The following is a 121,647-nucleotide window of genomic DNA, read 5'->3' on the forward strand; positions in this document are numbered from 1 at the left end:
ACGTCAACCCAAGCTCTGGGGATGGGTGGGGAGGGGGGGTGGGGTGACGCCCACCTTCGGGCAGTCCTGTGTGAGGATGAAGGGATGGGGGTGGGAGGTAGACTGTGGGGTGGGCTGGAGTCCTCTCCAGAGAGGCTCAACAAGGAAAAATGCCACCCCCCACCCAATGTCTCCCACACCCACCCTTTTTTTGGGGGGTGCCTAGGTTGGTTTCCCCTGCACTCCTGACCTTAGCTTATTGATCCCACATTTCCATGGGGTTAGATCCTCTTTACTATGGGCAGAAGTGAGCCCCCCCTTAAAGGGAATTCGATGCCCCCCTAGAATAATCTCATCCCCCGACCAGACTTCTTTTGAAATGTGAACATCCTTCCTTCACTGTCTAGCCACTCCCTCCCAGAAAAACTGGCTCTGATTGGCATTTCTGGCCTCCTAAGGCTCCCCATCCCGAAATCAGCCCCCAGCCCTGTTTCTCATGACAGTGTTATCCCAAGACCCTGCCCCCTGCCAGCCGGCCCTCCTGGCCTTCCTCGTTGGGCCGCTCTGCTTTCAGGCAGCAGGGGGTGCTGTGATGCCGTCCTGCTGGAGTGATTTATACTGTGAAATGAGTTGGCCAGATTGTGGGGTGCAGCTGGGTGGGGCAGCACCCCTCTAGAGGGATAATGCCTCCACTCCCGAAAGCCTTCCCTTGGTCTCCCTTCCGTCCATCCCCCTTCTTCCTCCCCTCAACAGTGAGTTAGACTCAAGGGGATGACAGAGCCGAGAAGGGGGTGACAGTCCTCCATCCACGTGGCCTCTCTCTCTCTCCTCAGGACCCTCAGCCCTGGCCTTTTTCTTTAAGGCCTCCCCGACCCATCCCCAGCCTAGGACGCCAACTTCTCCCACACCTTGGCCCCCCACATCCTCTCTAGGAAGGGAGTGAGGGAGTGTGACATTTTTCCGGAGAAGATTTCAGAGCTGAGGCTTTGGTACCCCCAAATCCCCAATATTTTTGGACCGCCAGACTCAAGGGGCTGGAATCTCATGATTCCATGCCCAAGTCCCCCCAGCTCCGACGCTGGTTTTGGCTCTCCCACCCTGCCGTTCCCTGCGCTTCATCTCATGAGGATTTCTTTACGAAGCAAATTTATATTTTTTAATATCGGGGGGTGGACCACGCCGCCCTCCATCCGTGCTGCATGAAAAACATTCCACGTGCCGCTTGTCGCGCGTCTCCCGTCCTGATCCCAGACCCATTCCGTAGCTATTTATCCCTTTCCTGGTTTCTGAAAGGCAGTTATATCTATTATGTATAAATAAATATATTATATATGGATGTGTGTGTGTGCGTGCGCGTGGGTGTGTGAGCGCTTCTGCAACCTCAGCCTAGGTCACATTGGCCCTCAAAGCGAGCCGTTGAATTGGAAACTGCTTCTAGAAACTCTGGCTCAGCCTGTCTCAGGCTGACCCTTTTCTGATCGTCTCGGCCCCTCTGATTGTTCCTGATGGTCTCTCTCCCTCTGTCTTTTCTCCCCCGCCTGTGTCCATCTGACCGTTTTCACTTATCTCCTTTCTGACTGTCCGCCGATGCTCCAGCTGTCGTCTGACTCTGGGTTCGTTGGGGACATGAGATTTTATTTTTTGTGAGTAAGCCTGAGGGATCGTAGATTTTTACAATCTGTATCTTTGACAATTCTGAGTGCAAGTGTGAGAGTGTGAGCAGGGCTTCCCCCTGCCAACCACAATTCAATGAATCCCCGACCCCCCGACCCCATGCTGTATTTGTGGTTCTCTTTTTGTATTTTGCACCTGACCCCGGGGGGCTGGGGCAGATTGGCGATGGGCCGTCCCCTCTCCCCTGGTTCTGCACTGTTGCCAATAAAAAGCTCTTAAAAACGCATTCGCCGGGTTGCAGTGTTTATTTCCTCCTGACACCCATTCGCTGGCTTCCTTTTAGTAAGAGAGGGTGAAGTTAGATTGTCGAAGGACTACACACACACAGAGATCATACACACATACACACACACACACAGACACACACACCCTTGCAGGAACTCCTTCTAGTCAATGGGTCTACAGCAGGATAAAAGGAAGACAGTCACAAGAACTTCCTGCACGCACAGGCAGTGTCTCCTACTAGAGAGAGTAAGGGGCCATAGCCCGTTGCGGTGGCTCACGCCTGTAATCCCAGCATTTTGGGAGGCCAAGATGGGCGACTCACTTGAGGTCAGGAGTCTGAGACCAGCCTGGCCAAGATGGTGAAATCCAGTCTCTACAAAAAATACAAAAATTAGCCTGATGTGGTGGCACACACCTGTAATCCCAGCTACTTGGGAGGTTGAGGCAGGAGAATCACTTTAACCTAGGAGATGGAGGTTGCAGTGAGCCAAGATCGCACCACTGAACTCCAGCCTGGGTGGCAGAGTAAAACTCTGCCAAAAGAAGAAGAAGAAAAAAAAAAAGTAAGGGGTCAGAAGTTGAGCCTGCAGGTACGGGGTCACAGAGGTCTCTTAGTGATGGAGCTTGTATGCTCTATGGGTTAAAGACAGCCGCTAAGGAGGTAAACTATACACAGAAGAAGCCTAATGGGCTGCACACAGTGGCTTGCCCTTGTAATCCCAGCTCTTTCCAAGGCCGACGTAGGAGGCCAGGAGTTCGAGACCAGCATGGGGCAACATGGTGAGACCCCCCCCCCCCCCCCCCCCCCCGACCCATATCACTATGTTGAGGAAAAAAAAAAAAAAAAGATAATCTTGAGAGACTTACACAGCAAACTGCTAAAGGCTACTCAGGCTAGGAATGAGGAGTCATCTTGGATTTTCTACAAACCACAACTACAAAAGAACGATTATTTTACACTGAAGATGTGTTTCCTTTTGTTTTCCATATGACCACGACTGGGGCCAACCCAAGACTGACCGAAGCAAATATATGACCCTTTTTTTTGTTTACAGATAGAGTGGAGCCATCCCCATTGCAAAATCCAAGCCCTCTCTTATTTGCATAACAAGTCCTCTGGGAATTGAGGTGAGGGTCCAGCGGTCGCTTAGACGCTTTGGTAAATGAACAAGCAAGGGAAGTTGTCATGGTGGAATCCATTTATTAATTCATTCGAAAAAAATGTGCTAAGCACCTACCCAACTGTGCTGGGAGTTGGGGGCACTACAGGAACTGAGCCTCAGGTCCTGCCTTTCTGGAGCTCACAGTCCATTAGGGGACACACACCCTTTCCCAGTCAGGGACAACCTAAAGTGGATGGGGTTGGGGGAGCCCCTGGGGCTAGGGAAGCAGAGCAGGGACACCTAGCTTGGACTGGGAGTCGGCAAAAACTTCCTGGAGGAGGGGACAGCTGAGCTGAGCCCTAGATGAGGATAGAGTATAGAAAGAACTAGAAAAAGACCGAGGCCAACAAAATAGCACAGCCAAAGATCTGTTGGTGGGGAGAAGGCTTGATACACTGAGAATGCTTAGAGGGTCGGGTGCGATGGCTCACACCTGTAATCCCTTCACTTTGGGAGGCTGAGGAGCGTGGATCACCTGAGGCCAGGAGTTCAAGACCAGCCTGGCTAACGTGGCGAAACCCTGTCTCTACTGAAAAAAAAAAAAAAGCAAAAAATTAGCCAGGCATGGTGGTGGGCACCTGTGATCCCAGCTACTCAGGAGGCTGAGGCAGAAGAATTGCTTGAACCTGGAAGGCGGACGTTGCAGTGAGCTGAGATTGCACCACTGCACTCCAGCCTGGGCAACAGAGCAAGACTCCGTCTCAAAAAACAAAAACAAAAAGAGAAAGCTTAGAGATTCATGGGGACTGGAGCCACAGGTGTGGAGAGAGGGGTTAGTGCAGACCAGTTTCTGCAGGTATTATAAGGACGTTCCCAGGCTAAGGAGTTTAGATCTTTTCTTCAGGGCACTGGGAAGCTATTACAGGTTTTGAACACGAGAGGGGCAGGGGCAGGTTTGTGATTTAGGAAAGGCCCCTCTGGCTCCAGACTGAGGGTGACTAGAAGGGACAGGAGTGAGACTGAGCAGGAGACCAGGGAGGGAAGTGGGGTGGGGAACCTGCAGGGTGGGGTGAGGAGGAGCCCAGAACAGGGTTGGGGACATGGGACAGAGAGGAGGGGAAGGATTCAGGAGACATTCGGGAGGCAGGACAGCTGGGGCTTGGTGAGCAGCCGGCTTGGGAAGGAAAATACAGGGCAGTAATAAATAGCATGGGCCAAGTGATCTGAGTGAGGCTGGGAGTGGTGGCACGCACCTGTGGTCTCAGCTATTCAGGAGGCTGAGGTGGGAGGATTGCTTGAGCTTGGGAGTTTGAGGCTGCAGTGAGCTATGATCATATCGCTGCACTCCACTTTGGGTGACAGAGCAAGACCCTGTCTCAAAAAAAAAAAAAAAAAAAGACACTGCCTATAAGTTAACCCTGCTCTACAAGGAGCAGTTTTTAAAGTAAAATTTAAACAAAAAGAAAGAAAGGAAAAAGGCTGGGTTGCCTTGAACAAGAGACTTCATCTCCCTGAGCCTCCATTTCCTCATCTGTAGAATGGGGGCCGTTATGAGGAGTTGCAAGGCTTGTGCATGCCGGCGCTAAGTGCAGAGTGACGGTGCAATTATCATTACCCTCATCATCTTTATTGGGGTCACCCTGATCCCTCGATATCCCATAATACTCCCCCTTCTCATCCTTCAAGTGTCTGCCCTAATGTTCCCGAGATACCCTACCAGCTCAGCTCTCCTTATGAGAGGGCCTCACTGTTCTGTTTCCTTTGCAGCCGTTATCCCCTTTGCAGTTGTTAATTAAATGTGTAATTACATGATGGCTTAATGTTTATCTCCCCCACTGGGCTGAGTGTATCAGGAGACCAAGGCCAGGGCTGTCACCACCACTGCGTCCTGAGCAAATGCTTGTTTGATGAGTGAATGACAGAAGAGCAAATGAGCAAATATTTGACTGATTAATCAGTGCATGCGTGATTAAATACATGAGTGAGCAAATCACTGAATGAGTAAGCAATGGAAGGGGAGAGATCTAGGATAATTTCCAAACTGCCAGTATCCCAGAACTGTGTAGATGAGTTTTTCTCCATCTTTTGGAGTGGTTTTTGACACACTGGAGGGGGAAATAAGTAACGACAGTCAGAGATCGGAGTGGCAGACAAAATAGTTTGCTATGCGGAGGGCCGCAGCGACCTCTCCAGGTACAGGCTGGAGAAGCGCCTCCCGGGCAGCCAGCAAAATAAGGTCCGGTTCGATAAAGAAAAGTTAACGCGCTCTGTTCGTGACTGTCGCCCGAAAGGTGGAATTGAACCACTCTGTCGCTAGACAGCTACAGGTTTGAAGCCTGCACCCCAGACCACTGAGGATCATCCGGGCGAAGTAACAACGCTCCCGCGCAGCTATATAAGGATCATAAAGGCTTACCTTTTAGAGTTATGGTCGCGTCCTTTGGGCAGCTGTGAGATGGTCGACTTCAAGGGCTATACATTCTCCCCACTCACTTATCACGAACGATGTCCTTGTAAAATGTTGCCTTCACTTCGTATAGTATGAATCATCCTCGCTCACAAAACCGTCTCATTTACATAGCGCCACGCATTCTGGGAAGCAGCGCCTGAGCACCTGGCAAGCTGTTAAAGGGCCCAGGACCCCCTTTTACCAAAATGAAAAGTCAGCTTTTTAAGAGGAGAGATTCAGGATTCGGCATTCAGAAGCGCCTTCTCGGAAAATTCCGAATTCTCCTTCTGCGGAGGAGTGGTGAGTGGGTTCCTGTTAGAGTCTGATTCACCCTGGCCCCAAAGGCTCTGAGCAGGCGGCTACCGGGCTGGTGCGACACCTGCTGTTCTTTTATGGAATTGCGTAGGCCGATGGAGCTCCGCGTTCATTCAAACGTTTATTGAGCGTGTACTGAATCCCAGGGACTGTCTCGGTGCTGGTGACTACAGACATCCTGTCCCGATTGAGTTTAAACACTAGACATAACCAATTTTGCACTTGCGTTTTATGGTTGGGGAAACTGAGACAGACTCAGAAACGGATAGTACCATATCCCGGTTAAAACGGCCCATCCACTTAGGGAAATCGAACTTGTGTTACAATTTTTATTACAAAAAAGGTGATTCTTTTTTCTTAAATTTTTACGTATTTAGGAGGTACAGGTGCCGATTCCTACATGCATATGTTGATTGCGTCGTGGTGAAATCTGGACTTTTAGTGTACTCATCACGAAAAATTATTCAATATTCTGAGTCAGTGATTCTTTGACAATACCATTCTCCGGCATTGAACTCTCCCATGACTTCCATTTCAGAGTAAAAGTCAAAGTTCTCACCCTGCTTTACAAATCCCTGTAATCCAACCCCTTTGGCCCCTCTTATCCTGTCTCACATACTCCTCTTCCCTTATATTATTGGCTTTGGGCATACAGAGGTCTTGCTGCACACATGGATCATGCTACCTCCGCAGGGACTTTGTGCTTGCTAATCCCCTAGCCTGGATCTCCTCCTCACATGTTTCCGTGGCTCATCGCCTCCCTTCACTCTGTTATCTGATCAAATATCAAATACCAAAAACTTACTGAGTGACCAGCACTCAGTGAGGCCTTCCCTGACCACCCAGTTTAAAATAGAGAGTGGATGGGCTCGGTGGCTCACGCCTGTAGTCCCAGCACTTTGGGATGCCGAGGTGGGTGGATCACCTGAAATCAGGAGTTCGAGAGCAGCCTGGCCAACATGGTGAAAACCCTGTCTCCACTAATGATACAAAAATTAGCGAGGTATAGTGACTCATGCCTGTAATCCCAGCTACTCGGGAGTTTGAGGCAGGAGAATCGCTTGAACTCTGGAGGCGGAGGTTGCAGTGAGCTGAGATGGTGCCATTGTACTCCAGCATATCCTACTCCAGCCTTGGTGAAAAGAGCAAAACTCCGTCTCCAAATAATAATAATAATAATAATAATAATAATAATAATAATAATAAATAAAATAAAAATTTAAAAACAGCGAGCTCTGTCACTCTATCCCCTTACCCTGATAGACATTTCCCCATCACTCTGATCACCACCTGCCATTTTCTGTGTCTATTTGCTTATTGTCTGTCTGCTTCTGTAGAATATCAGCGCCATCAGACTTTGCATTTTATTTTTGATCATTGCTGTATCTCTAGTGCCTGAAAAGTGCTTGAGAACATAGTAGATGTTCAGTAAATGTTTGTGGAATGAATAAAATAATATTATCACTGTCTGTTTTTCCTTCTTCTTCCAGACAGGATCTTACTTTGTCACCCAGGCTGGAATGCAGTGGCATGAAAACAGCTCACTGCAGCCTCGACCTCCCGAGCTCAAGTGATCCTCTTGCCTCAGCCTCCCTGGGATGACAGGCATATGCCACCATGTCCAGCTAATTTTAATTTTTTTTTTTTTTTTTTTTTTTGTAGAAACAGGGGCCTCACTTTGTTACCCAGACTGGCCTCGAACTCCTGCTTCTGGCCTCAAGCCATGCTTCTGCGTTGGGCTACGAAAGTGCTGGAATTTCATGCTTGAGCCACAGCACCTGGCCTCACTATCCTTCTTTGAGCCTGTTTTCTCATTTGTGTAACCAGACTAGTACAACTGATCTCACCGGAGAAATCATGATATAAAAGTCTGACACTGGATGAGGCAACTGGGAGGAGCTCAGTAAAGGCTGTTTCTGCGGGGTGCGGTGGCTCACACCTGGAATCACAGGACTTTGGGAGGCTGAGATGGGTGAATCACAGGAGATTAGAAGTTCCAGACCAGCTGGCAAACATGGTAAATCCCCATCTCTACTAAAAATACAAAAATTAGCCAGGCATGGTGGCTCACGCCTGTGATCCCAGCTACTCAGGAGGCTAAGGCAGGAGAATCCCTTGAACCCAGGAGGCTGAGGTTGCAGTGAGCCAAGATTGTGCCACTGCACTCCAGCCTGGTCGACAGAATGAGGCTATATATATATATATAGTTTCTTTCTCTTTTTTTTTTTTGGCAGGGATTACAGGCACCTGCCCCCACACCTGGCTAATTTTTGTTTTTTGTTTTTTTTAGGAGAGATGGGGTTTCACCATATTCACCAGGCTGATCTTGAACTCCTGACCTCAGGTGATCCACCTGCCTCAGCCTCCCAAAGTGCTGAGATAACAGGCGTGAGCCACAGTACCTGGCCAGTAAAGGCTGTTTGAATCTTCGATCTGTTTTGAGCTTGGAGGCTTTAGTCATAACTGGACCCAAATTCTCAATCAGACCCTCTTCCACCACTCTTTGTGATAAATAAGCATTTTGTCTTATGGGAAGTATTAACTAAGAGCATCTTTAGAAAGTTTTGCACAGGCGCCATGGTTCACATCTGTAATCCCAGCACTTTGGGAGGCCAAGATGTGTGGATAGCTTGAGCTCAGGAGTTCGAGACAAGCCTGGGCAACAGACTGAGACTCTGTCTCCAAAAAAAAAAAAAAAAAAGGATTGCCTCTGCTTGGCAAATCCTGATTCAAGATACGTCCCCTGAACCCTCTTTGTTTTAATTAGATAGTTACTGCTAGGCACTTCTGTATACAATTTCTGAGGCTGTAAGGACTCCTTGGAACACTATTATCTATCTCCTAATATGTGACATGTGTCATGACAAACAAGTGAGTTTTTTTTTTTTTTTTTTTTTTTTGAGATGGAGTTTCACTCTTGTTGCCCAGGCTGGAGTGCAGTGGTGTGACCTTGGCTCACCGCAACTTCTGCCTACCGGGTTCAAGCGATTCTCCTGCCTCAGCCTCCTGAGCAGCTGGGATTACAGGCGTGTGCCACCATGCCCGGCTAATTTTGTATTTTTAGTAGAGACGTGGTTTCTCCATGTTGGTCAGGCTGGTCTCAAACTCCCGACCTCAGGTGATCCTCCTGCCTTGGCCTCCCAAAGTGCTGACATTACAGGCATGAGCCACTGCGCCTGGCTGCACAAACATTTTAAATGTCAATATTTTTGTGTTTATTTTTACTATTATCTTCTATTTCTGTCAAGCAATACTGGTTTCTGGTGGCAAAGTAAGTTTTCTTCTTGAAATACATTTATTATTATATTATTAAATATTAAAACAATTTTCTTTTTTCTTTTTCTTTTTTTTTTTCTTTTTTTGAGACGGAGTCTCACTCTGTCGCCCAGGCTGGAGTGCAGTGGCCGGATCTCAGCTCACTGCAAGCTCCACCTCCTGGGTCCATGCCATTCTCCTGCCTCAGCCTCCCGAGTAGCTGGGACTACAGGCGCCCGCCACCTCGCCCGGCTAGTTTTTTGTATTTTTTTTTTTTAGTAGAGACGGGGTTTCACCGTGTTAGCCAGGATGGTCTCGATCTCCTGACCTCGTGATCCACCCGTCTCGGCCTCCCAAAGTGCTGGGATTACAGGCTTGAGCCACTGAGCCCGGCCTAAAACAATTTTCAAGAAAAATATTAGATAAATAGCAGAATAAGTAGTAGAAAGATGATGAAGGTCATACGGGGAATGACTGAGGTTTGGGAAACAATAGTATAACTGTTTACTGTGCATTTATTATTATATGCCAGGCCCCATGCCAAGGGCTTTACATGTAGGTATAGTCATGGTTGACAGTTTTCTTCTTTTTCTTTTTCTTTTTTTTCCTTTTGAAACGGAGTCTTGCTCTGTCGCCCTGTCTGGAGTGCAGTGGCACAATCTCAGCCCACTAGAACCTCCCGAGTTCACGCGACTCTCCTGCCTCAGCCTTCCGAGTAGCTAGGATTACAGGCTCCCACCACCAAACCCAGCTGATTTTTGTGTTTTTAGCAGAGATGGGGTTTCACCATGTTGGCCAGGCTTGTCTTGAACTCCTGACCTCAGGTGATCCCCCCTCCTTGGCCTCCCAAAGTGCTGGGATTACAGGTGTGAGCCACTGCGCCTGGCCTCTTTTTTTCTTATTTAATTTTTTTGTAGAGATGAGGTCTTGCTATGTTGCCCAAACTTGTCTGGAACTCCTGGCCTTAAGTGATCCTCCCTCCTCGGCCTTCCAAAGTGCTGGGACTGCAGATGTGAGCCATCGTGCCCGGCCTAATGAGTTTTACATCTGAGGAAACTGAGGCTTTGAGAGGTGAAGTCATATGCTGAAGGTCACACAACCAAGGGGTAGTGGAGCCAGGATTCAAACCCAGGTCTGTGGATCTTTAGACCTCAGTCTCCTTCCAGTCTCCCCATGGGTCCCTTTGCTTCCTCCTTTCCCAGTTGAGATTTTTTTTTTATTTTATTTTAATGGAGTCTTGCCCTGTTGCCCAGGCTGGAGTGCAGTGGCATGATCCTGGCTCACTGCAACCTCTGCCTCCTGGGTTCAGGCGATTCTCCTGCCTCAGCCTCCCGAGTAGCTGGAGTTACAGGTATGTGCCACCACACCCGGCTAAATTTTGTATTTTTAGTAGAGATGGGGTTTCACCATGTTGGCCAGGCTGCTCTTGAACTTCTGACCTCAAGTGATCCGCCCTCCTCGGCCTCCCAAAGTGCTGGGATTACAGGCGTGAGCCACTGTGCCCGGCCTCCCCTCAATCATTTCATAACCCACACAGATGGCAGAGGGAGCTTCTTCCCCAGAGATGGGAAAGGTTCTCCTGGAGTGTCAAGTGCTTTTCAGTGCAGAAAGGTGAACACTGGAGGGTTCTGGAAGCACAGGAGGCCTTGAGTTTTCCACAGGAGTCTTTATTACAGTGTAAATCCAAGCTCAGGCCTCCCCTGGGCCCCATGCAAAGCCCCGGCGTAGGGGCTAGTAGCGTCCAGGAGACACCAACGCCTCACAGCGCCTCCAGCGGCGGGTCCGGAAGTGCAGGGTGGTGCCCTGTCTAGGCAACTACAAGTCCCAGCAGGCCCCGCGGCCAAGGTGCCTCGTCTTTCCTGGACTCCTGGAGCAGAGCCTCTTGGGAAATGTAGTCCTGGCCGCTCAGGTAATTAGCGCAGAGTCCCTAGTGGGAGTGATCCTGACACCCACCGGGAAAAGACTCAGGCCGAGGAGGGGAGTGGGTGGGAACGGACGGGAGATGGAGGAGGGCAGAGGGCTGCTGGGGGTGGGGGCAGGCGTCCTGCGGGCAGAGACACCGTTCTCATTCGGCTTTGGCTTTGGATCCGGAGACTGCGGCTGCTGCAGAGGCCAGGGCTCCGGTCCCTGGGATTTTAGCTCGGATCCTGAAGGAGAAACAAGTGGGATCACGAGGTGGGGCAAAAGACAGGGGGGTGGCATCTGGGGACGGGGAAAGCTGGGTGGGAAACTGACCAAGAGCCCGAAGCCAGCTCCTGCCCTCCACCTAGTGGCCTGCATTGGAATTGCCTCCTCATCCTTTTCAAGGGGACATTACCAGGAGGTTTTCGGACAAGGAGAGTAGAAAGGAAAGGTTCCCAAGCTCCCCCACTTCCCCCTCCCGTCGACCTCTGCCCCATGCTCTTACTTAGCTTTGATGTGGCTCAACTGATTGGTCACCAACCCCACATACTGGTCGATCTGAGCCTGGGGAGACCAAAAAAGGTGAAAGAAGGGATTGGAGGGGTTTCTTCTCTTTAGTCACATAGGAGGCTGCTTCCTCCCCAACTTCCAAATCAGGAGTTGTGAGGAGTGGCCCACGACACCACCCCCGGCTCTAAACTTCATAGAATACATCAGATGCCAGAGATGCCAGTTGTAGGGTCAGTCAGTTGGGCCATACTCTGTATGGAGAGTGATGTCAGGTGGAACGCACAAGTATCTGGCAGTGAGGCCGTGTCCTGGGTACGATGATTAACCTTTGAGTGAGTTTGCATATGTGTGTGTTGTGGGGTAGGGTGAGAACAGATGGCACTGGTATTGGTCACCGAGTCCTTGAGTGGATTGATTTATATACTAGTGTTTTTTATTTTTATTTTTATTTTTATTTTTTGAGACGGAGTCTTTGCTCTGTCACCCAGGCTGGGGTGCAGTGGCGCGAACTCGGCTCACTACAAGCTCCGCCTCCTGGGTTTACGCCATTCTCCAGCCTCAGCCTCCCGAGTAGCTGGGACTACAGGCGCCCGCCACCTCGCCCGGCTAGTTTTTTTTTGTACTTTTTTAGTAGAGACGGGGTTTCACCGTGTTAGCCAGGATGGTCTCGATCTCCTGACCTTGTGATCCGCCCGTCTCGGCCTCCCAAAGTGCTGGGATTACAGGCGTGAGCCACCGCGCCCGGCCCTATACTAGTGTTTTTTAAAAAAATTTTTTACTATTTTTTAATTTAATTTTATTTTATCTTATCTTATTTTATTTTATTTTATTTTATTTTAGACAGGGTCTCGCTCTGTCACCCAGTTCAGTGGCATGATCTTGGTTCACTGCAACCTCCGCCTCCTGGGTTCAAGTGATTCTCCTGCCTCAGCCTCCCGAATAGCTGGGATTACAGGTGTGCACCAACATGCCCGGCTAATTTTTGGATTTTTTTTTCTTTTTTCTTTTTCTTTTCTTTTTTTTTTTTTTTCTGAGATGTAATCTCGCTCTATCACCCAGGCAGGAGGGCAATGGCACAGTCTCGGCTCACTGCAATCTCTGCCTCCCGGGTTCAAGCGATTCTCCTGCCTCAGCCTCCCAAGTAGCTGGGATTACAGGTGCACACCACCACACCTTGCTAATTTTTGGATTTTTAATAGAGACAGGGTTTCACCATGTTGGCCAGAATGGTCTCAAACTCCTGACCTCAAGTGATCCACCTGCCTCAGCCTCCCAAAGCTGGGATCACAAGCATGAGCCACCATGCCCAGACTGTTTTTTTTTTTTTTTTTAAGATAGGGTCTTGCTCTATTGCCCAGGCTGGAGTGCAGTGGCATGATCACAGCTCACTGCTGCCTTGACCTCCTAGGGTTCAACCCATCCTCTTGCCTCAACTTTCAGAGTAGCTGGGACTATAGGTGTGTGCCACCATGCCTGGCTAATTTTTAACCTTTTTGTAGAGATGGGGGTCTTACTATGTTGTCAAGGCTGGTCTTGAACTCTTGGCCTCAAGCAATTCTCCTGTCTCAACCTCCCAAAGTGCCGAGATTACAGTTGTAAGCCATTGTGGCTGGCCTGATTTAAATACAGTTTAATTGTGAGTCTTGGTGATTGCAGCCTGTGAAGGACAGAGTTAGGACTAACTGGCAGGGCATATTATCATGTGGCTCCCAGCTGTGCTGGAGAAGGGGCTGTCAGTCTATCCTCCTGTCTCTGGATAGGATGGATGTCAGTGGTCCCGTTAATGTCAGTCTTCTGGGCAACAGCCATCCCACTCTTTTATTTTGATTTTATTTATTTTTGGGGTTTTTTGTTTTTTGCTTTTTGTTTTTGAGATGGAGACTTCCTCTGTCGCCCAGGCTGGAGTGCAGTGGCCCTATCTCAGCTCACTGCAAGCTCCGCCTCCCGGGTTCACACCATTCTCCTGCCTCAGCCTCCTGAGTAGCTGGAACTACAGGTGCCCGCCACCACGCCCGGCTTAATTTTTTGTATTTTTAGTAGAAACGGGGTTTCACTGTGTTAGCCAGGACGGTCTCGATCTCCTGACCTCGTGATACTGTTATGCCTAGACCGTTTGATCCCTAAAGAAGACCACCAGAGTCTAGTGTCAAAGCCAAGCGGCAAGGATCTTTACTACAAGTTCGAACTTGGTCCCTCCATTCCACAGTATACAAGAGGGCCCCGAACAATGCGAGCGTTTGCTTTTTATAGCCCGAAAGTTGCAGGGGAACAAAGAAATTCTTTTGGCTCCCGCGCTTTCAGTAACCTTGAACGGCTGTCCCTTTATCGGAGACTTTCCAGGTGGTGTTTGTACTGGGCTCAGGGAGTTTGAGAGATATATGGTGGTATGTGGTGGGATGGGAGGATGGGATGTGTTCGTACTAGGCTCAGGGAGTTTTGAGCCCGGGGCTGAGGAATGTGCCCAGCTCCTTTCAATACACCCGCCTCAGCCTCCCAAAGTGCTGGGATTACAGGCGTGAGCCACCGCACCCGGCTATTTTTTTTTTGAAACAGACTCTTGCTCTGTCACCCAGGCTGGAATGCAGTGGCATTTAACTGACATGTCAGTTAAAATCAAGAGTGAAGGCCTAATCCCAGCACTTTGAGAGACCAAGGCGGGTGGATCACCTGAGGTTGGGAGTTCGAGACCAGCCTGGCCAGCATGGTGAAACCCCGTCTCTACTAAAAATACAATTAGCCAGGCATGGTGGCAGGCACCTGTAATCCCAGATATTCAGGAAGCTGAGGTAGGAGAATCGCTTGAACCCGGGAGGCAGAGGCTGCAGTGAACCAAGATCACACCATTGCACTCCAGCCTGGGCAACAGAGTGAGACTCCATCTCAAAAAAAAAAAAAAAAAAAAAAGCAGTGAAGTCTGGGCACGGTGGCTCACGCCTGTAATCCCAGCACTTTGGGAGGCTGAGGCGGGCAGATCACTTGAGGTCAGGAGTTTGAGACCAGCCAGGCCAACATGGCAAAACTCTGTCTCTGCTTATACAAAAATTAGCCCGGCATGGTGGCCGTATGCCTGTAATCCCAGCTACTCAGAGGTTGAGGCAGGAGACTCACTTGAGCTCAGGAAGCGGAGGTTGCAGTGAGCCAAGATCACACCACTGCACTCCAGCCTGGGCAGCAGAGCAGGACTCTGTCTCAAAAAAGTCCAAAACAAAACAAAAACAAACCAACCAACCAACCAAAAGCCCGTCCCTGGCTGATGCTGATAAGACATGTTAGTTAGACTCTGGCTATATCTAGAAGGTGCCACAGCCAGGACACCTGTGTCTGGCTGGGACATCTGTCAATGGGACCCTGGTTCTGGAAGGAGATGGTCAGTCCCCCCATGTTCAGCTGGGGTGCTGACAGCTGAGGGTGTCACACTCACCTGGTGCTGCCGGTACAGCAGGGGGATGGTGAATAGACCGATCACTCCTGTGGGTACAGAGACGGGGGGCGTCAGGGTGTTCCCAAGAGATGAACAGTTCCATCTGGAGCCCTGTCCCCCACCAGACTCCAAGTCCCCACCTTGCCCCTCACAGCCTTCCCAGCTCACCCAGAATGAGAAGCGTCAAACCATTGAAGATGGCACCCACGAAGGTCAAGATGTAGAAGAGGAGGGCCAGCTGGGGGTGAAGGTCAGGGTCAGCAGAGCCCACCCGGAGTTCCCTCCCACCTGTGAGTTTACCCAACAGTCACCCTCCCACCCGGTAGCTGTGCAGAGGTGAGAGGGGAACCCAGGAGGGGCTGAGAGCTCCAGGCCACCTTGAGGGAATCCACGAGGTCTTCTACCAGGAAGAAATGCCGCAGCTGCGTGGCCGCCGAGACCACGCGGGAGGCGATCTGCTGGGACAAACGTTCCGTCTGCTCCCGAGTCAGGGTGAGGTCCACATCCAGGTAGGCCCTGCGGGGACAAAGGAATGTGGGGCAGATCAATGGGTGACCAGCTCAGACTGGTGCAGGCGCAGCTGAAACAAGGGCGAGGAATGGCGGCCGGGAGAAGACCAGAGTTAGGACTGAGGGGCAGCCCCAAGGAACCACGTGTAGAGGGCTGGGGTCAGGGTCAGGGTCAGGGATCGAGGATGAAAGGTACCAGGTTAAGATTGGAGATTAGGGCTGGAGGGTAGGTGAGAGGATCGGGATGAAAAACAATCAAGATGAGTCGGGGTCTGGGTGGGAGTAAGTGCCTGATTTGAGGTCATGGGTCATGCTTTAGGGTCACGACAGGGGCTCAGGTCAGGGGCCAGGGGTTCTCACTGGAAAGGGTTGGCTCCGTCCCCCCGGTGCACGGCCTGCAGCACTTTGCGGTAAACCCTGAGAGAGATGGTGCCGCAGAGCAGCAACAGAGCCACGTGCGCGGCCACGGACACGATGCTAAAGTGCAGGAGGCAGAGGAGGGAGACCATGAGGCCTGTGAAGACCACTCCTGAGGTCCTCGTGTCCTTCCAGTACAGCAAGTCCGCCACTGTGGAGGGGTGGGGAGTATCAGGGCTTGTTCCTAACCTGGCTGGTCTCCTCACCTCCCTCTCCCTGTCCTACCGCTGAAAAATGACTCCTTGACACACCGGTTTGAGCATAACCTGATTTCCGTGTTGTTTTGTTTTTTTGGTTTTTTTGAGAGACAGGGTCTCACTCTGTCGCCCAGGCTGGAGGGCAGTGGTGCCATCATAGCTCCCTGCAGTCTCGACCTCCTGGGCTCAAGTGATCCTCCCACCTCAGCCTCCTCAGTAGCTGGGACTGCAGGCATGCACCACCACTCAGCTAATTTTTTTTTTTTTTGCTTCTGTTTTTATTTTATTTATTTATTTTTGAGACGGAGTATTGCTCTGTCACCCACGCTGGAGTGCAGTGGTGCTATCTTGGCTCACTGCAAGCTCCACCTCCCGGGTTCATGCCATTCTCCTGCCTCAGCCTCCTGAGTCGCTGGGACTACAGGCGCCTGCCACCACGCCTCGCTAATTTTTTTGTATTTTTAGTAGAGATGGGGTTTCACCATGTTAGCCAGGATGGTCTCGATCTCCTGACTTCGTGATCCACCTGCCTCGGCCTCCCAAAGTTCTGGGGTTACAGTCATGAGTCACTGCACCTGGCCTTGTTTCTGTTTTTAGAGGTGGGGGTCTCGCTGTGCTGTCTAGGCTGGTCTCGAACTCCTGGCCTCAAGTTATCCTCTCGCATCAGCCTTCCAAAATGCTGGGATTATAGGTGTGAGGCACAGCACCCAGCCCGATTTGCAAAAATTTTTTTTTCCTTCTGTTGCCCAGGCTGGAGTGCAGTGGCACAATCTCCACTCACTGCAACCTCCGTCTCCCTGGATCAAGTGATTCTCCTGCCTCAGTCTCCTGAGTAGCTGGGATTACAGGAATGTGCCACAATTCCCAGCTAATTTTTGTATTTTTAGTAGAGACGGGGTTTCACCATGTTGGTCAGGCTGGTCTCGAACTCCTGACCTCGTGGTCCACCCACCTTGGCCTCCCAAAGTGCTGGGATTACAGAAGTGAGCCACCATGCTAGGCCTCAAATTTTTAGTGCCCTCTTTTCTTCCATGCTTATCTCCCTTCTTCTCCCTCTAGAAAACCCAAGTTAACCATCTAGCAAGTCCCATTAATTTTACTCCTCCCCATATAATTATATGTGGACACAGAAATACAAACTGATGCTTCTTGGTCATTTCTTATGAAAAACGGAATTATGCTGGGCATGGTGGCTCACACCTGTAATCCTAGCACTTTGGGAGGCCAAGGCAGGCAGATCACCTGAGGTCAGGTGTTCAAAACCAACCTGGCCAACACGGTGAAACCCCATCTCTATTAAAAATACAAAAATTAGCCGGGCTTGGTCGCAGGTGCCTGTAATCCCAGCTACTCGAGAGGCTGAGGCACAAGAATCACTTGAACCTGGGAGGTGGAGGTTACAGTGAATTGAGATCAAGACACTCCACTCCAGCCTGGGAGTCAGAGCAAGACTCTGTCTCAAAAAAAAAAAAAAAAAAAAGAAAGAAAAGAAAAAAGACAAATGGAATTACATACACACTTTTCTGCATCATACATACTTCACTCCACTTTTCCTCCTAATCAACTGAAATAGCTCCCTCTCCTGTTTTTTTCCCAAAGACAGGGTCTCACTGTGTTGCCCAGGCTGGAGTGCAGTGGTGTGATCATAATTCACTGCAGCCTCGAACTTCTGGGCTCTAGTGATCCTCCACCTTTGGCCTCCCAAAGCACTGGGATTAGAGATGTGAACCACCATCCCCGATTAGCTTTTAATTCATTCATTCTTTTTTGTTTTTTTGACAGAGTCTCACTCTGTTGCCAAGACTGGAGTGCTGTAGCGTAATCTTGGTTCACTATAACCTCAGCCTCCTGGGTTCAAGCTATCCTCCCACCTCAGCCTCCTGAGTGGCTGGGACTACAGGCACATGCCACCATGCTTGGCTAATTTTTGTATTTTCAGTAGAGATAGGGTTTTGCTATGTTTGCTAGGTTGGTCTTAAACACTTGGCCTCAAGCAATCCACCTGCCTCAGCTTCCCAAAGTGCTGGGATTATAGGCATGTGCCACCGCGCCTGGCCTTAATTCATTCTTTTAAAGAGCTGCATAGTATTCTGTGTTGTGGCTATGCTGTCATTCATTTTATTTAACTATGTACCTGTTGCTGGGTCAATTTGTTTCCTAACCCCTTCACCACAAGCAGAGCTGCAAGCAACATCCTTCAACAGATATTCTCACCTCCTGGAGCGGCTATTTCTGAGATAGATTTCCAGTGTGGAATTGCTGGGTGGACTGGTTATGTGTTTGTTTATTTGAGATGGAGTCTCGCTCTGTTGCCCAGGCTACAGTGCCATGGCACAGTCTTGGCTCACTGCAACCTCCGCTTCCCGGGTTCAAGCGATTCTCCTGCCTCAGCCTCCTGAGTAGCTGAGATTACAGGATGGCACCACCATGCCTGGCTAATTTTTTATATTTTGGTAGAGATGGGGTTTCACCATGTTGGCCAGGCTGGTCTCGAACTCCTGACTACAAGTAATCCTTCTACCTTGGCCTCCCAAAGTGTTGGGATTACAGACATGAGCTACCATGCCTGGTCTTGTCTTTTTTTTTTCTTTTTTTTTTTGAGACAGAGTTTCACTCTTATTGCGCAGGCTGGAGTGCAATTGTGCATGCGATCTCGGCTCACTGCAACTTCCACCTCCTAGGTTCAAGCCATTCTCCTGCCTCAGCCTCCCGAGTAGCTGGGATTACAGGCATGTGCCACCATGCCTGGCTAATTTTTTGTTATTTTTAGTTAGAGATGGGGTTTCACTGTTAGCCAGGATGGTCTTGATCTCCTGACCTCAGGTGATCCACTCGCCTTGGCCTCCAAAAGTGCTGGGATTACAGGCGTGAGCCACCATGCCCGGCCGTATTTTTTTATTTTTATTTTTTATTTTTAGTTTTGGAGAAAGGGTCTTACTCTGTCACCCTGGCTGGAGTGCAGTGGCATGATCACGGTTCACTGCAGCCTCTACCTCCCAGAGTCAAGCAATCCTCCTACCTCGGCCTCCTAGCAACTGGGACTATAGGTGGCATCACCGTATCTTGCTAATTTTTTTTTTTTTTTTGGACAAAGTCTTCCTCTGTCACCCAGGCTGGAGTACAGTGGGCATGATCTCAGCTCACTGCAGCCTCTGCCTCCTGGGTTCAAGAGATTATTGTGCCTCAGCCTTCCAAGTAGCTGGGATTACAGGCATGAGCTGCCATGCCTAGCCTGGCTAATTTTTAAATATTTTGTAGAGATAGGGTCTCGTTATATTGCCCAGGTTGAATTCCTGGCTTCAAGTGATCCTCCCACCTCAGCCTCCCAAAATGTTGGTATTATAGTCATGAGTCACCGTGCCCGGTCATATGTAATTTTTAATGTCTTAAATTTTGAAACACTGCTTACTAGTAAGACCATAACAGTTCTTATTTCCACAAGAAGCAAGAGAAAGATCTTTCCCCAGCATCCTGCCCTGCCGTGGGTCATAGTTCTTTTTAACTTTTGCCAATCTGTCAGGTGTAAAGTGATATCCCCTTGATGCCCTTAGCAACACATGTTTCTAAGTCCTAAATGTATTAATAACGCCATACTCCTTTCCAGGGCCTAACTCAAATTTCTGACCCCTTTCTGAGACCCTAAAACACACCTCCTAAACCCAACCTCAGCCCTGAGCAGTGACCTTTTTTTTTTTTTTTTGAGACGGAGTCTCGCTGTGTCGCCCAGGCTGGAGTGCAGTGGCGCAATCTCGGCTCACTGCAAGCTCCGCCTCCCGGGTTCACGCCATTCTCCCGCCTCAGCCTCCGAGTAGCTGGGACTACAGGCGCCCGCCACCTCGCCCGGCTAGTTTTCTGTATTTTTAGTAGAGACGGGGTTTCACCATGTTAGCCAGGATGGTCTCGATCTCCTGACCTCGTGATCCACCCGCCTCGGCCTCCCAAAGTGCTGGGATTACAGGCTTGAGCCACCGCGCCCGGCCTGAGCAGTGACCTTTGTACCCCAACCTTCATTTCATCTGTCTAAACTTTAGGCTCACTCCTGTAATCCCAACATCTTGGGAGGCTGAGGCAGGAGGATCACCTGAGGCCTGGACAACATAGTGAGACCCTGTCTCTACAAACAAAATAAGAAAATTAGCCGGGGGTGGTGGCCTGCGGCTGTAGTCCCAACTACTCGGGAGGCTGAGGTGGGAGGATCACTTGAGCCCAGGAGTTCGAGGCTGCAATGAGCTATGATCCCACCACTGCACTCCAGAAAGAGCAACAGACTCTGTCGCTTAAAAAGAAAAAGAAACTTTAGTAGTCTGCTTTCATTTGAGTCCTGAAAACCAGGAACTCGGTACCTTTCTATTTCTTTCCAGACCCTCTCTATCCTCCCACCCTCCCTCCAACTGACCCCTCTGACCTGTCCCTCTTAGAGGCTCACCCCTCACTTCTGTATCCTTCCAATGCATCTCTCATTTACCTCGAAATAGGACAGCCCCCTCCCTCCCCATCGCAGTGCCCTCCCAGGCAGGCTCCTAGTGGCCGGCGCCAGTGGATGGGGGAGGGGCCAGGTCGCCTGAGGCGGGGGCTAAGTTTAGGCATGCTGGGGGGAGGGGGCCTCCCCGCAGCTGTTCTGGCCCGTCTGGCCCCTGAGTGACAGCGCTGCCTGGGACGAGGCTGGGGGAGGGGGTCCTCCCTGCTCCTGGGCCCCAAAGTGCTGGCTCGAAGGAGAAGGGACCCCATTCTCCCTCTAGGTCCTCCCTAGACTGCCCCTAGGCCCCCTAGCCTCAGCCTGCAACGCTGGGGAAGCAGACCAGTAACAAACGTGCCCCAGAGGTGCAGGAGATAAGGGCGAGTCCGGACCCCCTTCCGCCGACCTCAGCCCCCGTCCAGCCCGTTCCGCAAGCCCACCTTTACTCCCCATATCGGCTCCGAGTGACAGGCTGGGGACACCGCTGCTTCTCGGGGATTTTGCCCACTTCAGTAGAACCCGGAGGACAGGAGTAGGGGGGGTGGGGCCCCTTTGGACCCAGCCAATGGCTGTCCATAGAGGTGGGGACAATTCCAAAATTGGAACCGTCTTGTAAACAGCCAAAAGCAATGATGTCTTTAACCATTCCATAACTGTTCCTGGAGGTGGAGCATATTTTAAAGTAAGGCTGGGCCATTTTACAACTGGTCAATAGATGTGGTCAGGAAAAAGAGGGCTTTTGTTTGTTTTTTCAAATAGAGATCGAGTCTCCCTATGTTGCCCAGGCTGGTGTTGCACTCCTGGCTTCAAACGATCCTCCCAACTCGGTCTCCCAAAGTGTTAGGATTACAGGCATGAGCCACTGCGCCCGGCCAAAAAGAAGAGTTTTTAAAAGGCACAGAGTTTACTTATAAATATTCTATGGCCACATCTAAATAAGGAAAGAACTGCATTTTTTCAGGAATTTGGTCTGTCCAAAATCAGCCACTAGGAGGAGCACTCCAGAAGAGGGAGGATTATTTTATTTTATTTTTATTTTTTGAGAAGGAGTCTCGCTCTGTCAACCAGGCTGGAGTGCAGTGGCGCAATCTTGGCTCACTGCAACCTCTGCCTTCCAGGTTCAAGCGATTATCCTGCCTCAGCCTCCCGAGTATAGACGGGGTTTCACCATGTTGGCCAGGCTGGTCTCGAACTCCTCACCTCAAGTGATCCGCCCGCCTCGGCCTCCCAAAGTGCTGGGATTACAGGCGTGAGCCACCACGCCCGGCCGGGGAATTTTTTTAAAAGAGCGGAGTTTATCACGTCTAGCCAGTAACAATACCTTTTCCCTTTTCCACTATCTGCTGTTCCTTTGCGAGGTTGGTCCCTTTAATTCAAAATCCTCTCACCCTTTGCCTTGTGTGGTCCAACACAGCATCTTCACACACGTTACTTACCTAGAAGGCGTGGCTCCACCGTGAATTCTAATTGGTCCGTGCTATCGAAGCACTGTCCCCTTATTGGCTCTCGCTCCAGTGGCCCCCGCTGCTTTTCTTCCTCTTCCAGCAAAGGCTCTTCGGGCCCAGAGTTCGAATCTCGCGATCGGGATGGGGACGGAGTACCGGCCTGGGGTGTGCCAGAGCCCGGACTGAGCTGGGGAGTCAAGACCTCGGGCGGTGAGGACTGAGCAAGTCGGAGTCGTAGGTCCAGTTCTGACACGGTAGAGAGAGAAGGCCATGAGCTTTCTTCTTGGAGGTGCCCCGAGGGGAAACCACCCACCCCTCTTGGCTTCGGTCCCAGCACCTCGGACATCTCACCTTCCCCAGCTTCTCCTGCCTCCAATCTGTTGGATTCTTCGGGTTCTTCGTCTTCCAGCGGGGTGGAGCTGCTGGTGGAAGAGTCCTCCCCGGATCCCACTCCCCGTGCCACCCAGCCCAGCTTGTCCAACCGAAGCCTCAGGTCTTCCAGGGGGCGCTCGGATGGAGGGGCGGTGTCAGAATCACCCCGGCGTCCAGGCTCTGGGGATTGGCTCAGGCTGGGGATGCTCTCCAAGCTGTCGCCCAGGCTGGGCTGAGGGTGCTGGTCTCGTGGTTCCGAGACTGAGCGGCCCTGGGGGCGGGGGCGGCGGGCAGTTGAATCCCTACGGCCCCCGGAGCCCACTACGCCATCAAAGGCGATGTAGGAGAAGGTCAACTCCCGGGGGGTGCCCCAGTCCTGCGACGTGGTCTCCTCCTCGTCCTCCTCTGAGAATTCCCGGGCTGTGTGAAGCTCCCGAAAATCAGAGTCGTCGTTCCCTCCTGCAGTGGGTGAAGGAGAGCCTTGTTTCCCTCAGCAGGCCCCTGAGCTGCCCAGCCCTGAACCCCTTCACATGCTCCCCTCCACTTACCTTCTGTGGAATCAGGGGTTGAGGAGGCTGTAGACGGAGCTTCTTCTGCGAGAGGGAAAGAATCGAAGACTCTTAGAAGCTTAGACTGTCCGAATCACAGAAGTGTGCCAGTCCTGGAATCTTAGAATATTTGAATCACGGGACTTTTAGAACATTCTGCACACAGACTCTAAAACCTAGCATCACTGCCTGATGAAGCTCAGAGTCTTAGAAGTCCAAATCCAAGAATCTTAATCTTAGAGTCTTCAAGACTCTAAGCTGGGCTGGGTGGCCAACAAAGTAGGAATCTTAGGAGGTTTCAATTCATTCATCCGTTCAACAACCATTTATTGAGCACCTACTATGTGCCAGGCACTGTTCTAGGTCCTGGGGATATAGCTGTGAAGAAAACAGACAAAATCCCTACCTTACTAGAGCTGACACTCTTTGGGAGAGACAAACAATAAACAAGTGAATATATGATGTCGGGTGCAGATGAGCATATGAAGCAAATTAAAGAAAGGTAGGGGGAGAGAAAGTGAAGAAAGTGAAGGGGTGCTGTTTCTCATAGGGTGGTCAAGAAGGCTTCTCTGATAAGAGGAAGTTTGATCAGAGATCTGAAGGAAGTGAGGAAGCCATGCAGATGTTCAGGGAAGACTTCCAGGTACAGAAGGAAACCAGTGCAAAGGCCCTGAGCCAGGCACCAAGATTGGCATCTGAGGAACAGAGAGGTGGGAAGATGTGACTGGAGAAGAGTGACTGAGGAGGAGAGGGGTGGGAGGTGAGGACAGAGAGGTAAGGGGGGTGGGGAGGGACAGATGAGATGGTCCTCCCTTTGTAATCTGAAGTTAACAACAAGATCTTAGAATGTTGGGATGATACTCGGATATGCTGAAATCACCAATTCTTGGCATTTTGGCATCGGGACACCCAAGACATGGAAGTGGCTAGATCTAAGGGTGTTGAAATCCCCAGCTGTCAGAACCCCCATGTGCGGGACAGAGAACGGTAGACATGAACTGTTACAGCTGTGAGCTCAGAGATTGGGAGGATCAAGCTAGGCGTTTTCAGCTGGGAATCCAGCCCCTTAGAGCTAGTTCAGAGCTTTGCACGTAGATGATCCTCAATGCGGTTTAGAAATTGAAATCTGACGCCCTGTGCCCTCACCTTGTTTTCTCAGCTGGGGAATGGGAGGCCTGGAGTGGTGTGGGTCTTCCCCAGGATTACCATTAATCAGTGGTAAAGGCCACTAAGGACCCATGAGTCCTTGCCCCCAAACCACGGATGGCTGTTTTCCCGGGACAGGGGGTTGGACAGTTTGGGCGAGGTCGGGGCTGTCTCTTGGACAGAAAACGGGGTGAGATGCGAAGACGAGTGATTAGGAGCCAGACCCCTGTTTTCCATCCTGGATCTACCCTCCGTTCAACCCCCTCCCCGCCAGCTGCGGCCAGCACCAGAGCCTGGGGACAGCTCCCCGCGCGCGTCCACGTTCCCGGGCGGGGCCGGGAGGCACATCCCAGAGCGCAGCGCGCCCCTCGCCTGCTGTCTCAGTGGCCCCTCACCTCCGCCCTGTTTCGTCCAGGTCCTCCGGGTCAGGCTGCCCCCGTCGCCGCCAGAGAGCGGGGGAGGGGAGAGCTTCCTTTGTCTCCTATGCCTCCTCCCCCCACCCCGGCTCTCCTGCGGGCAAGCGCTGAGGGGACACCGGGGAGTACCCCACCTGGACGTCTGGGGCCCACCCCAGGCCCCAGCCTCCCTCTACTCACTGCAGTGGGCGAAGACCGGCAGGACCTGCCCCATGGCCCCCCTCGGGCCTGCATCGGGACCCCCGCCCACTCCGGCTGCGCCGCCCTGGGCCCGGGGTCGCGGGCGCTCATCTCCGCCGCGCCCACGACGCCGCTGCCATCCTCGCCGCCTCCTCCTCCCGGGCTGCTCCGGCAGCCGCCGCCGCCGCCGCCGCCGCCGCCGCCGCCGCCGCCGCCCTGTGCTCGGCTCGGCGGGGGCGGGCGGGGCCGCGGTGGGAAAGGCACTGCAGCGCGCGGCCGGGGGCGGGGCCAGAGGATGGGCGGGGCGGTACCAGAGGGAGGGCGAGGGGCGGGGAAACGCCGAGGAGCAGACGGAGGGGCGTGGCCTTCTTACTAAAGGGGCGGAGCCAAGAAGGTGGGCGACAGTGCCAGGAAGGAGTGGAAAGCGGCCTGAAGGGCGGTGCCTAGACCGCAGAGGGCGCAGCCTTTAGGGGAAGAGGGGCCGAGGCCTGGAGTCGGGCGAGGGACACGGGAGAGGATGGTGAACGAGCCTTGGCAGAGAGGATAGGAGCGTGGATCCCTGAGTGTGTTGGGGTGGAGCTAGGGGTGCCATTGAGGAGGGGGTGGAAAGATTCTAATGCTCTGAGGTAGGGTCTGAGCCTAGATTTGCAGAGGGAGCGAGAAAGGGGGCCGAAAGAAACGATTCAGAAACTTTTGGGGCACGCGGAGGAGCTCAAACATGGGCGGGGCTAAAGCAACGGGGAATTATTCAAATATAACTGGGTGGAGTCGGATTCCAGGCGATTCCAAGTGTGCGAAAATTAGAAGGGTCTGGAGCTGTGTGCGTGAATCCTGGATGGGCAGGGCCTGGAAGAGAAAATAGCCGAAGCCCCAGAGGGGAGGGGTCGAACTAAAGAAAGTAAAGAAAAAAAAATATATATATATATATAGTTTTTGAGACAGGGTCTCGCTCCGTCGCCCAGACTGGAATGCAGTGATGCCATCACGGCTCACTGCTGCCTCGATCTCCCGGGTTCAGGTAATCTTCCCACCTAAGCCTCCTGAGTAGCTAGGATCACAGGTGTGTTCCACCGCGCCTGGCTGAATTTTAATTTTTGTAGAGACGGGGTCTCTCTATATTTCGCAGACTGGTCTCAAACTCCTGGGCTTAAGCAATCCGCCTGCCATGGCCTCCCTAAGTGCTGGGGTTACAGGCGTGAGCCACCGCGCCCGGCCAAGTATGGTATTTACAGGTTTTGAGGCTAGGGGCTGTACCACGGAGGCGGGAGGAGCTTGGATTGGGTGTTATGTTGAGAACACAGATTCTAGAATTAGTTTCCCTGTAACACTGGTTACTTCTGTGACTCTGTTTCTTCTTCCATCTGTAAACTGGAGATGATGATGTATAACAGCGTGCGACACATTAGTACTATGTGATAGTTTGCTACTGATACAGTATTATCTTTTTTCTTTTTTTCCTGATTGAGATCCCAAACCCCGCTTTGTAGGTGCAGGAGAGAGGAGACCCAGAAGTGTAATTCCTTCTAGTGACCCGCCTAAAGAGGGTCAAAGGACAGGAAGGAGATTTAGATGGTTTAAAATCTCACAGCGGAGGGGATTAATGGAGGGGGCGGGCAGGTGTACAGGGTGGAGACTTCCTGATCCCCCAGGGCTGAAGGATGGCGGCCCTGGCCCGCCAGCTGCAGCGTCTCCTCTGGACCGCTTGCAAGAAAAAGGAGAGGGAGAAGGAGGGGGAGGAGGAAGAGGAGGATGAAGAGGAGGGGCGCGGGGCCCTCGATGGGCCTCGGTCTCTGTTGACAGCGCCGCGCCGCGCCCAGCGGCCGCACGGGGGTGCCGAGGCGTCTTGTGGCCTGCGCTTCGGGGCGAGCGCAGCGCAAGGCTGGCGCGCGCGCATGGAGGATGCCCACTGCACTTGGCTTTCGTTACCTGGTCTGCCCCTGGGCTGGGCCTTGTTTGCCGTCCTCGACGGCCACGGTGGGGCTCGAGCTGCCCGCTTCGGTGCACGCCATTTGCCAGACCATGTGCTCGAGGAGCTGGGCCCGGAGCCTAGCGAGCCCGAGGGCGTGCGCGAGGCGCTGCGCCGAGCCTTCTTGAGCGCCGACAAGCGCCTGCGCTCCCTCTGGCCCCGCGTGGAAACAGGCGGCTCCACGGCCGTGGCGTTGCTGGTCTCCCCGCGGTTTCTGTACCTGGCGCACTGCGGTGACTCCCGCGCGGTGCTGAGCCGCGCTGGTGCCGTGGCCTTCAGCACAGAGGACCACCGGCCCCTTCGACCCCGGGAACGCGAGCGCATCCACGCCGCTGGCGGCACCATCCGCCGCCGCCGCGTCGAGGGCTCTCTGGCCGTGTCGCGAGCGTTGGGCGACTTTGCCTACAAGGAGGCTCCGGGGAGGCCCCCCGAGCTACAGCTTGTTTCTGCGGAGCCTGAGGTGGCCGCACTGGCACGCCAGGCTGAGGACGAGTTCATGCTCCTGGCCTCTGATGGCGTCTGGGACACTATGTCTGCTGCTGCCCTGGCGGGACTGGTGGCTTCGCGCCTCCGCTTGGGTCTGGCCCCAGAGCTTCTCTGCGCGCAGCTGTTGGACACGTGCCTGTGCAAGGTCCTGGGGGCGTGGCGTGGTATCTTTGAGGCTTGGCGCAGCAAAGAGAGAAAGCCTCGGGGTTTTGGGGAGGACGGCTTTGATGCAGAGGCAAGAGTAAAGCTAGAGAAGGAGGGGATGGGGCTCAAGCGAAGGGCGTGGCATGAAGTGGGCAGGGCCAAAATACAGGAGCGGAGCCTGAGGGATGCTTTGAGGCAGGAGGGGAGAGTTAGCAGAAGGGATTTAAGACAAAGGGCTTGGTCTTTTGGAATGGGGCGATTCTGGGTCGTAGGAGCCAGGCCTGAAGTATGATTAGTGCTGGAAGGTGGAAGAGCAGGTAAACATCAAAGCGGGCAGAGCTTTAGGGAAAGGGCATTATTCTCTCAATAGGGAGGGCCTAGGACGGGTTTGGTCCCAGTAGGAGAGGACTGGCAGGTGAATGGGACGTGAAAGAAAGGGGCATAACCAGAATGAAGTGGGGGACTTGAACTTGGGGATTGTTGGGAAGCTCTGCCTTCGATTCTCCCCCACTGGGCTCCGTTTTCTCCACCGGCTTCAGGGCAGCCTGGACAACATGACCTGCATCCTGGTCTGCTTCCCTGGGGCCCCTAGGCCTTCTGAGGAGGCGATCAGGAGGGAGCTCGCACTGGACGCAGCCCTGGGCCGCAGAATCGCTGGTGAGCAGGCTCCAGGGGCCCAGCTGGAGGGGTGGTCGGCCAGCGAAGGCTCTGCCATAACTTTTTCTTTTTCTTTTCTTTCTTTCTTTTTTTTTTGAGATAGAGTCTTGCTCTGTTGCCCAGGCTGGAGTGCAGAGGCACAATCTTGGCTCACTGCAACCTCCACCTTCCGGGTTCAAGCGATTCTCCTGCCTCAGCCTCCTGAGTAGCTGGGATTACAGGCATGCACCACCACACCCAGCTAATTTTTGTATTTTTAGTAGAGACAGGGTTTCACTATGTTGTCCAGGCTGGTCTGGAACTCCTGGCCTCAAGTGATCTGCCCACCTCGGTCTCCCAAAGTGCTGGGATTACAGGCTTGCACCCTTGTGCCCAGGCTAACTCTTGACCCTTTCTCAGAACTGTGTGCCGATGCTCAGGAGCTGCCCAGCCTGAACACAGTTTTCAGGACTCTGGCCTCAGAGGACATCCCAGGTTTACCTCCTGGGGGAGGGCTGGACTGCAAGTGAGTTGGGGTGAGGAAGGGTGGGGTGGAATGGGGGTGGGGTGGAAGGAGGAGAGTCCCCTCCTGAGGGCCTTCCTGTGCTCTCCAGGGCCACTGTCATTGCTGAAGCTTATTCTCAGATCTGCCAGGTCTCAGAAGAGTGCAGAGAGGTAAGGATCCTGTGTTCTCCAATGTTTCTGTTAGGAGAGGATCCCCCCACCCCTCTTAGTGACAGGGAAATTGAAGCCAGTGAGGATAAGGGATTTGCCTGATATATTTTGTTCCTCTTTTCTCTTCTCTTCTTTTATTTCTTTCTTTTTCTTTTTTTTTTTTGAGACGGAGTCTCGCTCTGTTGCCCAGGCTGGAGTGCCGTGGCTGGATCTCAGCTCACTGCAAGCTCCGCCTCCCGGGTTTACGCCATTCTCCTGCCTCAGCCTCCCGAGTAGCTGGGACTATAGGCGCCCGCCACCTCGCCCAGCTAGTTTTTTGTATTTTTTTAGTAGAGACGGGGTTTCACCGTGTTAGCCAGGATGGTCTCGATCTCCTGACCTCGTGATCCGCCCGTCTCGGCCTCCCAAAGTGCTGGGATTACAGGCTTGAGCCACCGCGCCCGGCCATCTTTTTCTTCTTTTTTTCTTCTTTCCTTCCTTTCTTTTTTTTCTTTTCTCTCTCTTTCTCTTTCTTTTTTTTGAGACTGGGTCTCGCTATGTTGCCCAGGCTGGTCTCAAACTCCTGGGCTCAAGGGATCCTCCTGCTTTGGCCTCCCAAAGTGCTGTGATTACAGGTGGGAGCCACTCAACCCAGCCAGCTTGCTATATTAATACATTCCTACTCCCAGCCCTGAAGCATTGTGCAAGGCATGATGAGGAAGACGCAGATGCAAAGAAGAGACTGTGATTTCCCTCCAAGAAATGTGGACCTGCAATGCTCTACATTGCCCCATCAGCCCAAGTGCTTCCCACATCCAAGAATAAGATGGAAACATTCAGGGAATGCTAATGACTAATTCTAAGGCCTGGATGCACAGCAGATACCATCAGGACATATATGAGTATGGTCCAGGTCTTAGACGAAAGAAGCTGTAATGGGGCCCAGATAGCTAAGAATTTGAAGATATCCGAAGAGGTAGTGGTGGACTAAGGCATGGAGTGGGATCAGGGAAGAAATGGGAGGGAGAAAGCTGGGTTTAGAGCCCCAAGGCCTTTTTTTTTTTTTTTTTTTTTTTCTGAGATGGAGTTTGCTCTTGTTGCCCAGGCTGGAGTGTAATGGCGCAATCTCAGCTCACTGCAACCTTCACTTCCCGGGTTCAAGCGATACTCTCATCTCAGCCTCCCAAGTAGCTGGGATTACAGGGACGCGCCATCACGCCCGGCTAATTTTGTTTTTTGTTTTTGTTTTTGTTTTTTTTCTGTCGTCCAGGCTGGAGTGCAGTGGCCCGATCTCAGCTTACTGCAAGCTCCGCCTCCCGGGTTTACGCCATTCTCCTGCCTCAGCCTCCCTAGTAGCTGGGACTACAGGCGCCCGCCACCTTGCCCGGCTAGTTTTTTGTATTTTTTAGTAGAGACGAGGTTTCACCATGTTAGCCAGGATGGTCTCGATCTGACCTCGTGATCCGCCCGTCTCGGCCTCCCAAAGTGCTGGGATTACAGGCTTGAGCCACTGCGTCCGGCCTAATTTTGTATTTTTAGAAGAGACTGGGTTTCACCATGTTGGCCAGGCTGCTCGCAAACTCCTGACCTCAAGTGATTCGCCTGCCATGGCCTCCCAGAGTGCTGGGATTACAGACGTGAGCCATCACGCCCGGCAGAGCCCCCAAGGCCTTTGCATGGCAGAGATGGGAGTTTGGTTATTATCGTGTTGATGAGGGAGGACTGTTGATAATTTCTCGGTAGCTGAAGGAGGTTATTTGTCAGTTTTCTTTGAGTCGTGAGAGGCGGAAGCCCAATTCAAGCTGGGAAAGCACAACAGGGAATTTACTGGGCCATGTAATTGAAGAGTTCAGAGTCTTAAGGCATGGCTGCATCCAGTTGTCAGAGATGATGTCATTGTGAATGGGCTCTTTTTATTTTCTCCGAGTTGGCTTCATTCCCTTTCAGGGTCTCCTCCTGAGATAGCAGAGACTTGCAGCTCCAGGCTTACAGCCCAGCAGCCTATCCTCCCCGGTGAAGAGAGTTTGCCAATTTCCCCTGAGTTGTGCCGCAGTGGTCTTTGGGGGCTGGTTCTCATTGGCCACACCAGGTCACGTACCTGACCAGTCACTGTGTCTCTAATTGGCCAGGCTGGGGTCGCATTTGGGGTTGGGGTCCACTCCAAACCTTAATGGATTGTGAGATGGGGTATGGTGGTCCCTCAAAGGAAAAGGAAGAGGTGCCAGGAGACAAGACAGGATTTCTAATTACCTTCTCCCACATTTTGTGTTACAGAAGGGGCAGAATGGCGCTGGGAAGTCCACCCCCACACATTTGGGCTCAGCTTTGGACATGGAGACCTGACAGCTGTTGTCCTTTGGGGACCCTTTGCTCCACTGGGGCCTCAACAGAACTAAAGAAGAAAACCGACCCTTTCCCCAACTACATGTACCAGCGGAAGGAAGGAAAGCCAATGTAGGAACCCAAAATGCTTATTTCTTCTCTTACTTCCCTCTCACAGAAAAGTCTTACGAGAGGGGAAATTCCACTAACATCCAGACCAAAAAGAAAAAAAGCCCAAAACGAAAAAAAAAAAAAAAAACCCCAAAAAACCCCCAACCAAATGTCTTTGAAATATTCAGAGCCGAACAGATTCTGAGAGATCACCCAGTTCAATAACCTCTTTCCTTCTTATTATTCATCTGTTTTTGAGGGGAAGTAGAGTTTTGATTATTAAACTTTATTTACGTAAGTGATTCCAAATGCATTTTCTTGTAAAAAACAAACACTGAATAACACGGTGAAACCCCGTCTCTACTAAAAAATACAAAAAACTAGGCGGGCGCCGTTGCGGGCACCTGTAGTCCCAGCTACTAAGGAGGCTGCGGCAGGAGAATGGCGTAAACCCGGGAGGCGGAGCTTGCAGTGAGCTGAGATGCGGCCACTGCACTCCAGCCTGGGCGACAGAGCGAGACTCCGTCTCAAACAAACAAACAAACAAACAAACATGATTTGCCTAATCTGTTAGCAAATATGTTATAGGGCTGCTGTGTGCCTGGCCTTAGCCTCACAGCCATGAGCCAGACTGACTCACCAAGATCCTTGCCACCGTAGGGCTGACCTCTTGGTCATGAGACACAGCAAATAAGGGAATCAATAAGTAAAGTCATCTCGCCAGGTACAGTGGCTCACACCTGTAATCTCAGCACTTGGGGAGGCTGAGGTGGGAGGATCACTTGAGCCCAAGAGTTCGAGACCAGCCTGGGCGACATAGCAAGATGCAATCTGTAATTTTTTTTTTTTCTTTTGAGACTTAAGTCTCACTCTGTCACCCAGGCTGGAGTGCAAGGGCGCTCTCTTGGCTCACTGCAATCTCCGACTCCCGGGTTCACGCCATTCTCCTGCCCAATCTGTAATTAATAATAAAAAAAATAAAATAAAGTCATCTCGTACACTGACTAGTGTCACGAAGAAAATAAAACAGGAGGATGTGTTGAGAAAATGACTAGGGGAGCTACTTCGGGTTTTTTTACTTTTTTCAATTTTTAAAATTTTAATTTATTTAATTTACAAAGTTTTGAATGGGCAATAAATTCACTTGGTTTGAAATGCAAAGAGTGTGACATGGCATACAATGAAGTCTTTCTCCATCCCTCTCACACTTCAATTTTCCATGGTGGGGGAGGTAGCATTTGAAACAGGGGGATCAGGAAAGGTCTCTGAGGAGGGGACAATTGAGCAGGGACCTGACAGAGAAGAGTCAGCTCTGCAAATACCCCAGAGAGTGTTCTAAGCCAGAGGGAACAACCAGTATGAAGGTTTAGAAGCAGAATAAAATTTGGCCTTTTTTTTAAAAAAAAAAACAGAGTTTTCACTCTTGTTTCTCAGGCTGGAGTGTAATGGTGCAATCTCGGCTCACGGCAACCTCTGCTTCCTGGGTCAAGCTATTCTCCTGTCTCAGCCTCCCAAGTAGCTGGGATTACAGGCACGTGCCACTACACCCGTCTAACTTTTTGTATTTACTACAGACGGGGTTTCACCATGTTGGTCAGGCTGGTCTCGAACTCCTGACCTTAGGTGATCCACCCGCCTCGGCATCCCAAAATGTTGGGATTACAGGCTTGAGCCACCAGGTCTGGCCAAATTTGGCATTTTCAAGACAGACTTGAGACCTCCCAAGTGTGGTGGCTCACGCCTGTAATCCCAGCAATTTGGAAGGCCGAGGCAGCTTGATTGCAGGAATTCGAGACCAGCCTGGGCAACATAGCAAAATCTTGTCTCTACAAAAAAAAAAAAAAAAAAAAAGATCTCTGTGACCACCAAATTCCCTAGAATCCCACACTCTCTATCTCACTGGTAACTCTTGCAATGAGTTTAAAGTGGACTTTTTACATGTATTAATATATGGTATTTTGGGTGTTTCCTTGATTTTTTTCATTCCCTTTGTATCTTTGGCAACTTTTTATCCACTCAATGGATGTTTTCATTCTGTGTCATCCAGTCATTTACACACTTCATGCCACCCGTTTTTTTAAGAGACAAGGTCTAAGTCTCTTTCCCAAGCTGGAGTATAATAGCACAATCATTGCTCACCACAGGCTGGAACTCCTGGGCTCAAGCAATCCTCCTACCTCATCTTCCCAAGTAGCTGGAACCACAGATGGATGAAACCACACCCAGTTAATTTTTTTTTTTTTTTTTAGAGATGGGGTCTCGGCCAGGCGCAGTGGCTCACATGTGTAATCTCAGCACTTTGGGAGGCTGAGGTGGGCGAATCATCTGAGGTCAGGAGTTCGAGACCAGGCTGACCAACATGGACCCGTCTCTACTAAAAAATGCAAAAATTAGCTGGGCGTGGTGGTGCATGCCTGTAATCCCAGCTACTCGGGAGGCTGAGGCAAGAGAATCGCTCGGACCCAGGAGGCGGAGGTTGCCGTGAGCCAAGATTGCGCCATTGCACTCCAGCCTGGGAAACAAGAATGACACTCTGTCTCAAAAAAAAAAAAAAAAAAAAAGAGATGGGGCCTCAGTATGTTGTCCAGGCTGGTCTCAAACTTCTGACCTCAAGTGATCCTCCCGCCCTGGCTTCTCAAAGCACCAAAGCACTGGGATTACAGGCGTGACACACCGTGCCCAGTCCACACCTCCTTTAGTTGTTGCTCACTCCGTGCTTCAGAAAGGGATGTCCAAGGGTTTCACTATTCCCTGCCCTCATCTTTTTGTTTTGTTTTGTTTAATTTTTTTTTGAGGAGTCTTGCTCTGTCTCCCAGGCTAAAGTGCAGTGTCACGATCTCAGCTCACTGCAACCTCCGCCTCCCCGGTTCTAGTGATCCTCCCACCTCAGCCCCTCAGCCACCCAAGTAGGTGCGATTACAGGCGTGTACCACCATGCCTGGTTAATTTTCTGGTTTTAGTAGAAACGGGTTTCACCATGTTGGCTAGGCTGGTCTTGAACTCAAGTGATCCATCTGCCTCGGCCTCCCAAAGTGCTGGGATTACAGGCGTGAGCCACTGTGCCCAGCCTCCCCTGTCCTCTTGATGGACATTTAAGCTATTTCCAATTTCTTGCTGTCACATCACTGCTGCCATAAAGATTATTATGTACATATGCAAGCATTCTCTTACGCAGGGGTCTTGCTACCTGTTTTGTACAGCACTTAAGCTAAGAAGAGTTTTTTTACATTTTTTTAAGGATTGTAAGTAAAAAGAAAAACCGTCAAAGAGTGTGTAAACCAGACCCTATGTCTAGCATATCTAAAAGATTTCCTATTTGAACTTTTACAGAAAAAGTTTGCTAGCTGGGCATGGTGACTGATACCTCCAATCCCAGCACTTTGGGAGGCTGAGCCAGGGGATCACTTTAGCCCAGGAGTTTGAGACTAGCCTGGGCAACATAGCGAAACCTTGTCTCTACAAAAATTTAGCCCGGCATGGTGGTGTGCAGCTATAGTCCCAGCTACTCAGTGGGCAGAGGTTGGAGGATCGAATGAGCCCTGGAGGTGGAGGCTGCAGTGAGCCCTGGTTATGCTACTGCGCTCTGGCGTGGGCGACAAAGAGAGACCCTGTCTCAAACAAACAAACAAGCAAACAAACAAACAAAAAACCACGTTTGCTGATTGTTGCTGTAGTGTAAGTGGCACCCAGAAATACCACCCCTCCTATTTCACAGATGGGAAAGCTGAGACCCAGAGAGGAGAAAGCAGTTACCCAAGGTCACACAGAACTGGAGTTCTCATTCAGCTAGATAAGTTTGTTGAGCTGCTGAGCCGGGCCTGGCTGGGGTGAGTGAGGTCTGGAAATTGATTAAGTCAACTGAGTGCAGTGGCTCACGCCTGTAATCCTAGCACTTTGGGAGACTGAGGAAGGTGGATCACCTGAGGTCATAAGTTCGAGACCAGCCTGGCCAACATGGTGAAATCACATCTCTACTAAAAATATAAAAATTAGCTGGGCTTGGTGGCCTGTGCCTGTAATCCCAGCTACTTAGGAGGCTGAGGCAGGAGAATTGCTTGAACCCAGGAGGGGGAGGTTGCAGTGAGCCGAGATCGTGCCAGTGCCCTCCAGCCTGGGCGACAGAGGGAGACTATATCTCAAAAAAAAAAAGAAAGAAAAAAGAAATTAAGTCTACCCCTTCTCCCAGACAACTCAGCCTCAGGAGACACACTGAGAAACAATGATAACCTCTGAGGATCAGGGTTCAAGATCTCCCAGAGTGGGGTGGAGAAGGGGAGGGGAATTAATGTCAGAGCTTGGCCTGTAAGGAGGAAGTGCTCTCCAGGTAAAGGAGGTCAGGACAACATCCGGACATGGGACTCGGCTTGGAAATACGCTGGAAAAGTGGATTCTCTCACCTAGTCAGCTGGCCCTGAGAATTGTTGGTTTTACACTCAGATCTTGGTGGCTTTCCGGGTTCTGGGGGCTCAGGCAAGAGGGTCATAGGCCAGATTCATTCCCTGTCTCCAGGCCTCAGTTTACCCATGTGTAAACGTGAAACTAACTGATTTCCCAGGGCTCGGGCGCCTCACCCGGGCCAGGTGGCGCTCTACCCAAGGGGCGCGACCACATCAGTGACGTCACTCGGGGCGTGGCCGGCAAGACACGCTGCGGAAGCCTCGGAGGGTGTCTGGGCTCAGCCTGGAGCCGGCGTGTGGGGGCGGGGGCTCCGGGGAGGGTCTCCTCACCTCCGGGCCCTCCTGAGGGCTGGGATGATCCTGCTGTCCTCCGCAGGCGAATCTGAGTCAGAGCGGGGCGTACGTGGGTCGGAGGCTTTACATACCCAAGAAGCCGGCGCCTCCTGCCCACCTCGGGCGAATGCCAGGCCCCCAACTCCGGCACTCCTCGCCAGTCCCCACCTCCACCCCCACCCCACCCCCGACCCTGCGGCTGTGAGTCAGCGGCCGACCGCGCCCCCTTGGCCCACTTCCTCCTCACCTTCCCGGGGCGGGCGGGGTGGGGTGAGAGGGGTGGGGCCCTACTCCCCCCACCTCCCCTCCCGCGCGGTTGGGGGGCTCGCCCCCTTAGTAACCCCTCCGAAATTGACAGAAGAGAGACGCTGGGGAGGGGCGGGGTTCCGAAGATGGGATTTCAGGGAGAAAATCTGAGACCACTTGCTTAACTAACTGGAGGGTCCTCTTCGACCCCCAAAATTGAGCGGAGTACGAGATGGAGAAGTCGATGGGGAAAGAAATCGTGCCCCTTCCGAGACGCTCCTGAGAATTCCCACAGTGGAAGCGAACTAGGGAGCAAGGGAGGTCGCCTTCCCCTTCACCAAGCTTGCCCCTCCATGTGGTGGTGACTCCCAGGGTGCACCCCTGGACGACTACGTTGGGGAGAGCAGCAAGATCGCGGAAGCAGAGGGTGCCGAGTTGCCCTTTTAAGCGCCCTCCACCCCCTCGCCTGGAGGCGCGCGCGGCCCCTTTAAGGCGCGGGGCATTGTGGGTGCGGGGAGTGGAATTTTGGAACGAAATGTAACGAAGAGAAGTACAGTAGTAAGAGTAACAGTGTAGCCGCCGCCGGCAAGGGGGGCGCGTCGGGGAGCAGACGCCGCATCCCCTTTCTGCCGCAGGGACCTCTCATCAGATCGCCTGAGGGAAGCGGCGCCCGGAGACCCGCCCCGGCCCGGTCCACGTTCTACCCAGGAAGCCGGACTCTATGGGGCGGGACCCTGGGGGAGCCTGAGTCGAGCCCGGAGCCAGCCCCGAACCCCTGAACCTCCAGCCAGGGGCGCCCCGGGAGCAGCCAGTCCGTGGGCGAGCCGCCCGCCCGCAGATCAGCCATGAGGTGAGCCGGACCTGCCCCCCGACCCGTCCCCGCCCGGGCGGGCTCCGCGCCCCGCCTTTGTCCCCCTCCCCCCCAGCTCGCTCCGGGCTGGAATTTGGGGACAGATCCTTGGGAGCCTCGGATTTGGGCTGAATCCCCTAGGACAAGCCCCAAAACTGTCGATCACTTCTCCACGACTGACTTCCCAAGCTCGGGGGGTGGTGGCGGTGAGGTTCCCCTGGGAGCCCTCAAGATTTGGGGACGCTCGGAGGATTCCCGAATTGTTAAGACTTTTTTTCAGAGGACCTCAAAGTTGGCAGCGACTCCCCGCAGGGATGCCAGGATTGAGGCAGGGCTCAGACTTTCCTCCCCCTCCCCCCAAACTTCAGCTCGAGGTCGGGGAAGGATTGTGGGGGAGTGGTTTGGGAGACCCTGGGACTTGGAAGAGAGACTGACACTCAGACCCTTGGTGTGCAGGGACCCCGTTTACGTGGTGCTGGAAAAAGTCTCCCCAAGTGAGACCGCGCTCCTGAACTTCGGGGGTACTTCTTAATCCCCTAAATTTTGGGGGGCACTTAGGTCTTCCTGTGGAAGAGGCTGGTGTGAACCGATCCAGGGACCCGGACGCAGCCTCCGGAGTCTGGTGGGACTCCCCTCCCCCGTCGCTCCGCACGCAATCTGCTTAACAGGCAGTGCCTAGGACAGAGCGGGCGCTCGGAGCAGAGGGCGGCTCCCTGCCCCGGGCCATAAGGGCGGCCCGGCTCCCCCACCTGCGCGGCCCTGTGGAGGGAGGGGACGCAGCAGCTGGGGGAAGGGGGCCTTTGTCTTCCTGACTCACCTGTCGAGACAGCTGGTGTGGGGGGCGGGCACCGAGCGCTGTGGGCCGGCTGCCTTCCCCACCACGGCGCCTCCCCCTTTGCTCGCCGCCCCCCCCCCATCCATCCGGAGCCTTGGGGTTGGAGGAGGGGGAGCTGGAAAGCTTCAAGGTCATAGCCCTCTTCCCTAGGGACCCAGACTTCCCAGATAATTCCAGCTATCTTCCCAGGAATTTAATCCTGGGGGCGGCGGCCCAAGGGACCCAGGGATTTGGTCTGGCCGGGGCCTCCCCCGAACTCCTGGACTCACCTGAGGGCGGGGCCGGTGTGGGCAGGGGGACCCAACCATCCTCCCATTCTCCCCTCCCTTGGCCCCCCATAATCTCTCCCATGGGGCCAGAGCCTGACAATACTATCTCCCTTCCTCCACTCTCTCTGGGACTTCCTGCCCCAAAGCCCCCAGCCTTAGCAGGGAGGCCCCTGGGGACGGCTGGGGATTAACCCCGTGGTGCCCACATCCCCTGCATTTCCTGAACCCCTGCCCTTTGACATCGGAGTGGAGTGGCGTTCCTTTTTATGACCACTAGAGAATTCCCCTCCCGCGTTTGTTCCTTCTGATGTGAAAGGCATGGCTGGAAAATTTGGAGCAAGGAGGACACCCACAGATACCCTCAAGACTTCCTGCCTATCCTATCCGCTCCCCATTATAGCAACATCCCTTCCAAGTCCGCCCTGGAGAGGGGTCAGTTTAGGGAGCGTCGCTCTCTTCCTTCGCCCTCTTCCTCCGGGACTCTTCTCTCCCCTTGCCCCCCAGCCCCGCCCCTCCACCCCCCTCGCGTTTCCGGTCCCAGGCTCAGTGGAAGGCGGATGGCGGATGTCCGAGTTAGTGCTGCCTCACTCACTGCAACCGTAAAAGGGCAGGAGTGGTGTCTGGGCCGGCCCCCTGCCCTCCCCACCATCACCACCACCACCAGCCCTGGAAGCCCTGGCCCTCCCACAGGGCCCACCTCTTGCTGGGGCGGTGATCAAGCATCCCGCCTTGTGGGGGTGCTGGGGTGGGGTGCAGTGCAGAAGTGACCAGATGCCTGTCCCACCAGAAGGCCACTCCCACCTTTCCAGGGGTCTCCCCTGCAGGTGGTCACACCCCGACTTACTGGGCTGTGCCTCTTCTCCAAGGACAGCCAGGATTCAAAATCCATGCCCCTATTACCCAGCTGGGGAAACTGAGGCTCAAAGAGAAAAAGACATGGCCAAGATCCCTCAGAAATTCCTAGGCAATGTTGGAGGGGTGGAGGAACCTAGGATCCTCTGATTTCTGGCTGGTTTGGCTGGGGGACAGTCCTGGGGGCAGTTGGAAGAGAGGATGTTAAGATGGAAAATTATAAGATATAGTTCTTTTTCTCCCAATTTGACAAATATTTGTTGAGTGTTGGCTGTGTCCCGGACTGGAGCTGGGGTGCTGGGAAGACAGAGAAGCGAGGCAGAGGTCTAGAATCTCAGGGCAGAAGGGACTTGGGGAGAATTGGGGTCTATTTCTTTCTTCCAATAATAGCTATTTTTATTTTTTTTAAAATAAGAGACCATTTGATCAAGCATCTATTTTATGTGGGGCATTTTTGTGCCTGACAGCAATTCTGGGTTTTTTTTTTTTTTTGCTCTTGTTGCCCAGGCTGGAGTGAAATGGCGCGATCTTGGCTCACTGCAACCTCCGCCTCCTGGGTTGAAGCAATTCTCCTGCCTCAACCTTCCGAGTAGCTGGGACTACAGGTGCCTGCCACCATGTCCGGCTAATTTTTGTATTTTTAGTAGAGATGGGGTTTCACCATAATGGCCAGGCTGGTCTCTAACTCTTGACTTCAGGTGATCCACCCGCCTCACCCTCCTAAAGTGCTATGATTACAAACATCAGCCACCACACCTGACCCCTCACAGCAATTCTAACAATGATACTATTACAGCCTTGTGGCCTCCCCACCCCGGGACTCAGTTTATAGATGGGGAAACTGAGGCACAGGAAAGTTAGGCAAGGTGCCTATTAAAGTCAAACAGGGGCCGGTCGCAGTGGCTCACGCCTGTAATCCCAGCACTTTGGGAGGCCGAGGCGGGCGGATCACCAGGTCTGAAGATGGAGACCATCCTGGCTAACATGGTGAAACCCAGTCTCTACTAAAAATACAAAAAATTAGCTGGGCGTGGTGGTGGGCGCCTGTAGTCCCAACTACTCGGGAGGCTGAGGCAGGAGAATGGTGTGAACCTGGGAAGCGGAGCTTGCAGTGAGCCAAGATCGTGCCACTGCACTCCAGCCTGGGCAACAGAGCGAGACTCAGTCTCAAAAAAAAAAAAGTCAAACAGGACCAGGTGCCAGGGCTCATGCCTATATCCTAACACTTTGGGAGGCCAAGGCAGGAGGATCGCTTGAGTCCAGGAGTTTGAGAACAGCCTGGGCAATATGGTGTGACCCCGTCTCTATAAAATATACAAAAATTAGCTGGGTGTGGTGGCATGCGCCTGTAGTTCCAGCTACTCTGGAGGCTGAGGTGAGAGGATCGCTTGGAGGTTGAGGCCGCAATGAGTCGTATTCTTGCCACTGCACTCCAGCCTGGGTGACAAAGTAAGACCCTGTCTCAAAAAAAAAAAAAAAATACAGATAACATGCCTTCTGTGTTCTCAATGAAGAAAAAGAAAAAAAAAAGGAACTTGCTTTCACTGTGAAAACACTTAAGATAATTCAGATAAACCAAATGAAACGGAAGCTGCAACATTTATCTTATGGGAAACTGAGGCCCACCAGGAGGAAGGGACTAGAGTAGCCCACACAGGCCCCAGAGAGTCGAGACCTGGTTCCTTACTTAGGGTTGCTAAGAAGATTTGTCGTTTGGAAGGGTGGTGTATATGTATCCCAGGTTTTATGGTATAAGGAGGGTATGGGGTAAGTCTTGGGTTCGGGGGGCAGAGAAGGGAAGGGTCAGACTGTGGTCTGGAAGTTTCGTGAAAACCGGATTCACCGTGCTTGATTACCTCCGGTGATGGGAGGCTGGCTCTTTCATGTGGAGCGTGTACCAAGTTACAGGTCCTGCGTTTAGGGGTTTTTGTCCAATATATCTTTTCATCCTTACAATGAACCCAGTGAGTTATTGTTTCCAGGGCTGGAAACTGAGTTTCAAAGAGGCAAAGCCACACAACAAGGAGGCAACTTGAACGGTCTTTTCTTTTCTTTTCTTTTCTTTTTTTTTTTTTTTTTTTTTTTGAGACGGAGTCTCACTGTGTCTCCCAGGCTGGAGTGCAGTGGCGCGATCTCGGCTCACTGCAAGCTCCGCCCCCCGGGTTCACGCCATTCTCCCGCCTCAGCCTCCCAAGTAGCTGGGACTACAGGCGCCCGCCACCTCGCCCGGCTAGTTTTTTGTATTTTTTAGTAGAGACGGGGTTTCACCGGGTTAGCCGGGCTGGTCTTGATCTCCTGACCTCGTGATCCGCCCGTCTCGGCCTCCCAAAGTGCTGGGATTACAGGCTTGAGCCACCGCACCCGGCCTTGAACGGTCTTTTCATCTGCCATGTGCTAGAGTTTTCCAAAATGTGGGGACTTGCAGGGAGGAAAGAGTCCTGGGCTGACTGGAAAATTAAGGCGCTCTCATGTCCAATGGAGGGTTCTAGACTTCAGGAGAACACTGGAAACAGGCAGACCTCATTTCCATCTCACAGCCCCGGCACTCCTGTTTTATGGCTATGGGATTTTCTGTTCCTGCTTTTGTGTAGTTTACAGTTTTATTTATTGAACTTAAGTAGTGAATTAGGTTTTTATAGGTAATTTCAACCCATGATAAGAAAAGAAATAATAAGCAGTTTGAAATACTTATTGAAATTATTGAAATGGTGGCTGGGCCTGGTGGCTCATGCCTGTAATCTCAGCACTTTGGGAATTCAAGGCAGGCAGATCACCTGAGGTCAGGAGTTTGAGATCAGCCTAGCCAATGTGGCAAACGCCCAAACCCCGTCTCTACTAAAAATACAAACATTAGCCTGACGTGGTGGCACACGCTTATAATCCCAGATACTCAGGAGGCTGAGGCAGGAGAATCGCTTGAACCCGGAAAGTGGAGGCTGGGAGGCTGAGGCACGAGAATTGCTTGAACCTGGGAGGTGGAGGCTGCAGTAAACAGATTACGCCACTGCCAGCCTGGGCACAGAGTGAGACTCTGTCTCAAAAGATAAATGGTGCAAAATATTTGTTTTCTCCCTCCCCAGTCCCTGAGTTCCCCTCAATGGAGGCAGCCACAGTTAGTGTCTTGGGAAACAGTCTCTGCATATATCACCACTCTGGGTACAGATGTATTTATATGTTTCTCACTGTTGGGTTTTTTGTTGTTGTTTTTTTTTTTTGAGATGGAGTCTTGCTCTGTCTGTCGCCCAGGCTGGAGTGCAGTGGCGCGATCTCAGCTCGCTGCAACTTCCACCTCCCAGGTTCAAGCGATTTTCCTTCCTCAGCCTCCTGAGTAGCTGGGATTACAGGCACGCGCCACCATGCCTAGCTAATTTTTGTATTTTTAGTAGAGATGGGGTTTCACCATGTTATTCAGGCTGGTCTCAAACTCCTGAGCTCAAGACATCTGCCCGCTTCAGCCACCCAAAGTGCTGGGATTACAGCGTGAGCCACTGCGCCTGGCCTACCTTTCTTTTGAGACGGAGTCTTGCTCTGTCTCTGTCACCCAGACTGGAGTGCAGTGGTGCAATCTCAGCTCACTGCAAGCTCTGCCTCCCGGGTTCACGCCATTCTCCTGCCTCAGCCTCTGAAGTTCCTGGGACTACTACAGGCGCCTGCAACCACGCCTGGCTAATTTTTTTTGTATTTTTTTAGTAGAGATGGGATTTCACCATGTTAGTCAGATGGTCTCGATCTCCTGACCTCGTGATCCACCCACCTCGGCCTCCCAAAGTGCTAGGATACAGGCGTAAGCCACCGCGCCCAGCCTGTTTTTTGTTGTGTTTTTTTTTTCTTTGTTTGTTTTTGAGACAGAGTCTGGCTCTGTCCCCCAGGCTAGGGTGCAGTGGTGCAATCTTGGCTCACTGCAACATTTGCCTCCCGGGATCACATGATCCTCCTGCCCGAGCCTCCCAAGTAGCTGGGATTACAGGCTTCGGCCACCAAGCCTGGCTAATTTTTTCTATTTTTGGTAGAGACAGTGTTTCACTATGTTGCCCAGACTGGTCTCAAACTCCTGACCTTGTGATCCGCCCGCCTCAGCCTCCCAAAGTGCTGGGATTACAGGCATGAGCCACTGCACCCGACCCTTTTTTTTTCTTTTTCTTTTTTTTTTTAAAGCCTCTGATCAACACTACCTTGTATTTTGGCTTTAAAAAATTTCAATTTAGCTCTGCTTCTTCATCTTTAAATGAAGATAAGAACTTGTGGGAACTTGGTTTCAACTATGAGCCCCTCTGCTTACTTGCTGTGTGATCTGGGGCAAGTGCCTTCACTCCTCTGTGCCTGCAATTCCCTCTTGTCAAAAGGGTGAGTGTCAGAGCCTATCCCATGAGGTTGTAGAGCCGTGCAGCAGGGAAACTGGTGTCCAGCACCAAGAAGAGTGTCTGGGACCCAGGCTGACAGAAATGGTAGGTGCCCTTGGTAAAAGTTTGCCTTTTTTTGAGAGAGAGTCTCTCTCTGTCGCCTAAGCTGGAGTGCAAGCGGCCTGAACATGGCTCACTGCAGCCATATCCTCTTGGACTCAAGCGATCCTCCTGCCTCAGCCTCCTGAATAGCTGGGACTACAGGCAAGCACCACCACATCCAGCTAATTTTAAAATTTTATGTACAGATGGAGGTCACCATCTTGCCCAAGCCAGCCTCTCTCTTTTTTTTTTTTTTTTTGAGACAGTCTCGATCTGTCTTCCAGACTCCCAGGCTGGAGTACAGTGGTCCGATCTCGGCTCACTGCAACCGCCTCCTGGGTTCAAGCGATTCCCCTGCCTCAGCCTCCCGGATAGCTGGGATTACAGGCATGAGCTACCATGCCTTGGCTAAGTTTTGTATTTTTAGTAGGCATAGGGTTTCACCATGTTGGCCAGGCTGGTCTCGAACTCTTGACCTCAAGAGAGCCACCTGCTTTGGCCTCCCAAAGTGCTGGGATTACAGGCATGAGCCACTGCACCCGGCCTTCCCAAGCCAATCTCAAACTCTTGAGCTCAAGTGATCCTCCTGCCTCAGCCTCCCAAAGTGCTGGGATTACAGGCGTGAGCCACCTTCCCTGGCCAAAGTTTGCCCTTTTTTACAGATGTTTAGTAACTATTGAGTCACAACTATGTGTTGGGTGCCATTCTAGGTTCTGGGGACACAGCAGTGAACAATTGGGACACAAATGTCTGCCTTTTTGGTAGCAGAGACAGACAAATATTGTGTTGGTCAGGGGTCACTGCTGTGCAGCAGGGGATGAAAAGCAGAGAAGCGTTCCCAGCTAAGGGAGTGAGGATGGCTTCTCAGAAGGGGTGACATCTAAGGAGAGGCCTGAAAGTGGGGAGAGGCTAGGCCTGAGGAAGAAGCAGCACACAGGCCTGAGGCAGGAATGTGTCTGGCCTGCGGGAAGAGCAGCATGGGGGTAGGAGGCATAGGGTCTGGAACAGAGTCCCCAAGGGACAGTGGAGCGGGAAGAAATGAGATCTGAGGACACACAGATCACGGAGGCCCTGGAGAGAACTTGGCGTTGATTCTGTAGGAGCCTGGAGCTTTCAAGAAGCGGAAGAGACATTCCACCTTGTGGGTTTTTGTTAGTTTGTTTTGTTTTTTTAGAGATGGGGTCTCGCTATGTTGCCCAGGCTGGTCTTGAACTTCTGGGCTCAAGCAATCCTCCCTCCTCGGCCTCTCAAAGTGCTGAGATTACTGGTGTGAGCCGCTGTTACCGGCCCCACCTTGTGTTTTAACAGGATCCTTCTGTTACAGTGGGGACAGTGTGCCCTGGAGAGGGGCGAGACCACCCCTTTGTCACCCAGCAGGCGCCAAGTTCTCCGGCCAGTCCAGAGCCTCAGCAGGGCAGGGCCGCCTGGGAGAGCAAAGTGCAGCCAGGGCGGGGCAGCAGCAGCCCCGGGCTCCTGGCCAGAGTGTGCCCTGGGTGTGGGTGGCAGGTGTGGGTGAGGCCAAAGCCTTAACCCTGCCCTGCCAGGGGCAGCAGGAGCCAGAAACAGCCCCCGAGGCTGTGCTTGTCTGGAAAGGGCACCTGGTGTTTGGGTGGGGCTCACGCAGTTCCCCGGGGTTAAGGCTTGGGAGCCTGAATTCCCATCTGCACTCTGTTCCTCACTAGCTGTGTGACTGTGGGCAAGTCACTCAACCTGTCTGGGCCTCTAGTCCTCACCTACAATATTAGGATGAAAGAGTGGCTCTCTGGATCAGCTGCAGTGAGAATTAAATGAGTGACTTTGGGGGAGGGTTTAGGGCCCCTGATCCTCCTGAAATGTCTGGTAAGAGGGAGATGGCACAATTATGTAAATCCTAGGGTCCCTACCCCAGGTTCCTACCCACAGCTGAGTCTGTCTAGGGACTTTCTATGCCCTGACTTCCCAGCGTCAGTGTCACACCCAGCCCCCAGCCCTCCTAGAGACAGAGGCTTTGTGGGGGGGTCTAATTTCTCTCCCCGGAAACCTCTGACCACCAACTTCCCCATTTCAGGAAAAAGCCCATTGGGGGTAGGGTGGGGGGGGAGACCAGTGCTTCTCCTTCCCCTGTGTGACCTTGGGCAAGTCACTTCCTGTTTGAGTTCCTGTGTAGGCCTGCGTTGTTTCCTTACTGGGGGAGAGGGGACTGAACCTCCAGAGGGGCTGGTGGGAGGGTCCTAGGGTTGTAGCTGTCCTGGGCCCCAATGGTGCCCATGAGACGGAGGTGGAGAGTTACTGAGCTCTCGGTGTGTGCCGAGCACTATACGAAGCACTTAGCTTTTTTTTTTTTTTTTTTGAGACAGAGTTTCGCTCTGTTGCCCAGGCTGGAGTGCAATGGCGTGATCTCAGCTCACTGCAACCTCCACCTCTTGGGTTCAAGCAATTCTCCTGCGTCAGCCTCCTGAGTAGCTCAGAATACACCATGCCCAGCTAATCTTTTTTTTTTTTTTTTGAGACGGAGTCTCGCTCTGTCGCCCAGGCTGGAGTGCAGTGGCCGGATCTCAGCTCACTGCAAGCTCCGCCTCCCGGATTCCCGCCATTCTCCTGCCTCAGCCTCCCGAGTAGCTGGGACTACAGGCGCCCGCCACCTCGCCCGGCTAGTTTTTTGTATTTTTTAGTAGAGACGGGGTTTCACCGTGTTAGCCAGGATGGTCTCGATCTCCTGACCTCGTGATCCGCCCGTCTCGGCCTCCCAAAGTGCTGGGATTACAGGCTTGAGCCACCGCGCCCGGCCCAGCTAATCTTTGTACGTTTTTGTAGAGACACGATTTCACTGTGTTGCCCAGGCTGATCTCGAACACCTGAGCTCAAGTGATCCCTTCGCCTCAGCTTCCCAAAGTGCCGCGATTACAGGCGTGAGCCACCGCACCCGGCTATACCAGGCACTTTAGGTGCCCAGGTTCATGTGCCCCTCCCCCACTGCCCTGGAGCTGGGGACTGTCATTTTCCCAGTTCACAGGCGAGAAGCGTTCTTGAGTGGGAAGGTCACGTGCCTGAGTCACATGAAGTAGGTGGCTCAGTGGGGATTTGAACCCAGGTCTGGGGATATCAGCTCCTGCCCAGGCTGAGTCAGATGTTGCCTTTTCCAGGAAGTCCTGCCCGACTCTCCAGGCTGGGGTAGGCGTTCCTTCAGGGCACCACCAGACCCTGGGCTCTTTGGTCCTATCCCTGGGTTGGTACCGTCTGGGGACAGCTGTGTCTCCCACACTGGACTGTGAGCCCCAGGAGGGTGGTGCCGGGGCTGTCTGGGTCACTGCTGTGTCTTCATCCCCAGCCCCACCCAACAAGGGCCAGACACAGAGCAGGGAGTATCTGGGGAATGGCCGCTAGTGCCCTGGGGAGCCAGGCGATGGGTGGGCAGCGGGAAGTCCCTTTGGAGGAAGAGCTCAGAGGTCTGGGATGGATCCCCAACCTACTGCAGGCCTCACACTTCCCCTTCCAAGTCTCAGCTTCTTCCTGAGCAGGCAGTGGTGGCGTGGGGGCATGTCCAAGCCTGCTGGTAGAGATAGGGAAACTGAGGCCAGGCAGGGGCTGGTCCCTAGTGCAACTCTGGGCTCTTGGCCTCCTTCTGGCCCCTCTGTCTTCCCTCCTGCCCTCGCTCTGCTAACCTGCATCCCTCCCCGCCGACGTTGGCCTCAGCCTCTTACACCTCTCAGCCTGTCTCTCCATCTTTATCTTTTTTTTTTTTTTTTTTTGAGACAATCTCGCTTGTCGCCCAGGCTGGAGTGCAGTGGCATGATCTTGGCTCACTGCAAGCTCCACCTCCCAGGTTCACGCCATTCTCCTGCCTCAGCCTCCTGAGTAGCTGAGACTATAGGCGCCCACGACCACGCCCGGCTAATTTTTTGTATTTTTATAGAGATGGGGTTTCACCTTGTTAGCCAGGATGGTCTCGATCTCCTGACCTCATGATCCGCCCACCTCGGCCTCCCAAAGTGCTGGAATTACAAGCATGAGCCACCATGCCCAGCCTCCATCTTTATCTTTTCCTTCTTGTTAGTTTTGTTGTGTTGTGTTTTTTATTTTTCTTTTTTTTTTTTTTTTTTAAACTTTTTTTGTTGTTTTTTTTTTTTTTTTTTTTTTGAGGCGGAGTCTCCCTCTGTCGCCCAGGCTGGAGTGCAGTGGCCGGATCTCAGCTCACTGCAAACTCCGCCTCCCAGGTTTAGCCATTCTCCTGCCTCAGCCTCCCGAGTAGCTGGGACTACAGGCGCCCGCCACCTCGCCCGGCTAGATTTTTGTATTTTTTAGTAGAGACGGGGTTTCACCGTGTTAGCCAGGATGGTCTTGATCTCCTGACCTTGTGATCCACCCATCTCGGCCTCCCAAAGTGCTGGGATTACAGGCTTGAGCCACCGCGCCCGGCCTGTTTTTTATTTTTCATTAAAAATTTTTTTTTGTAGTCTGGGTATGGTGGTTCACCCCTATAATCCTAGCACTTTGGGGGGCTGAGGCAAATGGACCACTTGAGCCCAGGAGTTCGAGACCAGCCTGGCCAACACAGTGAAACCCTGTCTCTACTAAAAATACAAAAAATTAGCTGGGCTTGGTGGTGCGTGCCTGTGATCCCAGCTACTCACGTGGCTGAGGCAGGAGAATGGCTTGAACCTGGGAGGCAGAGGTTTTGGTGAGCGGAGATCATGCCACTGCATTGCAGCCTGGGTGACAGAGTGAGATTGTCTAAAAAAAAAAAATTAGTTGGGTGTGGTGGTGCATGCTTATAGTCCCAACTACTTGGGAGGCTGAAGTGGGAGGATCAATTGAGCTCAGGAGATCGAGGCCACATTCCAGCCTGGGTGACAGAGCAAGACTGTGTCTCAAAAACAAAACTGAAACTAAAAGTAATGATTATTAGAGATGGGGGTTGCCCAGGCTGGTCTGAAATGCTTGGTGATCCTCCTGCCTCAGCCTCCAAAGTGCTGGGATTACAGGTGTGAGACACCATGCCAAGAACATCTTGATCTCTTTCTGTGTCTTTCCGCCTTTTCCTCCAGGTCCACTGTCTGCCCATCCTTTTTCCCCACCCCTCCCCTATCTGTTCATCTGTCTGTCTGTCTGCCTTTCAGTTTGTCTCTCTCCCCTTTGTCAACCCAGCTCTCCCTTTCCCACCTCTCTCTGCATCTGTCTCTTCCACTTCCAGTTTCTCCCTCCCTGTGTCTGTCTGTCTTACGTCTCGTTTGTGTGTTTGCCCGTCTCTCCTGGTCTGATTTTCTCTCCTGATCTCTCTGCCTGCTCTCTTTCTGTCCACCTGGCTCCTGCCTCCCTCACTCTCTTCCTTCCACACTCTGTCTTTGTCCCTTGGAATCTCCCAGGGAGACCCAGATGAGAAGGTGACCGGCCCCTCTCCCTTTTCCTCCCGCCTGCAGCGAGACGGTCATCTGTTCCAGCCGGGCCACTGTGATGCTTTATGATGACGGCAACAAGCGATGGCTCCCTGCTGGCACAGGTCCCCAGGCCTTCAGCCGCGTCCAGATCTACCACAACCCCACGGCCAATTCCTTTCGTGTCGTGGGCCGGAAGATGCAGCCCGACCAGCAGGTACAGCTTCCCGCAGGCCCCTCTTTACGGGCTCAGCCCCTACCTGCCCCACCCCTGCGCCTGCCACCCCTAACCCTCCGTTTCCCCTCCCACCAGGTGGTCATCAACTGTTCCATCGTCCGGGGCGTCAAGTATAATCAGGCCACCCCCAACTTCCATCAGTGGCGCGATGCCCGCCAGGTCTGGGGCCTCAACTTCGGCAGCAAGGAGGATGCAGCCCAGTTTGCTGCCGGCATGGCCAGTGCCCTAGAGGCGTTGGAAGGTCAGAAACAGCGGTGGGCAGTAGGTGGGCAAAGGGGACCACTGAATGCGGCTTTGTGGCCTCAGGCTGCTGGTTTACCACTCTGGGACTTTGCTTACTCATTGGTAAAATGGAGCAAATTCATTGCTATCCTGAAAAATTATCATGAGGATTTCGTGCGTTCCAGTGTGCCTGTGCACACCTATGCATAAAATGCACGATTGGCCTAGCGTGGTGGCTCATGCCTGTAATCTCGGCACTTTGGGAGGCCGAGGCAGGTGGATTACCTGAGGTCAGGAGTTCAAGACCAGCCTGCCCAACATGGTGAAATTGCATCTCTACTAAAATACAAAAATTAGCTGGGCGTGGTGGCAGGCACCTGAAATCCCGGCTACTTGGGAGGCTGAGGCACGAGAAGCACTGGAACCCAGGAGGTGGAGGTTGCAGTGAGCCGAGATCGTGCCACTGTGCACTTCAGCCTGGCGACAGAGCAAGACTCCTTCTCAAAAAGAAAACAAACGCACAAAAAATGCATAATTACTCAGGGATCAGTACTCCATGAACTTTACACAGGCACACTCCTGGCAAACCACCTCCCAGATCAAGACATAGGTAGGTACCGCCCCAGAAACAGGATCTCGCTCTGTTGCCCAGGCTGGTGTGCACTGGCACAATCATGGCTCTCTGCAGCCTCCACCTCCTGGGCTCAAGTGAGCCTCTTGCCTCAACCTCCTAAGTAGCTGGGAATACAGGTGTGCATCACCATACCTGGCTCTTTTTTTGAGACAGAGTCTTGCTCTGTCACCCAGGCTGGAGTGCAGTGGTGTAACCTCAGCTCACTGCAACCACCACCTCCTGGGTTTGAGTGATTCTCCTGGGGGACAAGAGTGAGACTTCATCCCAGAAAAAAAAAAAGAGCCTCCTGAGTAGCTGGGGTTACAGGCATGCGCCACCATGCCCAGCTATTTTTTTGTATTTTGTTTTTATTTTTATTTATTTATTTTTTTGAGACAGAGTCTTGCTCTGTCGCCCAGGCTGGAGTGCAGTGGCGTGATCTCGCCTCACTGCAACCACCGCCTCCCAGGTTCAAACGATTCACCTGCCCTAGCCTCCCGAATAGCTGGGACTACAGGCGTGAGCCACCACACGCGGGTAATTTTTTGTATCCTTAGTAGAGACAGGGTTTCACCATGTTAGCCAGGATGGTCTCGATCTCTTGACCTCGTGATCCGCCCGCCTAGGCCTCCCAGAGTGTTGGGATTACAGGTGTGAGCCACCGCGCCCGGCCTTTGTAGTTTTAGTAGAGAAGGGGTTTCACCATATTGGCCAGGCTGGTTTGGAACTCCTGGCCTCAAGTGATCCACCTGCCTCTGCCTCCCAAAGTGCTGGGATTATAAGTGTGAGCCACCACGCCCAGCCACCTGGATCATTTCAAAATTGCTTTTTTACTTTTTGTGGAGATGGTCTACAGGCTGGTCTCAAACTCCTGGGCTCAAGTGATCCTCCCACTTCAGCTTCCTAAAGTGCTGGGATTGCAGGCATGAGCCACTACACCCAGTCCAGTTGCTTTTCTTTTTTTTTTTTTGATATGGAGTCTCTCTCTGTCTCAGGCTGGAGTGCAGTGGTGTGATCTCGGTTCACTGCAACCTCTGCCTCCTGGGTTTAAGCAATTCTGCCTCAGCCTCCCGAGTAGATGGAACTACAGGTGCACACCACCATGCCTGGCTAATTTTTGTAGTTTTAGTAGAGACGTGGTTTCGCCACGTTGGCCGGGCTGATCTTGAACTCCTGACCTCAGGTGATCCACTTGCCTTGGCCTCCCAAAGTGCTGAGATTACAGGAGCAAGCCAGGCGCCCAGCCCAGTTGCTATTTCTTAAACCTTAACATGCACATGAATCACCTGGGGATATGGTTACAATGCAGGCTCCGGTGCAGATGGGCTAGGGAGACTGAGACTCTGCATTCTCACAAGTGCCCTGGTGATACCGAGGCTGCTGGTCCGCGGACGTGACTGAGTAGCGAGGTTTTATGTGACTGCCATGCATCTGGCCTGGAATCACTGCTGTAGAACTGAAAGTCACCAAATGCAGCGGTGTTTGCTTTGTGGGGCAACTTCTGTGCTAGTGCGGAAGGGGTTTGCTCCTCTGGGGCACACAGAAAAATACAGTGCGCTTCAGTGTAGTCATCTGTAAAATGGGGCTAATTCTTGTTAATTCATAGCCAATTCCATTCAGGTGGGTGCTGGGGCCAGCGGCCTGGAGGTAGGTGAGGAAGAAGCTCTTTACCTTTCCAGGTTCTTAGGTAAGGTCCAAGTGGCTGTGACAGTGGTTAAGAGCTGGCCAGGGGCCAGGTGCAGTGGCTCACGCCTGTAATCCCAACACTTTGGGAGGCCGAGGCGAGTGGATCACTTGCGGTCAGGAGTTTGAGACCAGCCTAGCCAATATGGTGAAACCTCGTCTCTACTAAAAATACAAAAATTAGCCAGGCATGGTGGCAGGTGCCTGTAATCCCAGCTACTCAGGAGGCTGAGGCAGGAGAATCTCTTGAACCCGGGAGGCGGAAGTTGCGGCGAGCTAAGATCACACCATTGCACTCCAGCCTGGGGGACAAGAGCGAGACTTCATTTCAAAAAAAAAAAAACGAGCTGGCCAGGTGCTGTGGCTCATGTCTGTAATCCCAGAACTTTGAGAGGCCGAGGTGGTTGGATAGCTTGAGCTCAGGCGTTTGAGACCAGCCTGGGTAACATAGCAAAATCCCATCTGTACAAAAAAATAAATGATTAGCCAGGTGTGGTGAAATGTGCCCGTAGTCCCAGCTACTCGGGAGGCTGAGGTTGGAGGATCACCTGAGCCTGGGGAGACTGAGACTGTGGTTAGCCGTGATTGCGCCACTGCATTCCACAGCCTGGGTGACAGTGAGACTCTGTCTCGAAACAAACCAACAGTGGTTAAGAGCCTGGAATCGGCCTGAATTCAAGTCTTGTTCCTGCACATTCCAACCTGGAGAACTTTGGGGCAAGTGACTGTCCCCTGGACCTTAGCTTCTCCTGTCACTGGGACATCACAACAACACCTGCCTTAGGGCAACTCAGGCCAGGGAGGCTGGTGCTGCCTCACCTCCCAGGGTGTGTCCTCCTGGGCCTGGAGCCTCAGGGCCTCAGGAAGGAGGAAGTGAGTGCCCCTGGGCAGGATTCCTGGGAGGCCTGGAAGAGCAAAGGAAACGCCAAGGGCTGAGCAGAGTTCTGGGACTGACTTGTGGCCCTTTCTCTCTCACCTTCCAGGAGGTGGGCCCCCTCCACCCCCAGCACCTCCCACCTGGTCGGTCCCGAACGGTCCCTCCCCGGAGGAGGTGGAGCAGCAGAAAAGGTGGGGCTGGGCCCTGGGTGGGGAACCTTAGCCACGGCCAGTTCCATACGGTCTAGAACCCTTGACTCCTAGAGTTCAGAACCCAGCCAACTTGCAGTTTTCAGAATGTTCAAGAAATTTCTGACACTGAGAGTTGCAGAACCTCCTGGTCCCTGCAGATTCCTGGAAATCAGAATATGGTGGTTGAAAGAATCTCGTGGCTGGGCGTGGTGACTCACTCCTGTAATCCCAGCACTCTGGGAGGCTGAGGCGGGCAGATCACCTGAGGTCAGAAGTTTGAGACCAGCCTGGCCAACATGGTGAAATCCCGTCTCTACTGCAGATACAAAAATTAGCCGGGCATGGTGGCGCCCGTGCCTGTAATCCCAGCTCGGGAGGATGAAGCAGGAGAATCGCTTGAACCTGGGAAGTGGGGGTTGCAGTAAGCCAAGATCGAGCCACTGCACTCCAGCCTGGGTGACAGAGTGAGACTCTGTCTCAAAAAAAAAAAAAAAAAAAAAAGAATCTTGGGCATTTTGTCATTCGGGTGTTCCTGACAGTTTAGTGACTGAGATCTCGCATTCAGATCTCTCCCTGTCACTGCCCTGCCCTCTATTCCCCCCACTCTCACCCACCCCCATTCTTGGTTCCCTAGGGGAGGAAGGCTTGGGTGAGGATTAGGAGCCAGCGTCCCTGGAGACCTCTGAGAGAGGATGGAGGTCGCTGGCCCCTTCGCTGGTCATCCTTAGGGCCCTGATTGACGGCAGCTCCCTTGCCTCCCCCTACAGGCAGCAGTCCGGCCCGTCGGAGCACCTAGAGCGCCGGGTCTCCAATGCAGGTGATGCTCAGATGGCTTCGGGAGTTGGGAGGGGGCCTCCCTGGAGGAAGAGGCCAGCTAGCTGGACAGTGAAGAACGAAGCTTCTCTTTCAGCTGCCCCCTTTTCTGTGTTTGTTTCAGGAGGCCCACCTGCTCCCCCAGCTGGGGGTCCACCCCCACCACCAGGACCTCCCCCTCCTCCAGGTCCCCCCCCACCCCCAGGTTTGCCCTCCTCGGGGGTCCCAGCTGCAGCACATGGAGCAGGGGGAGGACCACCCCCTGCACCCCCTCTCCCGGCAGCACAGGGTCCTGGTGGTGGGGGAGCTGGGGCCCCAGGCCTGGCCGCAGCTATTGCTGGAGCCAAACTCAGGAAAGTCAGCAAGGTGAGGGGCCGGGAGAGGTGGGAAGGGGCAACAGGGCTTTTATGGGGGATGAGGCCAGGGCTGCCGGCGGTGTCATAGGCCTGGAAGGCCAAAAGGCCTGCCCCTAAAGCTCCTGCCCCTTTTAAATTTCTCCAGCAGGAGGAGGCCTCAGGGGGGCCCGCAGCCCCCAAAGCTGAGAGTGGTCGAAGCGGAGGTGGGGGACTCATGGAAGAGATGAATGCCATGCTGGCCCGGAGGTGAGCCTGAGCCTGGACACCCGAGTCAACTGGAGATTCCAGTTTAGTAGGGCCCAGTCAGGGGAGGGCTCCGATTCCTGTTTGGTTTGTTTCTTTTGGTGAATGTTCCCCACTTTGATAACCAGGTTTGGGATATAATGGTGGGGTTTGTCATTTCCTGAAATGGCTGAGGCTTGCAACCACCCAGGTAGCCTGTAGAATGTTCTGAAACCCAGAATTCTAGAACCGTAGGAGATCCTGCCTTGGAATTCTGGGAACTCAGATTCCGGCAATCTCAGTGTTCTAACACAGCACCGCTCCACCCTCGGAATCTTACTATTCCCTAATATAAGAATCATAGAACCTTCTCTATCCTGATTCTAGAACCGCAATCTCTTGAATTTTTTTTCTCTTTCTTTTTCTTTTTTTTTGAGATGGAGTCTCGTTCTGTCACCCAGGCTGGAGTGCAGTGGTAAGATCTCAACCCACTGCAACCTCCGCCTCCAGGGTTCAAGCAATTCTCCTGCCTCAGCCTCCTGAGTAGCTGGGATTACAGGCATGAGCCACCACGCCCGGCTAATTTTTGTATTTTTAGTAGACTCAGAGTTTCACCATGTTGGCCAGGCTGGTCTTGAACTCTTGACCTCAAGAGATCCGCCTGCTTCAGCCTCCCAAAGTGCTGGGATTACAGGCGAGAGCCACTGCGCCCAGCACAATCTCTTCAATTTCGCAACTAGAGTTTCCTTAGGTTTTCTGAGTTCCAGAATTCTATGCCCTAGCATCTACATTTCTAGAACTCCCCTTGGAAGGGGATGGGTTGGGTGACGGAGCATGTGTTTTTGCTTTTCTCTCCTGCAGAAGGAAAGCCACACAGGTTGGGGAGAAAACCCCCAAGGATGAATCTGCTAATGTAAGTTAGGGGCTCTTCTTGCCCTTCACCTCTTAGGCCGGATCATGAGGGTAGGGATAGTGGGATGTGTGGGGTTTGAACCTGAAAGAGGAAATGCGCAGAGGTGCGGCAGGGGCTGGCTCATGGCGGTTTTATTTCCTACCAGCAGGAGGAGCCAGAGGCCAGAGTCCCGGCCCAGAGTGGTGAGTGAGTGCCCAGTCCAGCCACAGGAACTACAAATCCCAGAATACCCTGTTCTCACATGTTAAGCACCTTCACGGGAGAGTCAGGGCGATGGTGCTGGGGATTGTAGTCTCCTGAGATGGGGCTTTGAACAGGGGCTGATGAGATTGGGGGAGTAAGATTGATTGGGGGGCAGTCTTTTGTCCCTGATCTTTCTGATTTGTTGCCTATCCCCAGAATCTGTACGGAGACCCTGGGAGAAGAACAGCACAACCTTGCCAAGGTAGGCCATTGGTACTGGGGCCCTTGGGGAGGTCAAGACGGGCAGATCGCTTGAGCCCAGGAGTTCAAGACCAGCCTGGGCAACATGGCGAGACTCCAACTCTACAGAAATTAGCCAAGTGTGGTGGCACTTACCTGTGGTCCCAGCTACTCGGGAGGCTAAGGTGGGAGGATCACTTGAGCCCAGGAAGTCGAGGCCGCAGCGAGCCACCATCGTGCCTGCACTCCAGCCTGGGAGAGAGAATGTGACTGTTTCAAAACAAAACAAAACAAAACAAAAACTGGGGACCTCAAAATACTTGGACTTGCCCAATTTATAAGGCGGAACTCAATGTGATCCCTGGAATAGGTGGGGAAGCAGGTCCTCTTTTTAATTTCATTGCTCTCCCAAACCATGCCAACTCCCCCAGGATGAAGTCATCTTCCTCGGTGACCACTTCCGAGACCCACCCCTGCACGCCCAGCTCCAGCGATGACTCGGACCTACAGAGGGTGAAACAGGTAACTTGGAGGGGAGGTTGGGAACCACAGCAAGAGAGTTCTAGGTCTGGCCCCTGCCACTGGCATGCCATATGATCCTAGATAACATCTCAGAAACCTCAGGTTTCCAATCTGACAAATGGAGAGGCTGGATTGGATCAAGGATGACCCAGACCCCACGCCCCCTTTTCTGGCGCCTGTGACAGACATTATTAATCTGTCACCGCGCTCATTCCCGATGAGTGCCTTGAATCCCTTCCGCACATTGACCCAGCTGTCCGTCACCAGTTGGAGTTGGCAGGAGGCTGGAACGCACTTGCCAACCTTGGTACTGGATGTTCTCCAGTACTTTTCCGGCTCCAAGGATCCAGAATTCTCCCCTAGAATCCTCCAGTCACTCTGCGACCTTGACAGCAATGTCATGGTGTCGGGGTAGGGGTGGGTCTCAAACCTACTCCCTCTGGCTTTTCCATCAACAAGAAAGAGGGGACTCTGGCAGGGCACGGTGGCTCATGTCTATAATTTCAGCACATTGAGAGGCTGATGTGGGAGCATTGCTTGAGGCCAGGAGTTTGAGACCAACCTGGGACAACATCGGGAGACCTCATCTCTAAAAATAACTTTAAAAAATTACCTGACTCAGCCAGGCGCGGTGGCTCACGCCTGTAATCCCAGCACTTTGGGAGGCCGAAGTGGGTGGATCACCTGAGGTCGGCTTCAAGACCAGCCTGGCCAACATGGCGAAACCCTGTCTCTACTAAAAATACAAAAATTAGCTGGGCCTGGTCGGGGGCACCTGTAATCCAGTTATTTGGGAGGCTGAGGCAGGAGAATCGCTTGAACGCAGGAGCCAGAGGTTGCAGTGAGACGAGATTGGGCCACTGCACTCCAGCCTGGGCAACAGGGAGACTCTCTCAAAAAAAAAAAAAAAGAAAAAGTTACCTGATTGTGGCGGCAGGTGCCTGTGATCCGGGCTACTTGGGAAGCTAAGACAGGAGGATTGCCTGAGCCTGGGAAGTTGAGGCTGCAATGAGCTGTGATCGTGCCGTTGCACCCTAGCCTGGGCAACAGAGCAAGTCCTCATCTCAAAAAGTAACAGAAGGGATATTCGTTCCTGCAAGTCCCAGTACCCGCTCCTGATTAGTTGTACCCCATTAATTTTAGGAGCTTCTGGAAGAGGTGAAGAAGGAATTGCAGAAAGTGAAAGAGGAAATCATTGAAGGTGAGGTGGTTTGGTTTGGTTTGGTTCTTAAACATTTACTTATTTCGGAGGCATCATGTCCCTGGGCAAGAGCCCTGTTTTGGAAGGGAGGAGGCAGAGACTGTGCCCCTGACCTTCTTGTTTCCTTCCAGCCTTTGTCCAGGAGCTGAGGAAGCGGGGTTCTCCCTGACCACAGGAACGGACCCAGAAGACCCGCTTCTCCTTTCCGCACACCCCGCCTGTCACCTTGCTTTCCCTGCCTCTACTTGACTTGGAATTGGCTGAAGACTACACAGGAATGCATCGTTCCCATTCCCCATCCCACTTGGAAAACTCCAAGGGGGCGTGGCTTCCCTGCTCACACCCACACTGGCTGCTGATTGGCTGGGGAGGCCCCCGCCCTTTTCTCCCTTTGGTCCTTCCCCTCTGCCATCCCCTTGGGGCCGGTCCCTCTGCTGGGGATGCACCAATGAACCCCACAGGAAGGGGGAAGGAAGGAGGGAATTTCACATTCCTTTGTTCTAGATTCACTTTAACGCTTAATGCCTTCAAAGTTTTGTTTTTTTAAGAAAAAAATATATATATATTTGGGTTTTGGGGGAAAAGGGAAATTTTTTTTCTCTTTGGTTTTGATAAAATGGGGTGTGGGAGTTTTTAAATGCTATAGCCCCGGGCTTGCCCCATTTGGGGCAGCTATTTAAGGGGAGGTGATGTCTTACCGGGCTGGGGGTGCCTCCCCCCACCCCAGGGACTCCCCTTCTCTCTGGCTCCTCCCCCTTTTCTATGAGGAATTAAGATGCTGTAACTTTTTGGAACCTCAGTTTTTTGATTTTTTATTTGGGTAGGTTTTGGGGTCCAGGTCATATTTTTACCCCTTGGAGAAAATAAGATGAGGGAGAAGGGAAAAGGGGAGGAAACTTCTCCCCTCCCACCTTCACCTTTAGCTTCTTGAAAATGGGCCCCTGCAGAATAAATCTGCCAGTTTTTATAAATGCTAAGATCTCTGGAGTGATTTGAAGGGCTGTTCTGATGGGGATAGAGGCGTGCTCGGCCCCCTGTGCCCCTCCAGGAAGATTTGGTCTTCTGCTGAGAACCCCTGCCTCCGCCCAGGAATCCACCTTCCCCTCATCTTCCTTCCCACCCTGCACATTGTACCTGCTCCCACATCCTCAGGCCCGCAGCCAGGATGATCTCTGGCCCCTCTAGCCTCCCTCCTCATGCCCCTTAGGAGGCCATTTCCTCCCCATCCCATCCTGCCCTTCACCACCCTGGGGGGAGGAGGGGCAGAAGAAGCCTCACTTTGTGTGGCCTTGGGCAAGTCCATTTGCTTACCCCAGGCCTCAGTTTCTGATTTGGGAAAGGGCTCATAAGATGATTCTCTGCCTCTACTCTACCACTCTCCCAGCTTCTTTCCTTTTTTTTTTTTTAAATGTGTTGAGGTCTTGCTCTTTCACCCAGGCCAGAGTGTAGTGGCAGGATCACAGCTCACTGCAGCCTTGAATTCCTGGGCTCAAGGGATCCTCCTGCCTCAGCCTCCGAAGTAGCTGGGACTACAGGCGCTTGCTACGACGCCCAGCTAATATTTTTGTTTTTCGTAGAGATGTGGTCTTGTTATGTTGCCCAGACTGGTCTCTAACTCCTGGCCTCGAGCAGTCCTCCTGCTTTGGCCTCCTAAAGTGCTGGAATTGCAGGCGTGAGCCACTGTGTCCGACCTTCTTTCCTAATTTCAATGACATTTTGCAGACGCACATCATGGTTCTAAGACACATTCTTAAGATCTTTACCCCAGAGCTCCTTTAATTATAACACGCTGACAGTGTATGTAAAAAGTAGCATTCAGAGTCACAGAGCTCACCCACGCCCCCTTCAGCTGTCGGGTGGGTAGGTCATATGGCCTGGTGGAATATCCCGCTTGGACAGGGGGACCTCAGGGCTGAGGGACGGGTAGTCCCCCTGGAGGAGGCCTTTGCATGAAGGAGGGCGGAGGGAGACCTGGGCCAGTCCAAAGGCAGGAAGAAAGGGCGATCCCTGAGTACTCTGAGGGGCAGATTTGGAGGGAAGTTGGGCGAACTGACGATGACTTAGGTAGTAGAGGGACAGGCCGGTCCCTAGCAAAGGCAACTGAAGAGGACAGCGAGGGATGACCAGATAAAAGGACAGTAGCAGTAGGTCCAGGACTGGGGACTGGTGAGCTAGAATGGACTAGCCCTGGTCAAGATGGGTTTTTCCTCCCAAAAGGCCACGTCCTGCTGGAACAGACTACAGAATGCCAGGCTGGGAGGCGTCGCCCTGGAAGACCCAGCATAGCCATGCCAGTAGGGTGCGCCATAGGTGGAAGAAGAGAGGGGTTCTGTTGGATCGATCCACTCAGGGAGGGGAGGATGCCAATGGCAGGTACTAAGATGGATTAAGGTCAGGAGCCACAGGGTGGTGACTTATTGGAGCTAACACTGTGCAGGATTCACCCCCACCTCCCTTCCCCCTAAGACTGAGGTAGATGGAAGGGGGCGAGTCAGGAAGTCCGTACGAACTTTGTGCATCTTTACAATGGTCTGTACCAATGAGGTGGAGGTAGTGGGTGTTTGGTGCAAAAGATAAGCGTCCTAGGGGAAGGCTCCACTCAGGTGAGTGAGGGTGCGGGTGACAGAATGAGAGGTGGCTAAATCCAGGTGCAGAATCCAATTTTCTTTTGCCAAAAGTGGTGGACGTCCTGCTGGCCTACCTAGCCGGATGGAGGTGGGGTCTGATAAAAGGCGCTGCCTCTCCAAAGTGCTCAACCAATGCGCTGGCAGGGGCGGGGTGGGAGAGGGCGGGGTCCTTCTTGGAACGTTCCACCTGCAGGAGGCGGGGAGTCCCAGTGGAAGGTACCACTGGGGCAGTTTAGTAGGGAGGTTGGTCGGCTTCAGCCCAGCATCTCTGCGGCGCCCTCGAAGGACTGGGTGGTGTCAGCTGGGCCTGTCCAGGATGGGACAGTGCGGAGAATAGGCCAAGACGGAGACTTCGCAGTCCAGGCAGTAGTCACCTCCAAGACCAGGGCCCCGAGACCTCCTATTTCTCCGACGCCGGCACAACTGGGGGCGCAGGCGGCGGGTCTCGGAGGCAGAGGTGGGCTCGCACCTCTTGCAGCTGAGCGCGCAGCTCCTCGAGGGCGAGCTGCATCTGCGTGGCCTGCACCTGCGTCTGCAGCTCCTCGAGCGCCAGCCCCAAGTGGCCCACCTCGCCCTGCAGCGACTCCCTAGCAATGCGTCGCTCCTTTTCCTTGCGGCGCTGCTTCAACTGGTGGCGCCAGTACTCCAGCATCAGGCAGCTGCAGGCGGTGATGAAGATGATGCCCTCACCCAGCAGCTCCGCGCCCAGCTCGGCAGCTGCCCCCTCGTTCAGCGGCTTGACGGCAGCGGCATTGAAGCCCATGATGCGCATTTTGGTCCGCATCTCCAGCCAGTGGTACACTGCGGGGAAAGACTGGAGTCAGGGATCTTTTGCAGGGTAGCCTCCTGCAAGCTCAGCCCCTCTGTGCCTCGATGTCCCCGATGTAGCAATGGGGATGTGGTCACCACAATCGGACGCGTGCTGGAGGGGGAGCCTTAACGAAGACAAGCGCAGGCCTCACACCCAGAATCCTCTAGGGAAAACTTGCTTAACTAATGACTTACTCACGTGAAGGTGGAGTGTCAGCTTTTGCATCTTTATAAACACAGAAGATGCTGATGCTCTTTTGTTTTATTTCTTTTTCTTCTTTTGAGCCAGGGTTTCGCTCTATCGTCCAGGCTGGAGTGCAGTGCCGAGATCACGGCTCACTGCAGCCTCAAATTCCTGGGCCTCCTCCTCCTGCCTCAGCCACCAGAGTAACTGGGACAACGTGTGCGCGCCATCATGCCTGGCTAATTATTAAATTTTTTTGGTAGAAACGGGGTCTCCTTGCGTTGTCCAGGCTGGTCTTGAACTCCTGGGCTCAAGTGATCTTCCTGCCAAAGCCACCCAAAGTGCTGGGTCTACAGGTGTGCATAGCCCGGAGGCTAACTCTTAATTCCATCAAAAATTCATACTTCGCTGGGCGCGGTGGCTCACGCCTGTAATCCCAGCACTTTGAGAGGCTGAGACAGGTGGCTCAGTTGAGGTCAGAAGCTCGAGACCAACCTGGCCAACATGGCGAAACCCCCACTCTACTAAAAATACAAAAATTAGTCGGGCGTCTAATACCAGCTACTCTGGAGGCTGAGGCAGGAGAATCGCTTGAAACCGGGAGGCAGCGGCTGCAGTGAGCCGAGATCATGTCACTGTACTCCAATCTGGGAGACAGAGCGAGACTCTATTTCAAAAAAAAAAAAAAATTGTAACTTGATTTTTCACTGCATTCCCCTCCAACCTCATGAACTACATGGAATTCGTCACATATTCTACCTCCTTCCCTTTCCCCTCCCAATTTTTACAAGTGGTTTTTATTTTTATTCTTTTACTGTTTATTTTTATTTATGTATGTATAGTTTTTTTTTTTATTGAGATGGGGCCTTGCTCTGTTGCCCAGGTTGTAGTGCAGTGGCACCATCTCAGCTCACTGCAACCTCCACCTCCCAGGTTCAAGCAATTTCCAGCTAATTTTTGTATTTTCAGTAGGGACGGGTTTTCACCATCTTGGCCAGGCTGGTCTCAAACTCCTGACCTCAAATGATCCATCTGCCTCAGCCTCCCAAACTGCTAGGATTACAAACGTGAGCCACCACGCCCAGCCTTTATTTATTTATTTATTATTTATTTATTTATTTTGAGACAGTCTCACTCTGTCCCCCAGACTGGAGTGCAGTGGTGTGATCTCGGCTCGCTGCAGCCTTTGCCTCCCACATTCAAGCCATTCTGGTGCCTTAACCTCCCAAGTAGCTTGGATCAATGACGTGCGACATCATGTCAGCTACTTTTTTTTTTTTTTTTTTTTTTTTTGTATTTTTAGTAGAGACAGGGTTTCACTATGTTGGTCAGGCTGGTCTCGAACTCCTGACCTCAAGTGATCCACCTGCCTCAGCCTCCCAAAGTGCTGGATTATAGGCATGAGCCACCACGCCCAGACTATTTTTTTTTACTGTTTATTAGTAACCTATGTAATTGCTTTGTGCAATGCTTTGTGCTGCCTGAAATTGAAAATATAGACAATGTAAAATATGAAGGTTATGGAAATATTAATCCTGTAGATCCATAATGAAGATGTATTTTTATTTCACTAAACCAGTGGTGTGTGAAGCATTATCATTAAATACCAGCTGTACTCGCTACTTCATATCGTGCCACATTTTTGTTTTCTTTTATTTCAACTTTGATGTTACTGTATGAAGGTTTTAGTTTTTCCTAGAATGATGATTCTCAAACTATGCAACCCACAAAAATTCACCATGGGACTAAGATCATCCAGATGTTTGCTCCTATTCTGTTTATTAAATAAATACTCATGGGGCCGGGCACGGTGGCTCAAGCCTGTAATCCCAGCACTTTGGGAGGCCGAGACGGGCAGATCATGAGGTCAGGAGATCGAGACCATCCTGGCTAACACGGTGAAACCCCGTCTCTACTAAAAATACAAAAACTTAGCCGGGCGTGGCGGCGGGCGCCTGTAGTCCCAGCTACTCGGGAGGCTGGGGCAGGAGAATGGCGTGAACCCGGGAGGCGGAGCTTGCAGTGAGCTGAGATCCGGCCACTGCACTCCAGCCTGGGTGACAGAGCGAGACTCCGTCTCAAAAAAAAATAAAATAAAATAAAATAAATAAATAAATAAATACTCATGGATACACTGGCTGTTCTCTGGGCTGCTGCAGGACTGTTCTCCTTCATATCGCTCCTCCTGTTTTGAGAAACTTGCATTCTCTTTGTTGAATTTCATTCTAGTTTTCCTGGAGTATATCCCTAAATACCTTTCGCAGAAAGGATGCTTAGTACCTCAGTGTTTTGAGTCCTTGAATATCTGAAATATCTTTTTCCACCTTCACATTAGATTAGATGATAAACTCTAGCCCCAGAATGACTAGTTCTAAATCCTATTCCTCAGCAGTTTGGTGGCCTGGTTCCATGATGTATAAAGGCAGAGGGGCTTGTTGTCACCCCTGTGGCACTGACATTACACCAAGATGGATGCTTTTCTCATTCCCCTTACTTTAAACTACTTTAAACTATCTTCTATCCAAATCCTGTTTCTCTCTTTAGCCCTTGAATTTTTCTTGTCTGCTCAGTAAAGGATTAACCTCACCCAAATAGAGGTCTGACCTTTGCCTTTTACTCCTGGGAGGTAATTTTTTAGTTCTTGGAATGTACAGCCTGAACTGGGGACTTGGGCCACACCAAATGGTTTGTGCTAATAGTGGTGATTTATGGTAGGGCCTTTGGGCCATGTGGTATCAGCTTAACCTCTGGAGGGGCTAGAATCTAAGGGGAGCCACACAAGTGGTCAGCCTTATCCACATGCCTATCCCTACTAAAAACCCTGGACACCGAGGCTCAGGGAGACTTCCCTGATGGGTGATATCATGTCTCTCATCATTACTGGGAGAAGTTAGTGCTGTCCACAACTGCACCAGGTATTAAACTGGCACTTGGAACTCTCCTGGATCCATGGACTTCTTCCCTGGGCTGATTGTAATCTGATTCTTTTCACTGTAATGAGCCACAACCATGAGAATAACTGACCCTAGTGAGTTCTGTGAGTCTTTCTAGCAAATTACTGAAACTGATGGTGGTCTTGGAGACTCCTGGGCTTGCAGTAAATATCAGAAGTGAGGGTGGTCTCGGTGACCCCCTAACTGTGTCTTATCCGTTGCCTCCTCTCCATTTTCTCCTACCTTTCTCCTACCCCTTCCCAGTCTGGAATGCCACCCTGTACTGATCTCATTTGCCTTTCCTGTTTTTTTCATTGCTCCTTTTTGTTACACCAGTGGGAGGTTTTGTTGACTTTTCAGAACTTATTTTTTCCCCTGATTTTCATAGTCTTTATTTAAAATTTGATTATAAAATGTCCAAACATACAGGGAAGTTTAGTGTTCATTGGGCTTTAAAATTATTTTATTTTTTAAAAGAGATGGGGTCTTACTATGTTGTCCACCCTTGTCTCAAACTCCCAGCCTCAAGCAATCCTCCCACCACAGCCTCACAGCCTCCTAAAGTACTGATTGCAAGCATGAGCCACTGTGCCCAGCCCTAGGATTATTTTTATTTTTATTTTTATTTTTGAGATGGAGTTTTGCTCTTCTCCCCCAGGCTGGAGTGCAATGACACTATCTCCACTCACTGCAATCTCTGCCTCCCAGGCTCAAGCGATTCTCCTGCCTCAGCCTCCCCAGTAGCTGGGATTACAGGCATGTGCCACCACGCCCAGCTAGTTTTTGTATTTTTACAAAATAAAATGTGTCCACCACAGCCACCGTTAAGCAGTGGGCAGGTTGTCACCTCTGACTCTGGCCTGGAGATAAGTCAGACTCAATCCATGTGAATTCTACAATCAGTTTGTCAGTCTGCACACACATGCACATGCACAAATATACAAACACACACCTTTTGGCATAGAATTGGGATTGACTTGAATCTATAAATCAGTTTATAAGATGATATCTTTACAATATTGAACCTTCCAAATGAAGGAATCCACAGCTTTGGCACAAAGATTACTTTACAGTGAAAACACTTGATATGTTCTCTAAACTTCTCTTACTGAACTAAAGGAGAGCCTCCTGAAAATACAACTGCCATTAACCCCCTCTGAGGGAGTTTTCTGCAAATTCCAGAAAGGAGACAGACTGTCCATCTCTATTAGAATTAAAAATCACACAGGAAAACAATAGAGGCCAGGCACTGCGGCTCATGCCTGTAATCCCAGCACTTTGGGAGGCTGAGGTGGATCACCTGAGGTCAGGAGTTCCAGACCAGCCTGGCCAACATAATTAAACCCCATCTCTACTAAAAATACAAAAATTAGCCAGACATGGTGGCGGCTGCCTGTAATCCCAGTACTTGCGAGGCTGAAGCAGGAGAATCGCTTGAACCTGGGAAGTGGAGGTTGTAGTGAGCTGAGATCGTGCCATCACACTCCAGCCTGGCGACAAGAGCAAAACTCTGTCTCAAAAAAAAAAAAAAAAAAAAGTAAAGAAAATAATAGAACTATCCATACTTTTCTACTGAACCCCTTTTTCTTTTCTTTTCCTTTTTTTTTTTGAGATGGAATCTTGCTCTGTTGCCCAGGCTGGAGTGCAGTGGCGTGATCTCGGCTCACCACAACCTCTGCCTCCCAGGTTCAAGCGATTCTCCTGCCTCAGCCTCCCAAGTAGCTGGGACTACAGGCACGCACCACCATGCCCGGCTAATTTTTGTAGTTTTAGTAGAGATGGGGTTTCACTATGTTGGCCAGGCTTGTCTTGAACTCCTGACCTCGTGATCCCCTGCCTTGGCCTTCCAAAGTGCTGGGATTACAGGCGTGAGCCACTGCGCCCAGCCTGAACCCCTTTTTCTTAAGTCGGTAAATAAACCTTTACTTCCAGCTATTCAATGAGTTACTCATTACAGAGTTCCCTTGCCTAATGTGTAAATAAACTTTTTCTCTCCACCTGTTGATCTGTCTATTGTTAATCAATTCACAGGTTCCCAACAACAGGGATCTAGATTAGTAGAGGAAAAGATTTTCCTGTCAATGCAATCCATGAACATGGTATTCTCTTCATTTAGGTCTTTAAGGAATTTATCTCAATAATGTTTTGTAGTTTACAGAATAGATACCTGCATATAAATTCAGTTTATTCCTATGCATTAGATATTTTGATACTATTTTGATGGCAACATTTCAAATTTCATTTTCTATTTGTTTGTTGCTGGTACTGATTATAGCAATAAATTGATTTCTGTACCTTATATCCAGTGATCTTGATAAATTAATTCTTACTTTTTTTTTTTTTTTGAGACAAGGTCTCAGTCTGTCACCCAGGCTGGAGTGCAGTGGTACAATCATAGCTTACTGCAGTCTCAAGTGATCCACCCACCTCAGCCTCCTGAGTAGCTGGGACTGCAGGGATGCAACACCATGCCTGGCTAAGTTTTGTAATTTTCTGTAAAGACAGGGTTTCGCCATGTTGTTCAGGCTGGTCTCGAACTCCCGGGCTCAAGTGATCCACCTGCCTTGGCCTCCCAAAGTGCTGGGATTACAGGCATGAACCGCCATGCCCAGCCTAATTAGTTCTTATTCTTCTTAGTCATATAGTTTGTTTATAAATTATTTTAATTGTACATACACAATGTAGTTGTTTGAACATAATAACTGTTTTTTCTTTCTTTCTTTTTTTTTTTTTTAAGAGTTGAAGTCTCACTCTTTCACCCAAGCTGGAGTGCAATAGCACAATTATGGCTCACTATAGCCTTGATCTCCTGAGCTCAAGAGATCCTCCCACCTCAGCCTCCTGAGTAGCTGGGACTAAAGGTGCCTGCTGCCACAACCTGTTAGAAATTGGTTTTCTTGCCGGGTGTGATAGATCACACCTGCAATCCCAGTACATTGACAGGCCAAGGCAGGCGGATCACCTGAGGTCAGGAGTTTGAGACCAGCCTGGCCAACATGGTGAAACCCTGTCACTAATGAAAAAATAAAAACATTAGCCAGGTGTGGTAGCATGCACCTGTAATCCCAGCTACTCAGGAGGCTTAGGAAGGAGAATTGCATGAACCCAGGAGGTGGAGGTTGCAGTGAGCCGAGATTGCACTCCAGCTGGGTGACAGAGCGAGACTCCATCTCAAAAAAAAAATTAATTAAAAAAAAAAAAAATGTGGGCCGGGCGCAGTGGCTCAAGCCTGTAATCCCAGCACTTTGGGAGGCCGAGATGGGTGGATCATGAGGTCAGAAGATCGAGACCATCCTGGCTAACACGGTGAAACCCCGTCTCTACTAAAAATACAAAAAAACTAGCTGGGCATGGTGGCGGGCGCCTGTAGTCCCAGCTACTCAGGAGGCTGAGGCAGGAGAATGGCGTAAACCCGGGAGGCGGAGCTTGCAGTGAACTGAGATCTGGCCACTGCACTCCAGCCTGGGTGATAGAGCGAGACTCCATCTCAAAAAAAAAAAAAAAAAAAAATGCAGGCCAGGCGCGGTGGCTCACACCTGTAATCCCAGCACTTTGGGAGGCTGAGGCAGGCGGATCACATGAGGTCAGGAGTTCAAGACCAGCCTGGCCAACATGGCAAAAACCCATCTCTACTAAAAATGCAAAAAAATTAGCCAGGCATGGTGACGGGCACCTATAATCCCAGCTAATAGGGAGGCTGAGGCAGAAGAATAGCTTGAACTTGGGAGGCAGAGGTTGCAGTAAGCCAAGATCACACCACTGCACTCCAGCCTTGGTGACGAGTGAAATTCTGTCTCAAAAAAAAGAAAAAAAAAAAGTGTATGGAAACGCAAAGGGCCAAGAATAGTAACATTGAAGAGAAAAACTAGAAACCTTACACTACCGGATATAAAGCTATCATAAAGCTATAATCATCAAAACAGGGTGGCATTTCCACATGAATAGACAGGCCAATGGTAAAGTGTAGAGAATCCAGAAATATTCACACATGCACAGTCATATGACTTGTGACGAAAGTGACACTGTGGTGCAGCGGGATAAGAATGGCCTTTTCCAGACATGTCATTGGATCACCTGAATATGCGCAGACAAAAAAATAAACTTTAACATCTACCTCACATAATACACAAAAATTTATTCCACAGGGATTGCTGATCAAAATATGAGAGGCACAAATATAACACTTTTATATAAAAACAAAAAAGTAGGAGGCTGGGTGTACTGGCTCATGCCTATAAACTCTGTGCTTTGGGAGGCCAAGGTGGGAGGATTGCTTCAGAGAAGGAGTTCAAGACCATACTGGGCAACATGGTGAAACCTTATCTCTACAAAAAATAAATAAAATTAGCTGGGTATGGTGGTGCACCTGCCGCCATGCCAGGCTAATTAAAAAAAAAAAAATTATTAGAGATGGGGTTTCGTCATGTTGGTCAGGCTTGTCTTGAACTTCTTTTTTGTTTGTTGTTTTTTGAAATATAGTCTCGCTCTGTCGCCCAGGCTGGAGTGCAGTGGTGCAACCTTGGCTCACTGCAACCTCCGCCTCCCAGCTACTCAGCAGGCTGAGCTACGAGGATCATGTAAGCCCGAGAGTTGAAGGCTGTAGTGAGTTGTGGTGGTGCCACTGCACTCAGGCCTGGACAATAGAGCAAGACTCTGTCTCAAAAAAACAAAACAAAACAAAACAAAACAAAACAAAAACAACTTTCATTCTTCAAAACATGCCAGCAAGAGAGGGAAAAGGCAAATCATAGACTGGAAGAAGCCATTTGCAATATATCAATCCGACAAATAACTCAAATGCAGGACATACAGAGACCTCCTGCCAATCAAAAGGGGAAAGGTAGAGGAACCCTCCTGCCTATCAAAAGGGGAAAGGTGGAGAACCCAGTGGAAAATTTATTGCAATACATCAATCTGACAAATAACTCAAATTCTGGACATACAGAGACCTCCTGCCAATCAAAAGGGGAAAGGTAGAGAACCCAGTGGAAAATTGATGGCAATACATTAATCCAACAAATAACTCAAATTCTGGACATACAGAGACCTCCTGCCAATCAAAAAGGGAAAGGTAGAGAACCCTCCTGCCAATCAAAAGGGGAAAGGTAGAGAAGCCAGTGGAAAATTGATGCCAATACATCAATCTGACAAATAACTCAAATTCTGGACATACAGAAACCTCCTGCCAATCAAAAGGGGAAAGGTAGAGAACCCAGTGGAAAATGACTTGACTCACAAAAGAGGATGGTATCTTTTTCTTTTTCTTTTCTTTTTGAGATGGAGTTTTGCTCGTGTTGCCCAGGCTGGAGTACAGTGGTGCGATCTTGGCTCACTGCAACCTCCGCCCTCTGGTTTCAAGCACTTCTCCTGCCTCAGCCTCTCGGGTAGCTGGGACTACAGGCACGCACCACCACGCCCAGCTAATTTTTTGTATTTTTAGTAGAGATGGGGTTTCACCATGTTGGCCAGGATGGTCTCGAACTCCTGACCTCGTGATCCACCTGCCTTGGCCTCCCAAAGTGCTGGGATTACAGGCGTGAGCCACCACGCCCGGCCACCCAGGCAGTTTCTTAAAAAGTTAAACATAGGCCGGGCGCGGTGGCTCAAGCCTGTAATCCTAGCACTTTGGGAGGCCGAGACGGGCGGATCACGAGGTCAGGAGATCGAGACCATCCTGGCTAACACCGTGAAACCCCGTCTCTACTAAAAATACAAAAAACTAGCCGGACGAGGTGGCGGGCGCCTGTAGTCCCAGCTACTTGGGAGGCTGAGGCAGGAGAATGGCGTAAACCCGGGAGGCGGAGCTTGCAGTGAGCTGAGATCCGGCCACTGTACTCCAGCCCGGGCTACCGAGCAAGACTCCGTCTCAAAAAAAAAAAAAAAAAAAAAAAAAAAAAAAAAAAAGTTAAACATAGGCCAGGTACAGTGGCTTACACACCTGTATTCCCAGCACTCTGGGAGGCTACTCATCGCTTGAACCCAGGAGTTCAAGACCAGACTGGGCAACATGGTGAAACCCCTTCTCTACAAAAACATCACAAAAGAATTTTAATGTTTTTATTTTTTCTGCCACGCTCAGCTAATTTTTGTATGTTTTGTAGAGATGACGTCTCACTATGTTGCCCAGGCTGGTCTCAAACTCCTGACCTCAAGCTATCCACCCACTTCTGTCTCCCAAAGTGCTGGGATTACAGGCATGAACACTGCACCCAGTCAAAAAACACAAAAATTAGCCCGGCATGGTGGCGTGTCCCTGTAGTCCCAGCTACTGGACGGGGGTGGGGTTGAGGTTGCAGTGAGCAGAAAGCGTGTCACTGCACTCCAGCCTGGGTGACAGAGCCAGACCTTGTCACAAAAAAAAAAAAAAAAAAAAAAAGGAATGAGATATTCATGCAATAAAATGGACCATGCATTGTATGACTCCATTTATATGAAATGCTCAAATAATGCAATCTATTGAGGCAGAAATCTATTGAGATCAGTGATTTTTAGGGGATGAAGGAAGGAGGCGAATGGAGAGTCACTGCAAATGAATGTGAGGGATCTTTTGGAGATGATGGAAATGTTCTGAAACTGGAATGTGGAGATGGTTGCATAACCATGTCAGTTTACTGAAAATCATCAAATCTTACCCTTAAAATGGGTGAGTTTCGGCCGGGCGCAGTGGCTCATGCCTGTAATACCAGCACTTTGGGAGGCTGAGGCAGGTGGATCACGAGGTCAGGAGATTGAGACCATTGTGACCAACATGGTGAAACCCCATCTCTACTAAAAATACAAAAATTAGCCAGGTGTGGTGGCAGGCACCTGTAGTCCCAGCTACTCGGGAGGCTGAGGCAGAAGAATCGCTTGAACCCAGGAGGCAGAAGTTGCAGTGAGCTGAGATCATGCCACTGCACTCCAGCCTGGGTGCCAGAGTGACACTCTGTCTCAAAAAAATTAAAAAATAAAAAATATAATTAATTCAAGATGGATTAGAGACTTAAATGTTAGACCTAATACCATAAAAACCCTAGAAGAAAACCTAGGTAATACCATTCAGGACATAGGCATGGGCAAGGACTTCATGTCTAAAACACCAAAAGCAACGGCAACAAAAGCCAAAATTGACAAATGGGATCTAATTAAACTAAAGAGCTTCTGCACAGCAAAATAGACTACCATCAGAGTGAACAGGCAACCTACAGAATGGGAGAACATTTTTGCAATCTACTCATCTGACAAAGGGCTAATATCCAGAACCTACAAAGAACTCAAACAAATTTACAAGAAAAAACAAACAACCCCATCAAAAAGTGGGCAAAGGATGTGAATAGACATGTCTCAAAAAAGGACATTCATACAGCCAACAGACACATGAAAAAATGCTCATCATCACTGGCCATCAGAGAAATGCAAATCAAAACCACAATGAGATACCATCTCACATCAGTTAGAATGGCGATCATTAAAAAGTCAGGAAACAACAGGTGCTGGAGAGGATGTGGAGAAACAGGAACACTTTTCCACTGTTGGTGGGATTGTAAACTAGTTCAACCATTATGGAAAACAGTATGGCGATTCCTCAAGGATCTAGAACTAGAAGTACCATATGACCCAGCCATCCCATTACTGGGTATATACCCAAAGGATTATAAATCATGCTGCTATAAAGACACATGCACACGTATGTTTATTGCAGCACTATTCATAATAGCAAAGACTTAGAATCAACCGAAATGTCCATCAGTGACAGACTGGATTAAGAAAATGTGGCACATATACACCATGGAATACTATGCAGCCATAAAAAAGGATGAGTTTGTGTCCTTTGTAGGGACGTGGATGCAGCTGGAAACCATCATTCTCAGCAAACTATCGCAAGAACAGAAAACCAAACACCGCATGTTCTCACTCATAGGTTGGAACTGAACAATGAGATCACTTGGACTCGGGAAGGGGAACATCACACACCGGGGCCTATCACGGGGAGGGAGGAGGGGGGAGGGATTGCATTGGGAGTTATACCTGATGTAAATGACGAGTTGATGGGTGCTGATGAGTTGATGGGTGCAGCACACCAACATGGCACAAGTATACATATGTAACAAACCTGCACGTTATGCACATGTACCCTAGAACTTAAAGTATAATAAAAAAAAGAAAAAGAAAAAATAAAAAAAGAAAAGAAAACAAAGGGTGAGTTTCATGGTGTGTAGATTATACCTTGATAAAGCTGTTTAAACAAACAAAACAGGCCAGGGTGCGGTGGCTCATACCTGTAGTCCCAGCTACTTGGGGGGTTAAAGTGGGAAGATTGCTTGAGCCTGGGAGGTTGAGGCTGCAGTGAGCTGTGACTGTACCACTACACTGCAGCCTGGGTGACTGAGTGAGTCTCAGAAAAAAAAAGGCCAGGCGCAGCATCTCACATGTGTAATCCCAGCACTTTGGGAGGCCAAGGCAGGTGGATCACCTGAGATCAGGTGGGCGTGGTGACGGGTGCCTGTAATCCCAGCTACTTGGGAGGCTGAGGCAGGAGAATCACTTGAACTTGGGAGGTGGAGGTTGCAGTGAGCCAAGATGGCGCCACTGCACTCCAGCCTGGGTGACAGAGAGAGACTCCGTCTCAAAACACAAACAAGCAAAAAAGCCAGAACACCGGGGTCCAGGACCTCTCTCACTGGAATTGGCAAATGCTGTCATGAATGGTAGGGGGGGTGGGTGGGGAGGTGGGGTTCACAGTCTCTATGCTGGGCCCAAGTGGATCCCGCCTAACTCAGAGACCTCAGGAATGAATGTCTGTATTTCTGAGGTTTTTGATTTTCCAGAATCTAAACCCCTCTGTTGGACTGGGGACATGCCACGGCTGTGAGTCCGAGTCAGGAACAGGCTGCAACAGAAACTGGAGAAACCCATGGCTTCCCCGTATGGGGACTAGTCTCCCACAACCAGAAGGCTGCCATATGAAGTCACCGGGAACCCAGGCTCCTGGTTCAGCCCTACCGTCCTCATTACGGGGCTCTTAGCCACATGCCCAAAAGATGCCTGCTGCCCCTTAGCATCACAGCCTCCTTCCAGGCAGGAGGTGGGGGCAGGGGGTGTCAGAGGAAGTGTATGTCTAATCTGTCACTTTTTATGGAAAAGTCACTGAATTTTACAGAACCCCCATCCCACATAGCCATCCTGTACTATAGGGGGGTCTGGGAGGTCCACTGTTCTTGGCTGGATACATAGTTACCCTTCATTTAATTGGGGCCTTGTGTAGCAGCTCAGGCTTGTAATTCCAGCACTATGGGAGGCCGAGGCAGGAGGATCATCTGAGTAAAGAAGTTTGAGACTAGCCTGGGCAACACAGGGAGACCTTGTCTCTACTAAAAAATAAAACAAAATAAATAAGATAAATTTTTTTTGAAGGAAAATTTGTATTTTAATTATTTTTATGCACAGAAAACTCAACAGTGTACATTTAACCCAGTTTAGTGGCAACTTCTTTAGCTTTTGCCTTTTCGAGCTTGGCGATACGAGTCACAGACTTGGGACCCAGGACATTGTCACCCCAGTGACAGTAGATCTCATCGTATCTGTTGTTGTAATTGGTCCTGATAACTTCCACCTGCTTAGCCAAAGCGCCTTTGTCTTCCGAGTTCACTTGTGTAAAGGCGACAGTGGTCCAGGTCTTCCTGTGGACTAGACGTCCCAGTCTTGCCTTCCCCTTGATAATGCAGTAAGGGACCCCCATTTTACGACACAGGGCAGGCAAGAAGACAACCAGCTCGATGGGATCCACGTCGTCTGCAATCCCCACCAGCTGAGCTTTCTTGTTCTCCACCAAGGTGGTGACGGTGCTAACTCCTGCTCCAAGGACAGGTGGTCTCTTAGTGGGGACATCCCCTTTGCCAGCAGCCTTCTTCTCGGCCCGGGCCAACAGCCTCTGCTTCTTCTCTTGCTTTATCTCTGGTCTGTACTTGTGGGCCAGCTTAAGCAGCTGAGTAGCTGTCTGGCGGTCCAGGGCCTGGGTGAACTGGTTAATCGCGGGAGGCACTTCCAGTCGCTTATAGAGGATGGCTCTCTGCCGCTGCAACCTGATATAGCGGGGCCATTTCACAAAGCGGGTGAGGTCTCTTTTGGGCTGGATGTCCTGTCCAATGCCAAAATTCTTAGGCCTTTTCTTCTTCTTTTTTTTTTTTAGACGGAGTCTCGCTCTGTGGCCCAGGCTGGAGTGCAGTGGCCGGATCACAGCTCACTGCAAGCTCCGCCTCCCGGGTTTACGCCATTCTCCTGCCTCAGCCTCCCGAGTAGCTGGGACTACAGGCGCCCGCCACCTCGCCCGGCTAGTTTTTTGTATTTTTTAGTAGAGACGGGGTTTCACCGTGTTAGCCAGGATGGTCTCGATCTCCTGACCTCGTGATCCGCCCGTCTCGGCCTCCCAAAGTGCTGGGATTACAGGCTTGAGCCACCGCGCCCGGCCAAGATACATTTTTTTTTTTGAGAAAGAGTCTCACTCTGCTAGCCAGGCTGGAGTGCAGTGGTGCAATGATGGCTTATTGAAGCCTCGACCTCCTGGGCTCAAGCAAACCTCCTGCCTCAGCCTCCTGAATAGCTGGGACTATAGGCACGCACCACCACACCTGGCGCATTTTGAAACATTTTATAGAAACAGGGTCTCACTATGTTTCTCAGGCTGGTCTTGGACTCCTAGGCTCAAGCGATCCTCCCACCTCGGCCTCCCAAAGTGCTGATATTATAGGTGTGAACCACCATACCTGGCCTGAACCTGAAATCTTGGGGAAGGCTTCAAGGATACAAAGAGACCCCTAGGATCCATATTAGGCGGTGGGGTAGGTCCAGGGCAGTGGTGGGGGGTGGTACCCATGGTGCTGACAGCCTTCTGACCTTGGAGTCCCCCAGTGCTTCATGCTCGCTGCAACCCAACAGACAGACTCCTTGCTGAGAAGTGGCTGCCCAGCCAGGGACTATAGTTAGGGGCAGTTAGGTGTGGTCAGGGCACCAAGTTCTAGGAAAAATAAGCCAGCCAAGTGAAGTGGGTTACTTCCAGCCCTGGTCCATACAAGCCATGCTGTGTCCTCATGAAGACCATCCCCAGGGGGACTTTGAAATAAACACACTGAAGATGGCAGAGTTGCAACAGCCTGAGTCCCTGAATGACAGTGTGGAGGAGGAGGGCTGCCCTGCCAACCTGTTCCCAGCTAGTACAGCTGTGCATTGCTTAATGACAGGGACACAGTCTGAGAAAGGCATTGTTTGGTGATTTCGTCATTGTGCAAACATCACAGAGTGGGCTTACACAAACCTAGATAGTGTAGCCTGCTACACACCTAGGCTACGTGGTCGAGCTTTCTGCTCCTAGGCTATAAACCTAAACAGCATGTGACTGTACTGAAAATTGCAGGGAGTTACAACACAATGGTAAGTATTTGCATGTCTAGACACATCTAAACGTAGAAAAGGTACAGTAAAAATATGCTATTATCATTTTACGAGACCACTGTTGTATATGCGGTTTGTTGTTGACAGAAACCTCATTATGTGGTACATTACTTCACTGTTTTGGTGGTGTTTTTTTTTTTTTTGAGATGGAGTCTCGCTCTGTCACCAGGCTGGAGTGCGGTGGCATGATCCCGGCTCACTGCAACCTCCACCTCCCTGGTTCAAGCGATTCTCCTGCCCCAGCCCCCCAAGTAGCTGGGATTACAGGCACGCGCCACCAAGCCCAGCTAATTTCAGTATTTTTAGTAGACAGGTTTCACCATGTTGGCCAGGATGGTCTCGATCTCCTGACCTCGCAATCCACCCACCTTGGCTTCCCAAAGTGCTGGGATTACAGGTGTGAGCCACCGTGCCCGGCCCATGACTTCACTGTTTTATTTTGTTTGTTTATTTATTTATTTATTTATTTATTTTTGAGACAGGGTCTCACTCTGTTGCCCAGGCTGGAGTGCAGTGGCACAATCTCAGCTCACTGCAAGCTGCAACTCTCCGGCTCGAGCAGCCATCCCACCTCAGCCTCCTGAGTATCTGGGACTAGAGGAGCAAGCCACCACGTGTGACTAACTTTTGTATTTTTGTAGAGATAGCATCTCTGTATATTGCCCAGAGGCTGGTCTCAAACTCCTGGGCTCAAGCGATCCTCCAGCTTTGGCCTCCCTAAGTGCTGGGATTACAAGCATAAGCTAGCATGACTGGCCTATTTTTATTTTTATTTTTAATTTTTTTTTTTTTTGAGACAGAGTCTCGCTCTGTTGCCCAGGCTTGAGTGCAGTCATGCGATCTTGGCTCACTGCAACCTCCAACTCCTGGGTTTAAGTGATTCTCCTGCCTCAGCCCCCTGAGTACCTGGGATTACAGGCACACACCACCACGCCTAAGTTTTGTATTTTTAGCAGAGATGGAGTTTCACCAGTCTCGAACTCCTGACCTCAAGTGATCTGCCCACCTTGGCCTCCCAAAGTACTGGGATTACAGGCGTGAGCCACTGTGCCCAGCTGTATTGTAATTTTTATGATTTATTTGTATTTGTAGAGGAGGAGTCTTGCTATGTTGCCCAGGCTGTTCTCCAACTCCTGAGCTCAAGCAATCCTCCTGCCTGAGGCTCCCAAAGTGCTGGGATTACAGGTGTGAGCACTGCAACTGGCCAACGTTACTGTTTTAAGAGCAAGAAGTAAACTCCATTCACTCAGTATCATTACACATCTTGGGTCTCTGTTACAGAATCGGCATCTCTAACTATAAACCTGTCAAGGTTCCTGCTGGTTTTCTTAGCCAGTGAGCTACCTGATATCCTTCTAGTAAGTTCTTTTTCTGCTTCAGTTAGCCCAGGAAGGTTCCTGTTGCTGGCAATGCAGAGTCATTTTGCAACTGTTTACTCTGTGCTAAGCAGCTTCCTAAGTGTTTTGCATGTATTGATTGATTCACTTTCATAATAACCTTACAAAGGAAGTTCTGTTATCAGGCACAAGATACCCAGTGGCTGGCCCAAGCTCACCCTACTGAGGCAGAGCTAGGGACTGACTCCAGGTATTTTGGGATCAGAGCCCATGCCCTTCCCATGATGCTTCACTGCTCTTGAGACAAACGATCTAAGCCTAAAAAGACTGCACGCTACATGCACGTTCATAGCAGCCCTATTCATAGCCACCACGCGGCAGAGACAACCCCAACGTTTGGCAGAGGCATGAATAAACAAATTGTGCTCTAGCCTTACAATGGACTATTATTCAGCCATAAAAAGGGATGATGGGGGCCAGGCGCGGTGGCTCATGCCTGTAATCCCAGCACTTTGGGAGGGTGAGGCAGGCGGATCACCTGAGGTCGGGAGTTCGACAGCAGCCTGACCAACATGATGAAACACTGTCTCCACTAAAAATACAAAATTTGGCCGGGCGCAGTGGCTTACACCTGTAATCCCAGCACTTTGGGAGGCCAAGGCAGGCCGATCACCTGAGGTCAGGAGTTCGAGACCAGCTTGACCAACATGGAGAAACCCCATCTCTACCAAAAGTATAAAATTTAGCTTGGCATGGTGGCACATGCCTGTGATCCCAGCTACTCAGGAGGCTGAGGCAGAAGAATCGCTTGAACCTGGGAGGTGGAGGTTGCAGTGAGCTGAGATCATGTCATTGCACTCCAGCTTGGGCAACAAAAGCAAAACTCTGTCTCAAAATAAATAAATAAACAAAAATAGGAAATTAACTGGGCATGGTGGCGCACGCCTGTAATCTCAGCTACTTGGGAGGCTGAGGCAGGAGAATCGCTTGAACCCGGGAGGCAGAGGTTGTGGTGAGCCAAGATCGTGCCATTGCATTCCAGCCTGGGTAACAAGAGGAAAATTCCATCTCAAAAAAACAAAAACAAACAAACAAAAAACCCATAAAAATTAGCCAGGTGTGGTGGCAGGCACCTGTAATCCCAGCTACTCAGGAGGCTGAGGCAGGAGAATTACTTGAACCCGGGAGGCGGAGGTTGTAGTGAGCCGAGATGGCGCCACTGCACTCCAGCCTGGGTGACAGAGCGAGACTGTCTCAAAAAAAAAAGTAACAAAGTTGCCCATCACACATAAGAGCAATTATTATTCAGAGAAACTTATTCTAACAAGACATATAATATATAATGTATGATATTAACATATCATCAATGTGTTATAAAACACACATAATGGGTTTCACACATTTATAATATATATTAAGTAATACAATGCACATATATCTGTAGTTATTCTTCATGAAATGGAATATAATAAAACAGACAATATTAAACTGAACTGCAAATATTAAGGGTAATTAATGAAACTTTCATTTCAATGATATGTACATAAGCATATATACTACATATAATATACGATTTATGTTACACATGACATAAAATACATATTTTATACTCCATTGTATGTCACATAATACATGAATTGTACACTTTTAAAATACATAGAATTGTAAATTATTGTATAAATATGCACACGATGGATTATACAAACTCTGCTTTTTTTTTTTTTTTTTTTGAGACGGAGTCTTGCTCTGTGCCCCAGGCTGGAGTGCAGTGGCGCGATCTCGGCTCACTGCAAGCTCTGCCCCGCCGGGTTCACGCCATTCTCCTGCCTCAGCCTCCCAAGTAGCTGGGACTACAGGCGCCCGCCACCTCGCCCGGCTAATTTTCTTGTATTTTTAGTAGAGACGGGGTTTCACCGTGTTAGCCAGGATGGTCTCGATCTCCTGACCTCGTGATCCGCCCGTCCCGGCCTCCCAAAGTGCTGGGATTACAGGCTTGAGCCACCGCGCCCGGCCTTGCTTTTTTTTTTTTTGAGACAGGGTCTCACTTTGTCCGCCAGGCTGGAGTGCTGGGGCGTGATCTCAGTTCACTGCAGCCTCAACTACCTGGGTTCAAGCGATCCTCCTGCCTCAGCTCCCCAAGTAGCTGGGACTACAGGTGTGTGCCAGCATGCTGGGCTAATTTTTTTTGTTTTTGTTTTTTTGAGACCAAGTCTCGCTCTGGCACCTGGGCTGCAGTGCAGTGGTGCAATCTTGGCTCACTGCAACGTCCAACTCCCGGGCTCAAGCAATTCTTCTATGTCAGCCTCCCAAGTAGCTGGGATTACAGACGTGCACCACCACACCTGGCTAATGTTTGTATTCCTATTAGAGACGGGGTTTCACCATGTTGGCCAGGCTGGTCTCAAACTCCTGACTTCAAGTGACCCTCCCACCTCAGTCTTCCAAAATACTGAGATTACAGGCGTAAGCCACCGCGCCTGGCCTAAAACTCTGCTTCTTATTGTGGCACATGGCTGTAGATTGAGGTGGAGGTTCTGAGATCTGCGCGCAGTGGGGGTTACTGCTGAGCGCTGGGGATATTTCCTGTGGGGAAGGAGGGAGGGAGGACTCCGCAGAGGGGGAAGCTGAAGCCAGATGCGGTGGAAGCAGAGGCCTGAGTGATCCTGTGGGGGCTCCAGAGCTGGGATGACCTCCACAGTTGTGCCAATCAAGGCAAGGGGCAGCCTTTGCTTGCCTGGACCCCTCGCTCAGCGTCTCCCCTCGGTTACTCTATTCCAGGGGAGGGTAAACTTTTTCCGTAAAGGGCCAGAGAGTACAAGGGCCCTAGGATCTCTGTGCAAATACTCAGCTCTGTCACTGTACTGCAAAAGCAACCGTGGAAAACACGGAAACGAATGAGCGCCTGGGTTCTTTATTTACAAAGACAGGTAGCAAGGGTCCCCTTGATTTGGCCCGAAGGCCTTGGTCAGCGCGCCACTGCTCTATTCTGACAGCTAGAACCTCTTGCTGTTCCAGGAACAGGCCAATGCCACATCTGTCCTAGGACTTTCACAGATACTCACAGCCCTCTGTCTCCCTCCATCTGAACTGCTGCCTCCTCCCTGCCCACCTGTCCAGATCAGCAGTGCCCATGAGTCCGGAACTCCTCCCCTGCCTCTATTCCTCTCAGTCCTCATCACCGCATGCTGGATTAGATCTTTCCCTTTTTTTTTTTTTTTTTTTTTTGAGACGGAGTCTCATTCTTGTTACCCAGGCTGGAGTGCAATGGTGCAATCTTGGCTCACTGCAACCTCCGCCTCCCGAGTTCAAGCGATTCTCCTGCCTCAGCCTCCTGAGTAGCTGGGATTACAGGCATGCGCCACCACGCCCTGCTAATTTTGTATTTTTAGTAAAGACAGGGTTTGTCCATGTTGGTCAGGCTGGTCTCAAGCTCCCGACCTCAGGTGATCAGCCTGCCTCAGCCTCCCAAAGAGCTGGGATTACAGGCGTGAGCCACCGCGCCTGACCACTCTTTCCTTCCTTATTGCCGTTCTCTGGCACTAGAACGTCAGCTCCAGTGAGGGCCTCTGCTTACTCCCAACTGGTTCCCAGTTACTAGAACGGAGCCTGGCGCAGTCGATCCTCAATACACTCAGAGATGCCATGCTTCTCCTCTCTCTGTCCACACCGACTCCAGCTATAAGCCATTGCCACTGGGGACCCAAGCCCGCCACTCAGGAACACAGCGAATGGCCCAAGAGTGGCTCCGTGGGCCAACAGATCAGGTTGGGGCTTATGTAAAGTCCATTTTCTCCTGGGGTGGCTCTCAGCCATCTTTCCCCCCTCCAGGCAAGGGCATGCCCTACAGAGACACCAACAAGGGGGACAGCACAGCCTACCAGGAGATGGGAGAGGCACAGCCCTCAGGGCACCTCCCAGGGTTTTGTGAGCTGGGATGGATGGTTTTATAGTCCTGAGTCACCCCGGAGGGGGGAGTCTGCATTCAGCCCAGCCCCTGCTTCCTAAACAACTATGGGGTGGGGCAGGGAACACTGGAAAATAAATGTATGTGTGAGCATCTGTAAGTAAGACTGGGTGAGGGCAGGGCTGGGGCTGCCTCTGTCACCGCTGTGACCCCAGCACGGGGTGGGGCAGAGAGTGGGTAACTCAGTGAGTTTTTTTTTTTTTTGCGGGAGATGCTCCACCAAGGACACTGGGTCCATGCCCGGGTGCAGCACCACCTCAGTGAGTTTTTCTTTTTTTTTTTTTTTTTTGAGGCAGAGTCTCGCTCTGTCGCCCAGGCTGGAGTGCAGTGGCCGGATCTCGGCTCACTGCAAGCTCCGCCTCCCGGATTTACGCCATTCTCCTGCCTCAGCCTCCTGAGTAGCTGGGACTACAGGCGCCCGCCACCTCGCCCGGCTAGTTTTTTGTATTTTTTAGTAGAGACGGGGTTTCACTGTGTTAGCCAGGATGGTCTCGATCTCCTGACCTCGTGATCCGCCCGTCTCGGCCTCCCAAAGTGCTGGGATTACAGGCTTGAGCCACCGCGCCCGGCCCCTCAGTGAGTTTTTCGAGTGAAAGAATAAAGGATATTTTTTCCTAAGGTTGACATGGACTTTATTTATTTATTTATTTATTTAGAGATGGAGTCTCGCTCTGTCGCCCAGGCTGGAGTACAGTGGCATGATCTCGGCTCACTGCAACCTTGGCCTCCCGGGTTCAAGTGATTCTCCTGCCTCAGCCTCCTGAGTAGCTGGGACTACAGGTGCACGCCACCATGCCTGGCTAATTTTTGGATTTTTAGTAGAGACGAGGTTTCACCATGTTGGTCAAGCTGGTCTTCAACTCCTGACCTCAGGTGATCCACCCGCCTTGGCCTCCCAAAGTGTTGGGATTACAGACGTGAGCCACCGCGCCCAGCCCCAAGGACTTTTTAAATATGAAAAAAGAATGCATCAACTTGAAGACAATCAGCTTCATTTACAAATTTATTCTAACCCCTCTCCCCACATTGCAAGGTATACACAATTTTAGCTAGTAGAACACATGAGCAGTGAACCATCCTCTGGCCTCCTGCATTTTGAAAGGACATTCTTTCCATTTCCACACACCCCGGCCACCCCTGGCAAAGCAGTGGGGGAAGTAGATGGCCCTGCTGCCCATGAGGACTGGCCACCTGTCAGGGCAGGGCAGGACTGAGTACGAAGTCTCTGAGATGTGAGAGCAGCACTCCATCTGGGTCAGGATGGTGCTGGGGTCAGGAATTGGAGCTCCTGCCTGTCTTCACATTCCCACCTCTGTCTTTGTGTGTGTGTGTGTGTGTGTGTGTGTGTGTGTGTGTGTGAGAGAGAGACAGAGTCTCACTCTGTCACCCAGGCTAGAGTGCAGTGGCGTGATCTCAGCTCACTGCAACCTCTGCCTCCTGGGTTCAAGCAATTCTCGTGCCTCAGTCTCCCGAGTAGCTGGGATTCAGGAATGTGCCACGACGCTCGGCTAATTTTTGTAGTTTTAGTATAGACGGGGTTTCGCCATATTGGCCAGGCTGGTCTCGATCTCCTAACATCATGTGATTCGTCCACCTCGGCCTCTCAAAGTGCTGGGATGAGAGGCGTGAGCCACCATGCGCGCCTGGGTCACTCCCAGTTTTAAACATAGCCCCACTCAGGACCCGCTCGATCAGTTCCCTCTGCTCCAAGTTCTCCCCCTCTTCCAGAAGGAACTGAAATGTTGTTTCAGGCCAGGCACAGTGGCTCACACCTGTAATCCCAGCACTTTGGGAGGCCGAGGCGGGTGGATCACCTGAGGTGAGGAGTTCAAGACCAGCCTGGGCAACCTGGTGAAACCCCATCTCCACTAAAATACAAAAATTAGCCAGGCGTGGGTGGTGGGCGCATGTAATCCCAGCTACTCCGGAGGCTCAGGCAGGAGAACTGGTTGAGCCTGGCAGGTGGAAGCTGCAGTGAGCCGAGATCGCAGCACTGCGCTCCAGCCTGGGTGACAGAGCTAGACTCTGTCTCCAAACAAAAGAAAAGAATAGAACAGAACAGAACAGAACAGAAAAGCTGTTTCAGAACCTGTTTCCTGGCTTTCTATTTGGGCAGATCTTGGTCCGGGCCATATTTACCTCCTTAGAGAAGGGAGGTGAGGACGGAAGTGGGGGAAAGCCCGGCCCTCCCACTTTCACCTGCAGCTTCCCGAGAGCGGGCCCAGGTGGAATGGTTGCCCCGTTTACACAATGCTATGATCTCAGGTGTGATCCGGGGCTGCTCTGAGAGGGCATAGAGAGGGTCTCCCATTGTCAACGCCACCTCTGGGACGGCCTGGGCCTCTGTGTAGAGATCGCCACCCCCCCAGCCTCTGCTCAGCCATCGCCTCTCCCTCCTCACTCTGCAGTTAGGGTAATACAAGCCCCTCACTCTGCCCCTACTACTTCACCGCCCTGGGCAGTCAGCCCCTCATTGGCTGTGGCATCTCTGGTAAGTCCCTTTGTTTACCCTTGGCCTTAGTTTTCCCACCTCATAGGGTGACTCTTGGGCCTCTCCCCATCAGAACCCTTCCCATCAGAGCTTATTTTAATAAGCTCTGTACCCATTGTGGAGATCCACATGATGGTTCTCAGATACAGCCTCAGGATGCCTTCATCATCTTGCGGCTCCTCTAATTAGGAGACAGCTACAGTCGGAAGGGCAGACTGCAGGCTAGTGGGACCCACCCGCCCCCTGCTTCAGTGGCAGATCCGGGAAGAGAAACCCAGTAGCAAAGGGGGGGTTCCTAGACTGTTCCTCTCAGCTAGCGGGAAGGCTAAATGGCCCGCAGGGTTGGCGGGAGTCCCAGGGTACTTTTTTTCTAAGAAAAGGTCTCGCTCTCTCATCCAGGCTGGAGTAAAGTGGCAGGATCACAGCTCACTGCAGCCTCAACCTCCAGGGCTCGCGTGATCCTCCTGCCTCAGCCTCCCAAGTAGCTGGGACTACAGACATGCACCACCGCATCTGGCTAATATTTTTATTTTATTTTTGTAGAGATGGGTTCTTACTGTGTTGCCCAGGCTGGTCTTCAGCTCCTGGGCTCAAAGAGTTCCCTCCTGCCTTGGTCTCCCAAAGTGCTGAGATTACAGGTGTGAGCCACTGCACCTGGACGCCAGCATACTTTTGGGGTGAGGAGGAGTATGGGCTGAATGGCTTGAATGGTGGGCCCCCAACAGACATGTCCACATACTAACCCCCAGGACCTGTACTTATGACAGTTTATTTGGAAAAAGTGTTTTTTTAGATGTAATTAAGGGTCTTGAGGTGGGATCACCCTGAACTCAAGATAGGCCCTAAATACAATGACAGGTGTTCTGGTAAGTGACAAAACAGAAGAGGGAAAAGGCCATGTGAAGCTGGAGGCAGAGCCAAGGAAGGCCTGGAATCACCAGGAGCTGGAAGAGGGAGCGTGTCCCTGTCAGCACCTTGGTTTCAGACTTCTGGACTCCAGAACTGTGTGAATTAAATTCCTGTTACACTGAAGCCATCAAGTTCACCACCCACTGGTGACCTGTTATGGCAGCCCCAGGAAATTAATCAAGGAGTTAAGGCCAACTGGTGGCCTAATTGGTAGGATAGGGGTGGGACTGGGGGCTATGGAGGCAGGAGGGTACCGCTACATGAAGACGGGCTGTCGGGTCAGTCCAGAGCTCCGAGGAAAGAAAGCAAGAACACACAGATTAGGAGACGCGGATGGAAGATGAAGGATGTGACAACTGAATTCATGGGCTTGGATTCGACTGGGGCCCTGAAAAATGCTGAGCAAGGTGGGGAAGGCAAGAAAGGACATGCCACACAGTACAAGCTCCAGGGACTCTGAGGACAGGAAAATAGGGGGCTGAGGCAGAAGGACAGGCTGGATTAGCCCTAGTTAGGATCAAATTTCCCACCATGGAAAGAGGGTTGGAGGACATTCACAGAAAAGACCCTGTAGCGCCATTCCAGTGGGTCGTGCCACAGACTCAAGGATGAGAGTGTTCTGTTGGAATAGTTCACTTGGGGCCTCAAGGGAAGGTACAATGATTCCATGGATTGACTGCAGGCCAGGACCTTTTGTGTTTGTTTGTTTGTTTTGAGACAGAGTTTCGCTCTTGTTGCCCAGGCTGGAGTGCAATGGCACGATCTCGGCTCACCGCAACCTCCGCCTCCTAGGTTCAAGCGATTCTTCTGCCTCAGCCTCCCGAGTAGCCGAGATTACAGGCATGCGCCACCACGCCTGGCTAATTTTGTATTTTTTAGTAGAGATGGGGTTTTGTCATGTTGGTCAGGCTGGTATCGAACTCCTGACCTCAGGTGATCCACCCATCTTGGCCTCCCAAAGTGCTGGGATTACAGGTGTGAGCTACCGCGCCCAGCCAGGGTTTTTTTGTTTTTTGTTTTTTTTTTTAAAGATGGAGTTTTGCTTGTTGCCTGGGCTGGAGTGCAATTGTGCAATCTCAGCTCCCTACAACCTCTGCCTCCCGGGTTCAAGCAATTCTCCTGTCTCAGCCTTCCAAGTAGCCGGGATTACAGATACATGCCACCATGCCCGGCTAATTTTTGTATTTTTAGTAGAGACGGGGTTTCATCATATTGGTCAGGCTGGTCTCAAACTCCCAACATCAAGTGACCCGCCCACCTCGGACTTCCAAACTGCTGGGATTACAGGTGTGAGCCACCGTGCCCGGCCAGGATTTTTTTTTTTTTTTTTTTTGAGACATAGTCTCACTCTGTCACCGAGGCTGAAATACAGTGGTACAATCTCGGCTCACTGCAACCTCCACCTTCCAAGTTCAAGCAATTCTCTTGTCTCAGCCTCCCAAGTAGCTGGGATTACAGGCACCCACCACCACGCCTAGTTAACTTTTGGTTTTGAGATGGTGTCTTGCTCTGTCGCCCAGGCTAGAGTGTAATGGTACCATCTTGGCTCACTGCAATCTCCACCTCGTGGGTTCAAGCAATTCTCCTGCCTCAGCCTCCCGAGTAGCTGGGATTACAAGCGCACCCTATCACACCCAGCTAATTTTTGTATTTTTAGTAGAGATGGGTTTTCACCATGTTGGCCAGGCTGGTCTGGAACTCCTGACCTCAAGTGATCTGGCCGCCTCAGCCTCCCCAGGTGCTGGGATTACAGGTATGAGCCATGGCTCCCAGCCGCACCTTTGTTTTTTCTCCTAAAGACAGCAGTGATGCTCAGCTAGAGCTGACCTTAGAAGGTGACGGGGAGAAAAGACCACTGCAACACACTGCATTTCCTTACAGAGGTCTGTACCCATTGACAAAGAGAAGGGGGTGTTCCAGTGTAACAGATGAGTGTCCCGGTAAAGGTTAACACTGATCAGGTAAACCGGGGGGGGGCAGGGGGGAGCGTTAACAATAACACATTGATTCAGCTCAAGACCAGGTTCCGTTTTTTCATTTGCCAGAGTGCCCGCGGTGTCCTGCTGGCTGGGACTTTGCAGGTCGTCCTGGTTTGGAGTCGGGGCTAGGAGGTGAAGGATGATGGAGAGGGCTATGTTGCAACACTTCACCTGCTGGTCCCAGTGGCAGGTAACTGCTGCTCTTATCAGCAGGGGTAACCAAATGCCAAGTTGCACCAAAATCCTGGTGGTTTCCACTGGGCCAGCACAGGCAGGGGTGGTGTGGGAAGAAGGCCACGTTAGGTACATAGGCCATGTCCAAATTCAGGGTCCAGCAAGCTCCTATTTCTTGGACGCAGACACTGCCTGGGACGCAGACCGGCCGGGGTTGCAGAGCTGGGCGCGCACCTCTTGCAGCTCTGTGCGCAGTTCCTCCAGGGCGCCCTGTGGCGGCGCCGCCTGCACCTGCGCCTGCAGCGCTTCTAGCGCCAGCGCCAGGTGGCCCACCTCGTCCCGCAGCGCGTTCCAGGCGGCGCGCTGCTCTTCCTCCTTGTGGCGCTGCTGCGCCTGGTGGCGCCAGTACTCCAGCACCAGGCAGCCGCCGCCCACGATGAAGATGGTGGCTTCGCCCAGCAGCTCCGCGCCCAGCTCGGCTGCCGCCTCCTCGTTCAGCGGCTTGATGACCGTGCCTCGGAAGCCCATGATGCGCATCTTGGTCCGCATCTCCACCCAGTGGTACACTGCGGGGGAAGAGAGGGGTCAGGCTGCGCTCTGGGAGCCCCCTGCAAGCCCCACCCCTCTCACCCAGGGAATGCAGTCACCTAGCCTGGGTAACCCAGGGGTCTTTTAAAAGACCAGAAGATTCTAGCGAGCAGCCAGGGATGAGAAACACTGCCCCAGAAGGGAGGTCCTCAGACTTGAGGGGCCACGCCCCAAGAGGGACACCAGGGACTTCCACAGCGCAAAGTTCATGGACGGTGTAAAGGTCCAGTTGCCAGATGCTTAGCTCCCTGTGTTCCTCCCTTAAGCCACCGCCAGCCAGGCTGTCCTGCCCTGGCACTGTCGCCCCACCCACTTCCCAGGAGAAAGACCAGCCCCCTTTCTTGCCTTATTTTCCCAAAGTGCAAAGTTGGGGCTGCAGGTTGGTGGGGGGGATGGGGGCTCCTGGCTCCAAAGGGCAGCTTAAGGTGGCAATCGATGCTAAGTGCCTCTGAACACTTAGATACACTTGTAATAATCAATCAATTTTGCAAGTTTGATGGCTCCAATCCTAGAATTTCATCAGCCCTGAAGGTGCAGCTAAGAGCTGCAGCTCTTCACAGTGAGGTTTTGGGCACATACCTTGGTGGGAGCTCAAGAGGTGAGTGGTGCTGCTGGAACAAAAACTCCTTCCTTGCCTAGCTGCTTCTTTATGAAGGAAGATTCTCAGCACTTGAGTCTTTAAAACCAGTGCAGAATTGATGCTGCACCCTGACTCACTCCTGCAACAATTAATATTCATCCAAGGGCACATGAAACCACAGAGGGAACCCTTGTCTGGTGCTTTTGCAGACTCATTTGCAACATCTTCTTTTACTTTAAAGGTTTAGTAATTATTCATGAAAATGTATAAAAGATGAACTCTTTTGTTGTTGTTGTTTTAGAGATGGAGTCTCGCTCTGTTGCCATGCTGGAGTGCAGTGGCACGGTCTTGGCTCACTGCAACCTCTGCCTCCCGTGTTCAAGCAATTTCCCTGCCTCCGCCTCCTGAGTAGCTGGGACTACAGGCGTGCACTACCATGTCTGGCTAATTTTTTGTATTTTCAGTACAGAAGGGGTTTCACCATGGCCAGGCTGGTCTCGATCGTCTGACCTTGTGATCCACTCGCCTTGGCCTCTCAAAGTGCTGGGATTACAGTCGTGAGCCACTGCTCCCAGCCAAAAGATGAACATTTTAAAGTAACTGTGCACTAATAATAATTTCAAAATTAACTCAATCCAGAAGAAAACAATTTAGCATTTAGAACCTTATGGTCACAGGAAATTAACATGTAAATTTCTGTATGTATTTTGGTTGCCGACATATAAATTAGATGGAATTCTGTGGGTATGTGGACTGTAAATACAAAAGTACACGAATGAAAAGAAACCATGTGAAATTTCTGACTGAAAAAGAAGAGCTTGTTTTTATTTTTATTATTTTCGAGACGGGGTCTTGTTTTGTCACCCAGGCTGGAGTGTAGTGGCGCAATCGTGGCTCACTGCAGCCTCGACCTTCCAGGCTCAAGTGATCCTCCCACCACCTCAGTCCCTTGAGTAGCTGGGACTACAGGTATGTCTGGCTAAAATTTTGTTTTTTTTTTTGAGACGGAGTCTCGCTCTGTCATCCGCTGGAGTGCAGTGGCGTGATCTCGGCTCACTGCAAGCTCTGCCTCCCGGGTTCATGCCATTTTCCTGCCTCAGCCTCCCGAGTAGTTGGGACTATAGGCGCCCGCTACCATGCCTGGATAATTTTTTTGTACTTTTAATAGAGACGGGGTTTCACCATGTTATCCAGGATGGTCTCGATCTCCTGACCTCGTGATCCGCCCACCTCAGCCTCCCAAAGTGTTGGTTGGGATTACAGGCATAAGCCACTGCGCCCAGCCATTTTTGTATTTTTTTTAAAATAGAGATGGGGGTTATCAGTATGTTGCCCAGGCTGGTCTCGAACTCCTAGGCTCAAGCAATCTGGCTGCCTCAGCCTCCCAAAGTGCTGGGATTGCAGGTGTGAGCCACTATGCCCAGCCACTACACATCTTTCATCTTCAAAGGGGTGGGGCGGCAGGAAGGTGTGGGGGCGCTCTGCTGGAGCTGGAGGGAAGACCTGAGGCACGAGCCCAGGGCCCGAGCAGTCACTGTCACTGTCACTGTCAGCTGCTGCAGTTACTGTTACAGCTGACTGTGGCTTAGGCCCTGGGCTTGTGGGTTCCTGGGATCCAGGCTGTGGAGACCCTCCCACACTGAGGTCTTAGGGTCAGGCTGACCTGGGGTCCCCCTAGGGCTCTGCCACCTGCTCTCTGGTCAATGACAGCCTGCCCCGAGCCCCCCTCTGTAACACAGGAAGGACAGCATCATCCTGACAATAACACTCGCCAGCCCTGGTGGTGGCCCAGAGCTGGGCCCGTAACTGTCACTGCCTCCTTCATGTCAGGGACACCTAGCACAGTGGCCAGAGAGTGGTGAGGGCTGAGGCCTCCTCTGGCCTTCCTGGGTGGGGTTCCCAGTGTGCAACTGCAAGTGTCTCAGCGTAGACCACGCATGGGGATTTGGGCCAGCAGGTGGGTCTGGGTGTGCCAATGGGAGTGGGCACGTACCCAGGCCACAGAAAATCAAATCAAAGAGGGTGTGTGTGTGTATGCGCGCAGGCATGGGCTTTCAGGGCTCTTAGAGTGGGGGCTGACGGCATTCTCTCTCGGGTCAGTGGTCAGATGTGGGCTTCAGGAAACAAGGCCCAGGTGGGAATGAATCACAACAGGGCTGTGATTCTAGAAGTGATAGCTGTGAGGGGCCGGGACAGAGTAAGCTGGAGGACTCACCAGACTTGCGGGGGTCAACAGGTTCCAGATGTCTCCTAGACCCCTCACACTCAGCGTGTCCAAACCTGAACCCAGCTCCCGGCCCCACACCTGTCCCCCAGCTAGAGACCGGGGCCTCATCCCAGCTGTTCCCCTCCTCCCATGGCCTCTCAGCTGCGTGTCGGGTCCATTCTGCATCTTGAACATCTCTCCCAGTGGATTCCCTTCTGCTGTCCTCGTCCAGGATCCATCCCAGCTCTGACCAACGTTCCCCTCCCTGACCTGAATAGGAGGAATGCAGCCTGTCTATCCACTTCCAAGTGCCTATCACAACCAGGAATAGTGGCTATCCAGTTACTTGTCTGCAATCAGTCTCCCCACTGTCCTGTAAGCCTCACGAGGGCGGGGCCCAGGGCTGTCACAGTCACTGCTGTGTCCCCAGCACTGCCCAGTGCCAGGTCAGGCACACACATGATGCTCATTAGATCTAAGCTTAACACATAAGTGGGTCCCGCCTCCAGCCTCCTTCCCATCTGCCGGCCCCAGCCTCACCCTCTGCAATTGTGCTCCACGCAGCAATCAGAAGGAACTGGTGAGAAGAAAAGAACAAACTGGCCAGGCGCTGTAGCTCAGGCCTTTAATCCCAGCACTTTGGGAGGCCGAGACAGGTGGATCATGGGGTCAGGAGTTCAAGATCAGCCTGGCCAACATGGTGAAACCCCATCTCTACTAAAAATACAAAAAATTAGCGGGGCGTAGTGGGAGGCCCCTGTAATCCCAGCTACTCGGGAGGCTGAGGCAGAAGAATCGCTTGAACCCGGGAGGCGGAGGTTGCAGTGAGCCAAGACCACGCCACTGCACTCCAGGCTGGGCAACAAGAGCAAGACTCTGTCTCAAAAAAAAAAAAAAAAATTAAAAAAATTAAAAAGAAAAAAGAAAGAAAAGAAAAAACCTACCATTCCCCGTCGCTCCCCACCCCCAATCCCTGCCGCAAATAAAAGTAACACATTGCAAGAAAACAAAGTACTCAAACTATAAAACGTAGTCAAAGTTCCCTCCTCAGAGGAACCCTCAACTACTGCTGTCGTCAGCCTGTTTTCCCCTAGCGCCATCTCCTGGACAGCCCGCAGTAGGCACACCTCACTCATTTCTGAGCTCTTCAGCTGGAGGTTTGTTCAGATCTAAACCATTGTTAGCTACTCATAATCCAGCGCCACTATGAAAGGTGAGCACTCTGTCCCCACACCGCCTGCCCTTCCTCCACTCCCCCATTTCTACAGGGGATTTGTGTGCAGTTTTTATTATTCTATGTTCCGTTTTTTTTTTCAGACGGAGTCTCGCTTTGTCCCCAAGGTTGGAGAGCAGTGGCGTGATCTCGGCTACACGGTGCAGTGGCCATGGAAACACTCTCCAATGTGGTGTGACTAAGGCAGAGAGGAGACCCTCTTGAGTGCTGTTTCATGAGACTTCACTGCTTTTTTTTTGATAGAGTTTTGCTCTTGTTGCCCAGGTTGGAGGGCAGTGGCTTGATCTTGGCTCACTGCAACCTCTGCCTCCCGGGTTCGAGTGATTCTCCTGCCTGAACCTCCCAAGTAGCTGGGATTACAGGCGCCGGCCACCATGCCCAACTAACTTTTGTATTTTTAGTAGAGACGGGATTTCTCCATGTTGGCCAGGCTGGTCTTGAACTCCTGACCTCAAGTGATCTGCCCACCTCGGCCTCCCAAAGTATTGGGACTACAGGTGTGAGCCACCATGTCTGGCCTGACTCCAACTTCATGAGAGATCTTAACCTATAATTTTCCTTTTCTGTAATGGCTTTGTCAAGCTTTGATATCACTATTCTATTGGACTCATAAAATGAATAAGTCAGTGGTCCTACTTTCTCTATTACTTAAAAGAACTTGGACAATGGTATCCTTCCCTCTCCTTCCCCTTCCCCTTCTCATCCCCCTTCCCCTCCCCTTCCCTTCCCCCTTCTCTTCTCTTCCCTTTCCTTTCCTTTCCTCTTTCTTTCTTTTTTTTTTTTGAGATTGAGTCTCACCGTGCTGTCCCAGGTGGACTGCAGTGGCGCGACCTCAGCTCACTGCAACCTCTACCTCCTGGGTTCAAGCGATTCTCTCACCTCAGCCTCCCATGTAGCTCGGACTACAGATGCACACCACCACACCTGGCCAATTTTTGTATTTTTGGTAGAGACAGGGTTTCACCACGTTGACCAGGCTGGTCTCGAATTCGTGACCTCATGTGATCCACCCGCCTCGGCCTCCCAAAGTGCTGGGATTACAGGTATGAGCCACCGCAGCTGGCCTCCTCTATTTCTCTTTTCCTGTCCTTTCCCAATTCTTCTTTTAGATCGCAGCTGAACTGTCCCTTCCTCCAGGAAGCTCTCCCTGAACCACAGGCTGGGTCAGACACATTCTCAAGGTTCTCAAAGCTCCCTGGGCTTAACACGAGACCAGCCTTAATAAATGGCAGCAAGAACTTTGGAGTCACACAGACCTGGACTCAAATCCTGGTTCTGTCACTTTCTGGATATGCAAGTTGAGCCTTGGTGTTTCCTCATCAAAACTAGGGATCAAAATACTCAACTGGCAGGAATGGGAGAATGGCAATGACAGAGTAAGGGAGAAAATGCTCAGTTTGTAAATGTTAATCTAATATCCTCTTCCTGACTCCTATTAGGAATTTTATTCCTGGAAGTACGTCCTACCCACTGGTCTGAATCTACTCTTGGGTTACATAGAATCGTTTTCCATCTCCTCCCTGAACTCTCCCTCCAGACTCACTCCCTTTCATCTGTCTTCCATAACAGAGAATCCCAACTCAGATGTCCCCTCCTCCAGGAAGTCTTCCCTGACCTCCAGACCCCTGGGCTCCTCCATCCGAGCTCTGACTGCTCTGGGTCCTCACTGCATGGTGACAAGTCTGTCTCTCCAACTGGACTGTGAGGCTGATGCAGGCAGGGCCTGAGCCTAACTCGGTCACTGCACTGTCCCCAGCCCCAGCTAGGCACAGAGCAGGCACTTAATGAAAAAGCTGATCTGTGGAGGTGCCCAGGAGGTGGTCATGGACAATAGGTATGGCTCCCTGTCTCTGGCTCCCCATCCCCCCTCTCTCTCTCCTGATGCTTTTGGTGTTATCTGTCCCCTCGAGAATGTGGCACTGTGCATCACCCCTCCTCCTGGAGATGTGTGCTTCTCTTGGCTCCAGGCCCCCTCCACCCGTCTGTCTCTGATATGGACCCTTTCCTCGGCCTCAGTGGCTGGCATTTCTCAGGGTACCATTTCCCAAGCCCTCTTCTTACTCGACTGTCACATCCACTTCCCGGGGCCACTCAGAACTTCAGGACCCAAATTCCTGTGCTCAGATCTCTCTCAGCCCGGGAGCTCCAGGTCACAGGCACTTCAGACACGCTAGGTCACAACACAATGGCTGACCAGGCCCAGGGAGGAGATTTCCCAGAGAAAGGAGGGATATCTTAACCCACGGAGTCAAGTAAAGTAACATACTTGGCCACAGTTAACTATTGTTCAAGATTTTTCTGAGCATGAAACTGCAGGTGGCTGGAATGCAACCCTTTCCTCAGGAAATGTGCTGCTAAGACAAAACAGCGCCCTCCATGGTAGGGGACTGGGGCTCAGGAGCTTATGGACAAATAGCACAGGCTGGACGCAGTGGCTCATGCCTGTAATCCCAGCACTTTGGGAGGCCGAGGTGGGTGGATCACCTGAGATCAGGAGTTCGAGATCAGCCTGACCAACATGGAAAAACCCCGTCTCTACTAAAAACACAAAATTAGCTGGGCGTGGTGGCACATGCCTGTAATCCCAGCTACTTGGGAGGCTGAGGCAGGAGAATCACTTGAACACAGGAGGCAGAGACTGCAGTGAGCCAAGATCATGCCACTGTACTCCAGCCTGGGCAGCAAGAGCAAAACTCCATCTCAAAAAAGAAAAGACAAAGTGCCTCCCCCACTATTGGGAACAAGTCTGCACACGATCGCTGCTTCCTCGTAAAACGAAGGGAAGGTATTCCTCATAGGGGCCACTACTCTCCTGCAAGTGATGGTGAAGAGTCATCATAAGGACACAGTAGTGACTGCTAGAGTCCACAGTGGCAAGAGGGCCATGATGAACATGCTGGCTACTGAGAGGCTAAATCCCGTGGAACCGGTAACCGGAATTGTTTACCAGTGAGGAGAGAGAGGTTATTTAATGTGGGAGAGGGAGAGGAAAAACATTAAATCTTTATCTTCCATACGAGGAAGTCAGCTGATAATAAAAGATAGGGAAGATAGGCCGGGTGCCATGGCTCACACCTGTAATCCCAGCACTTTGGGAGGCTGAGGTGGGTGGATCACCTGAGGTCAGGAGTTCACGACCAGCCTGACCAATAAGGTGAAACCCCATCTCTACTAAAAATACAAAAATTAGCTGGGTGTGGTGGCAGGTGCCTGTAATCCCAGCTACCCTGGAGGCTGAGGCAAGAGAATCGCTTGAAACCAGGAGGCGGAGGTTGCAGTGAGCTGAGATCGCACCACTGCACTCCAACCTGAGTGACAGGGCGAGACTCCGTCTCAAAAAAAAAAAAAAAAATATGATAAATACCAAAAAAATAGCCAAAAGAGTTACAGTGGCTACCTGGGGGAGACAGAAATTGAAGTAGAAAAGGAGGTGCTGGGTTTTCTTCTATCATAAATCATACAACTATCAGACTGTTTAGCCTAAGTAATACAGTCCCTGACTTATGATGGTTCAACTTGCAGTTTTTCAACTTTATGAGGGTGTGAAAGCAATAAGCATTCAGTAGAAACCATACTCCAGGCCCGGCGCAGTGGCTCACGCCTGTAATCCCAACACTTTGGGAGGCTGAGGTGGACAGATCACCTGAGGTCAGGAGTTTGAGATCAGCCGGGTGAAACCCCGTCTCTACTAAAAATAAAAAAATTAGCTGGGTGGGATGGCGCACGCCTGTAATAGCTACTTGGGAAGCTGAGGCAGCAGAATCGCTTGAACCCGGGAGGCAGAGGTTGCAGTGAGCTGAGATCACACCACTGCCCAGCCTGGTCGACAGACTGAGACTCGGTCTCAAAAAAAAAAAATAAATAAATAAATAAAAGAAATGACACCTAAATGAACGTGCGCTTCTGGAGAAGATCCTGGAACAGGCAGAAAAGGACACCAGTGGAAACACTGCTGAGATAGGAATGAGGCCTGCAGGCTTTATACCAGTGTTCATTTCCTGGGTCGCCTCATTGCGATGTGGTTATGTAAAATGTTATCATCCGGAGACTCTGGGTGAAAGGTATGTGGGAACTCTCTGTACTATTATTGTAACTTTTCTCTGAGTCTAAAATTAATCCAAAGTAGAAAAAAACGAAAACAGAAATAGCCCCCAGGTGGCTCGACTATGAGGAAATGGACCTTCTCACCCATTTGCTGGGGTAAGTGTAAATCCATGCACACCCTGGAGTCAGTCATTCTGCTTCTGGGCATTTATGCCAGGTTCACCTGTCCAGGTGCGAAAGGCCTTGCTGGGCTCCTTAATCCTGCAGCACAGTGGATGATAACAATTAAAAAGCCAAGACAGGCCGGGCGCGGTGGCTCAAGCCTGTAATCCCAGCACTTTGGGAGGCCGAGACGGGCAGATCACGAGGTCAGGAGATCGAGACCATCCTGGCTAACCCGGTGAAACCCCGTCTCTACTAAAAAATACAAAAAATTAGCCGGGTGAGGTGGCGGGCACTTGTAGTCCCAGCTACTCGGGAGGCTGAGGCAGGAGAATGGCGTAAAAACCTGGGAGGCAGAGCTTGCAGTGAGCTGAGATCCGGCCACTGCACTCCAGCCTGGGCGACAGAGCGAGACTCCGTCTCAAAAAAAAAAAAAAAAAAAAAAGCCAAGACAGACCCTCCAACACTATAATCTCATAAATTCCAGCATTTCTGTCAGCAATTGAAATAGAGTAAGGAAGTCTGGCTTTCTGTTTTTGTTTTGAGACAGGGTTTTACTCTGTCACTCAGACTGGAGTACAGTGGCAAGATCATGGCTCACTGCAGCCTAGAATCCCAGGGATCAAGCAATCCTCCTGCCTCAGCCTCCCAAGTAGCTGGGACTACAGGCAAGAACCAGCATGCCTGGCGAATTTTTTTTTTTGAGACAGAGCCTCTTGTTGCCCTGGCTGGAGTGCAATGGCGTGATCTTGGCTCACTGCAACCTCCACTCCCCGGGTTCAAGTGATTCTCCTGCCTCAGCCTCCCGAGTAGCTGAGATTATAGGTGCCCGCCACCATGCCCAGCTAATTTTTGTACTTTTAGTAGAGACGGGGTTTCACCATGTTGGACAGGCTGGTCTCAAACCCCTGACCTCATGATCCACCTGCCTCGGTCTCCCAAAGTGCTGAGATTATAGGCGTGAGCTACTGTGCCCGGTCTTTTATTTTATTTTATTTTATTTTTAAATAGAGATGAGGTTTCGTCATGTTGCCCAGGCTGGTCTTGAACTCCTGAGCTCAAGCGATCCGCCTGCCTTGGGCTCCCAAAGTGCTGGGATTACCAGTGTGCGCCACTGTGCCTGGCCAAAACAGATAATTAAAACTTTTTTCAAAAAAATCAAACAAGCCACCTTGGCCCCCAGGACTGCACAGGTTAAGCCTCTACCTCTGCACCTCTGCTGCTCCCTTCTCAAGACCCAATAAAACAGCAGTCTTAGGTGGAAAGACAGCAGAAGTCACAAGAACAAAAGGAAGCTGGCTGGGGGGGGAGGCGAGGGGGGGTGGTAATGTGACTAGGCAGAAGGGGAGGGAATCAATGATGCAAGCCTTGAGGCAGGAGCAGATGGCTGAGAGGTAACTGAGCCAGCAGGGAGGCTGCTGAGACCTAGGCACTCATGGAAGGGGGCGGGTACGGGGAGGAAGGGGAGAGGGGGAAAGAGCGGTGGCAAGAAGCAGAAGGAATTGGAGACTAGGACCACACGTGCCAGGTGGCTGAGGGTGGGGTTAAGCCCAGAATCCCTCCTTGACTGGGGGTGAACCAGGAGGACTCCGAGAACAGCCCAGGGGGCAAGTGCCACACTGTAAACAAGCCTGTTCCTCTGGCATGGGGCTGGTGGGCAATGTAGGCGTCGAGAGCCCACTCAGCCTTGGCCTTGAACTCCAGTGACCCTGCCGGGTGTTGCTGGGGACAAAACCACACCTGCCACTGAGGTCCAGATAGGGGCTCTGCTTAGCTGTGAGCCTGGCCATGGGGTGATGAGGATGGGAAAGATCTGGGTCAAAGACATCCTAATGGCTCCCAGACCCCTGCTCCTCTGTCTCCCTCCAAAGCCACTTAAAAATACACCAACCAGTTCTTTTTTAAGAGTTTGCATTGTTCCCTGCTGTCTTTGAAGTTCCACCTACATTTTACTTTCTCTATAAAGTTTTATCCTAATGTGACTTTTAATGCTCAATATCCTGTCATATGTCTCTGAAACAAAAATATATCTATAAATTAAAACCAAAAATTTCATTCTTTGTGATTTTAGTTAAAACTTTTCTCTGCTGGGCACAGTGGCTCACGCCTGTAATCCCAGCACTTTGGGAGACGAAGGCGGGCGGATCATGAGGTGAAGAGATTGAGACCATCCTGGCTAACATGGTGAAACCCTGTCTCTACTAAAAATACAGAAACAAAAAATTAGCTGGGCGTGGTGGCACACACCTGTAGTCCCAGCTACTCGGGAGGCTGAGGTAGGAGAATTGCTTGAACCTGGGAGGCGGAGGTTGCAGTGAGCCGAGAGAGTGCCACTGCACTCCAGCCTGGTGACAGAGCAAGACTCTGTCTCAAAAAAAAAAAAAAAAAAAAAAAAAAACCAAAAAAAAAAACAAAAAACAAAGGAAAGAAAAACAAAACAGCCGGGTACCGTGGCTCACGTCTGTAATCCCACCACTTTGGGAGGCCAAGGAGGGCGGATCACGAGGTCAGGAGATCGAGACCATTCTGGCTAACACAGTGAAATTCCGTCTCTACTAAAAACACAAAAAATTAGCTGGGCGTGGTGGCGGGTGCTTGTAATCCCAGCTACTCGGGAAGCTGAGGCAGGAGAATGGCGTGAACCCGGGAGGTGGCGCTTGCAGTGAGCCCAGATGGCACCACTGCACTCCAGCCTGGGTGACAGAGCAAGACTCCGTCTCAAGAAAAAAAAAAAGAAAAAGAAAAAAAAAACTTTTCTCTTGGATTGCATTATCATGCAATTGCTATTAGTATACCACTGACTGAAACAGCATGCATTACATAATTTGTTTAGTGGCTGGGCGCGGTGGCTCATGCCTATAATCCCAGCACTTTGGGAGGCCGAGGCGGATAGATCACCTGAGGTCAGGAGTTCAAGACCAGCCTGGCCAACATGGTGAACCCCTGTCTCTATTACAAACACAGAAATTAACCAGGCGTGGTGGCATGCCCCTGTAATCCCAGCTACTCGGGAGGCTGAGGCAGGAGAATCATTTGAACCCGGGAGGCAGAGGTTGCAGTGAGCTGAGATCATGCCACTGCACTCCAGCCTGGGCAACAGAGTGAGACTAACTTTTGTATTTAGTCTAATTACGGCTAATTTTTGAAATTCTAGTAGAAACGGGGTTTCACCATATTGGTCAGGCTGGTCTTGAACTCCTGACCTTAGGTGATCCACCTGTCTCACCTCCCAAAGGCTGGGATTACAGCCATGAGCCACCGTGCTCGGCCACAAAAAGATTTTTAAATTAGCTATACATGGTGGTGCATGCCTGTGGCCCCAGCTACTCAGAAGACTGAGATAGGAGGATTACTTGAGCCCCCAGGTTCAAGGCTGCAGTGAACCATGATCCTGCCACTGTACTCCAGCCTGGGTGAGAGTGACACGTGGTCTTAATCAATCAATCAATCAAATCTGACAAATACATACAAGAAAATAAAATTATAGAATATGTCACTGATGACCACAGATGAAATCTTTAGGAAAATATTAGCAAACCAATGCCATCAACATATAAAAAAGATAATACAGCATAATCAAGTGGGGTTTCTGCAGGAATATAAGATTGGTTTAATATTCTTATTTTTAATTATTTTTTTTGAGACGGAGTCTTGCTCTGTCACCCAGGCTGGAGTGCAAAGGCACGATCTCAGCTCACTGCAACCTCTGCTGCCAGGGTTCAAGTGATTCCCCTCCCTCAGCCTTCCGAGTATCTGGGATTACAGGCGCAGACCACTGTGCCCCATTAATTTTTGTATTTTTAGTAGAGTCAGGGCTTTGCCATGTTGGCCAGGCTGGTCTCTAACTCCTGACCTCAGATGATATACCCGCCTTGGCCTCCCAATGTGCTGGGATTACAGGGGTGAGCCACCACTCCCTTAGGTGATCCACCCGCCTGATTTAATATTCTTTAAAAAATCAATTATTTTTAACTGATCGTAGTAATAGAATTGTGGTTGCCAGCCTCCAAGATGCCCTCCTCCCCAACAATCCCCTGTATCCTGGTGTTTACGGCCCTGTATTCTCCCTTCCCACAGGTACCAGGGTTGGTCTGTATGACCAACAGAATATAGTAGAAGTAATATGTCACTTCCAAAATTTTATGAAGACACTGCCTCTTTAGTCTTGGTCACTTTCATTCTTGATTCAAGTGAATCAACCTTCTTGGAAGTAGATCCTCCAGCCCTGGGCAAGACTTCGGGTCCACAGACTCCTAGCCAGGGCCACCCAATGAAGCCGTTCCTAAATTCCTGATTCTCAAGAACTGTATGACATAATAAATGTTTATTTATTATCACATGGAAAAGTACTCAATAGCACCATTCACCAAAGAAAAGCAAGTAAGTTACCATTTTATACCAAACAGAATGGCTAAAATTAAACTGTGAAAATATTAAATATTGCAAGGATATGGGGCAACTGGAACCACATGGCAAAACTCTTTGGTAGTTTCCTATAAATTTGTTGTTGTTGTTGTTGTTGTTTTCGTTTTTTTGAGACAGAGTCTTGCTCTGTCGCTGGAGTGCAGTTGTGGGATCTTAGCTCACTGCAACCTCTGTCTCCCGGGTTCAGGCGATTCTTTTGCCTCAGCCGCCTGAGTAGCTGGGATTACAGGCACCCGCCACCACATCCAGCTGTTTGTATTTTCAGTAGAGACGGGTTTCACCATGTTGGCCAGGCTGGTCTTGAACTCCTGACCTTGCGTGATCCGCCCATCTCAGCCTCCCAAAGTGCTGGATTACAGGTGTGAGCTGCCATGCCCAGCCAGTTTCTTACAAAATTAAATATACCCTTACCATACAACCCAGAAATTTTACTCCTAGATAATTACTGGGAGAATATCATTTCTACCAAGAGAAATGAAAACATCCATATAAAGGCTTGTACACAAATGTTCATAGCACCTTTATTTGCAATAACTTGGAAACAACCCCAAAGTCCATCATTAGGACAGTTATCAAACAAAGCATGGCATATTCATATACTGGAATAAAATAAACGAATACACTTTTATTAAGAGTAGCAAACAAAATAAACTGACCAGGCGTGGTGGCTCACACTTGTATCCCAGCATTTTGGGAGGCCAAGTGGTGAGGATCACCTGGGCCCATGAGTTCAAGACCACTATCAGCAACTTGTGAGGTCCATCTCTACAAAAAATAAAATAAGCCGGGCGCGGTGGCTCAAGCCTGTAATCCTAGCACTTTGGGAGGCCGAGACGGGCGGATCACGAGGTCAGGAGATCGAGACCATCCTGGCTAACACGGTGAAACCCCGTCTCTACTAAAAAATACAAAAAACTAGCCGGGCGAGATGGCGAGCGCCTGTAGTCCCAGCTACTCGGGAGGCTGAGGCAGGAGAATGGCATAAACCCAGGAGGCGGAGCTTGCAGTGAGCTGAGATCCGGCCACTGCACTCCAGCCTGGGCGACAGAGCAAGACTCCATCTCAAAAAAATAAAAAAATAAAAAAATAAAAAATAAAATAAAATAAAATAAAGGAGCCGGGCATGGTGGCATGTGCCTGTGGTCCCAGCTACTTGGGAGGCTGAGGTAAGAGGATTGCTTGAGCCCAGGAGGTTGAGGCTGCAGTGAGCCATGTTTGTGCCCCTGCCCTACAGCCTGGGTGACAGGGGTAGACTATGTGTCAAAAAAAAAAAAAAGAAGAAGAAATGAACTACTGATACATGCAGCAAGAAGTATCTCAAAAGTATCAAATGGACAAAAGCTAAACATAAATTTCCATTTACATCAAGTTGAACAACAGGCAGAACTAAACAATAAGGAGAGAAGTCAGGGAGACAGAGCAGGGAGGAGGGACCTTTTTAGAGTGATGATGATGTTTTATGTCTTGGGTACTAGTTACATGGGTCTACGCATTTACCAATACTCATTGAACTGTAGCCTTTAGATTGTATAGATACTATATCTTAACAAAGAATATACCAAAAAATCAAGTGCCGATAATTAAACATAAGAGGAGGAGTTTGGGAGCCAGTGGGATGTGACTTCTTATCCTGTGTTGCCTCAGGGAAACTGTTTCTCTCACTTTGAGAGATCTCCTCACTTATAAAACCAGGATGGTCATAAACTCCCTAATAAGGTGGTTAAGATCATTTGCTGAGATAATGGAAAGCATTTTAAATAAAAGCTGTTGTTATCAGTCAATAAATTTTTATTCAGGGTAAACATAGCTTCAAGCCAGTCTGCCGTGGCTGCCCTTTCCCAGATGTGATCCAGCCAGATGATGATGATGATGACGATGATGATGATTATTATTGTGAGACACGGTCTCACTCTATCACCCAAGCTGGGGTGCAGTGGTGTGATCTCAGCCCACTACAACCTCAGCCTCCAGAGGTCAAGTGATCCTCCAGTTTCAGCCTCCCAAAATGCTGGAATTACAGGTGTTTGCCACCGCACCTGGCAATCCAGTCAGTTTATTTATGTATTTTATTATTTATTTATTTATTGAGACAGAGTCTTGCTGTGTCACCTAGGCTGGAGTGCAGTGGCGTGATCTCAGCTCACTGCAACCTCCGCCTCCTGGTGTCAAGCCATCCTCCTACCTCAGCCTCCCGAGTAGCTGGAATTACAGGCGTGCCCCACCACACCTGGCTAATTTTTGTATTTTTAGTAGAGATGGGGTTTCACCATGTTGGTCAGGCTGGTCTCAAACTCCTGACCTCAGGTGACCCGCCCACCTCGGCCTTCCAAATTGCTACGATTACAGGCGTGAGCCACTGTGCCCCGCCCAATCCAGCCAGTTTTAAGCTTGCCCTAACAGTGCTCCAAGTTTTAACAGAATTGTGCAGGCCACAATAGCCGGGCAGTGCTTCCTCCCACAGACCTGGCTTGATCTTTCCATTATAGCAACTGAGACTGCAGTTAACGCACAGTGCTCCAGTTACCAGAGGGGCACGACTGGTTCCATCTGCCCAGCATCTTGGGGGATCGTATCTCCCCAACTTTTGGTTCAAGGGATTCAGGAGGAGGTAACCCCACTCCTGAGTCTGGCCAATTAAGGCACTGCTTTCCCCGGGTCACAGAGACTGTGCCGGGATGGGGATGTGACGCAGGGTGGGCCACTCGATTCAGCCTGGGAATTCGGCGGGAAATTCCGGTTGAAGCACCCCTCTGTACCCTGGGGTCACTGGGCAGGTAACTAATACCCTCAAATGTGCCCCATGAGAGCAGGGATCTTTGTTCTGTTGACTACTGAGTCATGCCTCTCAGAACAGTTCCTGGCACACAGCAGGCACTAAATAAAGATTTGTTGAGTGAATGAATTACTCAGCCTCCTAATGGACTGAACCATAGCCACACCCCAGAAAATGATCCCCACCTCTACTCTCCTCCCAGGCCTGGAGAGACCAGCTCAACTTGGTATAGAGGACACTCAGGAGTTTCTAGAAGCAATTAACAGAGAGGTTAGGGCCGCGTGCTGTGGCTCACGCCTGTAATCCCAGCACCTTGGGAGGCCAAGGCAGGCAGATTACTTCAGGTCAGGAATTCAAGACCTCCCTGGCCAACATGGTGAAACCCTGTCTCTACTAAAAATACAAAAATTAGCTGGGCGTGGTGGCGGGTGCCTGTAGTCACAGCTACTCAGAAGGCTGAGGCAGAAGAATTGCTTGAACCCAGGAGGCAGAGGTTGTAGTGAGCCGAGAGAGCACCACTGCACTCCAGCCTGGCGACAGAGTGAGACTCCGTCACAAAACAAACAAAAAAGATTTCAGAACAACTTTAGTGTTTCTGATTACCAGTGCTACTTTATATTATTCTCTACTGTCTTAGTAATTCCATCCTCCCCACCTCCATTAGAGTTTAGAAGCCGATACTCACCAGGGCAACCTCCCATACACCAAGGGGCGGGAGGTGACCCGGCTGTGGTAAGCTGGCAGTGAGGGGAGTTTCCTAGGGGCTTCTGGAAAAGGATTTTCCTCCTTGAGGCACTATCCTCACTTATCTGACCACCCGCCCCTCCATACACACACGCACAGACTTCCTCCCTTAGGAAACATAAAGCCACAATGCCTGGAGCCGCAGCAGCCCTACTGAGGCCATGAGGACTGCCTGAGCACCAACACGGCAGAGACAGAGTCCTCAGGTTCCTAATGACACCACTGAGCCACCAAACCAACCACGAAGAGGCCTTCCTCAGGGCTTACTGAAAAGTCAGCAAAAAACACCCTTTTGATTTAAGGTTTGATTGACATTTACTGGCTGGGTTTTTTTTTTGTTTTTTTGTTTTTTTTTTTGAGACAGAGTCTTGCTCTGTCGCCCGGGCTGGAGTGCAGTGGCCGGATCTCAGCTCACTGCAAGCTCCGCCTCCTGGGTTTACGCCTCAGCCTCCCGAGTAGCTGGGACTACAGGCGCCCGCCACCTCGTCCGGCTAGTTTTTTGTATTTTTTAGTAGAGACTGGGTTTCACCGTGTTAGCCAGGATGGTCTCGATCTCCTGGCCTTGTGATCCGCCCGTCTCGGCCTCCCAAAGTGCTGGGATTACAGGCTTGAGCCACCGCGCCCGGCCTACTGGCTGGGTTTTCAATTAATTACAGATGAGCACAAACTGATACAGAGATACACCAGGGTCAATTACAGATGGCTTCCTGTGCTTTCTCAGGCAGGCGCCATCCCCAGGCTGACACGGGCGCCCTCTCCTGTCCACTTGACATATTGCTTGCGGCCAGGACAAGTAGATTCCCTGGGATGCACTCAGGTTGCAAATCAACATCTTGCTCAGGTTGCAAGCCTCTACACAGGGGCTTCTGAAAAAGACTGCTGTTCAGAAATCGGCCAGAAGATTTAGCCATGAGAACATGAGCAAATTCCAGCAAATGCCTCTGCATAATGAAGGGTGGGACTAAAAAAGGAGCAGCGAGATTAAATGCAGCCAATGACACACTTCTTCCATCTGAGACTGTGTGCCTTAGTTAGGTCTTTGCCAGCTGTGACAGCCACAAAGAATGTCAAAGCCAGCTGGGAGCAGTGGCTTACGCCTGTAATCACAGCTTTTGGGAGGCTGAGGCGGGCAGGTCAGTGGAGGTGAGGAGTTCGAGACCAGCCTGGCCAATATGGTGAAACCCCATCTCTATGAAAAATAAAAATAAAAAAAAAATTTAAAAAATGAGCTGGGCGTAATGGCACACCCCTGTAATCCCAGCTGCTCAGGAGGGCTGAGGCAGGAGAATCGCTTGAACCTGGGAGGTGGAGGTTGCAGTGAGCCAAGACTGTGCCACTACATTCCAGCCTGGGGGACAAAGTGAGACTCCATCTCAAAAAAAAAAAAAAAGTCAAAGCCAGACTCTCACAGAGGGTTTCACCAAGAGTTTCCAAATTTACTTAATAATGTCTGTATAGGAGAATGTTTTCAGTGAGAGTAAAAATATTTGGGGGGGCATGAATACATAAGTTTATTTTTAAAATGTTTACATGCTCATTTCATCCCTCTAATTTTTGTGTATGTTTTTAAATGCATATAACATAGCCATACTGTTATATGTTAGCACTATACATGACCGCTAAATACTTTTATTTATTTACTTATTTTATTTTATTTTATTTTATTTTATTTTTGAGAAAGAGTCTCGCTCTGTCACTCAGGCTGGAGTGCAATGGTGCGATCTTGGCTGACCGCAACCTCCACCTCCTGGGTTCAAGCAATTCTCTTGCCTCAGCCTCCCAAGTAGCTGGGATTACAGGCATGCACCACTATGCCTGGCTAATTTTTTTATTTTTAGTAGAGACGGGGTTTCTCCAGGTTGGTTAGGTTGGTCTCGAACTCCTGACCTCAGGTGATCTGCCCACCTTGGCCTCCCAAAGTGCTGGGATTACAGGCATGAGCCACTGTGCCTGGCATTTATTTTTTTTAGAGAGACAGGGTTTCACTGTGTCAACTAGGCTGGAGTACAGTGGTGTGACCAAGGTTCGTTGCAGCCACGACTTCATGCGCTCCAGTGATCCTCCCACCTCAGCCTCCCAAGTAGCTGGGGCCATAGGCGCACACCATCACTCCCAGCTAATTTTTTTTATTGTTGGTAGAGATGGGGTTTTGCCACGTTGCCCAGGCTGGTCTTGAACTCCCGGGTTTAGGTGATCCACCCGCCTTGGCCTCCCAAAGTGCTGGGATTACAGGCGTGAGCCACTGTGCCTGGCTGACTGCTAAATAATTTTACATATGTGTACACACATGCATACATATATGCTAGGAAAGGAACCTCAGAAATGTTTCCTTGATAGGAGAATATAATAACAAACATTTGGAGGTCACCAGCAGCAGCCTGGCTACCATATAATATAACTGATGTGATGCTCTGGTGATTATAAATAGACTCCAGCAAAGTGATTTTCAAACACTGGTGCGTGTGAGAATGCACTCCAGACTGCTAAAAATAAACATGTCCACCCCTTCCCCACGTCTACCAAATCAGGACCTGCAGGTAGCACTCCTGGGCATCTACCGGAAGCACCCCAGAAAGCTCACTAGTTTTCCTCCATATTGTACACCTTTCAGCTCCCCAATCCTCTCGGCACTTGTGTTTAATCTGGTGGTTAGTCAGCCCTTCTACTAAGAGCTGAACACCAACTGTTGTAGCTGTCCTTTCTAGAGGTTCTGTTTAATTCTTTTTCCAGCTTCCTGGCAATTTTTAATTTTACTTGTGTTTCAAGATCCTTCTCTTTTATCCATTTAATAGATAAGCTTAGGTATTTTATATCTACATCCAATCATTTCACATGTTTGCAGGTTGTGACCTGCCATGTTTTTCTGCTGGCTCTCGCTCATGGTGGCTGCTTTTTTCATACGGTATATAATTTTTTTTTTTTTTTTTACTGTGAGCTTGTATGCTGGAACTCTGTCTGAAGGAGTTCTCCAAGGCCCAGGCAAAGAGAGCACAGGCAGAAAGAGTTTATGTTTGTCCTTGCTAGGTGCTTAGACACAATTAGGTACCCCTAGGGGTTCATTCTCAGCGTGCAACTTCTAGGACCTTTCAAAGAGGCCCCAAGTCCACACGAGGGGCAGTCAGTGGCTACAAATTCTCAGAGGAGAATGTATCAGTCTCTACCTAGGGCAAAGGCTTGTGTGCCTTAAGAAGGAGGTTTTTTTCTAGTTTACCAGGTACCTTGGCAGAGACCTGGCTGTCTCCTGGCCAGTTCCCCCATAGCATAGTCCCTATCCCCCAGGCCAAGTGATATGGTGTGGCTGTGTCCCCCACCCAAATCTCATCTTATATTCACACAGAAAATTACATTCATACAAAAAATTATGTTCATACAAAAAATTAGCCGGGCATGGTGGTGCATGCCTGTAATCTCAGCTACTTGGGAGGCTGAGACAGGAGAATCACTAGAACCCAGGAGGCAGAGGTTGCGGTAAGCTGAGATCATGCCATTGCACTCCAGCCTGGGCAATAAGAGTGAAACGGTCTCAAAAAATAAATAAATAAAATAAATAAAAAGTAAATAAACATGTACAGAGTACTTGAGGGCCAGGTACAGTTCTATGTTTTATGGATATGAACATCCACATAACAACCCAATTACAAGCATAAAACTGAGGCCCAAAGAGGTTAAATAACTCTTCCTGGGGTCACATAGAAAGTGGCAGAGCAGGGATAGATAAGCGGGCAGCCTGGTTCAACGCCGGGCTGTAAAGAGTAAACAGTAAACACTGTTTACTGAATGGTGCTAAGGGAACATCAGACCTATGAGGTAAGTGCTATATGGCACAGAAAGGGTACAGAAAGGCAGAGTGACTCATGCAGGACACACACCACGTAAACAGCGGGGCAAGGATCTGAGTGCACCAAGTCTTTATCCAGAAGCAGAGGTTTTGGTACTTGGGCAGTAATGACAAGAAGGGATTCCGGCTGGGCGCGGTGACTCACGCCTGCAATCCCAGCACTTTAGGAGGCCACAGCGGGCGGATCATTTGAGGTCAGGAGTTGGAGACCAGCCTGACCAACATGGTGAAACCCCATCTCTACTAAAAATACAAAAATTAGCTGGGCGTGGTGGCGGGCACATGTAATCCCAGCTACATAGGAGGGCAAAAGCCTGGGCAACAAAGTTAGACTCCGTCTCAAAAAAAAAAAAAAAAGAAAGGATTCCATGTATACCCCATCCTGTAGTAGCAACCAGATGGGCATGTCCCAGGCCTGGGCTCACCTATCCACTATCCTGTTGCATCCTCACAAGAATCCTGGGAGATAAGTTCTATTATTATCCCATTTGATAAATATGGAAATGGAGGCTCACAGAGGTCAAGCTGCCTGCTCAAAGTCACATGGCTAATAAGAGGCAGTGCCAAGATCCAAAGCCGAGAGTGCCTACTCTGTGGCAGACTGCCATCGGGGACCCCTTCGTATCATACCCTGTGCAGTCCTTTCCCACACTCACTGTAGTCTGTGCCTGGGGCTGCTTTGACCAATAGAGTGTGGTGGAAATGACGCTGGAAGGTTCTAGGCCTTGCCCTCAAATAACCTGCAGCTTCTGCTTCTTCCTGCATGAAAATTTGGCTGTTGGGGAGTCCTGAGCAGCTGTGAGAGATATTCAGCTACCCTGCAAGAGAGACCACGTGGAGAAGAGAGGCCTAGAGACTATGCTGAGAGGGAACCAACTGCCCAGTGCCAGTTCCAGATGACTCCAGCCCAGCCACCTCCGCCTGTACCTGGATAAGAGCCCGCCAAGCAGCAACCGGCAAAAGAACTGTCCGGTTGAGCCCAGGCAAGCCACAAAGGTAACAGAAACTAAGAGTGACTGGGTTTTTTGTTTGTCTTTTTAAGACAGGGTCTTGCTCTGTTGCCCAGGCTGGAGTGCTATGGCACGATCTTGGCTCACTGCAACCTCCACCTCTCTTGGGTTCAAGCAATTCTCCTACCTCAGCCTCCTGAGAAGCTGGGACCACAGGCATCCACTAAATTTTTATATTTTTAGTAGAGAAGGGGTTTTGCCATGTTGCCCAGGCTGATCTTGAACTCCTGGCCTGAAGTGATCCACCCACCTCAACCTCCCAAAGTGCTGAGATTACAGGCATGAGCCATTGCACCTGGCTAAGAGTTACTATGTTAAGCCACCAAGCTTTGGATCAGATGGCTATGAAGAAAAAGAAAACTGAAACCAAGTCCATGGGCTAAATTCATAATAATGGCCACAGAGCTGAGCACTTCTGAAAAAATGACCTCAGCAACCTGAACGAATGATTGTGGTGTATCCGCTTCCCACGGCCACTATAACAAACTACCACAAATGCAGTGGCTTAAAACAACACAAATTTATTATTATTTGAGACAGGGTCTTGCTCTATCACCCAGGCTGGAGTGCAGTGGTGCGGTCACAGCTCACTGCAGCCTCATTCTCCTGGGCTCAAGCAATCCTGCCCCAGCCTCCTGAGTGGCTAAAACTATAGGCATGCATCACCATGCCCCACTAATTTTTTTTTTATTTTTAGTAGAGACAAGGTCTCGCTGTGTTGCCCAGGCTGGTCTTGAACCCCTGGGTTCAAGTGATCCTCCTGCCTCGGCCTTCTAAAATGCTGGGATAACAGGCGTGAGCCACCACACCTGTCCTAAATTTATTATTTTACAGTTCCAGAAGTCAGAAGTCTGAAATGGGGGCCAGGTGTGGTGGCTCACGCCTGTAATCCCTGCACCTTGGGAGGCCAAGGCAGGTGGATCACCTGAGTTTAAGACCAGCCTAGCCAACATGGTGAAACCCTATCTCTACTAAAAATACAAAAAATTAGCCAGGTGTGGTGGCGGGTGCCTATAATCCCAGCTACTCAGGGGACTGAGGCAGGAGAATCGCTTGAACCCAGGAGGCAGGGGTTGCAGTAAGTTGAGATCATGCCACTGCACTGCAGCCTGGGCAACAAGAGTGAAACTCCATCTCAAAAAAAAAAAAAAAAGTCCAAAATGGCTTTCACTAGGCTAATCTCAAGGTGTCTGCAGGGCTGTGTTCCTTTCTGGAGTCTCCAGTGGAGAATCCATCTCCTTGGCTTGGCTTTTCCAGCTTCCAGAGGCTGCCCACATTCCTTGGCTCATGCCTTCCTTCCTCCATCTTCAAGGCCAGCAAGGCAACATCCCTCAAATCATTCCCTCTCTTGCCTCCCTCTTTCCCTTATAAAGACCCCTATGATCACGCTGACCCCACCTGCGTAATTCAGGATCATCTCCGCATCCCCAAATCCTTAATTTGATCACATCTGCAAAGTCACCTTTGCTGTGCATGGTAACATACTCAACAGGTTCTTGGGATTAGGATGTGGACATCTTTGGGGGACCAGTCACTCTACTGCCTACTGTGTGTGATAAACCAGGAAAGGGACCAGTGCACTCCAAAGGAATAAACAGAGATGAGCTGGAATTTTCCCACTGCCCAGAGACGTCTCACAGCCTCCCTGGGTGTACCAAAAGTGAACTTTGCAGGCATGGCCTCAACCTGCCTAGCATCACCAACCTCCTCTACTTTCGGGTTAAAATAATTTAAACAAAGGAATTCTGTGTTTAAAAAGCTCTCTGCCTCCCCAGCAGGGTGCACCATCGATGATTTATGCTTCTAGCGTGTACTATTCTTTCCTCAGGCAGCCACAGCTACTGCTGCAGCCTCTCCTGTGAGACAGCTGGGCCCAGCCCGCTGAGTCAAAAGTATCTCAGCCAAAGGTACAGATACTGGATTTATTGGTCAGCTCGGGACGCCTGACCTGAGAGAACGCAGGGCCACCAGTGCACCCTGGGAAATTCCAATTGCCATGGCTGGGGGCCAGAGCAAGGGGCAATTAGCAGTGTGAAGACATTAATGATGTAATTAAAATGTGTAAATGTAAGAAGCCAGTACATCGCAATATCCGGTAGCATCTCCAACTCGACCTGTCCCTAACTGAGCTCCAGGTCTTTCTGTCCAACCTGCCCCTTCTCCAGTCGGCCATCTCACACCCAATCCATGGGAGATCCTGCCGGCTCTACCTTGTAAACAAATCTACTGGTTATTCATCACGAAGAGGAAAAGGAAAGTTTCTCGACATGCTTACACCTTAACCAAGCGATCCAAATCACCATCACAAATGACGGAACAAACAGACCTCAGGAGCCCCCTGAAGGGATGGCCTTAGGAGGCACCTCGAGTCTGTGGTGCTCCCGCCAAACATGTTCAACATGAATCCAATCAGGGGAAGCAATCAGGAGACTCCAGACAGCGGGACACACTATCAATCAGAGGACTGGCTCCGATGCCAATGTCATAAAAAACAAGCGCAGGGATACTATTCTACGGCAGGGTCAGCAAACTCTTCCTGTAAAGGGGCAGAGAGGAAATATTTTAGATTCTGAGGCCGGGCGAGGTGGCTCACGCCTGTAATCCTGAAACCTCTCTTTGCAAAATTATGACCGACACAGTGAAAGAGATCTAACTTGACTGACTTCATCTTGCTTCCAACCTCTAAGCTGTCCTTGTACATTCCTGAGCAAAGGCTGAACTAACTTTGGGAGAAACTTATAGTTTATAGTTTAAACAAACATAGTGCCTGGCGCAGTGGCTCACCCCTGTAATCCCAGCACTTTGGGAGGCCGAGGCGGGTGGATCATGAGGTCAGGGGTTCGAGACCAGCCTGACCAATATGGTGAAACCCCGTCTCTACTAAAAATACAAAAATTAGCCAGGCACAGCAGCAAGCGCCTGTAATCCCAGCTACTGGAAAGGCTGAGGCAGGAGAATCACTTGAACCTGGGAGACAGACGTTGCAGTGAGCCGAGATCGCACCATTGCACTCCAGCCTGGGTGTCGGAGTGAGACTCTGTCTCAAAAATAAATAAATAAATAAATAATAAAATAAAATAGAACTCTGATCTTGTCCCTCTTCTGCACAGAACCCTCCAGTGAGTCCTGTTCCACTCAGAGTAAAGCCAAGGCATTTGCAGTGACCCACAGGCCCCATACAAACCGTCCCCCTTTCCCGTCATCAGTTTCCTCTGTACTGTGTGCCAAGCACGCTCATGCCTGTGTGCATGCGGGATCCTCTGGGCTGGAACGCCTCTTCCCCCAGATACCAACGCTGCTTGTTCCCTCCCTCCTTTGCATATTTTCAGTGAGTTCTCCCTGATAATCCTGTCTACACTTATAGCCTTCCTTTAAATATTCATTGTTCTACAACCCTGATTTTTTCTCCTAGAGTAATTATTGCTATCTAATATATTTCATATTTTAACTTTTTTTCTTTTTCCGAGATGGAATCTCACTCTGTCACCCAGGCTGGAGTGCAGTGGTGCAATCTCGGCTCACTGCAAACTCTGCCTCTTGGGTTCAAGCGATTCTCCTGCCTAAGCCTCCCGAGTAGCTGGGATTACAGGCGCCCGCCACCATGCCTGGCTAAGTTTTGTAGTTTTAGTAGAGATGGGGTTTCGCCATGTTGCCTAGGCTGGTCTCAAACTCCTGACCTCAAGCGATCCGCCCGCCTCAGCCTCCCAAAGTGCTGGGATTACAGGCGTGAGCCACTGGGCCCAGCCAACTATTTATTTCATTTACTGTCTGGCTTCCTCCACAATAATGTAAGGTACCTGAGAGCAAGATGTTTTGCTTTTTCCTGCCTGTTGTATCTATAACATCTACATGACAGCCATGACCCTATGCCAGGCACTGACTTAACATTTTATATCCATTTACTTAATCCTCACAACAATGCAATAAATATTATTTACAGCATAATGCATATATAGCATATACACAAAATGAGAATAATAATAGCATCTACCTCATCATAATTGGTGAGGACCCAATGGCAGAGGCTGGGAGGTGCTCAAGACAAGCCTTGGCACCAAATACGAGCCCAGTGAATGTGACTATTACATAACACCCACTGTACAGAAGCGGAAATTGAAGCTAAGAGGGGCTAAAGGACATACCCAAAGTCACCAGTCTGGGTAGGGATTCAAACCTATGTCAGTCTGACTCCAGAAGCCATTTTCTTTCTTTTCTTTTTGAGATGGAGTCTCGCTCTGTCACCCAGCCTGGAGTGCAGTGGTGCGATCTCGGCTCACTGCAACCTCTGCCTCCTGTGTTCAAGTGATTCTTCTGCCTCAGCCTCCTGAGTGGCTGGGATTACAGGTGCACGCCACCATGCCTGGCTAATTTTTGTATTTTTAGTAGAGAAGGGGTTTCACCATGTTGGTCAGGCGGGTCTCTAACTCCTGACATTGTGATCCGCCCGCCTTGGCCTCCCAAAGTGCTGGGATTACAGGCGTGCCTGGACTTTTTTTTTTTTTTTGAGACAGAGTTTCACTCTTGTTGCCCAGGCTAGAGTGCAGTGGCACGATCTCGGCTCACTGCAATGCCTGCCTCCCGGGTGCAAGCGATTCTCCTGCCTCAGGGTCCCAAGTGGGATTACAGATATGCGCCACCATGCCTGGCTAATTTTGTATTTTTAGCAGAGACGGGGTTTCTCCACGTTGGTCAGGCTGGTCTCTAACTCCCGACCTCAGGTGACCCGCCCACCTAGGCCTCCCAAAGTGCTGGGATTATAGGTGGGAGGCACCGCGCCTGGCCCAGAAATCAATCTATCTATCTATCTATCTATCTATCTATCTATCTATCTATCTATCTATTTATTTATTGAGACAGAGTCTCGCTCTGTTGCCCAGGCTGGAGTGCAGTGGCGTGATCTCAGCTCACTGCAACCTCTGCCTCCTGGGTTCAAGCAATTCTCCTGCGTCAGCCTCCCAAGTATCTGGGACTACAGGTATGTGCCACCACGCTTGCCTAATTTTGTATTTTTAGTAGAGATGGGGTTTCACCATGTTGGCCAGGCTGGTCTTGAACTCCTGATCTCGTGATCCACCCACCTCCGCCTTCCAAAGTGCTGGGATTACAGGCGTGAGCCACTGCGCTTGGCTCCAGAAGCCATTTTTAAAACCACAATGCTAAGAATGTCACAGTGTTTGGAAGACAGGCAGAGACAGGAAACAAACTGGGTCTAGGAATTCAGTGTCCAAAGTCCTGCCTCTGGCACAAATCTCTGCGTATGACCTGAGCAATTAACTTCTGCCCTCAAGGCCTCCATTTTCCCTTCTATAAACCAGAGGAAGTCATTCCTCTTTCTGGACATGGGGACAAAACAGTTGTGGGGGTCAAATGAGACGGCTAACAGGAAAGCACTGTGGTAACCGTGAAATCTAATACTTTCCCATTCTAAGAGCTGCAGCCCCAACAATGACCCCATCAAACACCGAAGAACCAAGAATTCTGGGCCCTGGAAAGCAAACTTTAAGCATCCAAACTTACAGAGGGGAAAAAAGGTACACTCCCTTAACTATGTAGGCCTTGTATGTGGTCCTCTCTCTGCCCCATTGCTTTCCTTGCTCCTTGTCCTGGTGTTGTCCTCACCCTTCAGGTCCCAGTTCAGATGTCTCCCCTGCCAGGAAGCCCTCCCTGAACCCCATGCCACATCAGGTGCCCAGTGAGCTCCCCCATCTCAGCTCTGCCCACTGTCGGGGGATACATCCGTCCCCCGCTGGACTAGGAATTCCTTGAGGGCACAGATTGGTGCTGGCTTGGTCCCTGCTGTTTCGCCAGCATTGCCAGCACAAGACCTGACACAGGGCAGAAGCTCACAAAATACTAGCTGAAGGAAGTAATGAATGGATGGAGGGATGAATGGTGTGTAACCGCCCAAGGGGTTCACCTTGCCCGCTGCCTAGACAGAGCTGATTCATCAAGGCAGGAGAACTGCAAGACAAAGTAATTCACGCAGAGTTGGCTGTGCGGGAGGGTTTTTTGTTTGTTTGAGACAGAGTCTCGCTTTGCTGCCCAGACTGGAGTGCAGTGGCACAATTTCGGCTCACTGCGACCTCTGCCTCCCAGGTTCAGCAATTCTCCTGCCTCAGCCTCCTGAGTAGATGAGACTACAGATGTGCGCCACCACACCCAGCTAATCTTTGTATTTTTAGTAGAGACGGGGTTTCACCACGTTGGTCAGGCTGGTCTTGAACTCCTGACCTCGCGATCCGCCCATCTTAGCCTCCCAAAGTGCTGGAATTACAGGTGTGAGCCACCGCACCCAGCCAGGAGTTTTACTATTACTCAAATCAGTCTCCCTGAGCATTCAGGGAGCATATATATATATTTTTTTCTTTAGATGGAGTTTGACTCTTTCGCCTGGGCTGGAGTGAAGCGACGTGATCTTGGCTAACTGCAACCTCCATCCCTGGGTTCAAGTGATTCTCATGCCCCAGCCTCCCGAGTACCTGGGATTATAGGCGCCGCCACCATGCCCGCCTAACTTTTGTATTTTTAGTAGAGATGGGGTTTCACCATGTTGGCCAGGCTGGTCGCAAACTCCTGACCTCAGGTGATCCACCTGCGTCAGCCTCCCAAAGTGCTAGGATTACAGGCCTGAGCCCATGGGCCCAGCTGGAGCAGAGTTTCTAAGGATAACTTGGTGGGTGGGGGAAGCCAGTGAGCCAGGAATGCTGATTGGTCAGATATAAAATCACAGGGAGTCCCAGCAGTCTTCCTGCGCTCAGTCAGTGGCCCCCGTGCGTGGGGGCCACAAGATCAGCTGGGCCAGTTTATTGACCTGGGTTAAGGCCAGAGGATCCATCAAGTGCAGGGTCTGCAGAATATCTCAAGCACTGATCTTACGAGCAGTTTAGGGAGGATCAGAATCTTGTAGCCTCCAACTGCATGACTCCTAAACCATAATTTCTTATCTTGTGGCTAACGTTAGTCCTACAAAGGCAATCTAGTCCCCAGACAAGAAGGAGGTCTGCTTTGGGAAAGGGCTGTTACCATGTTTGTTTAAACTAGAAACTAAATCTCTCCCAAAGTTAGTTCAGCCTTCGCCCAGGAATGAACAAGGATAGCTTGGAGGTTAGAAGCAAGATGGAGTCAGTTAAGTTAAATCTCTTTCACTGTGTCAGTCATAATTTTGCAAAGGCGGTTTCAGTGGTTCTCCGACCCAGCCAATTATGTTAAATTCCCTTATGTTATGTCCCACGTAGCACACAGATCACCTTTTTAAAGTAGTTTATATTTTGGGTGTTTACTATGCCCTTTATTTCTATTTATTTATTATTTTTTGAGACAGTCTTGCTGTGTCGCCCAGGCTAGAATGGCACAATCTAGGCTCACTGCGGCCTCCACCTACAGGGTTCAAGCGATTCTCCTGCCTCAGCCTCCCAAGTAGCTGGAACTACAGGCGTGCGCTACCACATCCAGCTAATTTTGGTATATTTTGTACATACGGGATTTCACTATGTTGGCCAGGCTGGTCTCGAACTCCTGGTCTCATGTGATCCGCCCGCCTCGGCCTCCCAAAGTGCCGGTATTACAGGTGTGAGCCACCGCGCCGGACCTTACTATGCCCTTTAGATCTGAGCTCGGGCGGCCCCCTCTAGGCAGCCCTGCTGGCCTCAGGTCCTTGGGTCAGGAGCTCCTCTGAGCTCCGGGGCTCCCACTTTCCCGACCACTCTGGGTTGACAGTCATGGATCAGGAGTGTATCTCCCAGTGCTGAGCAAAAAGGCCGCATAGTCTCTATACCGAATGAAAGGACGGCGTATGAGCGCATTAATGAGTACACAGATGAACGTCCTCTCTGGTTCAAAATCCTTTTCCAGATTCCCAGGCCATGCCTCCAGACTTCACCCCCGAACCATGCCCCTAATCCAGACTTACTGCCTACAGTAAAACTGAGGCACGTCGACGTCCTAAACGGAGGATATACAAGCACCTCCCAGATCAGGGGAAACTGAGGCACAGGGTGGAGCTTTTGAAACGAAGTTGCCCAAGGACGGCCGGGCAAAGGACCCCGTCCGGTTTCTCCTCAGCCCCTCCCCTAGTTCCTCTATCCTGGAAAGCTCCGTCTAAATTTCTCTCATCCCTCACACTATTGGTTTAACAGGGCATCAGTCTCCAAGTGCTCTTCCTCTATTGGCTGGCATTTCCTACTCACGCGGCGGCGCCCTGACCCGCCCCCTTACGCCACGCCCCGCCCTCACTATTGGGCCACCCGCACGCCCTTCTATCAGGAACCCTCCCTATTGGCCACTGGACTTTGCCGGTTCGGGCTGTGATTCGTCGTAAACAGAAGTCCATCCCCTGAGCAACCACCTGAGAGGGGTTGGAGAAAGGAAAAAGGTTGGAGGGAATTCGGGTCAGACTCACGTTGAGCCGGCGGGAGGCAGATATAGGTCTTGAAGAACTCGCTTCGGCGGGCGGCCTCCTTAATGCGGTTGGCAAGCGGCTTGCTGACCTGCCGGATGCCCAAGTATAGCAGCTTCGCCATAGGGAACGCGCCCACCACCATCTTGGCGGTCTCACAGGGCACGCGCAACCCTGCTCACTGGGCGGGGCGCCTCAACCTCTTCACTCCTCCCCCGCCCTCTCGTGGCCATGCGTGCGTCAGTACGTATGTACGTACGCTCGGGGGAAACTGCAGAGGCGCACCCTGACGTTACCCCGTCGACGCTGACGTACCGGCGTCCGTTCGCTGAATATGCAAATATACACGGAAGTGAGGCGGGTCGGGGGGCGGTGCCGTTAACGGATGCTGGAAGGCGCGTGGATTCCCACGCCCGCCTTGGCCGACGTCACTGTGCTCCTTCGTGATGTCATGTACCGAGTTGGCGTCCCCACCCAAAGGAGGCTCTTAATTAGTCCTAATTAGTCCTATGAGCCCCAAATACACCTTGCTCAGCAAGCTAGGGCTCTCATTGGGATTAAGAGGAAGCCACGTAGCCATACAGACCTTGGTTGTATGGCTCTGTCATGCCTCTGGGATCCATGACAGAGGATCCCAGCTCTGTCATTTCCTCGCTGTGTAATATTAGATGAGTGGCATAACCTCTCTGGACTTCAGTATTACCGTCTACCAAATGGGAATCCTAATAGCACTTGCCTCTTTGGGTTGTTGTGAGGCTTCTGCGCTAATCTTGAGTGTAAAACAGTAGACCATGGGAAGTGGTTAGAATGGTGCCAGTCATATAGTTAAGCACTCAGTAAATAGCCCTTCTTACTCTACAGGTAATGATTGCATTTTTTTTTTTTTTTTTTTTTTTTTTGAGACGGAGTCTCGCTGTGTCGCCCAGGCTGGAGTGCAGTGGCGCGATCTCGGCTCACTGCAAGCTCCGCCTCCCGGGTTCACGCCATTCTCCCGCCTCAGCCTCCGAGTAGCTGGGACTACAGGCGCCCGCCACCACGCCCGGCTAGTTTTTGTATTTTTAGTAGAGACGGGGTTTCACCGCGTTAGCCAGGATGGTCTCGATCTCCTGACCTCGTGATCCACCCGCCTCGGCCTCCCAAAGTGCTGGGATTACAGGCTTGAGCCACCGCGCCCGGCCTTGATTGCATTATTATTGCTAACTCCAGGCTGAGGGTGCATTTCGCCCCCAGAAGCAGCGAATACAACCCTTTCCCAAGTAACTGACAAAGAAACTGAGGCCCAGAGCGGGGCAGGGGGTCGCAGAATATTCCTGCAGAGGTTGCTATCCTAGCATCTTGGCTAATAAAACCATACCCGTTCTCAAGCAACCCAACTTCCTTCATTAGGAGGTAGGGTCCCCAGGGAGCTAGTTCAGAAATAAGTTTAAGGACATGTCCCAGACTGTCCTTTCTTACCCAGCAGGGAGTAAAATCATATAAACAATGTCAGGAAGGGGTTGAGAGAAATTCCTGGATGATGGAGTGCTGGTGGGTAATTGAGAGATTCTGGGAGGCAGAGGGACAGAAGAAAAACAGGAACAGAGGACCGGCCGCCATGGCTCAAGCCTGTAATCCCTGCATTTTGGGAGGCTGAGGAGGGTGGATCACCTGAGGTCAGGAGTTTGAGACCACCCTGGCCAACATGGTGAAATCCCATCTCTACTAAAAAAAAAAAAAAAAAATTAACCGGGCATGGTGGCAGGCACCTGTAATCCCAGGTACTCCAGAGGCTGAGGCAGGAGAATTGCTTGAACCTGGGAGGCAGAGGTTGCAGTGAGCGGAGATCATGCCACCGCACTCCAGTCTTGTTGGTGACAGAGTGAGACTCCATCTCAAAAAAAAGAAAAAAGAGCAGGAACAGAGGAGTGGTGTGCAGGAGGAAACATACATTCAGGACACAGAATCAGGGGGCTCTGGACTTCCTTGGTATCCACTCTGACTCTCTCAGTTTCCTTTGTCAAGCTCCTGGCACTGAGGGACCTGCGTTTCCTCATCTGTAATGATGGTGCTGGTGTGTGTGAACCCTGATATTCTGAATTGCTAAGAATGCCAGGATTCCATAAAAACAACCTTTCCCGGGCTCCCTTCCAGACTGAAGGTATGCAGGAACTTAGGACTACTTAAGGTCCATCATTCACTTGGGACCAGCCCCCTTCCCATTTTACAGACTGGTCAAGTGAGGCCAGAGGATGAAAAGGATTTGCCCACAGTTCCAGAGGAAATCAGGGTGGAGCTAAAACAGGGATTTATTTATTTTATTTTATTTTTTGAGATGGAGTCTCGCTCTGCCGCCCAGGTTGGAGTGCAGCGGCATGATCTTGGCTCACTGCAAGCTCCGCCTCCCGGGTTCACGCCATTCGCCTGCCTCAGCCTCCCGAATAGCTGGGACTACAGGTGCCCACCACCAAGCCCGGCTAATTTTTTGTATTTTTAGTAGAGATGGAGTTTCACCATGTTAGCTAGAATGGTCTCGATCTCCTGACCTCGTGATTCACCCTCCTCGGCCTCCCAGAGTGCTGGGATTACAGGCATGAGCCACTGCGCCCGGCCTTTTTTGTTTTTGTTTTTGAGATGGAGTCTGGCTCTGTTGCCCAGGCTAGAGTGCGGTGGCGGGATCTCAGCTCACTAAACAAGCTCCGCCTCCCGGGTTCAAGTGATTCTCCTGCCTCAGCCTCTGGAGTAGTTGGGATTATTGGTTCGCACCACCACGCCTGGCTAATTTTTGTGTTTTCAGTATAGATGGGATTTTAACATGTTGGCCAGGCTGGTTTTGAACTCCTGATCTTAATCGGTCCACCTGCCTCGGCCTCCCAAAGTGTTGGGATTACAGGCGTGAGCCACCACGCCTGGCCTAGTGCTTAATTAATTTTATTGAATGAATGCAAATGAGCATTTGGAGGGAAGGAGTAGTGTGCAGATTTTCATCTGATTCTTCAAGGAGACTGTTCAAAAAGTTTCTGGGGCAGGCCATGGTGGCTCGCACCTGTAATCCTAGCACTATGGGACGCCAACGCAAGAGGATTGCTTGAAGCCGGGAGTTTGAGACTAGCCTCCAGAGGCTCCAGAGGCTGAGACAGGAGAATCACTTGATCCCAGGAGGTGGAGGCTGCAGTGAGCCGAGATCGTGCCAATGCACTCCAGCCTGGGTGACAGAGCGAAACTGTCTCAAAACAAAACAAAAAAAATTGGCCAGGCGTGGTGGCTCACGCCTGTAATCCCAGCACTTTGGGAGGCCGAGGCAGGTGTATCACCTGAGGTTGGAAGTTTGAGACCAGTCTGGCCAACATGGAGAAACCCGGTCTCTACCAAAAATACAAAATTAGCAGAGTGTGGTGGTACATGTCTGTAATCCCAGCTACTGGAGAGTCTGAGGCAGGAGAATTGCTTGAACCCGGGAGGCGGAGGTTGCGGTGGGCCGAGATTGTGCCATTGCACTCCAGCCTGGGTGACAAGAGTGAAACTCAGTCTCAAAAATATGTATATATATATTCTCGCCCCAACATCTCCATTCCAGTAGCTTTATGGCAGTGGGATAGGGTGGGAAGACTACTAGGCCTCCCAGATCCCAGGCCTCCCTCTCTTCTCTAGCCCTCCAGCACTCCAACACCAAAGCCTGGATTTCCCCCATCTCCGTGCTCCCTCCACCCCAGAAAAATCATTGAGTGCACTTTTTCCCCCTATTCCTCTCCTCCTTCTTCCTTTCTCTGAGAAGGGTTCCCGGGAACGTCTTCTGGGAACCTCTGTGGAGGGAGGGGAGGGCAGGGGAGGGGGGAGGGTAGGAGGGTTGTGGGTGGATCTTCACACCTCAGGAGTCTGTTTACACACCCGTGAGGAGGAAAGGGAGAGACCTTCTCTGAAGGGCGAGGCCTGTTCAGAGCTGGGTGCTTCTTCCTGCCCTCCAGCCTAGTTACGGAACAGTGGCCATTCCTGGTGACCCCTGAGACCAGGGGAGGGAGGGCAGCCTTGGCCACCCTGGGGCGTGGGAATACAAGCAGAGATGGGGAGGGGAGAGGGAGCCCAAGTTGGCTCCAGCGCTGACTCACCAGCCATTCGACCTTGGACTGGTCGCCTGGCCTCTCTGGTGACCGCCCTAGACCAGGGCCTGGGATCCTTCCTGGAAATTATTCCTGCTCAGACCCCCCAGTCCCCCTTTTCCCGGAATGGGAGAGGTACTCATGTTTCATCATCCTGCTGGCCCCTGTGCTGCTTCCATGAGAAGATTCCTTCACAAGAAATCCAAGGCTGGGCATGGGGGCTGAAGCCTGTAATCCCAGCACTTTGAAAGGCTGAGGTGGGAGGATCACTTGAGGCCAGGATTTCAAGACCAGCCTGGCCAACATGGCAAAACCCCGTCTCTACTAAAAATACAAAAATTAGCCGGGCATGGTGGTGTGCACCTGTAATCCCAGCCACTCAGGAAGCTGAGGCACAAGAGTTGCCTGATCCCAGGAGGCGGAGGTTGCAGTGAGCCGAGATCCTGACACTGTACTCCAGCCTGGGTGACAGAGCGAGATTCTGTTTCAAAATAAATAAATAAATGAACAAAAATAAAACTCCAAAAGCTGATCACTGCTCCTTGTTAAATCCACCTGGCCCAACTGACAGCACATCCCTCTCGGACTCCTGCAGTCACCTCCTCACTGGGCTCCCGGCTTCTATCCTTGTCTCCCATATTCCTTTTTCATTTTGAGACAGGGTCTTGCTCTGTCACCCAGGCTGGAGTGCAGTGGTGCAATCACTGCTCATCGCAGCCTCCACCTCCTGGCTCAAGTGATCCTCCCATCTCAGCCTCCCAAGTATCTGGGACTATAGACACACACCACCATGCCCGGCTAATTTTTAAATTTTTTCTAGAAACTGGGTCTCCCTATGTTGTCCAGGCCGGTCCCAAACTCCTGGCCTCAAGCAATCTTCCTGCCTCAGCCTCCCAAAGTGCTGGGATTACAGGCTTGAGCCACCATGCCCAGCCAACCTCCCATATTCTACTCCCTACTCAACAGCCCATGGGATACGGTTAATAAAGTCAAATCACCTTCATCCTCTACTGAGAACCCCCTCATAGCTCCCATTTATCTCAGATTAAAAGGCAGAGTCCTCACTGGGACTTACATGGCGCCACACGACCTGCTGTCCCCTTTCCTGTCTCATTTCCCCTTTCCTGTTGTCCTCCCCACCTCTGCTGCAGCCACACTGCCATACCTGCTATCTTTCAAATTCAGACAGTCTATCATTATTATCTGAGATGGAGTTTTGCTCTTGTCGCTTAGGCTGGAGTACAGGGGCACAATCTCAGCTCACTGCAATCTCTGCCTACTGGGTTCTAGCGATTCTCCTGCCTCAGCCTCCTGAGTAGCTGGGATTACAGGCACCCACCACCATGCTCAGTTAATTTTTTATTTTTGTATTTTAGTAGAGACAAGGTTTCACTATGTTGACCAGATGGTCTCAAACTCCTGACCTCAGGTAATCCGCCAGCCTTGGCCCTCAAAGTGCTGGGATTATAGGCGTAAGCCACCATGCCCAGCCGAAAATTCAGACACTCTCTAACCCCAGGGCCCTTGCACCTGCAGTTCCCTCTGCCTGAAATGCTCTTCCCACGACAGCCACAGGGCTGAGTGCCGCACATCCTTCAAGTCTTTGCTGGAAAGCCACCGCAACAAGCCCTCCTCTGCCCTCCTTATTTAGATCAGACTCCAAGTCATCCTCTGTCCCCTCAACTGGCCTTACACAGAAAAATGTCCCCTTCACATTTAGCAATTCCAAACATTACATATTTTTTATTTACTTGTGTATGGTGAGCCCTGTGAAAGCAAGGCCAGGCTGCCTCAGTCATTGCTGTATCCCAGCCCCACCCAGCACAGTGTGCTACATAAACCTCTGTTGAATGAATGAATAAATACGCAGCCGGGCGCAGTGACTCACGCTTGTAATCCCAGCACTTTGGGAGGCCGAGGCAGGTGGATCATGAGGTCAGGAGATCGAGACCATCCTGGCTAACATGGTGAAACCACGTCTCTACTAAAAATACAAAAAAATTAGCCGGGCGTGGTGGCGGGCACCTGTAGTCCCAGCTACTCGGGAGGCTGA

The 121,647-nt window shown here is 50.9% G+C and overlaps 7 protein-coding genes across 15 annotated transcripts in view; 3 read left to right on the forward strand and 4 right to left on the reverse strand.

The window, feature by feature from the left end:
- FOSB (FosB proto-oncogene, AP-1 transcription factor subunit) overlaps positions 1–1,879 on the forward strand; it is a 7,894-nt gene extending 6,015 nt beyond the window's left edge. For all 3 annotated transcript variants that reach the window (XM_025369355.1, XM_025369356.1, XM_025369357.1), the window contains one exon: positions 1–1,879. This exon is cut by the window's left edge and continues 739 nt beyond it. The gene's annotated coding sequence lies outside the window, so the exon portion shown is untranslated.
- ERCC1 (ERCC excision repair 1, endonuclease non-catalytic subunit) overlaps positions 1–5,490 on the reverse strand; it is an 80,906-nt gene extending 75,416 nt beyond the window's left edge. Inside the window, exon 1 of the mRNA XM_025369354.1 lies at positions 5,398–5,490. The gene's annotated coding sequence lies outside the window, so the exon portion shown is untranslated. The remainder of the gene's footprint in view (positions 1–5,397) is intronic.
- Positions 5,491–10,650: 5,160 nt separating this feature from the next.
- Positions 10,651–24,794, reverse strand: RTN2 (reticulon 2). 2 transcript variants are annotated; one of them, XM_025368825.1, is made up of 11 exons: positions 24,520–24,794; positions 22,778–22,822; positions 22,209–22,688; positions 21,849–22,103; positions 20,853–21,071; positions 15,703–15,910; positions 15,211–15,349; positions 15,002–15,071; positions 14,834–14,880; positions 11,408–11,466; positions 10,651–11,147 (listed from the first exon to the last, which is right to left on the reverse strand). In XM_025368825.1, exons 1-11 carry the CDS (start codon positions 24,551–24,553, stop codon positions 11,066–11,068), a joined length of 1,638 nt encoding a protein of 545 aa, XP_025224610.1. In that variant the 5' UTR covers positions 24,554–24,794; the 3' UTR covers positions 10,651–11,065. The 2 variants fall into 2 exon arrangements, with proteins under 2 accessions (XP_025224610.1, XP_025224611.1); XM_025368826.1 differs by lacking the exon at positions 20,853–21,071.
- Positions 24,795–25,896: 1,102 nt separating this feature from the next.
- Positions 25,897–31,166, forward strand: PPM1N (protein phosphatase, Mg2+/Mn2+ dependent 1N (putative)). The gene is made up of 5 exons (XM_025368828.1): positions 25,897–27,116; positions 27,655–27,772; positions 28,172–28,277; positions 28,366–28,426; positions 30,680–31,166. Exons 1-5 carry the CDS (start codon positions 26,178–26,180, stop codon positions 30,746–30,748), a joined length of 1,293 nt encoding a protein of 430 aa, XP_025224613.1. The 5' UTR covers positions 25,897–26,177; the 3' UTR covers positions 30,749–31,166.
- Positions 31,167–35,459: 4,293 nt separating this feature from the next.
- Positions 35,460–57,664, forward strand: VASP (vasodilator stimulated phosphoprotein). Of its 5 annotated transcripts, XM_025366806.1 has the most exons (14): positions 35,460–35,769; positions 36,450–36,664; positions 48,459–48,630; positions 48,727–48,892; positions 52,153–52,237; positions 53,005–53,054; positions 53,175–53,416; positions 53,552–53,652; positions 54,490–54,541; positions 54,687–54,723; positions 54,941–54,986; positions 55,396–55,486; positions 56,630–56,687; positions 56,819–57,664. In XM_025366806.1, exons 2-14 carry the CDS (start codon positions 36,660–36,662, stop codon positions 56,854–56,856), a joined length of 1,143 nt encoding a protein of 380 aa, XP_025222591.1. In that variant the 5' UTR covers positions 35,460–35,769; positions 36,450–36,659; the 3' UTR covers positions 56,857–57,664. The 5 variants fall into 5 exon arrangements, with proteins under 5 accessions (XP_025222591.1, XP_025222590.1, XP_025222592.1 ...); XM_025366805.1 differs by lacking the exon at positions 35,460–35,769 and having other exon boundaries at positions 36,301–36,664; XM_025366807.1 differs by lacking the exon at positions 35,460–35,769 and having other exon boundaries at positions 36,301–36,664; positions 54,690–54,723.
- A 773-nt stretch (positions 57,665–58,437) lies between these two features.
- Positions 58,438–115,766, reverse strand: OPA3 (OPA3, outer mitochondrial membrane lipid metabolism regulator). 2 transcript variants are annotated; one of them, XM_025366812.1, is made up of 2 exons: positions 115,525–115,766; positions 58,438–60,115 (listed from the first exon to the last, which is right to left on the reverse strand). In XM_025366812.1, exons 1-2 carry the CDS (start codon positions 115,664–115,666, stop codon positions 59,715–59,717), a joined length of 543 nt encoding a protein of 180 aa, XP_025222597.1. In that variant the 5' UTR covers positions 115,667–115,766; the 3' UTR covers positions 58,438–59,714. The 2 variants fall into 2 exon arrangements, with proteins under 2 accessions (XP_025222597.1, XP_025222599.1); XM_025366814.1 differs by lacking the exon at positions 58,438–60,115 and adding an exon at positions 84,696–86,088 and having other exon boundaries at positions 115,525–115,752.
- LOC112612764 (60S ribosomal protein L7a-like) lies at positions 72,630–74,093 on the reverse strand. The gene is made up of 2 exons (XM_025367679.1): positions 74,025–74,093; positions 72,630–73,394 (listed from the first exon to the last, which is right to left on the reverse strand). Exons 1-2 carry the CDS (start codon positions 74,091–74,093, stop codon positions 72,687–72,689), a joined length of 777 nt encoding a protein of 258 aa, XP_025223464.1. The 3' UTR covers positions 72,630–72,686.
- Positions 115,767–121,647: the final 5,881 nt, after the last annotated feature.

The sequence above is a fragment of the Theropithecus gelada genome, chromosome 19 (genome assembly GCF_003255815.1).
Source record: "Theropithecus gelada isolate Dixy chromosome 19, Tgel_1.0, whole genome shotgun sequence".
In the NCBI taxonomy this organism is placed as follows: domain Eukaryota; kingdom Metazoa; phylum Chordata; class Mammalia; order Primates; family Cercopithecidae; genus Theropithecus; species Theropithecus gelada.

Bases quoted from the DNA above. Each gene is read 5' to 3' on its own strand.
- OPA3 (XM_025366812.1), bottom strand. From the start codon at position 115,666: ATGGTGGTGGGCGCGTTCCCTATGGCGAAGCTGCTATACTTGGGCATC. The intron at 60,116-115,524 runs GTGAGTCTGACC...CTTTCCCCGCAG, and splicing joins CTGCCTCCCGCCGGCTCAAC to TGTACCACTGGCTGGAGATG.
- LOC112612764 (XM_025367679.1), bottom strand. From the start codon at position 74,093: ATGGGTACCACCCCCCACCACTGCCCTGGACCTACCCCACCGCCTAAT. The intron at 73,395-74,024 runs GTATCCTTGAAG...AAAAAAAAAAAG, and splicing joins TGGATCCTAGGGGTCTCTTT to AAGAAGAAAAGGCCTAAGAA.
- PPM1N (XM_025368828.1), top strand. From the start codon at position 26,178: ATGGCGGCCCTGGCCCGCCAGCTGCAGCGTCTCCTCTGGACCGCTTGC. The intron at 27,117-27,654 runs GTCCTGGGGGCG...CACCGGCTTCAG, and splicing joins TGGACACGTGCCTGTGCAAG to GGCAGCCTGGACAACATGAC. The intron at 27,773-28,171 runs GTGAGCAGGCTC...ACCCTTTCTCAG, and splicing joins CCTGGGCCGCAGAATCGCTG to AACTGTGTGCCGATGCTCAG.
- RTN2 (XM_025368825.1), bottom strand. From the start codon at position 24,553: ATGGGGCAGGTCCTGCCGGTCTTCGCCCACTGCA. The intron at 22,104-22,208 runs GTGAGATGTCCG...CTACCGTGTCAG, and splicing joins GGCAGGAGAAGCTGGGGAAG to AACTGGACCTACGACTCCGA. The intron at 14,881-15,001 runs GTGAGCTGGGAA...CTGTACCCACAG, and splicing joins TTTGACGCTTCTCATTCTGG to GAGTGATCGGTCTATTCACC.
- VASP (XM_025366806.1), top strand. The intron at 48,893-52,152 runs GTCAGAAACAGC...CTCACCTTCCAG, and splicing joins TGCCCTAGAGGCGTTGGAAG to GAGGTGGGCCCCCTCCACCC. The intron at 53,417-53,551 runs GTGAGGGGCCGG...AAATTTCTCCAG, and splicing joins AACTCAGGAAAGTCAGCAAG to CAGGAGGAGGCCTCAGGGGG.